At 52.5% G+C, this 144,179-nt stretch overlaps 1 protein-coding gene across 2 annotated transcripts; it reads left to right on the top strand.

The window, feature by feature from the left end:
• Window positions 1-27,670: 27,670 nt before the first annotated feature.
• KIF3C (kinesin family member 3C) lies at window positions 27,671-97,767 on the top strand. 2 transcript variants are annotated; one of them, XM_073562000.1, is made up of 8 exons: window positions 27,671-29,834; window positions 90,363-90,470; window positions 91,887-92,009; window positions 92,138-92,256; window positions 92,366-92,482; window positions 94,213-94,330; window positions 94,513-94,688; window positions 95,094-97,767. In XM_073562000.1, the coding sequence occupies exons 1-8, from the start codon at window positions 28,422-28,424 to the stop codon at window positions 95,185-95,187; spliced, it is 2,268 nt and encodes a 755-aa protein (XP_073418101.1). In that variant the 5' UTR covers window positions 27,671-28,421; the 3' UTR covers window positions 95,188-97,767. The 2 variants fall into 2 exon arrangements, with proteins under 2 accessions (XP_073418101.1, XP_073418102.1); XM_073562001.1 differs by having other exon boundaries at window positions 27,672-29,834; window positions 90,369-90,470.
• Window positions 97,768-144,179: the final 46,412 nt, after the last annotated feature.

Raw genomic sequence — 144,179 nt, 5'->3', positions numbered from 1 at the left:
ATCCTTCCCCCGCGGAGAAGGGACAGTGCAGGGTGAGAGACGGCGGACGCTTTAACCCCATCCTTCCCCCGCGGAGCAGGGACAGTGCAGGGTGAGTGATGGCGGACGCTTTAACCCCTTCCTAACCCCACGGAGCAGGGACAGTGCAGGGTGAGAGACGGCGGACGCTTTAACCCCATCCTTCCCCCGCGGAGCAGGGACAGTGCAGGGTGAGAGATGGCGGACGCTTTAACCCCATCCTTCCCCCGCGGAGCAGGGACAGTGCAGGGTGAGTGATGGCGGACGTTTAACCCCATCCTTCCCCCACGGAGCAGGGACAGTGCAGGGTGAGTGGTGGCGGACGCTTTAACCCCATCCTTCCCCTGTGGAGCAGCGACAGCGCAAGGCGAGTGACGGCGGACGCTTTAACCCCATCCTTCCCCCACGGAGCAGGGACAGCGCAGGGCGAGTGATGGCGGACGCTTTAACCCCATCCTTCCCCCGCGGAGCAGGGACAGTGCAGGGTGAGAGACGGCGGACGCTTTAACCCCATCCTTCCCCCGCGGAGCAGGGACAGTGCAGGGTGAGTGATGGCGGACGCTTTAACCCCATCCTTCCCCTGTGGAGCAGCGACAGCGCAGGGTGAGTGACGGCGGACGCTTTAACCCCTTCCTTCACCCACGGAGCATGGACAGTGCAGGGTGAGTGGTGGCGGACGCTTTAACCCCATCCTTCCCCTGTGGAGCAGCGACAGTGCAGGGTGAGTGACGGCGGACGCTTTAACCCCTTCCTTCCCCCACGGAGCAGGGACAGTGCAGGGTGAGTGGTGGCGGACGCTTTAACCCCATCCTTCCCCTGTGGAGCAGCGACAGTGCAGGGTGAGTGACGGCGGACGCTTTAACCCCTTCCTTCCCCCACGGAGCAGGGACAGTGCAGGGTGAGTGATGGCGGACGCTTTAACCCCATCCTTCCCCTGTGGAGCAGCGACAGTGCAGGGTGAGTGATGGCGGACGCTTTAACCCCATCCTTCCCCCACGGAGCAGGGACAGTGCAGGGTGAGTGATGGCGGACGCTTTAACCCCATCCTTCCCCCGTGGAGGAGGGACAGCGCAGGGTGAGTGATGGCGGACGCTTTAACCCCATCCTTCCCCCACGGAGCAGGGACAGCGCAGGGCGAGTGACGGCGGACGCTTAAACCCCATCCTTCCCCCACGGAGCAGGGACAGCGCAGGGCGAGTGATGGCGGACGCTTTAACCCCTTCCTTCCCCCGCGGAGCAGGGACAGTGCAGGGTGAGTGATGGCGGACGCTTTAACCCCATCCTTCCCGTGTGGAGCAGCGACAGCGCAGGGTGAGTGACGGCGGACGCTTTAACCCCTTCCTTCCCCCACGGAGCAGGGACAGTGCAGGGTGAGTGGTGGCGGACGCTTTAACCCCATCCTTCCCCTGCGGAGCAGCGACAGCGCAAGGCGATTGATGGCGGACGCTTTAACCCCATCCTTCCCCCACGGAGCAGGGACAGCGCAGGGCGAGTGATGGCGGACGCTTTAACCCCATCCTTCCCCCGCGGAGAAGGGACAGTGCAGGGTGAGAGACGGCGGACACTTTAACCCCATCCTTCCCCCGCGGAGCAGGGACAGTGCAGGGTGAGTGATGGCGGACGCTTTAACCCCTTCCTAACCCCACGGAGCAGGTACAGTGCAGGGTGAGAGACGGCGGACGCTTTAACCCCATCCTTCCCCCGCGGAGCAGGGACAGTGCAGGGTGAGAGATGGCGGACGCTTTAACCCCATCCTTCCCCCGCGGAGCAGGGACAGTGCAGGGTGAGTGATGGCGGACGTTTAACCCCATCCTTCCCCCACGGAGCAGGGACAGTGCAGGGTGAGTGGTGGCGGACGCTTTAACCCCATCCTTCCCCTGTGGAGCAGCGACAGCGCAAGGCGAGTGACGGCGGACGCTTTAACCCCATCCTTCCCCCACGGAGCAGGGACAGCGCAGGGCGAGTGATGGCGGACGCTTTAACCCCATCCTTCCCCCGCGGAGCAGGGACAGTGCAGGGTGAGAGACGGCGGACGCTTTAACCCCATCCTTCCCCCGCGGAGCAGGGACAGTGCAGGGTGAGTGATGGCGGACGCTTTAACCCCATCCTTCCCCTGTGGAGCAGCGACAGCGCAGGGTGAGTGACGGCGGACGCTTTAACCCCTTCCTTCACCCACGGAGCATGGACAGTGCAGGGTGAGTGGTGGCGGACGCTTTAACCCCATCCTTCCCCTGTGGAGCAGCGACAGTGCAGGGTGAGTGACGGCGGACGCTTTAACCCCTTCCTTCCCCCAAGGAGCAGGGACAGTGCAGGGTGAGTGGTGGCGGACGCTTTAACCCCATCCTTCCCCTGTGGAGCAGCGACAGTGCAGGGTGAGTGACGGCGGACGCTTTAACCCCTTCCTTCCCCCACGGAGCAGGGACAGTGCAGGGTGAGTGATGGCGGACGCTTTAACCCCATCCTTCCCCTGTGGAGCAGCGACAGTGCAGGGTGAGTGATGGCGGACGCTTTAACCCCATCCTTCCCCCACGGAGCAGGGACAGTGCAGGGTGAGTGATGGCGGACGCTTTAACCCCATCCTTCCCCCGTGGAGGAGGGACAGCGCAGGGTGAGTGATGGCGGACGCTTTAACCCCATCCTTCCCCCACGGAGCAGGGACAGCGCAGGGCGAGTGATGGCGGACGCTTTAACCCCATCCTTCCCCTGTGGAGCAGCGACAGCGCAGGGTGAGTGACGGCGGACGCTTTAACCCCTTCCTTCCCCCACGGAGCAGGGACAGCGCAGGGCGAGTGATGGCGGACGCTTTAACCCCATCCTTCCCCCGCGGAGAAGGGACAGTGCAGGGTGAGAGACGGCGGACGCTTTAACCCCATCCTTCCCCCGCGGAGCAGGGACAGTGCAGGGTGAGTGATGGCGGACGCTTTAACCCCTTACTAACCCCACGGAGCAGGGACAGTGCAGGGTGAGTGGTGGCGGACGCTTTAACCCCATCCTTCCCCTGTGGAGCAGCGACAGCGCAGGGTGAGTGACGGCGGACGCTTTAACCCCTTCCTAACCCCACAGAGCAGGGACAGTGCAGGGTGAGTGGTGGCGGACGCTTTAACCCCATCCTTCCCCTGTGGAGCAGCGACAGTTCAGGGTGAGTGACAGCGGACGCTTTAACCCCTTCCTTCCCCCACGGAGCAGGGACAGTGCAGGGTGAGTGATGGCGGACGCTTTAACCCCATCCTTCCCCCACGGAGCAGGGACAGTGCAGGGTGAGTGATGGCGGACGCTTTAACCCCATCCTTCCCCCGTGGAGCAGGGACAGCGCAGGGTGAGTGATGGCGGACGCTTTAACCCCATCCTTCCCCCACGGAGCAGGGACAGCGCAGGGCGAGTGACGGCGGACGCTTTAACTCCATCCTTCCCCCATGGAGCAGGGACAGCGCAGGGCGAGTGATGGCGGACGCTTTAACCCCTTCCTTCCCCCGCGGAGCAGGTACAGTTCAGGGTGAGTGATGGCGGACGCTTTAACACCATCCTTCCCCCGCGGAGCAGGGACAGTGCAGGGTGAGTGATGGCGGACGCTTTAACACCATCCTTCCCCCGCGGAGCAGGGACAGCGCAGGGTGAGAGACGGCGGACGCTTTAACCCCATCCTTCCCCCGCGGAGCAGGGACAGCGCAGGGTGAGTGATGGCGGACGCTTTAACCCCATCCTTCCCCTGTGGAGCAGGGACAGTGCAGGGTGAGTGATGGCGGACGCTTTAACCCCATCCTTCCCCCGCGGAGCAGGGACAGCGCAGGGTGAGAGACGGCGGACGCTTTAACACCATCCTTCCCCCGCGGAGCAGGGACAGTGCAGGGTGAGTGATGGCGGACGCTTTAACCCCATCCTTCCCCTGTGGAGCAGCGACAGCGCAGGGTGAGTGACGGCGGACGCTTTAACCCCTTCCTTCCCCCACGGAGCAGGGACAGTGCAGGGTGAGTGGTGGCGGACGCTTTAACCCCATCCTTCCCCTGTGGAGCAGCGACAGTGCAGGGTGAGTGACGGCGGACGCTTTAACCCCTTCCTTCCCCCACGGAGCAGGGACAGTGCAGGGTGAGTGATGGCGGACGCTTTAACCCCATCCTTCCCCCACGGAGCAGGGACAGTGCAGGGCGAGTGACGGCGGACGCTTAAACCCCATCCTTCCCCCACGGAGCAGGGACAGTGCAGGGTGAGTGATGGCGGACGCTTTAACCCCTTCCTTCCCCCGCGGAACAGGGACAGTGCAGGGTGAGAGACGGCGGACGCTTTAACCCCATCCTTCCCCCGCGGAACAGGGACAGTGCAGGGTGAGTGATGGCGGACGCTTTAACCCCTTCCTAACCCCATGGAGCAGGGACAGTGCAGGGTGAGAGACAGCGGACGCTTTAACCCCATCCTTCCCCCGCGGAGCAGGGACAGTGCAGGGTGAGATATGGCGGGCGCTTTAACCCCATCCTTCCCCCGCGGAGCAGGGACAGTGCAGGGTGAGAGACGGCGGACGCTTTAACCCCATCCTTCCCCTGTGGAGCAGCGACAGCGCAGGGCGAGTGACGGCGGACGCTTTAACCCCATCCTTCCCCCACGGAGCAGGGACAGCGCAGGGCGAGTGATGGCGGACGCTTTAACCCCATCCTTCCCCCGCGGAGCAGGGACAGTGCAGGGTGAGAGACGGCGGACGCTTTAACCCCATCCTTCCCCCGCGGTGCAGGGACAGTGCAGGGTGAGTGATGGCGGACGCTTTAACCCCATCCTTCCCCTGTGGAGCAGCGACAGCGCAGGGTGAGTGACGGCGGACGCTTTAACCCCTTCCTTCCCCCACGGAGCAGGGACAGTGCAGGGTGAGTGGTGGCGGACGCTTTAACCCCATCCTTCCCCTGTGGAGCAGCGACAGTGCAGGGTGAGTGACGGCGGACACTTTAACCCCTTCCTTCCCCCACGGAGCAGGGACAGTGCAGGGTGAGTGGTGGCGGACGCTTTAACCCCATCCTTCCCCTGTGGAGCAGCGACAGTGCAGGGTGAGTGACGGCGGACGCTTTAACCCCTTCCTTCCCCCACGGAGCAGGGACAGTGCAGGGTGAGTGATGGCGGACGCTTTAACCCCATCCTTCCCCCACGGAGCAGGGACAGTGCAGGGTGAGTGATGGCGGACGATTTAACCCCATCCTTCCCCCGTGGAGCAGGGACAGCGCAGGGTGAGTGATGGCGGACGCTTTAACCCCATCCTTCCCCCACGGAGCAGGGACAGCGCAGGGCGAGTGACGGCGGACGCTTTAACCCCATCCTTCCCCCACGGAGCAGGGACAGCGCAGGGCGAGTGATGGCGGACGCTTTAACCCCTTCCTTCCCCCGCGGAGCAGGGACAGTGCAGGGTGAGTGATGGCGGACGCTTTAACCCCATCCTTCCACTGTGGAGCAGCGACAGCACAGGGTGAGTGACGGCGGACGCATTAACCCCTTCCTTCCCCCACGAAGCAGGGACAGTGCAGGGTGAGTGGTGGCGGACGCTTTAACCCCATCCTTCCCCTGTGGAGCAGCGACAGCGCAGGGCGATTGACGGCGGACGCTTTAACCCCATCCTTCCCCCACGGAGCAGGGACAGTGCAGGGTGAGTGATGGCGGACGCTTTAACCCCATCCTTCCCCTGTGGAGCAGCGACAGCGCAGGGTGAGTGACGGCGGACGCTTTAACCCCTTCCTTCCCCCACGGAGCAGGGACAGTGCAGGGTGAGTGATGGCGGACGCTTTAACCCCATCCTTCCCCCGTGGAGCAGTGACAGCGCAGGGTGAGTGACAGCGGACGCTTTAACCCCTTCCTTCCCCCGTGGAGCAGGGACAGTGCAGGATGAGTGATGGCGGACGCTTTAACCCCTTCCTTACCCCGTGGAGCAGGGACAGTGCAGGATGAGTGATGGCGGACGCTTTAACCCCATCCTTCTCCCGCGGAGCAGCGACAGCGCAGGGCGAGTGACGGCGGACGCTTTAACCCCATCCTTCCCCCGTGGAGCAGGGACAGCGCAGGGTGAGTGATGGCGGACGCTTTAACCCCATCCTTCCCCCACGGAGCAGGGACAGCGCAGGGCGAGTGATGGCGGACGCTTTAACCCCATCCTTCCCCCGCGGAGCAGGGACAGTACAGGGTGAGTGACGGCGGATGCTTTAACCCCATCCTTCCCCCGCGGAGCAGGGACAGCGAAGGGCGAGTGATGGCGGACGCTTTAACCCCATCCTTCCCCCCGTGGAGCAGCGACAGCGCAGGGTGAGTGACGGCGGACGCTTTAACCCCATACTTTCCCCGTGGAGCAGGGACAGCGCAGGGTGAGTGATGGCGGACGCTTTAACCCCATCCTTCCCCCGCGGAGCAGGGACAGTGCAGGGTGAGTGATGGCGGACGCTTTAACCCCATCCTTCCCCTGTGGAGCAGCGACAGCGCAGGGTGAGTGACGGCGGACGCTTTAACCCCTTCCTTCCCCCACGGAGTAGGGACAGTGCAGGGTGAGTGGTGGCGGACGCTTTAACCCCATCCTTCCCCTGTGGAGCAGCGACAGCGCAGGGCGAGTGACGGCGGACGCTTTAACCCCATCCTTCCCCCATGGAGCAGGGACAGCGCAGGGCGAGTGATGGCGGACGCTTTAACCCCATCCTTCCCCCGCGGAGCAGGGACAGTGCAGGGTGAGAGACGGCGGACGCTTTAACCCCATCCTTCCCCCGCGGAGCAGGGACAGTGCAGGGTGAGTGATGGCGGACGCTTTAACCCCTTCCTAACCCCACGGAGCAGGGACAGTGCAGGGTGAGAGACGGCGGACGCTTTAACCCCATCCTTCCCCCGCGGAGCAGGGACAGTGCAGGGTGAGAGATGGCGGACGCTTTAACCCCATCCTTCCCCCGCGGAGCAGGGACAGTGCAGGGTGAGTGATGGCGGACGTTTAACCCCATCCTTCCCCCACGGAGCAGGGACAGTGCAGGGTGAGTGGTGGCGGACGCTTTAACCCCATCCTTCCCCTGTGGAGCAGCGACAGCGCAAGGCGAGTGACGGCGGACGCTTTAACCCCATCCTTCCCCCACGGAGCAGGGACAGCGCAGGGCGAGTGATGGCGGACGCTTTAACCCCATCCTTCCCCCGCGGAGCAGGGACAGTGCAGGGTGAGAGACGGCGGACGCTTTAACCCCATCCTTCCCCCGCGGAGCAGGGACAGTGCAGGGTGAGTGATGGCGGACGCTTTAACCCCATCCTTCCCCTGTGGAGCAGCGACAGCGCAGGGTGAGTGACGGCGGACGCTTTAACCCCTTCCTTCACCCACGGAGCATGGACAGTGCAGGGTGAGTGGTGGCGGACGCTTTAACCCCATCCTTCCCCTGTGGAGCAGCGACAGTGCAGGGTGAGTGACGGCGGACGCTTTAACCCCTTCCTTCCCCCAAGGAGCAGGGACAGTGCAGGGTGAGTGGTGGCGGACGCTTTAACCCCATCCTTCCCCTGTGGAGCAGCGACAGTGCAGGGTGAGTGACGGCGGACGCTTTAACCCCTTCCTTCCCCCACGGAGCAGGGACAGTGCAGGGTGAGTGATGGCGGACGCTTTAACCCCATCCTTCCCCTGTGGAGCAGCGACAGTGCAGGGTGAGTGATGGCGGACGCTTTAACCCCATCCTTCCCCCACGGAGCAGGGACAGTGCAGGGTGAGTGATGGCGGACGCTTTAACCCCATCCTTCCCCCGTGGAGGAGGGACAGCGCAGGGTGAGTGATGGCGGACGCTTTAACCCCATCCTTCCCCCACGGAGCAGGGACAGCGCAGGGCGAGTGATGGCGGACGCTTTAACCCCATCCTTCCCCTGTGGAGCAGCGACAGCGCAGGGTGAGTGACGGCGGACGCTTTAACCCCTTCCTTCCCCCACGGAGCAGGGACAGCGCAGGGCGAGTGATGGCGGACGCTTTAACCCCATCCTTCCCCCGCGGAGAAGGGACAGTGCAGGGTGAGAGACGGCGGACGCTTTAACCCCATCCTTCCCCCGCGGAGCAGGGACAGTGCAGGGTGAGTGATGGCGGACGCTTTAACCCCTTACTAACCCCACGGAGCAGGGACAGTGCAGGGTGAGTGGTGGCGGACGCTTTAACCCCATCCTTCCCCTGTGGAGCAGCGACAGCGCAGGGTGAGTGACGGCGGACGCTTTAACCCCTTCCTAACCCCACAGAGCAGGGACAGTGCAGGGTGAGTGGTGGCGGACGCTTTAACCCCATCCTTCCCCTGTGGAGCAGCGACAGTGCAGGGTGAGTGACAGCGGACGCTTTAACCCCTTCCTTCCCCCACGGAGCAGGGACAGTGCAGGGTGAGTGATGGCGGACGCTTTAACCCCATCCTTCCCCCACGGAGCAGGGACAGTGCAGGGTGAGTGATGGCGGACGCTTTAACCCCATCCTTCCCCCGTGGAGCAGGGACAGCGCAGGGTGAGTGATGGCGGACGCTTTAACCCCATCCTTCCCCCACGGAGCAGGGACAGCGCAGGGCGAGTGACGGCGGACGCTTTAACTCCATCCTTCCCCCATGGAGCAGGGACAGCGCAGGGCGAGTGATGGCGGACGCTTTAACCCCTTCCTTCCCCCGCGGAGCAGGTACAGTTCAGGGTGAGTGATGGCGGACGCTTTAACACCATCCTTCCCCCGCGGAGCAGGGACAGTGCAGGGTGAGTGATGGCGGACGCTTTAACACCATCCTTCCCCCGCGGAGCAGGGACAGCGCAGGGTGAGAGACGGCGGACGCTTTAACCCCATCCTTCCCCCGCGGAGCAGGGACAGCGCAGGGTGAGTGATGGCGGACGCTTTAACCCCATCCTTCCCCTGTGGAGCAGGGACAGTGCAGGGTGAGTGATGGCGGACGCTTTAACCCCATCCTTCCCCCGCGGAGCAGGGACAGCGCAGGGTGAGAGACGGCGGACGCTTTAACACCATCCTTCCCCCGCGGAGCAGGGACAGTGCAGGGTGAGTGATGGCGGACGCTTTAACCCCATCCTTCCCCTGTGGAGCAGCGACAGCGCAGGGTGAGTGACGGCGGACGCTTTAACCCCTTCCTTCCCCCACGGAGCAGGGACAGTGCAGGGTGAGTGGTGGCGGACGCTTTAACCCCATCCTTCCCCTGTGGAGCAGCGACAGTGCAGGGTGAGTGACGGCGGACGCTTTAACCCCTTCCTTCCCCCACGGAGCAGGGACAGTGCAGGGTGAGTGATGGCGGACGCTTTAACCCCATCCTTCCCCCACGGAGCAGGGACAGTGCAGGGCGAGTGACGGCGGACGCTTAAACCCCATCCTTCCCCCACGGAGCAGGGACAGTGCAGGGTGAGTGATGGCGGACGCTTTAACCCCTTCCTTCCCCCGCGGAGCAGGGACAGTGCAGGGTGAGTGATGGCGGACGCTTTAACCCCATCCTTCCCCTGTGGAGCAGCGACAGCGCAGGGTGAGTGACGGCGGACGCTTTAACCCCTTCCTTCCCCCACGGAGCAGGGACAGTGCAGGGTGAGTGGTGGCGGACGCTTTAACCCCATCCTTCCCCTGTGGAGCAGCGACAGCGCAAGGCGATTGACGGCGGACGCTTTAACCCCATCCTTCCCCCACGGAGCAGGGACAGCGCAGGGCGAGTGATGGCGGACGCTTTAACCCCATCCTTCCCCCGCGGAGAAGGGACAGTGCAGGGTGAGAGACGGCGGACGCTTTAACCCCATCCTTCCCCCGCGGAACAGGGACAGTGCAGGGTGAGTGATGGCGGACGCTTTAACCCCTTCCTAACCCCATGGAGCAGGGACAGTGCAGGGTGAGAGACAGCGGACGCTTTAACCCCATCCTTCCCCCGCGGAGCAGGGACAGTGCAGGGTGAGATATGGCGGGCGCTTTAACCCCATCCTTCCCCCGCGGAGCAGGGACAGTGCAGGGTGAGAGACGGCGGACGCTTTAACCCCATCCTTCCCCTGTGGAGCAGCGACAGCGCAGGGCGAGTGACGGCGGACGCTTTAACCCCATCCTTCCCCCACGGAGCAGGGACAGCGCAGGGCGAGTGATGGCGGACGCTTTAACCCCATCCTTCCCCCGCGGAGCAGGGACAGTGCAGGGTGAGAGACGGCGGACGCTTTAACCCCATCCTTCCCCCGCGGTGCAGGGACAGTGCAGGGTGAGTGATGGCGGACGCTTTAACCCCATCCTTCCCCTGTGGAGCAGCGACAGCGCAGGGTGAGTGACGGCGGACGCTTTAACCCCTTCCTTCCCCCACGGAGCAGGGACAGTGCAGGGTGAGTGGTGGCGGACGCTTTAACCCCATCCTTCCCCTGTGGAGCAGCGACAGTGCAGGGTGAGTGACGGCGGACACTTTAACCCCTTCCTTCCCCCACGGAGCAGGGACAGTGCAGGGTGAGTGGTGGCGGACGCTTTAACCCCATCCTTCCCCTGTGGAGCAGCGACAGTGCAGGGTGAGTGACGGCGGACGCTTTAACCCCTTCCTTCCCCCACGGAGCAGGGACAGTGCAGGGTGAGTGATGGCGGACGCTTTAACCCCATCCTTCCCCCACGGAGCAGGGACAGTGCAGGGTGAGTGATGGCGGACGATTTAACCCCATCCTTCCCCCGTGGAGCAGGGACAGCGCAGGGTGAGTGATGGCGGACGCTTTAACCCCATCCTTCCCCCACGGAGCAGGGACAGCGCAGGGCGAGTGACGGCGGACGCTTTAACCCCATCCTTCCCCCACGGAGCAGGGACAGCGCAGGGCGAGTGATGGCGGACGCTTTAACCCCTTCCTTCCCCCACGGAGCAGGGACAGTGCAGGGTGAGTGATGGCGGACGCTTTAACCCCATCCTTCCACTGTGGAGCAGCGACAGCACAGGGTGAGTGACGGCGGACGCATTAACCCCTTCCTTCCCCCACGAAGCAGGGACAGTGCAGGGTGAGTGGTGGCGGACGCTTTAACCCCATCCTTCCCCTGTGGAGCAGCGACAGCGCAGGGCGATTGACGGCGGACGCTTTAACCCCATCCTTCCCCCACGGAGCAGGGACAGTGCAGGGTGAGTGATGGCGGACGCTTTAACCCCATCCTTCCCCTGTGGAGCAGCGACAGCGCAGGGTGAGTGACGGCGGACGCTTTAACCCCTTCCTTCCCCCACGGAGCAGGGACAGTGCAGGGTGAGTGATGGCGGACGCTTTAACCCCATCCTTCCCCCGTGGAGCAGCGACAGCGCAGGATGAGTGATGGCGGACGCTTTAACCCCATCCTTCTCCCGCGGAGCAGCGACAGCGCAGGGCGAGTGACGGCGGACGCTTTAACCCCATCCTTCCCCCGTGGAGCAGGGACAGCGCAGGGTGAGTGATGGCGGACGCTTTAACCCCATCCTTCCCCCACGGAGCAGGGACAGCGCAGGGCGAGTGATGGCGGACGCTTTAACCCCATCCTTCCCCCGCGGAGCAGGGACAGTACAGGGTGAGTGACGGCGGATGCTTTAACCCCATCCTTCCCCCGCGGAGCAGGGACAGCGCAGGGCGAGTGATGGCGGACGCTTTAACCCCATCCTTCCCCCCGTGGAGCAGCGACAGCGCAGGGTGAGTGACGGCGGACGCTTTAACCCCATACTTTCCCCGTGGAGCAGGGACAGCGCAGGGTGAGTGATGGCGGACGCTTTAACCCCATCCTTCCCCCGCGGAGCAGGGACAGTGCAGGGTGAGTGATGGCGGACGCTTTAACCCCATCCTTCCCCTGTGGAGCAGCGACAGCGCAGGGTGAGTAACGGCGGACGCTTTAACCCCTTCCTTCCCCCACGGAGTAGGGACAGTGCAGGGTGAGTGGTGGCGGACGCTTTAACCCCATCCTTCCCCTGTGGAGCAGCGACAGCGCAGGGCGAGTGACGGCGGACGCTTTAACCCCATCCTTCCCCCATGGAGCAGGGACAGCGCAGGGCGAGTGATGGCGGACGCTTTAACCCCATCCTTCCCCCGCGGAGCAGGGACAGTGCAGGGTGAGAGACGGCGGACGCTTTAACCCCATCCTTCCCCCGCGGAGCAGGGACAGTGCAGGGTGAGTGATGGCGGACGCTTTAACCCCATCCTTCCCCTGTGGAGCAGCGACAGCGCAGGGTGAGTGACGGCGGACGCTTTAACCCCTTCCTTCCCCCACGGAGCAGGGACAGTGCAGGGTGAGTGGTGGCGGACGCTTTAACCCCATCCTTCCCCTGTGGAGCAGCGACAGTGCAGGGTGAGTGACGGCGGACGCTTTAACCCCTTCCTTCCCCCACGGAGCAGGGACAGTGCAGGGTGAGTGATGGCGGACGCTTTAACCCCATCCTTCCCCTGTGGAGCAGCGACAGCGCAGGGTGAGTGACGGCGGACGCTTTAACCCCTTCCTTCCCCCACGGAGCAGGGACAGTGCAGGGTGAGTGGTGGCGGACGCTTTAACCGCATCCTTCCCCTGTGGAGCAGCGACAGTGCAGGGTGAGTGACGGCGGACGCTTTAACCCCATCGTTCCCCCGTGGAGCAGGGACAGCGCAGGGTGAGTGATGGCGGACGCTTTAACCCCATCCTTCCCCCACGGAGCAGGGACAGCGCAGGGCGAGTGATGGCGGACGCTTTAACCCCATCCTTCCCCCGCGGAGCAGGGACAGTGCAGGGTGAGTGACGGCGGACGCTTTAACCCCATCCTTCCCCCACGGAGCAGGGACAGCAGAGGGTGAGTGATGGCGGACGCTTTAACCCCATCCTTCCCCCCGCGGAGCAGGGACAGCAGAGGGTGAGTGATGGCGGACGCTTTAACCCCATCCTTCCCCCACGGAGCAGGGACAGCGCAGGGTGAGTGATGGCGGACGCTTTAACCCCATCCTTCCCCCGTGGAGCAGGGACAGCGCAGGGTGAGTGATGGCGGACGCTTTAATCCCATCCTTCCCCCACGGAGCAGGGACAGCGCAGGGCGAGTGATGGCGGACGCTTTAACCCCATCCTTCCCCCGCGGAGCAGGGACAGTGCAGGGTGAGTGACGGCGGACCCTTTAACCCCATCCTTCCCCCACGGAGCAGGGACAGCGCAGGGCGAGTGATGGCGGACGCTTTAACCCCATCCTTCCCCCGTGTAGCAGCGACAGCGCAGGGTGTGTGACGGCGGACGCTTTAACCCCATCCTTCCCCCGTGGAGCAGGGACAGCGCAGGGTGAGTGATGGCGGACGCTTTAACCCCATCCTTCCCCCACGGAGCAGGGACAGCGCAGGGCGAGTGATGGCGGACGCTTTAACCCCATCCTTCCCCCGCGGAGCAGGGACAGCGCAGGGCGAGTGATGGCGGACGCTTTAACCCCATCCTTCCCCCGTGGAGCAGGGACAGTGCAGGGTGAGTGATGGCGGACGCTTTAACCCCATCCTTCCCCCACGGAGCAGGGACATCGCAGGGCGAGTGATGGCGGACGCTTTAACCCCATCCTTCCCCCGCGGAGCAGGGACAGTGCAGGGCGAGTGATGGCGGACGCTTTAACCCCATCCTTCCCCCGTGGAGCAGGGACAGCGCAGGGTGAGTGATGGCGGACGCTTTAACCCCATCCTTCCCCCGCGGAGCAGTGACAGCGCAGGGCGATTGATGGCGGACGCTTTAACCCCATCCTTCCCCCGTGGAGCAGCGACAGCACAGGGTGAATGATGGCAGACGCTTTAACCCCATTTTTCCCCCGCGGAGCAGGGACAGCGCAGGGCGAGTGACGGCGGACGCTTTAACCCCATCCTTCCCCCGCGGAGCAGGGACAGCGCAGGGTGAGTGATGGCGGACGCTTTAACCCCTTCCTTCCCCCACGGAGCAGGGACAGTGCAGGGTGAGTGATGGCGGACGCTTTAACCCCATCCTTCCCCCGCGGAGCAGGGACAGTGCAGGGTGAGTGATGGCGGACGCTTTAACCCCATCCTTCCCCTGTGGAGCAGCGACAGCACAGGGTGAGTGACGGCGGACGCTTTAACCCCTTCCTTCCCCCACGGAGCAGGGACAGTGCATGGTGAGTGGTGGCGGACGCTTTAACCCCATCCTTCCCCTGTGGAGCAGGGACAGTGCAGGGTGAGTGATGGCGGACGCTTTAACCCCATCCTTCCCCTGTGGAGCAGCGACAGCGCAGGGTGAGTGACGGCGGACGCTTTAACCCCTTCCTTCCCCCACGGAGCAGGGACAGTGCAGGGTGAGTGATGGCGGACGCTTTAACCCCATCCTTCCCCCACGGAGCAGGGACAGTGCAGGGTGAGTGATGGCGGACGCTTTAACCCCATCCTTCCCCCGTGGAGCAGGGACAGCGCAGGGTGAGTGATGGCGGACGCTTTAACCCCATCCTTCCCCCACGGAGCAGGGACAGCGCAGGGCGAGTGACGGCGGACGCTTTAACCCCATACTTCCCCCACGGAGCAGGGACAGCGCAGGGCGAGTGATGGCGGACGCTTTAACCCCTTCCTTCCCCCACGGAGCAGGGACAGTGCAGGGTGAGTGGTGGCGGACGCTTTAACCCCATCCTTCCCCTGTGGAGCAGCGACAGCGCAGGGCGAGTGACGGCGGACGCTTTAACCCCATCCTTCCCCCATGGAGCAGGGACAGCGCAGGGCGAGTGACGGCGGACGCTTTAACCCCATCCTTCCCCCGTGGAGCAGCAACAGCGCAGGGTGAGTGACGGCGGACGCTTTAACCCCATCGTTCCCCCGTGGAGCAGGGACAGCGCAGGGTGAGTGATGGCGGACGCTTTAACCCCATCCTTCCCCCACGGAGCAGGGACAGCGCAGGGCGAGTGATTGCGGACGCTTTAACCCCATCCTTCCCCCGCGGAGCAGGGACAGTGCAGGGTGAGTGACGGCGGACGCTTTAACCCCATCCTTCCCCCACGGAGCAGGGACAGCAGAGGGTGAGTGATGGCGGACGCTTTAACCCCATCCTTCCCCCCGTGGAGCAGGGACAGCAGAGGGTGAGTGATGGCGGACGCTTTAACCCCATCCTTCCCCCACGGAGCAGGGACAGCGCAGGGCGAGTGATGGCGGACGCTTTAACCCCATCCTTCCCCCGTGGAGCAGGGACAGCGCAGGGTGAGTGATGGCGGACGCTTTAATCCCATCCTTCCCCCACGGAGCAGGGACAGCGCAGGGCGAGTGATGGCGGACGCTTTAACCCCATCCTTCCCCCGCGGAGCAGGGACAGTGCAGGGTGAGTGACGGCGGACCCTTTAACCCCATCCTTCCCCCACGGAGCAGGGACAGCGCAGGGCGAGTGATGGCGGACGCTTTAACCCCATCCTTCCCCCGTGGAGCAGGGACAGTGCAGGGCGAGTGATGGCGGACGCTTTAACCCCATCCTTCCCCCGTGGAGCAGGGACAGCGCAGGGTGAGTGATGGCGGACGCTTTAACCCCATCCTTCCCCCACGGAGCAGGGACAGCGCAGGGCGAGTGATGGCGGACGCTTTAACCCCATCCTTCCCCCGCGGAGCAGGGACAGTGCAGGGCGAGTGATGGCGGACGCTTTAACCCCATCCTTCCCCCGTGGAGCAGGGACAGCGCAGGGTGAGTGATGGCGGACGCTTTAACCCCATCCTTCCCCCTCGGAGCAGTGACAGCGCAGGGCGATTGATGGCGGACGCTTTAACCCTTTCCTTCCCCCGTGGAGCAGGGACAGCGCAGGGTGAGTGATGGCCGACACTTTAACCCCATCATTCCCCCACGGAGCAGCGACAGCGCAGGGTGAGTGATGGCCGACGCTTTAACCCCATCCTTCCCCCGCGGAGCAGGGAAAGTGCAGGGTGAGTGACGGCGGACGCTTTAACCCCATCCTTCCCCCGTGGAGCAGCGACAGCGCAGGGTGAGTGACAGCGGACGCTTTAACCCCTTCCTTCCCCCGTGGAGCAGGGACAGTGCAGGATGAGTGACGGCGGACGCTTTAACCCCATCCTTCCCCCGCGGTGCAGCGACAGCGCAGGGCGAGTGACGGCGGACGCTTTAACCCCATCCTTCCCCCGTTGAGCAGGGACAGCGCAGTGTGAGTGATGGCGGACGCTTTAACCCCATCCTTCCCCCGTGGAGCAGGGACAGCGCAGGGTGAGTGATGGCGGACGCTTTAACCCCATCCTTCCCCCACGGAGCAGGGACAGCGCTGGGCGAGTGATGGCGGACGCTTTAACCCCATCCTTCCCCCGAGGAGCAGGGACAGCGCAGGGCGAGTGATGGCGGACGCTTTAACCCCATCCTTCCCCCGTGGAGCAGGGACAGCGCAGGGCGAGTGATGGCGGACGCTTTAACCCCATCCTTCCCCCGCGGAGCAGGGACAGCGCAGGGTGAGTGATGGCGGACGCTTTAACCCCATCCTTCCCCTGCGGAGCAGGGACAGCGCAGGGCGAGTGATGGCGGACGCTTTAACCCCATCCTTCCCCCGCGGAGCAGCGACAGCGCAGGGCGAGTGACGGCGGACGCTTTAACCCCATCCTTCCCCCGCGGAGCAGGGACAGCGCAGGGTGAGTGATGGCGGACGCTTTAACCCCATCCTTCCCCCGTGGAGCAGCGATAGCTCAGGGTGAGTGATGGCAGACGCTTTAACCCCATCCTTCCCCTGCGGAGCAGGGACAGCGCAGGGCGAGTGATGGCGGACGCTTTAACCCCATCCTTCCCCCGCGGAGCAGCGACAGCGCAGGGCGAGTGACGGCGGACGCTTTAACCCCATCCTTCCCCCGCGGAGCAGGGACAGCGCAGGGTGAGTGATGGCGGACGCTTTAACCCCATCCTTCCCCGGCGGAGCAGGGACAGTGCAGGGTTAGTGATGGCGGACGCTTTAACCCCATCCTTCCCCTGCGGAGCAGGGACAGTGCAGGATGAGTGATGGCGGACGCTTTAACCCCATCATTCCCCCACGGAGCAGCGACAGCGCAGGGTGAGTGATGGCCGACGCTTTAACCCCTTCCTTCCCCCGTGGAGCAGGGACAGTGCAGGGTGAGTGATGGCGGACGCTTTAACCCCTTCCTTCCCCCGTGGAGCAGGGACAGCGCAGGGTGAGTGATGGCGGACGCTTTAACCCCATCCTTCCCCCGTGGAGCAGGGACAGTGCAGGGTGAGTGACGGCGGATGCTTTAACCCCTTCCTTCCCCCGTGGAGCAGGGACAGTGCAGGGCGAGTGATGGCGGACGCTTTAACCCCTTCCTTCCCCCGTGGAGCAGGGACAGCGCAGGGTGAGTGATGGCGGACGCTTTAACCCCTTCCTTCCCCCGTGGAGCAGGGACAGTGTAGGATGAGTGACGGCGGATGCTTTAACCCCATCCTTCCCCCGTGGAGCAGGGACAGCGCAGGGTGAGTGATGGCGGACGCTTTAACCCTTTCCTTCCCCCGTGGAGCAGGGACAGCGCAGGGTGAGTGATGGCGGACGCTTTAACCCCATCCTTCCCCCGTGGAGCAGGGACAGTGCAGGGTGAGTGATGGCGGACGCTTTAACCCCTTCCTTCCCCCGTGGAGCAGGGACAGCGCAGGGTGAGTGATGGCGGACGCTTTAACCCCATCCTTCCCCCACGGAGCAGGGACAGTGCAGGGTGAGTGATGGCGGACGCTTTAACCCCATCCTTCCCCCACGGAGCAGGGACAGTGCAGGGTGAGTGACGGCGGATGCTTTAACCCCTTCCTTCCCCCACGGAGCAGTGACAGTGCAGGATGAGTGACGGCCGACGCTTTAACCCCATCCTTCCCCCACAGAGCAACGACAGCGCAGGGTGACAGACGGCGGACGCTTTAACCCCATCCTTCCCCGGCGGAGCAGGGACAGTGCAGGGTGAGTGACAGCGGACGCTTTAACCCCATCCTTCCCCCACGGAGCAGTGACAGCGCAGGGTGAGTGATGGCGGATGCTTTAACTCCTTCCTTCCCCCGCAGAGCAGCGACAGCGCAGGGTGAGTGACGGCGGACGCTTTAACCCCTTCCTTCCTCTGCGGAGCAGGGACAGCGCAGGGTGAGTGATGGCGGACGCTTTAACTCCTTCCTTCCCCCGCGGAGCAGCGACAGCGCAGGGTGAGTGACGGCGTACGCTTTAACCCCATCCTTCCTCTGCGGAGCAGGGACAGCGCAGGATGAGTGAAGGCGGACGCTTTAACTCCTTCCTTCCTCTGCGGAGCATGGACAGCGCAGGGTGAGTGATGGCAGACGCTTTAACTCCTTCCATCCCCCACGGAGCAGGGACAGCGCAGGGTGAGTCAAGGCGGACGCTTTAACTCCTTCCTTCCCCCGCGGAGCAGGGACAGCGCTGGGTGAGTGACGGCGGATGCTTTAACCCCATCCTTCCCCCGTGGAGCAGGGACAGTGCAGGGTGAGTGATGGCGGACGCTTTAACCCCTTCCTTCCCCCGTGGAGCAGGGACAGTGCAGGGTGAGTGATGGCGGACGCTTTAACCCCTCCTTCCCCCGTGGAGCAGGGACAGTGCAGGGTGAGTGAAGGCGGATGCTTTAACCCCTTCCTTCCTCTGCGGAGCAGGGACAGCGCAGGGCGAGTGATGGCGGACGCTTTAACCCCTTCCTTCCTCTGCGGAGTAAGGACAGTGCAGGATGAGTGATGGCGGACGCTTTAACTCCTTCCTTCCTCGGCGGAGCAGCGACAGCGCAGGGCGAGTGATGGCGGATGCTTTAACCCCATCCTTCCCCGGCGGAGCAGGGACAGCGCAGGGTGAGTGATGGCGGATGCTTTAACCCCATCCTTCCCCCGCGGAGCAGGGACAGCGCAGGGTGAGTGATGGCGGACGCTTTAACCCCATCCTTCCCCCGCGGAGCAGGGACAGCGCAGGGTGAGTGATGGCGGACGCTTTAACTCCTTCCTTCCTCGGCGGAACAGCGACAGCGCAGGGCGAGTGATGGCGGATGCTTTAACCCCATCCTTCCCCGGCGGAGCAGGGACAGCGCAGGGTGAGTGATGGCGGATGCTTTAACCCCATCCTTCCCCCGCGGAGCAGGGACAGCGCAGGGTGAGTGATGGTGGACGCTTTAACTCCTTCCTTCCTCGGCGGAGCAGGGACAGCGCAGTGTGAGTGAAGGCGGACGCTTTAACTCCTTCCTTCCTCGGCGGAGCAGGGACAGTGCAGGGCGAGTGATGGCGGACGCTTTAACTCCATCCTTCCCCCGCGGAGCAGGGACAGCGCAGGGTGAGTGATGGCGGATGCTTTAACCCCATCCTTCCCCCGCGGAGCAGGTACAGCGCAGGGTGAGAGAAGGCGGACGCTTTAACCCCATCCTTCCTCGGCAGAGTAGGGACAGCGCAGGGTGAGTGATGGCGGACGCTTTAACTCCTTCCTTCCTCGGCGGAGCAGCGACAGCACAGGGCGAGTGATGGCGGATGCTTTAACCCCATCCTTCCCCGGTGGAGCAGGGACAGCGCAGGGTGAGTGATGGCGGATGCTTTAACCCCATCCTTCCCCCGCGGAGCAGGGACAGCGCAGGGTGAGTGATGGCGGACGCTTTAACCCCATCCTTCCCCCGCGGAGCAGGGACAGCGCAGGGTGAGTGATGGCGGACGCTTTAACTCCTTCCTTCCTCGGCGGAGCAGCGACAGCGCAGGGCGAGTGATGGCGGATGCTTTAACCCCATCCTTCCCCGGCGGAGCAGGGACAGCGCAGGGTGAGTGATGGCGGATGCTTTAACCCCATCCTTCCCCCGCGGAGCAGGGACAGCGCAGGGTGAGTGAAGGCGGACGCTTTAACTCCTTCCTTCCCCCGAGGAGCAGGGACAGCGCAGGGTGAGTGAAGGCGGACGCTTTAACTCCTTCCTTCCCCCGAGGAGCAGCGACAGCGCAGGGCGAGTGATGGCGGATGCTTTAACCCCATCCTTCCCCGGCGGAGCAGGGACAGCGCAGGGTGAGTGATGGCGGATGCTTTAACCCCATCCTTCCCCCGCGGAGCAGGGACAGCGCAGGGTGAGTGATGGCGGACGCTTTAACCCCATCCTTCCCCCGCGGAGCAGGGACAGCGCAGGGTGAGTGATGGCGGACGCTTTAACTCCTTCCTTCCTCGGCGGAGCAGGGACAGCGCAGGGTGAGTGAAGGCAGACGCTTTAACCCCATCCTTCCCCCGAGGAGCAGGGACAGTGCAGGGCGAGTGATGGCGGACGCTTTAACCCCATCCTTCCCCTGCGGAGCAGGGACAGTGCAGGATGAGTGATGGCGGACGCTTTAACCCCATCATTCCCCCACGGAGCAGCGACAGCGCAGGGTGAGTGATGGCCGACGCTTTAACCCCTTCCTTCCCCCGTGGAGCAGGGACAGTGCAGGGTGAGTGATGGCGGACGCTTTAACCCCTTCCTTCCCCCGTGGAGCAGGGACAGCGCAGGGTGAGTGATGGCGGACGCTTTAACCCCATCCTTCCCCCGTGGAGCAGGGACAGTGCAGGGTGAGTGACGGCGGATACTTTAACCCCTTCCTTCCCCCGTGGAGCAGGGACAGTGCAGGGCGAGTGATGGCGGACGCTTTAACCCCTTCCTTCCCCCGTGGAGCAGGGACAGCGCAGGGTGAGTGATGGCGGACGCTTTAACCCGTTCCTTCCCCCGTGGAGCAGGGACAGTGTAGGATGAGTGATGGCGGACGCTTTAACCCCATCCTTCCCCCGTGGAGCAGGGACAGCGCAGGGTGAGTGATGGCGGACGCTTTAACCCTTTCCTTCCCCCGTGGAGCAGGGACAGCGCAGGGTGAGTGATGGCGGACGCTTTAACCCCATCCTTCCCCCACGGAGCAGGGACAGTGCAGGGTGAGTGATGGCGGACGCTTTAACCCCATCCTTCCCCCACGGAGCAGGGACAGTGCAGGGTGAGTGATGGCGGATGCTTTAACCCCTTCCTTCCCCCACGGAGCTGTGACAGTGCAGGATGAGTGACGGCCGACGCTTTAACCCCATCCTTCCCCCACAGAGCAACGACAGCGCAGGGTGACAGACGGCGGACGCTTTAACCCCATCCTTCCCCGGCGGAGCAGGGACAGTGCAGGGTGAGTGACAGCGGACGCTTTAACCCCATCCTTCCCCCACGGAGCATTGACAGCGCAGGGTGAGTGATGGCGGATGCTTTAACTCCTTCCTTCCCCCGCAGAGCAGCGACAGCGCAGGGTGAGTGACGGCGGACGCTTTAACCCCTTCCTTCCTCTGCGGAGCAGGGACAGCGCAGGGTGAGTGATGGCGGACGCTTTAACTCCTTCCTTCCCCTGCGGAGCAGGGACAGCGCAGGGTGAGTGACGGCGTACGCTTTAACCCCATCCTTCCTCTGCGGAGCAGGGACAGCGCAGGATGAGTGAAGGCGGACGCTTTAACTCCTTCCTTCCTCTGCGGAGCATGGACAGCGCAGGGTGAGTGATGGCAGACGCTTTAACTCCTTCCATCCCCCACGGAGCAGGGACAGCGCAGGGTGAGTCAAGGCGGACGCTTTAACTCCTTCCTTCCCCCGCGGAGCAGGGACAGCGCTGGGTGAGTGACGGCGGATGCTTTAACCCCATCCTTCCCCCGTGGAGCAGGGACAGTGCAGGGTGAGTGATGGCGGACGCTTTAACCCCTTCCTTCCCCCGTGGAGCAGGGACAGTGCAGGGTGAGTGATGGCGGACGCTTTAACCCCTCCTTCCCCCGTGGAGCAGGGACAGTGCAGGGTGAGTGAAGGCGGATGCTTTAACCCCTTCCTTCCTCTGCGGAGCAGGGACAGCGCAGGGCGAGTGATGGCGGACGCTTTAACTCCTTCCTTCCCCCGCGGAGCAAGGACAGTGCAGGATGAGTGATGGCGGACGCTTTAACGCCATCCTTCCCCGGCGGAGCAGGGACAGCGCAGGGTGAGTGATGGCGGATGCTTTAACCCCATCCTTCCCCCGCGGAGCAGGTATAGCGCAGGGTGAGAGAAGGCGGACGCTTTAACCCCATCCTTCCTCGGCAGAGTAGGGACAGCGCAGGGTGAGTGATGGCGGACGCTTTAACTCCTTCCTTCCTCGGCGGAGCAGCGACAGCGCAGGGCGAGTGATGGCGGATGCTTTAACCCCATCCTTCCCCGGCGGAGCAGGGACAGCGCAGGGTGAGTGATGGCAGATGCTTTAACCCCATCCTTCCCCCGCGGAGCAGGGACAGCGCAGGGTGAGTGATGGCGGACGCTTTAACCCCATCCTTCCCCCGCGGAGCAGGGACAGCGCAGGGTGAGTGATGGCGGACGCTTTAACTCCTTCCTTCCTCGGCGGAGCAGGGACAGCGCAGGGCGAGTGATGGCGGATGCTTTAACCCCATCCTTCCCCGGCGGAGCAGGGACAGCGCAGGGTGAGTGATGGCGGATGCTTTAACCCCATCCTTCCCCCGCGGAGCAGGGACAGCGCAGGGTGAGTGATGGTGGACGCTTTAACTCCTTCCTTCCTCGGCGGAGCAGGGACAGCGCAGGGTGAGTGAAGGCGGACGCTTTAACTCCTTCCTTCCTCGGCGGAGCAGGGACAGTGCAGGGCGAGTGATGGCGGACGCTTTAACTCCATCCTTCCCCCGCGGAGCAGGGACAGCGCAGGGTGAGTGATGGCGGATGCTTTAACCCCATCCTTCCCCCGCGGAGCAGGGACAGCGCAGGGTGAGTGATGGCGGACGCTTTAACCCCATCCTTCCCCCGCGGAGCAGGGACAGCGCAGGGTGAGTGATGGCGGACGCTTTAACTCCTTCCTTCCTCGGCGGAGCAGCGACAGCGCAGGGCGAGTGATGGCGGATGCTTTAACCCCATCCTTCCCCGGCGGAGCAGGGACAGCGCAGGGTGAGTGATGGCGGATGCTTTAACCCCATCCTTCCCCCGCGGAGCAGGGACAGCGCAGGGTGAGTGATGGTGGACGCTTTAACTCCTTCCTTCCTCGGCGGAGCAGGGACAGCGCAGGGTGAGTGAAGGCGGACGCTTTAACTCCTTCCTTCCTCGGCGGAGCAGGGACAGTGCAGGGCGAGTGATGGCGGACGCTTTAACTCCATCCTTCCCCCGCGGAGCAGGGACAGCGCAGGGCGAGTGATGGCGGACGCTTTAACTCCTTCCTTCCTCGGCGGAGCAGGGACAGCGCAGGGTGAGTGAAGGCGGACGCTTTAACCCCATCCTTCCCCCATGGAGCAGGGACAGCGCAGGGCGAGTGATGGCGGACGCTTTAACCCCTTTCTTCCCCCATGGAGCAGCGACAGCGCAGGGCGAGTGACGGCGGACGCTTTAACCCCATCCTTCCCCCGCGGAGCAGGGACAGCGCAGGGTGAGTGATGGTGGACGCTTTAACTCCTTCCTTCCTCGGCGGAGCAGGGACAGCGCAGGGTGAGTGAAGGCGGACGCTTTAACTCCTTCCTTCCTCGGCGGAGCAGGGACAGTGCAGGGCGAGTGATGGCGGACGCTTTAACTCCATCCTTCCCCCGCGGAGCAGGGACAGCGCAGGGTGAGTGATGGCGGATGCTTTAACCCCATCCTTCCCCCGCGGAGCAGGTACAGCGCAGGGTGAGAGAAGGCGGACGCTTTAACCCCATCCTTCCTCGGCAGAGTAGGGACAGCGCAGGGTGAGTGATGGCGGACGCTTTAACTCCTTCCTTCCTCGGCGGAGCAGCGACAGCGCAGGGCGAGTGATGGCGGATGCTTTAACCCCATCCTTCCCCGGCGGAGCAGGGACAGCGCAGGGTGAGTGATGGCGGATGCTTTAACCCCATCCTTCCCCCGCGGAGCAGGGACAGCGCAGGGTGAGTGATGGCGGACGCTTTAACCCCATCCTTCCCCCGCGGAGCAGGGACAGCGCAGGGTGAGTGATGGCGGACGCTTTAACTCCTTCCTTCCTCGGCGGAGCAGCGACAGCGCAGGGCGAGTGATGGCGGATGCTTTAACCCCATCCTTCCCCGGCGGAGCAGGGACAGCGCAGGGTGAGTGATGGCGGATGCTTTAACCCCATCCTTCCCCGGCGGAGCAGGGACAGCGCAGGGTGAGTGATGGTGGACGCTTTAACTCCTTCCTTCCTCGGCGGAGCAGGGACAGCGCAGGGTGAGTGAAGGCGGACGCTTTAACTCCTTCCTTCCTCGGCGGAGCAGGGACAGTGCAGGGCGAGTGATGGCGGACGCTTTAACTCCATCCTTCCCCCGCGGAGCAGGGACAGCGCAGGGCGAGTGATGGCGGACGCTTTAACTCCTTCCTTCCTCGGCGGAGCAGGGACAGCGCAGGGTGAGTGAAGGCGGACGCTTTAACCCCATCCTTCCCCCATGGAGCAGGGACAGCGCAGGGCGAGTGATGGCGGACGCTTTAACCCCTTTCTTCCCCCATGGAGCAGCGACAGCGCAGGGTGAGTGATGGCGGACGCTTTAACCCCATCCTTCCCCCGTGGAGCAGCGACAGCGCAGGGCGAGTGACGGCGGACGCTTTAACCCCATCCTTCCCCCGCGGGGCAGGGACAGCGCAGGGTGAGTGATGGCCGACGCTTTAACCCCATCCTTCCCCGGCGGAGCAGGGACAGCGCAGGGTGAGTGATGGCCGACGCTTTAACCCCTTCCTTCCCCCACGGAGCATCGACAGCGCAGGGTGAGAGACGGCGGACGCTTTAACCCCATCCTTCCCCCACGGAGCAACGACAGCGCAGGGTGAGAGACGGCGGACGCTTTAACCCCATCCTTCCCCCACGAAGCAGGGACAGTGCAGGATGAGTGACAGCCGACGCTTTAACCACATCCTTCCCCCACGGAGCAGGGACAGCGCAGGGTAAGTGACGGCGGACGCTTTAACCCCATCCTTCCCCCGTGGTGCAGGGACAGTGCAGGGTGAGTGACGGCGGATGCTTTAACCCCATCCTTCCCCCGTGGAGCAGGGACTGCGCAGGGCGAGTGACGGCGGACGCTTTAACCCCATCCTTCCTCTGCGGAGCAGGGACAGTGCAGGGTGAGTGACGGCGGACGCTTTAACCCCATCCTTCCCCCGTTGAGCAGGGACTGCACAGGGCGAGTGATGGCGGACGCTTTAACCCCATCCTTCCCCCGTGGTGCAGGGACAGTGCAGGGTGAGTGACGGCGGATGCTTTAACCCCATCCTTCCCCCGTGGAGCAGGGACTGCGCAGGGCGAGTGATGGCGGACGCTTTAACCCCATCCTTCCTCTGCGGAGCAGGGACAGTGCAGGGTGAGTGACGGCGGACGCTTTAACCCCATCCTTCCCCCGTGGTGCAGGGACAGTGCAGGGTAAGTGACGGCGGATGCTTTAACCCCATCCTTCCCCCGTGGAGCAGGGACTGCGCAGGGCGAGTGATGGCGGACGCTTTAACCCCATCCTTCCTCTGCGGAGCAGGGACAGTGCAGGGTGAGTGACGGCGGACGCTTTAACCCCATCCTTCCCCCACGGAGCAGGGACAGCGCAGGGTAAGTGACGGCGGACGCTTTAACCCCATCCTTCCCCCGTGGTGCAGGGACAGTGCAGGGTGAGTGACGGCGGATGCTTTAACCCCATCCTTCCCCCGTGGAGCAGGGACTGCGCAGGGCGAGTGACGGCGGACGCTTTAACCCCATCCTTCCTCTGCGGAGCAGGGACAGTGCAGGGTGAGTGACGGCGGACGCTTTAACCCCATCCTTCCCCCGTTGAGCAGGGACTGCACAGGGCGAGTGATGGCGGACGCATTAACCCCATCCTTCCCCCGTGGTGCAGGGACAGTGCAGGGTGAGTGACTGCGGATGCTTTAACCCCATCCTTCCCCCGTGGAGCAGGGACAGTGCAGGGTGAGTGACGGCGGACGCTTTAACCCCATCCTTCCTCTGCGGAGCAGGGACAGTGCAGGGTGAGTGACGGCGGACGCTTTAACCCCATCCTTCCCCCGTTGAGCAGGGACTGCGCAGGGCGAGTGATGGCGGACGCTTTAACCCCATCCTTCCCCCGTGGTGCAGGGACAGTGCAGGGTGAGTGACGGCGGATGATTTAACCCCATCCTTCCCCCGTGGAGCAGGGACTGCGCAGGGCGAGTGATGGCGGACGCTTTAACCCCATCCTTCCCCCGTGGAGCAGGGACAGTGCAGGGTGAGTGACGGCGGACGCTTTAACCCCATCCTTCCCCCGTTGAGCAGGGACTGCGCAGGGCGAGTGACGGCGGATGCTTTAACCCCATCCTTCCCCTGTGGAGCAGGGACAGTGCAGGGTGAGTGACAGCGGACGCTTTAACCCCATCCTTCCCCCGTGGAGCAGCGACAGCGCAGGGTGAGTGATGGCGGATGCTTTAACCCCATCCTTCCCCTGTGGAGCAGGGACAGTGCAGGGTGAGTGACGGCGGACGCTTTAACCCCATCCTTCCCCCGTGGAGCAGGGACAGTGCAGGGTGAGTGACGGCGGATGCTTTAACCCCATCCTTCCCCTGTGGAGCAGGGACAGTGCAGGGTGAGTGACAGCGGACGCTTTAACCCCATCCTTCCCCCGTGGAGCAGCGACAGCGCAGGGTGAGTGATGGCGGACGCTTTAACCCCATCCTTCCCCCGTTGAGCAGGGACAGTGCAGGGCGAGTGATGGCGGACGCTTTAACCCCATCCTTCCCCCGTGGTGCAGGGACAGTGCAGGGTGAGTGATGGCGGACGCTTTAACCCCATCCTTCCCCTGTGGAGCAGGGACAGTGCAGGGTGAGTGACAGCGGACGCTTTAACCCTTCCTTCCCCCGTGGAGCAGGGACAGCGCAGGGTGAGTGACAGCGGACGCTTTAACCCCATCCTTCCCCCGTTGAGCAGGGACAGTGCAGGGCGAGTGATGGCGGATGCTTTAACCCCATCCTTCCCCCGTGGTGCAGGCACAGTGCAGGGTGAGTGATGGCGGACGCTTTAACCCCATCCTTCCCCTGTGGAGCAGGGACAGTGCAGGGTGAGTGACGGCGGACGCTTTAACCCTTCCTTCCCCTGTGGAGCAGGGACAGTGCAGGGTGAGTGACAGCGGACGCTTTAACCCTTCCTTCCCCCGTGGAGCAGGGACAGCGCAGGGTGAGTGACAGCGGACGCTTTAACCCTTCCTTCCCCTGTGGAGCAGGGACAGTGCAGGGTGAGTGACAGCGGACGCTTTAACCCTTCCTTCCCCTGTGGAGCAGGGACAGTGCAGGGTGAGTGATGGCGGACGCTTTAACCCCATCCTTCCCCTGTGGAGCAGGGACAGTGCAGGGTGAGTGACGGCGGACGCTTTAACCCCATCCTTCCCCTGTGGAGCAGGGACAGTGCAGGGTGAGTGACGGCGGACGCTTTAACCCTTCCTTCCCCTGTGGAGCAGGGACAGTGCAGGGTGAGTGACAGCGGACGCTTTAACCCTTCCTTCCCCCGTGGAGCAGGGACAGCGCAGGGTGAGTGACAGCGGACGCTTTAACCCCATCCTTCCCCCGTGGAGCAGCGACAGCGCAGGGTGAGTGATGGCGGACGCTTTAACCCTTCCTTCCCCTGCGGAGCAGTGGCGGTAGCCGCTCACGATCAGACCGTCCATAGTGTCTCCAGCGCTGCGCTCTGCGCCTGTGCAGCATTAACCCCTCGGTGCCCGCTGCAGCACCCTCCAGGGCAGCACAGAGCGGCTCCGCGCTGTGTATGGAGGCATTCTCCTGTCAGGATTCCTGTGCGGGCTCCTGTGGGGCTGAGGTCACGCTCGGGGCGGGCTCTGTGTTATCATCTCGGCGCAGCCCTCTCCTCCTCCTCCTCCTCCTCCTCAGGGCGTCACTCCCAGGCTCCGCCCCGGTCCCTGTTTCTCCCTGTCATTCTCCCACCGCAGACAGCGGCCGCCGCACTGTGCAATGAATGAGCAGCCATCGCTGCTGGGAAGAGACTAGGCGTTTCCAGCTCCCGGGTCAGAATCTGCAGGTGACACCCGGACGCCCCGCGCCTGTCATCTGGTGGGCGACCATGGGCGGCGCTCGTCTCGGTGATGGCTCAGAGATGCTCCCCGGAGATCATTGTGCTCGCTAAATCCGAGGAGAGGATCGTTCAGGATCCACCGATGACCGGCAGCAGTGTCTGAGGACACCGATGACCGGCAGCAGCGCCTGAGGACACCGATGACCGGCGGCAGCGTCTGAGGACACCGATGACCGGCGGCAGCGCCTGAGGACACCGATGACCGGCGGCAGCGTCTGAGGACACCGATGACCGGCGGCAGCGCCTGAGGACACCGATGACCGGCGGCAGCGTCTGAGGACACCGATGACCGGCGGCAGCGCCTGAGGACACCGATGACCGGCGGCAGCGCCTGAGGACACCGATGACCGGCGGCAGCGTCTGAGGACACCGATGACCGGCGGCAGCATCTGAGGACACCGATGACCGGCGGCAGCGCCTGAGGACACCGATGACCGGCGGCAGCGTCTGAGGACACCGATGACCGGCGGCAGCGTCTGAGGACACCGATGACCGGCAGCAGCGCCTGAGGACATTTCTCCGTCTTCCTTGGAATAAACAATCTGACCATAAGGAGACCCCAGAAGGGAGGGGAGGTAAGATGTGCAGCAAGACCAAGAGCAGCGAGGCCCTCAAGGTGGTGGTCAGATGTCGCCCCATCAACAGGAAAGAAGAGGGGGCCGGCTACGACAGGATAGTGTCCATGGATGTCAAATTGGGGCAAGTGACCATCCGTAACCCCAGGATGAATCCCGGGGAGCTGCCAAAGACGTTCACCTTCGATGCCGTGTACGACGCCAGCTCCAAGCAGGCGGACTTGTACGACGAGACCGTGAGGCCCCTCATCGATTCCGTCTTGCAAGGGTTCAATGGAACCATATTTGCCTATGGACAGACGGGCACGGGCAAGACCTACACCATGCAAGGTCTGTGGGTAGAGACGGAGAAAAGAGGCGTCATTCCCAACTCGTTCGACCATATTTTCACCCACATCTCCCGTTCCCAAAACCAACAGTATTTGGTGAGGGCGTCCTACCTGGAGATCTACCAGGAGGAAATTCGGGACTTGCTGTGTAAAGACCAGACCAAGAAGTTGGAACTGAAGGAGAATCCCGAGAGCGGCGTCTACATCAAGGACCTGTCATCGTTTGTGACCAAAAACGTTAAGGAAATTGAACACGTCATGAATTTGGGGAACCAGTCCCGGTCGGTGGCCTGCACCAACATGAATGAGTACAGCTCTCGGTCGCACACCATTTTTGTTATAACCATAGAGTGCAGCGAGGTAGGCGTGGATGGCGAGGAACACATACGAGTGGGCAAACTCAATCTGGTGGACCTGGCCGGCAGTGAACGACAAAGCAAAACCGGAGCCAACGGAGAAAGACCCAAGGAGGCTTCGAAAATTAACCTGTCTCTATCGGCACTGGGCAACGTAATCTCGTCACTGGTGGACGGTAGGAGCACGCACATCCCATACAGAGACTCCAAACTGACCCGCTTACTGCAGGACTCACTGGGGGGCAATGCCAAAACCATCATGGTTGCCACCTTGGGCCCAGCATCTCATCACTACGATGAGACCTTGTCCACTCTCAGGTTTGCCAACAGGGCTAAGAACATCAAAAACAAACCAAGAATCAATGAGGATCCCAAAGACACCCTACTGAGGGAATTCCAAGAAGAAATCGCCCGGCTGAAGGCCCAACTGGAGAAGAGGGGGATGCTGAGCAAGAAACGGAGGAGGAACAGCCGCAGGAAGAAATCTCTGGACGGGGACAACGTGCCAGAGACCGAGCCCGAGGAGGACAACGACGAGAACCTCATCGAGAAGAACATTGGGAATTACTTGAAGGAGCAAGCGGAGAGACTGGAGCAGGAGAAGGCCGCCATACAGGATGACCACAGTCTGTTGGCAGAGGAGAAGCTCAAACTGATCGAAGAGAAGGAGAAGATGATGGAAGACTTGACCAAGGAGCAGAAAGCCACCGAGCTCCTGGCCGTAAAGTTCAAGGTAATTCTCTAATATTCTGTTTTTAAAGGTGTTGTCCAGGATTAGAAAACATGGCTGCTTTTCTTCCAGAGGCAGCGCCCCACTTGTCCATAGGCCATGTCTGTTTTTACAGCTGAGCCTCCAGGTGGGGTCAACCTTTATTGCCAGAAATCGGCCATGTTTTGTTATAATAAAGATTTCTACCTTAAAATCTAAAAATGAACGATGGTGATGACCGGTAGGAAGGCTAGGTGACCACGTGTATGGTTGCCTTGTGGGTCCCAGCAGATATGGGGGTCCGGGCTTAAGGACAGCTGTGTGACAACCTCTGTAGGAGCCATGATGGTGGTCACCCGGTTTTTCAGCAGTAGATGTTACTGACGGCTCGGTTTTGGGGGGGACATCGTGAACCTGTTGTTGACTTGGATCGATGACACCAATGTGCTGACAATATCATAGGGGGGGTCTGTACTTTACCCTTGAGTAACCCATGTGTGAATGGTTATGACTAACATATAATGACTGTTAACCCATCGACGTAACAAGTCCAGAATTATCCCGTCAGTGTTCACGCCCGCTGCTCATCTCGCCACCCGTGCTCGTGTGATGGTCACCTGTACAGGTCCATCCGGGCGCTTCGTCCCTGGAGACTTCATACTCATAGACTTATTACAGCAACATCTTGTGGGGGGCAGTAATAAATCTCCCAGGCAGGAGCAGGGGTCGTGCGATACCTCTACATGAAGGCATATGTTACTCATGCTCCATCAGATGTCGACCATTGGACCTATTCTCCAACGTACGACATCCAATGGGACGAAGCGTAACTTCCGGCAGCTCATCCCTCAGCTCTGCAGATGTGTGATATGGCGGGTGGTGTGTGGTGTCCGGTGGATGAGGTCATAACCATACAGTGATTGAGGAGCTGCCAGCTGGAGCCCGTCCTGTCCTGGCTCCCGGCACAAGTGATGATCATTGGATGATCTCGTGCTGACATGAACATCTGGAAGCAGTGTAAAAACTTGCGTTTTATGCACGTGGTGCCGTGTACATGGGATATTGGTAGATATAGGGGTATGCCACGTCTCAGACGGTTCAAACCATGCTATAATTCCCATGGGGCTCCCCAGGATCTCCAGAATCCAGAGAATATTTCTATTTCACTCCAGAGCTGCACTCACTATTCTGCTGGTGCAGTCACTGTGTACATACATTACTGATCCTGAGTTACCTCCTGTATTATACCCCAGAGCTGCACTCACTATTCTGCTGGTGCAGTCACTGTGTACATACATTACATTACTGATCCTGAGTTACATCCTGTATTATACTCCAGAGCTGCACTCACTATTCTGCTGGTGCAGTCACTGTGTACATACATTACTGATCCTGAGTTACATCCTGTATTATACCCCAGAGCTGCACTCACTATTCTGCTGGTGCAGTCACTGTGTACATACATTACATTACTGATCCTGAGTTACATCCTGTATTATACTCCAGAGCTGCACTCACTATTCTGCTGGTGCAGTCACTGTGTACATACATTACTGATCCTGAGTTACCTCCTGTATTATACTCCAGAGCTGCACTCACTATTCTGCTGGTGCAGTCACTGTGTACATACATTACATTACTGATCCTGAGTTACCTCCTGTATTATACTCCAGAGCTGCACTCACTATTCTGCTGGTGCAGTCACTGTGTACATACATTACTGATCCTGAGTTACCTCCTGTATTATACCCCAGAGCTGCACTCACTATTCTGCTGGTGCAGTCACTGTGTACATACATTACTGATCCTGAGTTGCATCCTGTATTATACTCCAGAGCTGCACTCACTATTCTGCTGGTGCAGTCACTGTGTACATACATTACATTACTGATCCTGAGTTACATCCTGTATTATACCCCAGAGCTGCACTCACTATTCTGCTGGTGCAGTCACTGTGTACATACATTACATTACTGATCCTGAGTTACCTCCTGTATTATACTCCAGAGCTGCACTCACTATTCTGCTGGTGCAGTCACTGTGTACATACATTACTGATCCTGAGTTACCTCCTGTATTATACCCCAGAGCTGCACTCACTATTCTGCTGGTGCAGTCACTGTGTACATACATTACTGATCCTGAGTTACATCCTGTATTATACTCCAGAGCTGCACTCACTATTCTGCTGGTGCAGTCACTGTGTACATACATTACATTACTGATCCTGAGTTACATCCTGTATTATACCCCAGAGCTGCACTCACTATTCTGCTGGTGCAGTCACTGTGTACATACATTACATTACTGATCCTGAGTTACATCCTGTATAATACTCCAGAGCTGCACTCACTATTCTGCTGGTGCAGTCACTGTGTACATACATTACATTACTGATCCTGAGTTACATCCTGTATTATACTCCAGAGCTGCACTCACTATTCTGCTGGTGCAGTCACTGTGTACATACATTACATTACTGATCCTGAGTTACATCCTGTATTATACTCCAGAGCTGCACTCACTATTCTGCTGGTGCAGTCACTGTGTACACACATTACATTACTGATCCTGAGTTACATCCTGTATTATACTCCAGAGCTGCAGTCACTATTCTTCTGGTGGATCTCTGTGTAGATGCATTAGTTATCCTGTATCTTTGTCAGTAGCAGTTTTATGGATGTACCTTTGGTTGGTAGTGTTATGGGGGTTTCTGTGGTTGGCATGTTATGGATATCTCTTTGGTTGGCACTGAGATCTCATTTGTTGGAAGTGATATTTTGACCTTCTTGGTTGGTATTGATATGGATTTGTCTTTGGTTGGCAATTATATGGAATTGTGTTTAGTTTGCAGTGGTATGGAGACTTCCTTGGTTGGCAGTGGTATGGAGACCTCCTTGCTTGGCAGTGGTGTGGAGACCTCCTTGTTTGGCAGTGGTGTGGAGACCTCCTGGGTTGGCAGTGATGTGGAGACCTCCTGGGTTGGCAGTGATGTGGAGACCTCCTTGGTTGGCAGTGGTTTGGAGACCTTGGTTGGCAGTGATGTGGAGACCTCATTGGTTGGCAGTGATGTGGAGACCTCCTGGGTTGGCAGTGATGTGGAGACCTCCTGGGTTGGCAGTGATGTGGAGACCTCCTGGGTTGGCAGTGATGTGGAGACCTCCTTGGTTGGCAGTGATGTGGAGACCTCCTTGGTTGGCAGTGATGTGGAGACCTCCTTGGTTGGCAGTGATGTGGAGACCTGCTTGGTTGGCAGTGATGTGGAGACCTCCTGGGTTGGCAGTGATGTGGAGACCTCTTTGGTTGGCAGTGGCTTGGAGACCTCCTTGGTTGGCAGTGATGTGGAGACCTCCTGGGTTGGCAGTGATGTGGAGACTTCCTTGGCTGGCAGTGGTTTGAAGACCTTCTTGGTTGGCAGTGATGTGGCGACCTCCTTGGTTGGCAGTGATTTGGAGACCTCCTTGGTTGGCAGTGATGTGGAGACCTCCTGGACCTCCCGGGTTGGTAGTGATATGGAGACCTCCTTGGTTGGCAGTGGTTTGGCGACCTCCTTGGTTGGCAGTGGTTTGGAGACCTCCTTGGTTGGCAGTGATGTGGAGATCTCCTGGGTTGGCAGTGATGTGGAGACCTCCTGGGTTGGCAGTGATGTGGAGATCTCCTGGGTTGGCAGTGATGTGGAGACCTCCTGGGTTGGCAGTGATGTGGTGACCTCCTGGGTTGGCAGTGATGTGGATACCTTCTTGGTTGGCAGTGATGTGGAAACCTTCTGGGTTGGCAGTGATGTGGAGACCTCCTGGACCTCCCGGGTTGGTAGTGATATGGAGACCTCCTTGGTTGGCAGTGGTTTGGCGACCTCCTTGGTTGGCAGTGGATTGGAGACCTCCTTGGTTGGCAGTGGTTTGGAGACCTCCTTAGTTGGCAGTGATATGGAGACCTCCTTGGTTGGCAGTGATGTGGAAACCTCCTTGGTTGGCAGTGATGTGGAGACCTCATGGGTTGGCAGTGATGTGGAGACCTCTTTGGTTGGCAGTGGTTTGGAGACCTCCTTGGTTGGCAGTGATGTGGAGACCTCCAGGGTTGGCAGTGATGTGGAGACTTCCTTGGTTGGCAGTGGTTTGAAGACCTTCTTGGTTGGCAGTGATGTGGAGACCTCCTTGGTTGGCAGTGGTTTGGAGACCTCCTTGGTTGGCAATGATGTGGAGACCTCCTGAGTTGGCAGTGATATGGAGACCTCCTTGGTTGGCAGTGATGTGGAGACCTCCTGGGTTGGCAGTGATGTGGAGACCTCCTTGGTTGGCAGTGATGAGGACACCTCCTGGGTTGGTAGTGATGTGGAGACCTCCTTGGTTGGCAGTGATGTGGAGACCTCCTTGGTTGGCAGTGATGTGGAGACCTCCTTGGTTGGCAGTGATGTGGAGACCCCCTGGGTTGGCAGTGATGTGGAGACCTCTTTGGTTGGCAGTGGTTTGGAGACCTCCTTGGTTGGCAGTGATGTGGAGACCTCCTGGGTTGGCAGTGATGTGGAGACTTCCTTGGTTGGCAGTGGTTTGAAGACCTTCTTGGTTGGCAGTGATGTGGTGACCTCCTTGGTTGGCAGTGGTTTGGAGACCTCCTTGGTTGGCAGTGATGTGGAGACCTCCTGGACCTCCCGGGTTGGTAGTGATATGGAGACCTCCTTGGTTGGCAGTGATATGGAGACCTCCTGGGTTGGCAGTGAGGTGGAGACCTCCTGGGTTGGCAGTGAGGTGGAGACCTCCTGGGTTGGCAGTGAGGTGGAGACCTCCTGGGTTGGCAGTGAGGTGGAGACCTCCTGGGTTGGCAGTGAGGTGGAGACCTCCTGGGTTGGCAGTGATGTGGATACCTCCTGGGTTGGCAGTGATGTGGATACCTCCTGTGTTGGCAGTGATGTGGAGACCTCCTTGGCAGTGATGTGGAGACATCCTTGGTTGGCAGTGATGTGGAGACCTCCAGGGTTGGCAGTGATGTGGATACTTCCTTGGTTGGCAGTGGTTTGAAGACCTTCTTGGTTTGCAGTGATGTGGAGACCTCCTTGGTTGGCAGTGGTTTGGAGACCTCCTTGGTTGGCAATGATGTGGAGACCTCCTGAGTTGGCAGTGATATGGAGACGTCCTTGGTTGGCAGTGATGTGGAGACCTCCTGGGTTGGCAGTGATGTGGAGACCTCCTTGGTTGGCAGTGATGTGGACACCTCCTGGGTTGGTAGTGATGTGGAGACCTCCTTGGTTGGCAGTGATGTGGAGACCTCCTTGGTTGGCAGTGATGTGGAGACCTCCTGGGATGGCAGTGATGTGGAGACCTCTTTGGTTGGCAGTGGTTTGGAGACCTCCTTGGTTGGCAGTGATGTGGAGACCTCCAGGGTTGGCAGTGATGTGGAGACTTCCTTGGTTGGCAGTGGTTTGAAGACCTTCTTGGTTGGCAGTGATGTGGTGACCTCCTTGGTTGGAAGTGGTTTGGAGACCTCCTTGGTTGGCAGTGATGTGGAGACCTCCTGGACCTCCCGGGTTGGTAGTGATATGGAGACCTCCTTGGTTGGCAGTGGTTTGGAGACCTCCTTGGTTGGCAGTGATATGGAGACCTCCTGGGTTGGCAGTGAGGTGGAGACCTCCTGGGTTGGCAGTGAGGTGGAGACCTCCTGGGTTGGCAGTGAGGTGGAGACCTCCTGGGTTGGCAGTGATGTGGATACCTCCTGGGTTGGCAGTGATGTGGATACCTCCTGGGTTGGCAGTGATGTCAAGACCTCCTTGGCAGTGATGTGGAGACATCCTGGGTTGGCAGTGATGTGGAGACCTCTTTGGTTGGCAGTGGTTTGGAGACCTCCTTGGTTGGCAGTGATATGGAGACCTCCTGGGTTGGCAGTGATGTGGAGACTTCCTTGGTTGGCAGTGGTTTGAAGACCTTCTTGGTTGGCAGTGATGTGGAGACCTCCTTGGTTGGCAGTGGTTTGGAGACCTCCTTGGTTGGCAGTGATGTGGAGACCTCCTTGACCTCCCGGGTTGGTAGTGATAAGGAGACCTCCTTGGTTGGCAGTGGTTTGGCGACCTCCTTGGCTGTCAGTGGTGTGGAGACCTCCTTGGTTGGCAGTGATATGGAGACCTGGGTTGGCAGTGATGTGGAGACCTCCTTGGTTGGCAGTGTTGTGGAGACCTCCTTGGTTGGCAGTGATGTGGAGACCTCTTTGGTTGGCAGTGGTTTGGAGACCTCCTTGGTTGGCAGTGATGTGGAGACCTCCTGGGTTGGCAGTGATGTGGAGACTTACTTGGTTGGCCGTGGTTTGAAGACCTTCTTGGTTGGCAGTGATGTGGAGACCTCCTTGGTTGGCAGTGATGTGGAGACCTCCTGGACCTCCCGGGTTGGTAGTGATATGGAGACCTCCTTGGTTGGCAGTGGTTTGGTGACCTCCTTGGTTGGCAGTGGTTTGGAGACCTCCTTGTTTGGCAGTGGTTTGGAGATCTCCTTGGTTGGCAGTGATATGGAGACCTCCTGGGTTGGCAGTGATGTGGATACCTCCTGGGTTGGCAGTGATGTGGATACCTCCTGGGTTGGCAGTGATGTGAAGACCTCCTTGGCAGTGATGTGGAGACATCCTGGGTTGGCAGTGATGTGGAGACCTCTTTGGTTGGCAGTGGTTTGGAGACCTCCTTGGTTGGCAGTGATATGGAGACCTCCTGGGTTGGCAGTGATGTGGAGACTTCCTTGGTTGGCAGTGGTTTGAAGACCACCTTGGTTGGCAGTGATGTGGAGACCTCCTTGGTTGGCAGTGGTTTGGAGACCTCCTTGGTTGGCAGTGATGTGGAGACCTCCTTGACCTCCCGGGTTGGTAGTGATAAGGAGACCTCCTTGGTTGGCAGTGGTTTGGCGACCTCCTTGGCTGTCAGTGGTGTGGAGACCTCCTTGGTTGGCAGTGATATGGAGACCTGGGTTGGCAGTGATGTGGAGACCTCCTTGGTTGGCAGTGTTGTGGAGACCTCCTTGGTTGGCAGTGATGTGGAGACCTCTTTGGTTGGCAGTGGTTTGGAGACCTCCTTGGTTGGCAGTGATGTGGAGACCTCCTGGGTTGGCAGTGATGTGGAGACTTACTTGGTTGGCAGTGGTTTGAAGACCTTCTTGGTTGGCAGTGATGTGGAGACCTCCTTGGTTGGCAGTGATGTGGAGACCTCCTGGACCTCCCGGGTTGGTAGTGATATGGAGACCTCCTTGGTTGGCAGTGGTTTGGTGACCTCCTTGGTTGGCAGTGGTTTGGAGACCTCCTTGTTTGGCAGTGGTTTGGAGATCTCCTTGGTTGGCAGTGATATGGAGACCTCCTGGGTTGGCAGTGATGTGGAGACCTCCTTGGTTGGCAGTGATATGGAGACCACTTTGGTTGGCTGTGTTAGTGTGATGATCAGCTTGCACTGTCGTGCCACGCAGTGTATGGCTTGTACCGCCTGCATTTCCTCTGAGTATGTGCAATGTTCGGGTATTGTCAGTCGGGGTAATAATGATCCGTTCTGCATTAATTTTCCGATCCCAGGACAGTTCGGATCTTTTCTCTATACTTGATTTTCATCTGCTCTAGAATCGCTGCTTGCCCGCGGGCATACTTCGCTTATAGGCAGTGCGCCAGTGTGGAGCTTCTATTCAGGGGCCAAGAGCTCGTCCAAAGTGTGGGAGAAATATGACCAATGTGCTTTGACAAAGAGGCGCCTGATGACAGCACAAACCCCCAGTGTCTGCTGACAGGGCAGTAAATGCCATCCAACTGACGAAGCCCCCCAGATATGAATAGCATTAATAGACGGAGAGCGGCGCGTTAGATCAGTCTGTAATGACCTCTGATGCACTGCACAGTGCGGGCCCCGGGGTGACACCGTGTACTGTGTGGGGCCACGTCTCTTATCTGATGCTATATCCTGCAGTGTATAATGCAGTGCACCATGTCTAATCCGGAATCAAAAACTGTTCTCTGCAACATATGGGATAGTAACCAATGCACTGCATTCCTTTATATAGTACGGTGCAGTGTCCTGGATAATACTGCAGTGCGCTGTATGGAATACGATGTAATGTGGTGGGGAGGCCAGAAGCTGATACATTGTGCACGTTCCTGTATACTTTATAAACCTTTACATTGTAAAGTGCAGTGTCTGAGTTTGCACAGCTACACTGTGCAGTCTAATGCAGTGTCTGGGATATAACCCATGCAGTGTACAATTCAGTCACTGGTATAGTATATAAATAAATAAATGCAGTGACTTGGCCATGATGCTCTCCATGGTGCAGTGCGTGCCAGTGCTATATGACCGTGTGAATTGCTGACGTCTGTAGATCTGGGATGTGAGTACACATGGGGAGGAGTGTGTGATGTATTGCAGTGCACAATGCAGTGCCTAGTATATAATGGTGATTCCTGTACAGGAAAAAAACAATACTGGTGAGATCTGTGATCCGTGTCAATGTGCCATCCGTATGTATGTTTGTGACATCCGTGTGCTGTCCATGTTTCACATCCGTGTGCCGTAGGTATTTCCATGTGACACGTACCGGTGCCTGGGAAGAAGCAGTAGAGTTCACGCTGATCCCAGGCGCCGGTAAGTGAAGGTATCTCTCATCATTGTCTCCCTGATGTCAGTGAGACCAAGAGACATTAGAAGTTGTATTCACCACCCTCTGTGTACATCCGGTGTAAAATAAAGAATTAAATTAAAATGGCGTCGGCTCCCATGTAATTTTCTTAACCAGCAGAGAGAAAGCCGATGGCTGGGGGCCGATTTTAATAATCTGAGACAAGGGCAAATATCCCATAAGGTTCCCAGGCTAGTAATAACAGCTCGCAATTACCTGCGGAGCCTTTCCTGGTGAATTTACGGATGACCCCAGAAAAAAAATTATGTGGGGTCCCCCTATGAAATCAAACTAGCAAAGGCTAAACAGAAAGCTGTGGATTGATAGCCTGGGAAGGGGCTATGGATATTGACCTCCCCCAGCTACCAACATGAGTTCAGAAATCTGGCGTTTAGCCTTACTCTTCCCACTTGGCGGTGGCAAGTGGGGTAATATTTGTGGGGTTGATATCACCTTTATAATGTCAGTTTTCATAAAGCCCAGGGGTTAGTAATGCACAAGCGTCTATAAGAGGCCCCCACTACTAATCCCATAGTAAGTAGTGAAACAAACACACAGCAAGAATAAATTCTTTTACTTGAAGTAAAAATAAATAATAACGTTTTACTCTCCTTACTCCTATTCCAGTGAAGCCTATGTCACCTGTAAAAAAACAATAATAAACAACCATCCCTCATCTTTCCGACATGCAGATAAGACATCCCATGATTACCATCCCATGCTGTAATCCATGCCTGCGATATGTGGTTTACAACCTAAATGGTGCCATGATGCGACCACCCAGGCTCAAAACCATGGAAGAAAGTGTGGGAACGCAGCTTCAATGACCGGCAGTGACCTCTATGACGTCACCACTTGTCACTGTAGCCGTGCTCGCAGCACCTCATTCTCCCATGGTTTTTAGCCTGGACGGTCGCTTCATGCCACTGTTCAGGTTGTAAACCACATATCGCAGACAAGGATTATGGCGTGGGACAGTATGGCTTATCTGCACTTTGGCCAGATGAGGGATATAGTTGTTAATTATTTTTGTTTTTTTACAGGTGACATGGGCTTCAATGGAGCAGGAGTAAGGTGGGTAAAACTTTGTCTTTTATTAAATATATAAAACGGTGTTTTGTTTCACATAAATGATTTTATTCTTGCTGTGTGTTTGTTTAGAAACTTTCTATGGGGTTAGTAATGGGGTGTCTTATAGACACCCGCATTACTAACCCCTGGGCTTGATGTCACCTGACAATACAAAGCTGACATCAACCCCAGCCCTATTACCCCACTTGCTCTGCCACAGGGCAAGTGGGAAGATCGAGGCTAAGTGCCAGATTTGGGGAATCTCATGGATGCGCCATTTCTGGGGCAGCTGAGGACTGATGTTGGTAGCCTGGGGAGGCAATATCTCTGTCTACAGGTTTAATACAATGACACACGATCCGCGTGAAAAACCTGACCTGTGCGCACCAACATCGAATATAATATGTGCGTGTGTTTGTATTTGCGGCCCTAAAAAAAAGGAACGTGTGAAGGGGCATGTTGTGCATAAAGCAGAAGCTGAGACATTCTAAGGGTACGTGCACACGTTGCGGATTTGCCTCTGCGGATCCGCTGCAGATCCGCAAGTGATGTACACTACAATGTTAGGCAATGGGAAATAAAAACCGCTGTGCACATGCTGCAGAAAATTCAGCTCGGAAACGCAGCGGTTTATATTCAGCAGCATGTCAATTGTGGATTCCGCAGCATTTTTACACCCATTCCAGAAATCCGCAGGTAAAACGCAGGCATTGTCACCTGTGGATGCTGCAGTTTCCACACGAATACGCAGCGTGTGCACATACCCTAATGCAGCGCACCGTGCAGTGCAGTGTATAATGCTGTGCCCTGATTATTATCTAGTACATCGTACAATATCACAATGAAGCCTTAAGCAGTGTACAATGCAGTGTACAGTACAGTAACTGGGATATTGTTTATGGTCGAGCATAATGCATTCACCGGAATAGTATCTAATCTAGTGGAGGATGCAGTGTCTCGGTTCGCCTATATCGAATGCAGTGACTGGGCTAATATATAATCCAGTGTACAATGAATGAAGAGTATATGATGCAGTGGATAATGCAGTGGCTAGTATATAATATACAGCAGTGTCTCATCCATCTAATGCTGTGTGTAATGCAGTGTCTTGGTTATTGCATTATATTATACAGTGACAGGGATATAATGTAATCCTGGGCATATTGACCAGTTTTCTGGGTATTCTCGAATACAGTTCACATTACAGACAATGCAGTGTTAATTGCACTGAATAATGCAGTGGGTGTGTTTGTATCTGTGTAGTTATGCAGTGCAAAACACAGTTTTTGGGATATTATAAAATACACACTGCAGTGTCTGGGACATTATCCTATCCATGGTGCAGTGCTGTGTGCCAGTGTGATGCTAATGTCTCTACATCTCACACTCCACTAATTTCCTGTTCTCTTCCGGAGCCTCTGTCCTATATCTGTCTCCTGTCATCAGTGTGACACTTCCTCTGAGACGCCCATGAGAGGTGGCGCACAACCAGTGTCCCCCAGTGTCCTTCTCATCACAGGTCTGACTGCTGCAGGTCCGCACTGCTCTGCCCCTGTCTGCAGGATACTGTACCCCACAGACTGACTGCTGCAGATACACACTGCTCTGCCCCTACCTGCAGGATACTGTACCCCACAGGTCTGACTGCTGCAGACCCGCACTGCTCTGCCCCTGTCTGCAGGATACTGTACCCCACAGACTGACTGCTGCAGACCCGCACTGCTCTGCCCCTACCTGCAGGATACTGTACCCCACAGGTCTGACTGCTGCAGACCCGCACTGCTCTGCCCCTGTCTGCAGGATACTGTACCCCACAGGTCTGACTGCTGCAGATCCGCACTGCTCTGCCCCTGTCTGCAGGATACTGTACCCCACAGACTGACTGCTGCAGGTCTGCACTGCTCTGCCCCTGTCTGCAGGATACTGTACCCCACAGACTGACTGCTGCAGACCCGCACTGCTCTGCCCCTGTCTGCAGGATACTGTACCCCACAGACTGACTGCTGCAGGTCTGCACTGCTCTGCCCCTATCTGCAGGATACTGTACCCCACAGACTGACTGCTGCAGATACACACTGCTCTGCCCCTACCTGCAGGATACTGTACCCCACAGGTCTGACTGCTGCAGATCCGCACTGCTCTGCCCCTATCTGCAGGATACTGTACCCCACAGGTCTGACTGCTGCAGATCCGCACTGCTCTGCCCCTGTCTGCAGGATACTGTGCCCCACAGGTCTGACTGCTGCAGATCCGCACTGCTCTGCCCCTATCTGCAGGATACTGTACCCCACAGACTGACTGATGCAGATCCGCACTGCTCTGCCCCTGTCTGCAGGATACTGTACCCCACAGACTGACTGCTGCAGATCCGCACTGCTCTGCCCCTGTCTGCAGGATACTGTACCCCACAGACTGACTGCTGCAGATCCGCACTGCTCTGCCCCTGTCTGCAGGATACTGTACCCCACAGACTGACTGCTGCAGATACACACTGCTCTACCCCTACCTGCAGGATACTGTACCCCACAGGTCTGACAGCTGCAGACCCGCACTGCTCTGCCCCTGTCTGCAGGATACTGTACCCCACAGACTGACTGCTGCAGACCAGCACTGCTCTGCCCCTACCTCCAGGATACTGTACCCCACAGGTCTGACTGCTGCAGACCCGCACTGCTCTGCCCCTGACTGCAGGATACTGTACCCCACAGGTCTGACTGCTGCAGATCCGCACTGCTCTGCCCCTGTCTGCAGGATACTGTACCCCACAGACTGACTGCTGCAGGTCTGCACTGCTCTGCCCCTGTCTGCAGGATACTGTACCCCACAGACTGACTGCTGCAGACCCGCACTGCTCTGCCCCTGTCTGCAGGATACTGTACCCCACAGACTGACTGCTGCAGGTCTGCACTGCTCTGCCCCTATCTGCAGGATACTGTACCCCACAGACTGACTGCTGCAGATACACACTGCTCTGCCCCTACCTGCAGGATACTGTACCCCACAGACTGACTGCTGCAGATACACACTGCTCTGCCCCTACCTGCAGGATACTGTACCCCACAGGTCTGACTGCTGCAGATCCGCACTGCTCTGCCCCTATCTGCAGGATACTGTACCCCACAGGTCTGACTGCTGCAGATCCGCACTGCTATGCCCCTGTCTGCAGGATACTGTGCCCCACAGGTCTGACTGCTGCAGATCCGCACTGCTCTGCCCCTGTCTGCAGGATACTGTACCCCACAGACTGACTGATGCAGATCCGCACTGCTCTGCCCCTGTCTGCAGGATACTGTACCCCACAGACTGACTGCTGCAGATCCGCACTGCTCTGCCCCTGTCTGCAGGATACTGTACCCCACAGACTGACTGCTGCAGATCCGCACTGCTCTGCCCCTGTCTGCAGGATACTGTACCCCACAGGTCTGACTGCTGCAGATCCGCACTGCTCTGCCCCTGTCTGCAGGATACTGTACCCCACAGGCCTGACTGCTGCAGGTCTGCACTGCTCTGCCCCTGTCTGCAGGATACTGTACCCCACAGACTGACTGCTGCAGACCCGCACTGCTCTGCCCCTGTCTGCAGGATACTGTACCTCACAGACTGACTGCTGCAGATCCGCACTGCTCTGCCCCTGTCTGCAGGATACTGTACCCCACAGGTCTGACTGCTGCAGATCCGCACTGCTCTGCCCCTGTCTGCAGGATACTGTGCCCCACAGGTCTGACTGCTGCAGATCCGCACTGCTCTGCCCCTGTCTGCAGGATACTGTACCCCACAGACTGACTGATGCAGATCCGCACTGCTCTGCCCCTGTCTGCAGGATACTGTACCCCACAGACTGACTGCTGCAGATCCGCACTGCTCTGCCCCTGTCTGCAGGATACTGTACCCCACAGGTCTGACTGCTGCAGATCCGCACTGCTCTGCCCCTGTCTGCAGGATACTGTGCCCCACAGGTCGGACTGCTGCAGATCCGCACTGCTCTGCCCCTGTCTGCAGGATACTGTACCCCACAGGTCTGACTGCTGCAGATCCGCACTTCTCTGCCCCTGTCTGCAGGATACTGTACCCCACAGGCCTGACTGCTGCAGGTCTGCACTGCTCTGCCCCTGTCTGCAGGATACTGTACCCCACAGACTGACTGCTGCAGACCCGCACTGCTCTGCCCCTGTCTGCAGGATACTGTACCCCACAGACTGACTGCTGCAGATCCGCACTGCTCTGCCCCTGTCTGCAGGATACTGTACCCCACAGACTGACTGCTGCAGATCCGCACTGCTCTGCCCCTGTCTGCAGGATACTGTACCCCACAGGTCTGACTGCTGCAGATCCGCACTGCTCTGCCCCTGTCTGCAGGATACTGAAAAAAAAAAGGAAAGAAGCCAGCGCTGCTTGGGGTCAGAAGGCAATGCATAAAGTTCATATGCACATATTAGTTTCTAACTGTATTCAAAATGAGATATTTGGCAAAAAATTGATCAATCATTTGAGCCACCCCGCCGCGCCAAGGCAATCTCATATGGGGCAGTCCTACTCTACGTTTTTTATATTCGCTGAGCCACTACGGTCTCCTAAATGCATTAAAAGCAAGACCATATTGCGGCGGGGTGGCTCAAATGATTGATCAATTTTTTGCCAAATATCTCATTTTGAATACAGTTAGAAACTAATATGTGCATATGAACTTTATGCATTGCGTTCTGACCCCAAGCAGCGCTGTGTTATGATTGAGTCACCGTAGGAGGCAAAAATAGAAATGCTAGCTAAGTCCAGAAAACCAGAGAAGTTGGCAGCTATCGGATTGCAGACCCCTAAACCTATCAACACAACTAGCAGTAGCCGTGGGGGGCTCTTCCGATGGCCTAGGCCCCTCGATCACAGCCGGAGGACTACATAGCCTAAAGACAGAAAGGGAAATCTAAACTGCCCCAGAGCAGACCCCAAAGCAAAAGGCAGCCCCCCACATATAATGACTGTGAAGCAAGAATAAAGAACAAAACACAGACAGAAAGATAGACTGAGCAAAGATGGGGCCCACGCTAGCTTAGGTAGGAAAGGACAGGAAGGCTGCTGTCTGCAATCCGTGAAAAACCCTATGAAAATAAGAGCCAACAAACTGACAGTAAAAAAGGCCCTGAAGACGCTAGGCTTCAAAAAAGCTATGTCAGTACTCAGGAATATTCTGAAGACAGAGCAACAGGCAAAAGGAGATTCAGCTCACCCCAGAAGGGAATGGCAGAATCCAGAAAAGCAAGGAAAACAAAACACTAATGCAAAAAGGCAAAGCAGAAATCTTAGCTTTAGATGAGCAGGAATCAGACTGGTTTCCTAGAAGTCCACAGAGAAATCACCCGCAGGCCAGAAGGGCGTCGGCAGCCTTATATCCAGTCATTAACTCCACTCAGCCAGTCATCATCATCAGCCCCAGGTGTTTGACAATCAGGCTCACTACCTTTCTTCACCAGAAGAGGGAGTTCCTCGGGCCTCAGTAGTGAAGGGGAAAATTAACTCACAACAGTACCTCCCCCTTGAGGAGGGGTCACCGAACCCTCAACCACGCCACCAGGGCGATCAGGGTGAGCCCGATGAAAGGCACACACCAATCTTTTGGCACGAATATCAGAGGCAGAGACCCAGGAATTATCCTCCTGGCCATAACCCTTCCACTTAACCAAATACTGGAGTCTCCGTCTAGCCAGACGGGAATCCAGTACTTTCTCTACCTCATATTCCATGTTACCTTCAACCAATACAGGGTCTGGAGGTGCAACCCCCGGAACAACAGGTTCAACAAACCTCTTCAACAAAGATTTATGGAACACATTATGGATTTTAAATGTGACAGGAAGAGCCAAACGAAAAGAGACCGGATTAATAATCTCCAAAATCTTGTAAGGTCCAATAAATCTAGGCTTAAACTTAGGAGAAGCCACCTTCATAGCAATATTTTTTGATGATAACCACACCATATCACCAACCTTAAATTGGGGACCAATGGTCCTATGTCGGTTGGAAAACCGCTGGGCCTTTTCCTGGGAGAGAGATAACTTATCCACCACTTGGTCCCAGATCTGGTGCATTCTCTCCACCACAGTGTCAACCCCTGGGCAGGCAGAGGGCTCCACCTGCCCTGAAGAAAATCGAGGATGAAACCCAAAGTTACAAAAAAAAGGAGACATCAAAGTGGCAGAACTAGCTCTATTATTTAAAGCAAATTCGGCCAAGGGCAAAAATGAAACCCAATCATCCTGATCAGCAGAAATAAAACATCTCAAATATGACTCCAAGGTCTGGTTTGTTCTCTCTGTCTGCCCATTGGTCTGAGGGTGAAAAGCAGAGGAGAAGGACAACTGAATTTCCAGCTTGGAACAGAAAGTTCTCCAAAATCTAGACACAAACTGGACTCCTCTGTCAGATACAATGTTCTCAGGAATCCCGTGCAAGCGAACCACCTGTTGTAAAAACAGGGGCACCAATTCAGAGGAAGACGGCAACTTAGGGAGTTGTACAAGATGAACCATCTTAGCGAACCTATCACAAATCACCCAAATAACAGTCATTCTTTGAGAGACAGGCATATCAGAGATGAAATCCATTGAAATATGGGTCCATGGCCTCTTGGGGACAGGCAAAGGCATCAACAACCCACTAGAGCGAGAATACGATTTAGACCGGGAGCACGTCCCACAGGACTGCACAAAATTCCTGACATCACGAGACAAGGAGGGCCACCAAAAAGACCGACTCACCAGATCTCTAGTACCAAAAATACCTGGATGACCAGCCAAAGCAGAGCAATGAACTTCAGACATCACTCTCTTCTTCCACTGGTCAGGAACATACAACTTTCCACTGGGACAACGCTCAGGTTTGTCCTCCTGGAACTCTTCCAGAGCACGTCTCAAATCGGGCGAGACGGCAGAAAGAACTACCCCTTCGCCTAAGATGGTAGCAGGCTTGGTCACCACAGGAGAATCAGTAAAGAAGCTCCTAGAGAGGGCGTCAGCCATGACATTCTTAGTTCCAGGAAGAAAAGAAACCACAAAATCAAAACGTGTAAAAAACAAGGCCCACCTAGCCTGTCTAGGGTTCAAGCGCTTCGCCGACTCTAGGTAAATCAAATTCTTGTGGTCAGTGAGGACCACGACTTGATGCTTAGCTCCCTCCAAGCAATGTCTCCACTCCTCAAATGCCCATTTCATGGCTAACAGTTCCCGATTCCCCACATCATAGTTACGTTCAGATGGAGAGAACTTTCGGGAAAAGAAAGCACAGGGATTCATTTTAGATGTTACAGGATCCTTTTGGGACAAAACAGCTCCTGCACCAATCTCAGAAGCATCCACCTCTACCTGGAACGGAAGTGAGACATCAGGTTGCCGCAAAACCGGAGCAGAAGTGAAACTTGGCTTCAGCTCCTGAAAGGAAGAAACAGCCTCCGGAGACCAATTTAACACATCAGCACCCTTCTTAGTCAAATCAGTCAATGGCTTGGCAATACTAGAAAATTTTGCTATAAATTTCCGATAAAAATTAGCAAAACCCAAAAACTTCTGGAGGGCCTTCAAAGAAGTGGGCTGAACCCAATCGTAAATTCCTGTACCTTGGCCGGGTCCATTTCAATAGTTGACGGGGACAAAATAAATCCCAAAAAAGAAATCCTCTGTACTCCAAAAAGGCATTTAGATCCTTTGACATACAGGGAATTCTCCCTCAAGATCCGGAACACAGTCCGAATATGTTCCACATGAGAATCCCAATCCTTGGAGAAGATCAAAATATCATCCAGATAGATAATCAAAAATTTATCGACAAAATCTCGGAAAATATCGTTCATGAAGCACTGGAAGACAGAAGGGGCATTAGTGAGCCCAAAAGGCATCACCAGGTACTCAAAATGTCCCTCCGGAGTATTAAACGCAGTCTTCCATTCATCCCCATGCTTAATGCGAATAAGATTATACGCCCCCCTGAGGTCAAGCTTGGTAAACCAGCAAGCACCTTTAACTCTGGAGAATAGATCAGAAATCAGGGGTAACGGATACTGATATTTAACAGTAATTTTGTTGAGAGCACGATAATCAATACAAGGTCTTAATGATCCATCCTTTTTGGCTACAAAAAAAAACCCGGCACCTAAGGGTGACGAGGATGGTCTAATATGACCCTTCTCCAACGCCTCCTTAATATAGGATCGCATAGCCTCGTGCTCGGGTACAGATAAATTGAAGAGCCGACCCTTGGGAAATTTACACCCCGGGCTCAGTTCAATAGCACAGTCATAACTCCTATGAGGAGGCAGAGACGCAGACTCATTCTCACTAAATACATCATAAAAGTCCGCCAAATAATCAGGAACATCATGCGACTGAGGAGAGGTGGAAAACACCGGAGCCTCACTAAAGGCACACCGACAACCCCAACTCACCACAGACACAGATTTCCAATCCAAAACTGGATTATGAATTTGTAACCAGGGAAACCCCAGAACAATAGTATCATGCAGATTATGTAACACCAAAAACCTGCAATTTTCTTGATGGTCTGGGGCGACCCGCATTACCACCTGGGTCCAAAACTGAGGTTTATTTTTAGCCAAAGGAGTAGCATCAATCCCCCTCAAAGGGATAGGCGTCTGCAGAGGTGTCATCGGAAATCCACAACGTTTAGCAAAATCCAAGTCCATTAGGTTTAGAGCTGCTCCCGAATCCACAAAAGCCTTGGCGGAAAATGTGGACAGGGAGCAGATCAGAGTAATTGCCAGAAGAAACTTAGGTTGAACACCACCAAGAGAAAACGTGTTTGCAAAGCGTTTCTCGCGTTTAGGACAGACAGAAATAATATGCGAGGCATCTCCACAGAAAAAACACAACTTATTACGCCTTCTGAACTCTTGACGCTGCTCTCTGGAAAAAACTCTATGACATTGCATAGGTTCAGACATTTGTTCAACAGGTGGCAACACCTCTCGTGCAGCTCTGCGTTCGCGTAAACGCCGATCAACCTGAATGGCTAAAGACATAGAATCATCAAGACCAGAGGGAACAGGAAATCCCACCATAGTATCTTTTATGGCTTCTGACAACCCCTTCCGAAAGAGAGCAGCCAAGGCATTATCATTCCAGGTAGTAAGTACTGCCCACTTTCGGAATTTTTGACAGTACAATTCTGCAGAATCACGACCCTGGTTCAATGCCAGCAGGGTCTTTTCAGCCTAATCAATGGCATTAGGTTCGTCATACAACAAGCCCAAGGCCTAAAAAAATGCGTTCACATTAGTCAGAATAGGATCATCTGGTTTCAAAGAAAACGCCCAATCCTGGGGATCGCCACGCAGCAAAGAGATGACAATTTTAACCTGCTGCGCGGAGCTCCCTGACGAGTTAGGCTTCAAGGCAAAAAATAATTTACAATTATTTTTGAAATTCAAAAATTTAGACCGATCCCCAAAAAATACATCAGGTGTAGGGATCTTTGGTTCAGCAGCATGTGAATGAGCAAGGTAGGCGGAAATTCCCCGCACTTCCGCAGCGAGCTGCTCCACACGATCAGACAATTGCTTTATCTCCATTGAGAGAAAAAAAAAATTCCCCCTACGGCCTCAGAGATATAGAGGAAAAAATATACACACTTTTTTTATTTATTTATTTTTTTTTTTATACAATTCTTTCCTGCTATTGAGTACCCAAGGATCTGCGGTATGGCGGGTGATTCTGTTATGATTGAGTCACCGTAGGAGGCAAAAATAGAAATGCTAGCTAAGTCCAGAAAACCAGAGAAGTTGGCAGCTATCGGATTGCAGACCCCTGAACCTATCAACACAACTAGCAGCAGCCGTGGGGGGCTCCTACGATGCCCTAGGCCCCTCGATCACAGCCGGAGGACTACATAGCCTAAAGACAGAAAGGGAAATCTAAACTGCCCCAGAGCAGACCCCAAAGTAAAAGGCAGCCCCTCACATATAATGACGGTGAAGCAAGAAGAAAGAACAAAACACAGACAGAAAGATAGACTGAGCAAAGATGGGGCCCACGCTAGCTTAGATAGGAAAGGACAGGAAGGCTGCTGTCTGCAATCCGTGAAAAACCCTATGAAAATAAGAGCCAACAAACTGACAGTAAAAAAGGCCCTGAAGACGCTAGGCCCCAAAAAAGCTATGTCAGTACTCAGGAATATTCCGAAGACAGAGCAACAGGCAAAAGGAGATTCAGCTCACCCCAGCAGGGAATGGCAGAATCCAGAAAAGCAAGGAAAACAAAACACTAATGCAAAAAGGCAAAGCAGAAATCTTAGCTTTAGATGAGCAGGAATCAGACTGGTTTCCTAGAAGTCCACAGAGAAATCACCCGCAGGCCAGAAGGGCGTCGGCAGCCTTATATCCAGTCATTAACTCCACTCAGCCAGTCATCATCATCAGCCCCAGGTGTTTGACAATCAGGCTCACTACCTTTCTTCACCAGAAGAGGGAGTTCCTCAGGCCTCAGTAGTGAAGGGGAAAATGAACTCACAACAGCGCTGGCTTCTTTCCTTTTTTGCTTGCAGGATACTGTACCCCACAGGTCTGACTGCTGCAGATCCGCACTGCTCTGCCCCTGTCTGCAGGATACTGTACCCCACAGGTCTGACTGCTGCAGATCCGCACTACTCTTCCCCTGTCTGCAGGATACTGTACCCCACAGGTCTGACTGCTGCAGATCTGCACTGCTCTGCCCCTGTCTGCAGGATACTGTACCCCACAGGTCTGTCTGCTGCAGATCCGCACTGCTCTGCCCCTGTCTGCAGGATACTGTACCCCACAGGTCTGACTGCTGCAGATCCGCACTGCTCTGCCCCTGTCTGCAGGATACTGTACCCCACAGGTCTGACTGCTGCAGATCCGCACTACTCTGCCCCATCTACGCATCCTCACTGCCATCTGGGTCTGCGACAATCAGATTTGTGGTTTACATTGCAATGTCCTAATTTGCTGTATACACCATAGATCTAAGTACAGTGGTGGCCAAAAGTATTGACACCCCTGCAATTCTGTCAGATAATACTCAGTTTCTTCCTGAAAATGATTGCAAACACAAATTCTTTGGTATTATTATCTTCATTTAATTTGTATTAAATGGAAAAACACAAAAAGAATTGTCCTAAAGCCAAATTGGATATAATTCCACACCAAGCATAAAAAAGAGGGTGGACAAAAGTATTGGCACTGTTCGAAAAATCATGTGATGCTTCTCTAATTTGTGTAATTAACAGCACCTGTAACTTACCTGTGGCACCTAACAGGTGTTGGCAATAACTAAATCACACTTGCAGCCAGTTGACACGGATTAAAGTTGACTCAACCTCTGTCCTGTGTCCTTGTGTGTACCACATTGAGCATGGAGAAAAGAAAGAAGACCAAAGAACTGTCTGAGGACTTGAGAAACCAAATTGTGAGGAAGCATGAGCAATCTCAAGGCTACAAGTCCATCTCCAAAGACCTGAATGTTCCTGTGTCTACCGTGCACAGTGTCATCAAGAAGTGTAAAGCCCATGGCACTGTGGCTAACCTCCCTAGATGTGGACGGAAAAGAAAAATTGACAAGAGATTTCAACGCAAGATTGTGCGGATGTTGGATAAAGAACCTCGACTAACATCCAAACAAGTTCAAGCTGCCCTGCAGTCCGAGGGTACAACAGTGTCAACCCGTACTATTCGTCAGCGTCTGAATGAAAAGGGACTGTATGGTAGGAGACCCAGGAAGACCCCACTTCTTACCCCGAGACATAAAAAAGCCAGGCTGGAGTTTGCCAAAACTTACCTAAAAAGCCTAAAACGTTTTGGACGAATGTTCTCTGGTCAGATGAGACAAAAGTAGAGTTTTTTGGGCAAAGGCATCAACATAGAGTTTACAGGAGAAAAAAAGAGGCATTCAAAGAAAAGAACACGGTCCCTACAGTCAAACATGGCGGAGGTTCCCTGATGTTTTGGGGTTGCTTTGCTGCCTCTGGCACTGGACTGCTTGACCATGTGCATGGCATTATGAAGTCTGAAGACTACCAGCAAATTTTGCAGCATAATGTAGGGCCCAGTGTGAGAAAGCTGGGTCTCCCTCAGAGGTCATGGGTCTTCCAGCAGGACAATGACCCAAAACACACTTCAAAAAGCACTAGAAAATGGTTTGAAAGAAAGCACTGGAGACTTCTAAGGTGGCCAGCAATGAGTCCAGACCTGAATCCCATAGAACACCTGTGGAGAGATCTAAAAATGGCAGTTTGGAGAAGGCACCCTTCAAATATCAGGGACCTGGAGCAGTTTGCCAAAGAAGAATGGTCTAAAATACCAGCAGAGCATTGTAAGAAACTCATTGATGGTTACCGGAAGCGGTTGGTCGCAGTTATTTTGGCTAAAGGTTGTGCAACCAAGTATTAGGCTGAGGGTTCCAATACTTTTGTCCGGCCCATTTTTGGAGTTTTGTGTGAAATGATCAATGTTTTGCTTTTTGCTTCATTCTCTTTTGTGTTTTTTCATTTAAGACAAATTAAATGAAGATAATACCAAAGAATTTGTGTTTGCAATCATTTTCAGGAAGAAACGGAGTATTATCTGACAGAATTGCAGGGGTGTCAATACTTTTGGCCACAACTGTAATAGAAACCCTGGCAGTGTTTGTACATCTGGTACATAAGACTTACTGCCCATCCTGTGTGTGAGGCACGCCCGATCACTACAGCGCTCCATTGTACTGCCCCATCCTGCAGTGTGAGACGCTTGGTCACTGCAGAACTCTACTGCCCCATCCTGCAGTGTGAGACGCCTGGTCACTGCAGAACTCTACTGCCCCATCCTGCAGTGTGAGACGCCTGGTCACTGCAGAGCTCCACTGCCCCTTGTTGCAGTGTGTGAAGTACGCCTGGTCACTGCAGAACTCTACTGCCTCATCCTGCAGTGTGAGACGCCCGGTCACTGCAGAGCTCCACTGCCCCTTGCTGCAGTGTGTGAAGTACACCCAGTCACTGCAGAGCTCCGCTTCCTCATCCTGCAGTGTACACACTGCTCAGACCTGGATTATCTATAGACCCGTAAATCTGTGCAAGGCCGGAGTAATGTCTTCTGGACCTCCATACTTGTACACTGACTTCCTAGCAGTGTGTCCTGTCCTCAGGGTGTCCAAAGTCTCTGAAGTCTCAGACATTGGTGTGACCTGTGCATGAAACGACATGAAAGCACCCCCATATATAAGAGCTGGGGGCAAAAAATGATGGAGTCCACCGGTGGCAGCAGATCACTCACTACCAGCAATCAGAGCTCTCCACCAACTCCAGGAACATTCATTACCCCTGGCCTGACCCAATATTAACTGCAGCCCCGTCCAGTCCAGATAATATACCATGTGACCCACAGCAAGAGGGCGCTCTGCCTAATGGGGGGCAAGAGGGCGCTCTGCCTAATGGGGGGCAAGAGGGCGCTCTGCCTAATGGGGGGCAAGAGGGCGCTCTGCCTAATGGCGGGCAAGAGGGCGCTCTGCCTAATGGCGGGCAAGAGGGCGCTCTGTCTAATGGGAGGCAAGAGGGCGCTCTGCCTAATGGGGGCACGAGGGCGCTCTGCCTAATGGGGGGCAAGAGGGCGCTCTGCCTAATGGGGGGCAAGGGGGCGCTCTGCCTAATGGGGGGCAAGGGGGCGCTCTGCCTAATGGGGGGCAAGAGGGCGCTCTGCCTAATGGGGGGCAAGAGGGCGCTCTGCCTAATAGGGGGAAAGGGGGCGCTCTGCCTAATGGGCAAGAGGATGCTCTGCCTAATGGGGGGCAAGAGGGCACTGTGCCTAATGGCGGGCAAGAGGGCGCTCTGCCTAATGGGAGGCAAGAGGGCGCTCTGCCTAATGGGGGGCAAGAGGGCGCTCTGCCTAATGGGGGCACGAGGGCGCTCTGCCTAATGGGGGCAAGAGGGCGCTCTGCCTAATGGGGGGCAAGAGGGCGCTCTGCCTAATGGGAGGTAAGAGGGCGCTCTGCCTAATGGGGGGCAAGAGGGCGCTCTGCCTAATGGGGGGCAAGGGGGCGCTCTGCCTAATGGGCAAGAGGACGCTCCCCAAATCAGTCCCCAATAAAATGTCGATGGGCAAGTTTTCGGACAACCCAACTTCCTTCACCCCGCACCCCAATCTATAAAAACCCGGGCCATCGGCAAGGGGCAGCGGACGCCCCCAAGCCCGGTGACAGTCAGGGTTTTCCCAAGAATAATCTCTTCAGGGGCCGCCAGTTCGGGTCAGATGAGGGTTCGTTCAGTCTCTGTGTCCTTGTGGCCTCTAGCGATGCGGCCCCACACGTTGACTTGCTGCACATTGTCACAGACCCTCCCAACCGCCTCACCCACAAAAAACTGCTGCGTTAGGCTCTGAGGCCTTGGCTGGGGGGTTCTTCTGCTTCTCTAGACAGGTGGCGCTGATATGTCTAGTACGATTGCAGGGAAAACACGTGCAAGGGTCGGATGTAGGCTTGGCGTTGGCAAAGGGGACAGGGACTCCGATGTGTCCGCTGGCAGGGCCACTGGGGTTGGTTGATGGCACACCCTCTCCAGCTGGCCATGACTGCCTCCCGCGCCTCTGGTTTACGGTTGACCTCGTAGGTGTCAGCGATCTGCGCTGCTTTGTCCGCGTCTTTTGACTCCCGGTCCATCACTAACTGTCGCACCTCAGATGGGCAGAGATGTAGACTGGTCTTTTATCATCAGGTCCCTCAGCTGCTCAAAGGTGGTCGCTGACAGTCCTTGGATCCACTGGTCAAAGTGGGTTCTGAGTCCATGTACCACATCGCTTTAACTGTCGTGTTTGGAGGTTCCTGAACTTTTTACGGTATACCGCAGGAGTTAGCTGGTACTTCTTTATCAGGACCTGCTTGATGGCCTCATAGTTTCCATCTTGGTCTTGAGGGAGAGAAGCAAATGCCTCCAGAGCTTTGCATTTTAGCCCTGGGGTCAAGTACCGGGCCCAATGGTTCTTAGGCAGCTGGTACTGTCTGCAGGCTTTCTCAAATTCCTGCAGAAAAATGTCCAAGTCCCCGTCCTTTTCCATCACAGGAAAGTGCTCTGGCCGGGGTTTACGGATCTGAGCGCTGTTGGGTTCGCCGCTGGGCTGGGATGACCTCTGCCCCTGGATTCGGGCTAACTCCAGCTGGTACTCCCGCTCGGCTTTTCGCTCAGCTCCCTCGGCTTGGCGCTCGGCTCTCTCCACCTCTTGGAATTTCTGGACCAGCTGCATACATCTTCCGGGTCATCGGCGGAGCACTGTTGCAGAGCCAACTGCAGGCGGGAATCCACGCTACCCTGGTTGCAAGTAGGGTCGGCCTGCCCCGGTTGGACCTCTGGTTCAGCATTGTCCATACTTTGGCTGACCCCTGGCTCCGCAAGGCTCTGGGAATGGTCTTGCTCTATTTCAAGTCGCACCAGTTCTGTGACCATTTGGTCTTTGTTCTTTCCAGTGGGGTGAATGCCACCGAACATACATATTCCAACAAGAATGTCCTTTTTCTGCTGGGTGTACCAAAGCTCTCCCCTTGCGGCCATAATTGCCAAATAAAAGGACAGAAAAACAAAGAGAAAGGGTAGGGGGGTAATCGCTGGTTGCCCCCTGTTTGTCAGGGGATTTCTTATATCCCACTTTCCAGTTCCGGTTTGGAACTTGCAGCTCTCTGGCGCCCCCCTTATGCTCAGGTCAGTCAGGGAACTACACCTAGGATAAGTAGTTGCCAGAAGAGCCGCCTTGCTGTGTACTGTCTATTGGGCACGCTGCAATGAAGGCGATCTAACTATTCACAGTCTCAGGCGGGAAATACACTTATATAACTCCGTCCATCCCTGCCAGTGTCTCCCCAAAAGCCCAGAACACTTCGATACCACCAGCTCCTGGTTCAGTGATAAATGTCGGGTCAGGAGCCAGCCCAATCAGTAGCATTGACTTAATTTGGAGGACGTAGCAATAAGTTATTAGAGCAAGAAAAGCCAAACTAGTAAATATTATAGCTTTTATTCCAAAAAGAAATAGTGTTTACAAAAATATAAAAAGGTATTACAAATGAGACAATGTACAGTATGTACAAGCAATTACAAAATAAAGATGGATTAAAGATGAGCTTACATGTTTCAGTTACTGGCACTGGAACTGTCCCATTTCATCAGGTCACAGTGCACAGCCTCTCATAGCTGGATTCCCAGCAGAAGACCCCCTCCTAATCGCGCTTCATAATCTTGTACCCTCTATTCATGATCTCACTGAGTGTGCGGAGCTATGGAATGCACTCCCCTTGTCCAGAAGTTACCAAAACCTTATTAATTCCATATCTCTGGCTGGAAACCTCGTAGAGTGACCGCAGGACTATCATTACTCTTGTTCTGGAATTAGTTTTTCTATTAAGTCTAAACATGAAGTGACTGTGCGACCCGGTTAAGTAGAAATCCATTTCTCGGATTCTCCTAGTGCTGGAGTTTAGAAAACTCACTGGGTGGTGGTTCTACTGATGTAGCTGCCAGACATGTAAGTTTTTCACCTATATCAATAATTGGTGCCATTGTGTTTGATCTTTATTGAACTAGGACAAAGAACTGTACTAGGACAAAGAAATCTTGGTTTGCCATGTGCTTCAGGCTGCTTTCAACCAGCTTGGGGCTATAAAACTACACAGTGACGCCTGCTAGCGCACTGACCTCACATTACAGCTGTATAGCAGGGGAGAGGGAGGGGGGCTGGAATCAAACCCATGCAGCTGTGAAGGGGGAAAGCTGCAAGGGGGGATCATGGCTGGAGTATGTTATTCACAAAACCAAGGAGATGTAGCAGAGCTCGGTACGTGTGATTAGCCCAAATAAATATATGTCATATTTCCTGACAATTACATACACGGCTCAGCAGACAGTATCACACAGGATATCTGTGTATCTAATCCTCTCCTGTGTGATACTGACTGCTGAGCTGTGTATCTAATCCTATCCTGTGTGATACTGACTGCTGAGCCATGTATCTAATCCTCTCCTGTGTGATACGGTCTGCTGAGCCGTGTATCTAATCCTATCCTGTGTGATACTGAATGCTGAGCTGTGTATCTAATCCTATCCTGTGTGATACTGACTGCTGAGCGGTGTATCTAATCCTATCCTTTGTGATACTGACTGCTGAGCCGTGTATCTAATCCTCTCCTGTGTGATACTGACTGCTGAGCCGTGTATCTAATCCTATCCTGTGTGATACTGACTGCTGAGCCGTGTATCTAATCCTCTCCTGTGTGATACTGTCTGCTGAGCCGTGTATCTAATCCTATCCTGTGTGATACTGACTGCTGAGCCGTGTATCTAATCCTATCCTGTGTGATACTGACTGCTGAGCTGTGTATCTAATCCTCTCCTGTGTGATACTGACTGCTGAGCCGTGTATCTAATCCTATCCTGTGTGATACTGCCTGCTGGGCCGTGTATCTAATCCTATCCTGTGTGATACCGACTGCTGGGCCGTGTATCTAATCCTATCCTGTGTGATACTGCCTGCTGAGCCGTGTATCTAATCCTATCCTGTGTGATACTGCCTGCTGAGCCGTGTATGTAATCCTCTCCTGTGTGATACTGACTGCTGAGCCGTGTATCTAATCCTCTCCTGTGTGATACTGACTGCTGAGCCGTGTATCTAATCCTCTCCTGTGTGATACTGACTGCTGAGCCGTGTATCTAATCCTCTCCTGTGTGATACTGACTGCTGAGCCGTGTATCTAATCCTCTCCTGTGTGATACTGACTGCTGAGCCGTGTATCTAATCCTATCCTGTGTGATACTGACTGCTGAGCCGTGTATCTAATCCTCTCCTGTGTGATACTGACTGCTGAGCCGTGTATCTAATCCTCTCCTGTGTGATACTGACTGCTGAGCCGTGTATCTAATCCTCTCCTGTGTGATACTGACTGCTGAGCTGTGTATCTAATCCTATCCTGTGTGATACTGACTGCTGAGCTGTGTATCTAATCCTATCCTTTGTGATAATGACTGCTGAGCTGTGTATCTAATCCTCTCCTGTGTGATACTGACTGCTGAGCCGTGTATCTAATCCTCTCCTGTGTGATACTGACTGCTGAGCTGTGTATCTAATCCTCTTCTGTGTGATACTGACTGCTGAGCCGTGTTTCTAATCCTATCCTGTGTGATACTGACTGCTGAGCTGTGTATCTAATCCTATCCTGTGTGATACTGACTGCTGAGCTGTGTATCTAATCCTATCCTTTTTGATAATGACTGCTGAGCCGTGTATCTAATCCTGTCCTGTGTGATACTGACTGCTGAGCCGTGTATCTAATCCTATCCTGTGTGATACTGACTGCTGAGCCGTGTATCTAATCCTCTCCTGTGTGATACTGACTGCTGAGCCGTGTATCTAATCCTCTCCTGTGTGATACTGACTGCTGAGCCGTGTATCTAATCCTCTCCTGTGTGATACTGACTGCTGAGCCGTGTATCTAATCCTATCCTGTGTGATACTGACTGCTGAGCTGTGTATCTAATCCTATCCTGTGTGATACTGACTGCTGAGCTGTGTATCTAATCCTATCCTTTGTGATAATGACTGCTGAGCCGTGTATCTAATCCTCTCCTGTGTGATACTGACTGCTGAGCCGTGTATCTAATCCTCTCCTGTGTGATACTGGGATCCCCCTGCAGTCTGTGTCAGAGGGTGGTCTGTGTTGGCACGGTAATAAATTATGTTATTTCCAGCTTTACAGAAGGACGATAACACCATAGAAATGATAAGAATAATAGGCCTCAGTTACCACAGCTGTCTACAAGGAAAACTGTTGCTGATAGCAACCAATCACAGATCAGCTTCTTTTAAACAGATCTGGTGAAATGAAAGATGCTTAGTGATTGGAGTGGGCGTGGCTGACACACACACAATCATTTTTATATCTATACTAGCTGAAGAGCCCGGCGCTGCCCGGACATAGTAACTAACTACGGTTATATAACAAATTATTATATATATATGATTATATATATTATATATTATGATTATATATATATTTGAATGTAGAGCCCCGCCCACTCCGCATAGCCACATTCACTATAATATCCCACATCATCCCGTCAGCCAGAGCCACCGGACTACTACTCCTAATATCCCATATCATCCCGTCAGCCAGAGCCACCGGACTACTACCCCTAATATCCCACATCATCCCGTCAGCCAGAGCCACCGGACTACTACCCCTAATATCCCACATCATCCCGTCAGCCAGAGCCACCGGACTACTACCCCTAATATCCCACATCATCCCATCAGCCAGAGCCACCGGACTACTACCACTAATATCCCACATCATCCCGTCAGCCAGAGCCACCGGACTACTACCCCTAATATCCCACATCATCCCATCAGCCAGAGCCACCGGACTACTACCCCTAATATCCCACATCATCCCATCAGCCAGAGCCACCGGACTACTACCCCTAATATCCCACATCATCCCATCAGCCAGAGCCACCGGACTACTACCCCTAATATCCCACATCATCTGTCAGCCAGAGCCACCAGACTACTACCCCTAATATCCCACATCATCTGTCAGCCAGAGCCACCGGACTACTACCCCTAATATCCCACATCATCCCGTCAGCCAGAGCCACCGGACTACTCCCCCTAATATCCCACATCATCCCATCAGCCAGAGCCACCGGACTACTACCCCTAATATCCCACATCATCCCGTCAGCCAGAGCCACCGGACTACTACCCCTAATATCCCACATCATCCCGTCAGCCAGAGCCACCAGACTACTACCCCTAATATCCCACATCATCTGTCAGCCAGAGCCACCGGACTACTACCCCTAATATCCCACATCATCCCATCAGCCAGAGCAACTGGACTACTACCCCTAATATCCCACATCATCCCGTCAGCCAGAGCCACCGGACTACTACCCCTAATATCCCACATCATCCCGTCAGCCAGAGCCACCGGACTACTACCCCTAATATCCCACATCATCCCGTCAGCCAGAGCCACCGGACTACTACCACTAATATCCCACATCATCCCATCAGCCAGAGCAACCGGACTACTACCCCTAATATCCCACATCATCCCGTCAGCCAGAGCCACCGGACTACTACCTCTAATATTCCACATCAAACCGTCCGCCAGAGCCACCGGACTACTACCCCTAATATCCCACATCATCCCGTCAGCCAGAGCCACCGGACTACTACCCCTAATATCCCACATCATCCCATCAGCCAGAGCCACCGGACTACTACCCCTAATATCCCACATCATCCCGTCAGCCAGAGCCACCGGACTACTACCCCTAATATCCCACATCATCCCGTCAGCCAGAGCCACCGGACTACTACCCCTAATATCCCACATCATCCCGTCAGCCAGAGCCACCGGACTACTACCCCTAATATCCCACATCATCTGTCAGCCAGAGCCACCGGACTACTACCCCTAATATCCCACATCATCCCATCAGCCAGAGCAATCGGACTACTACCACTAATATCCCACATCATCCCATCAGCCAGAGCAACCGGACTACTACCCCTAATATCCCACGTCATCCCGTCAGCCAGAGCCACCGGACTACTACCTCTAATATTCCACATCAAACCGTCCGCCAGAGCCACCGGACTACTACCCCTAATATCCCACTTCATCCCGTCAGCCAGAGCCACCGGACTACTACCCCTAATATCCCACATCATCCCATCAGCCAGAGCCACCGGACTACTACCCCTAATATCCCACATCATCCCGTCAGCCAGAGCCACCAGACTACTACCCCTAATATCCCACATCATCTGTCAGCCAGAGCCACCGGACTACTACCCCTAATATCCCACATCATCCCGTCAGCCAGAGCCTCCGGACTACTACCCCTAATATCCCACATCATCCCGTCAGCCAGAGCCACCAGACTACTACCACTAATATCCCACATCATCTGTCAGCCAGAGCCACCGGACTACTACCCCTAATATCCCACATCATCCCATCAGCCAGAGCCACCGGACTACTACCCCTAATATCCCACATCATCCCGTCAGCCAGAGCCACCGGACTACTACCCCTAATATCCCACATCATCCCGTCAGCCAGAGCCACCAGACTACTACCACTAATATCCCACATCATCTGTCAGCCAGAGCCACCGGACTACTACCCCTAATATCCCACATCATCCCGTCGGCCAGAGCCACCGGACTACTACCCCTAATATCCCACATCATCCCATCAGCCAGAGCCACCGGACTACTACCACTAATATCCCACATCATCCCGTCGGCCAGAGCCACCGGACTACTACCCCTAATATCCCACATCATGCCGTCAGCCAGAGCCACCGGACTACTACCCCTAATATCCCACATCATCCCGTCAGCCAGAGCCACCGGACTACTACCCCTAATATCCCACATCATCCCGTCAGCCAGAGCCACCGGACTACTGCCCCTAATATCCCACATCATCCCGTCAGCCAGAGCCTCCGGACTACTACCCCTAATATCCCATATCATCCCGACAGCCAGAGCCACCGGACTACTACCCCTAATATCCCACATCATTCCGTCAGCCAGAGCCTCCGGACTACTACCCCTAATATCCCATATCATCCCGACAGCCAGAGCCACCGGACTACTACCCCTAATATCCCACATCATCCCATCAGCCAGAGCCACCGGACTACTACCCCTAATATCCCACATCATCCCGACAGCCAGAGCCACCGGACTACTACCCCTAATATCCCACATCATCCCATCAGCCAGAGCCACCGGACTACTACCCCTAATATCCCACATCATCCCGTCAGCCAGAGTCACCGGACTACTACCCCTAATATCCCACATCATCCCGTCAGCCAGAGCCACCGGACTACTACCCCTAATATCCCACATCATCCCATCAGCCAGAGCCACCGGACTACTACCCCTAATATCCCACATCATCCCATCAGCCAGAGCCACCGGACTACTACCCCTAATATCCCACATCATTCCGTCAGCCAGAGCCACCGGACTACTACCCCTAATATCCCACATCATCCCGACAGCCAGAGCCACTGGACTACTACCCCTAATATCCCACATCATCCCGTCAGCCAGAGCTACCGGACTACTACCCCTAATATCCCACATCATCCCATCAGCCAGAGCCACCGGACTACTACCCCTAATATCCCACATCATCCCATCAGCCAGAGCCACCGGACTACTACCCCTAATATCCCACATCATTCCGTCAGCCAGAGCCTCCGGACTACTACCCCTAATATCCCACATCATCCCGTCACAGCTGCCGGACTACTACTACTAATATCCCACATCATCCCATCAGCCAGAGCCACCGGACTACTACCCCTAATATCCCACATCATCCCATCAGCCAGAGCCACCGGACTACTACTACTAATATCCCACATCATCCCGACAGCCAGAGCCACCGGACTACTACCCCTAATATCCCACATCATCCCATCAGCCAGAGCTACCGGACTACTACCCCTAATATCCCACATCATCCCGTCAGCCAGAGCCACCGGACTACTACCCCTAATATCCCACATCATCCCGTCAGCCAGAGCCTCCGGACTACTACCCCTAATATCCCACATCATCCCATCAGCCAGAGCCACCGGACTACTACCCCTAATATCCCACATCATTCCGTCAGCCAGAGCCTCCGGACTACTACCCCTAATATCCCATATCATCCCGACAGCCAGAGCCACCGGACTACTACCCCTAATATCCCACATCATCCCATCAGCCAGAGCCACCGGACTACTACCCCTAATATCCCACATCATCCCGACAGCCAGAGCCACCGGACTACTACCCCTAATATCCCACATCATCCCATCAGCCAGAGCCACCGGACTACTACCCCTAATATCCCACATCATCCCGACAGCCAGAGTCACCGGACTACTACCCCTAATATCCCACATCATCCCGTCAGCCAGAGCCACCGGACTACTACCCCTAATATCCCACATCATCCCGTCAGCCAGAGCCACCGGACTACTACACCTAATATCCCACATCATCCCGTCAGCCAGAGCCACCGGACTACTACCCCTAATATCCCACATCATTCCGTCAGCCAGAGCCTCCGGACTACTACCCCTAATATCCCATATCATCCCGACAGCCAGAGCCACCGGACTACTACCCCTAATATCCCACATCATCCCATCAGCCAGAGCCACCGGACTACTACCCCTAATATCCCACATCATCCCGACAGCCAGAGCCACCGGACTACTACCCCTAATATCCCACATCATCCCGTCAGCCAGAGCCACCGAACTACTACCCCTAATATCCCACATCATCCCGTCAGCCAGAGCCACCGGACTACTACCCCTAATATCCCACATCATCCCGTCAGCCAGAGCCACCGGACTACTACACCTAATATCCCACATCATCCCGTCAGCCAGAGCCACCGGACTACTACCCCTAATATCCCACATCATTCCGTCAGCCAGAGCCTCCGGACTACTACACCTAATATCCCACATCATCCCGTCAGCCAGAGCCACCGGACTACTACCCCTAATATCCCACATCATCCCGTCAGCCAGAGCCACCGGACTACTACCCCTAATATCCCACATCATCCCGACAGCCAGAGCCACCGGACTACTACCCCTAATATCCCACATCATCCCGTCAGCCAGAGCCACCGGACTACTACCCCTAATATCCCACATCATCCCATCAGCCAGAGCCACCGGACTACTACCCCTAATATCCCACATCATCCCGACAGCCAGAGCCACCGGACTACTACCCCTAATATCCCACATCATCCCGTCAGCCAGAGCCACCGGACTACTACCCCTAATATCCCACATCATCCCGTCAGCCAGAGCCACCGGACTACTACCACTAATATCCCACATCATCCCGTCAGCCAGAGCCACTGGACTACTACCCCTAATATCCCACATCATCCCGTCAGCCAGAGCCACCGGACTACTACCCCTAATATCCCACATCATCCCATCAGCCTGGGGTCAGAACCAGAGCGCTGAGTGGATTTGCCCTGACTTCCATACCAATGATCCCTTTAATAGAAGTCTGGGGTGAGAATCAGACGCTGAGGGATGTACCCTAATTTCCATGCCGGGGATCCCTTTAAGAGAACCTGGGGTCAGAACCACAGAGCTGAGTGGAACGGTCCTAACTTCCATACCGGCGATCCTTTTAAGAGGAGCCTGCGGTGAGAGAGCATTCATCCGTTTTTCTCGCAAATGGGTACTTACCTTTAAGGTCATTACAGCATCTCAATCCGATTAAGGTCAGGACTTTGACTAGGACACTCCAAAGTCTTAATATTGGTTTTCTTATGCCATTCAGAGGTGGACCTTCTTGTGTGTTTTGGATCATTGTCCTGCTGCATAACCCAAGTGTGCTTCAGCTTGAGGTCAGGAACAGATGGCCGGACATCCTAATTTTTGGTAGACAGCAGAATTCATGGTTCCCTTTACCACAGTAAAACTTCCAAGTCCTAAAACAGCAAAACAGCCCCAGACCATCACACTACCACCACCATATTTTACTGTTGGTATGATGTTCCTTTTCTGAATGGTATGATGTTCCTTTTCTGAAATGCTGTGTTACTTCTACAGCAGTTGTAATGGGATATACACTTTCCAAAAAGTTCAACTTTTGTCTCGTCAGTTCACAGAGTATTTTTGCAAAAGTCTTGGGGATCATGAAGATGTTTTCTGGTAAAACTGAGACGAGCCTTTATGCTCCTATTGCTCAGCAGTTGTATTCGTCTTGGAACTCTGCCATGCAGGACATTTTTTCCCTTTCTCTTTCTTATGGTGGAGTCATGAGCATTGACCTTTCTTTGGATGTTGTTGTGGAGTCGTTTGTGACCTCTTGGATGAGTTGCTGGTGCGCTCTTGAGGTAATTTTAGTCGGCCGACCACTCCTGGGAAGGTTCACCACAATTTCATGTTTTTGCCATTTGTGGATAATGGCTCCCACTGTGGTTCGCTGGAGTCTCAAACCTTTAGAAATGGCTTTATAAACTATTTCAGACTGATAGATCTCAATTACTTTATAATTTGTTCCAGAATTTCTTTAGATCGCGGCATGTCTAGATTTTGAGGATCCTTTGCTCTACTTCACTTTGTCAGGCAGGTCCTATTTAAGTGATTTCTTGATTGAGGACAGATGTGGCAGTAATCAGGCCTGGGTGTGGCTAGGGAACATGATCTCATCTTCACAAAGATGTGTTAAACCACAGTTTATCTTTTAATGTGGGGGAGGGGGCAATCACTTTTTCATACAGGACCCTGTAGGTTTGGATTTATTTTTCTGATGATAAAAACGTTCATTTATTAACTGCATTTTGTGATTACTTGGTCTAATATTTACATCTGTTTGGTGATCGGAAACATTTAAGTGTGACAAAGATGCAAAAGAATAAGAAATCAGGAAGGGGGTGAACACTTTTTCACACCACTCTATATACATACACTGGACCGTATACACTGCACAGCACCAATATCCCCACTTCTCTTCTTCGTGCAATTCTCAGGCTCTGGTGCCATCCCCCATGTACAGTACCACGACGTCTCGCAGTCCTGATATAGATGGTAATTATCTTGCTTTGTCTGTAATTACTGAGTCATTGATCTGTTTTGCTTCCTTGTCCTGATATTTTCCGGTTGTGTCTATAATTTTCCATTTTCCTACTTACACATTGTTACGAACCCTCTCCTGATTTCTGGTGTGATCATTGCTGATATCCTTGTGCTGGATAAGATACAACATATGTTTGTTGTCATTGAGTAGAAACATTATTGGTTATACCAGAAGCCGGAAACATGCACAAGCCTCAAGCTCCTCACAGCTGATGGTTTGTAAAAGTGTTTGTAGTCTGAACAATCCTCTGTGAGCTACATACAATCACAGTCTGAGCAATCCTCTGTGAGCTATATACAATCACAGTCTGAGCAATCCTCTGTGAGCTATATGCAATCACACTCTCATCAATCCTCTGTGAGCTACATACAATCACACTCTCATCAATCCTCTGTGAGCTACATACAATCACAGTCTGAGGAATCCTCTGTGAGCTCCATACAATCATAGTCTCATCAATCCTCTGTGAGCTCCATACAATCACAGTCTCATCAATCCTCTGTGAGCTCCATACAATCACAGTCTGAGCAATCCTCTGTGAGCTACATACAATCAGTCTGAGCAATCCTCTGTGAGCTGCATTCAATCATAGTCTGAGCAATCCTCTGTGAGCTACATACAATCACAGTCTGAGCAATCCTCTGTGAGCTACATACAATCAGTCTGAGCAATCCTCTGTGAGCTACAATCACAATCTGAGCAATCCTCTGTGAGCTACATACAATCACAGTCTGAGCAATCCTCTGAGTTACTTACAAATCACAGTCTGAGCAATCCTCTGTGAGCTACATACAATCACAGTCTGAGCAATCCTCTGTGAGCTATATACAATCACACTCTCATCAATCCTCTGTGAGCTGTATGCAATCACACTCTAAGCAATCCTCTGTGAGCTACATACAATCACACTCTCATCAATCCTCTGTGAGCTACATACAATCACACTCTCATCAATCCTCTGTGAGCTCCATACAATCACAGTCTCATCAATCCTCTGTGAGCTATATGCAATCACACTCTAAGCAATCCTCTGTGAGCTACATACAATCACACTCTCATCAATCCTCTGTGAGCTACATACAATCACACTCTCATCAATCCTCCGTGAGCTCCATACAATCACAGTCTCATCAATCCTCTGTGAGCTCCATACAATCATAGTCTGAGCAATCCTCTGTGAGCTACATACAATCAGTCTGAGCAATCCTCTGTGAGCTGCATTCAATCATAGTCTGAGCAATCCTCTGTGAGCTACATACAATCACAGTCTGAGCAATCCTCTGTGAGCTACATACAATCAGTCTGAGCAATCCTCTGTGAGCTACAATCACAATCTGAGCAATCATCTGTGAGCTACATACAATCAGAGTCTGAGCAATCCTCTGAGTTACTTACAAATCACAGTCTGAGCAATCCTCTGTGAGCTACATACAATCACAGTCTGAGCAATCCTCTGTGAGCTACATACAATCACAGTCTGAGCAATCCTCTGTGAGCTACATACAATCACAGTCTGAACAATCCTCTGTGAGCTACATACAATCACAGTCTGAGCAATCCTCTGTGAGCTACATACAATCACAGTCTGAGCAATCCTCTGTGAGCTACATACATTCAGTCTGAGCAATCCTCTGTGAGCTACATACAATCACAGTCTGAGCAATCCTCTGTGAGCTCTATACAATCACAGTCTGAGCAATCCTCTGTGAGCTCCATACAATCACAGTCTGAGCAATCCTCTGTGAGCTACATACAATCAGTCTGAGCAATCCTCTGTGAGCTACATACAATCACAGTCTGAGCAATCCTCTGTGAGCTCTATACAATCACAGTCTGAGCAATCCTCTGTGAGCTACATACAATCACAGTCTGAGTAATCCTCTGTGAGCTACATACAATGACAGTCTGAGCAATCCTTTGTGAGCTACTTACAATCACAGTCTGAGCAATCCTCTGTGAGTTCCATACAATCACAGTCTGAGCAATCCTCTGTGATCTCCATACAATCACAGTCTGAGCAATCCTCTGTGAGCTCCATACAATCACAGTCTGAGCAATCCTCTGTGAGCTACATAGAATCACAGTCTGAGCAATCCTCTGTGAGCTCCATACAATCACAGTCTGAGCAATCCTCTGTGAGCTCCATACAATTACAGTCTGAGGTGTTGTGAGTTCATTTTCCCCTTCATCACTGAGGCCCGAGGAATTTCCTCTTCTGGTAAGGAGAGGTAGTGAGTCTGATTATCAGACACCTGAGATTAATGATGATGACTGGCTGAGTGGAGTCACAGACTGGATATAAGGCTGCATACGCCTATTCCTCCCTGCGGGTGATTTCTCTGTGGTATCCTTGGAGTCCAGTCTTAATTCCTGCTCTGCTAAAGCTAAGTTTTCTTCCTTGCTTTTTGCATTTGTGCCTTGCTTTGTTTTTTCTGGATTTCAGCCATTCCCTGCTGGGGTGAGCTGAACTCCTTAGCTCTGTCTTCTGAAAATACCAGAGTGCTGATTTAGTTTTGAAGCTTAGTTGCTTCAGGGTCTTTTTCCATTTCAGCTTGCTGGCCTATGTTTTTGATAGGGTTTTTTGCCGATTGCAGACAGCAACTTTCCTTTCCTTTCCTGTTTAGATTAGATTGGGCCCCAACGTTTGCTCGGCCTATCTTTCTATCTGTGTCAGTGTTTTTTCATCTTGCTTTACCGTCATTATATGTTGGGGGCTGCCTTTTACTTTGGGGTCTGCTCTGGGGCAGTTTAGATTTCCCTTTCTATCTTTAGGCTATATAGTTCTCCGGCTGTGTTCGAGGGGTCTAGGGCACCGTAGGTACCCCCCACGGCTACTGCTAGTTGTGTTGTTAGGTTCAGGGGTCTGCAATCGGATAGTTGCCAGCTCCTCTGGTTTTCTGGACGTAGCTTCTATTTTTGTGTGTGCCTCCTACGGTCACACAATCATAACACTGAGGAATCCTCTGTGAGCTACTTACAATCACAGTCTGAGCAATCCTCTGTGAGCTCCATACAATCACAGTCTCATCAATCCTCTGTGAGCTCCATACAATCACAGTCTGAGCAATCCTCTGTGAGCTCCATACAATCACAGTCTGAGCAATCCTCTGTGAGCTCCATACAATCACAGTCTGAGCAATCCTCTGTGAGCTTGGAGACCTTTACCTTCACTGATACATGGTAGCAGACTATCAGGTCCGGAGAAACACGTCTGCAGGCTGCGGTGTGGAAGTTCCCCTCCTTTCTTAATACTTTGTTACAATGTATCAGTGCAGGATCTGGAGCCCACAGAGGACAGACTAGATACAATTGTAACAAACCTTCAGCTGTGAGAACATCAGGCCTGTAGAACTCACCAAAAATATAGCTGATGGGTTTAAACAGACAAAGGCAAAAGTACCAGAAGAATGTTAGGTGGGGCAGTGGGACCCCCGAAAGAGAGGGACCCCATATAGATTGGGCACCACACCACACTATCTCTATGGGTGCAATGAAGGCAACAGGCAGATAAGCAGCACGACCCCCTGAGACAGGTACCAGTGTCCCCTCTTTTATGGGACCCCCTTATTCTCCTATATGGTTGTGATCACACTCCACCTACACCCTGGGGGTCATCGCCCATCACGTCCCGAGTCTTGGTCTTTCCCTTCTCGCCCTCTTTGTTCTGCTCCTTCCTTGTGATCCTCACATCTCCATCAATCTCTCATCTTCAGACCATATCCTCTTCTTCTTATGATGTCTGATCCCAAAAATGGCCCCGGATCCCACACCAGGAATGGGAGGAATGGTGGGATCCTACAGAGACACTGAGCAGACGAGATCCGGAATGTGTCCTCCATAATAACTGTGACAACAACACCGTTCCCACACATTCCCCGAGCTGCGGACACTGCAGGGCTGACACATCCCATCTGGTCAACATCACCTGTTATCTAAGTATCTACATGGGGCAGTATTATAGTAGTTATATTCTTGTACATAGGGGGCAGTATTATAGTAGTTATATTCTTGTACATAGGGGCAGTATTATAGTAGTTATATTCTTGTACATAGGAGCAGTATTATAGTAGTTATATTCTTGTACATAGGGGCAGTATTATAGTAGTTATATTCTTGTACATAGGGGGCAGTATTATAGTAGTTATATTGTTGTACATAGGAGCAGTATTATAGTAGTTATATTCTTGTATATAGGAGCAGTATTATAGTAGTTATATTCTTGTACATAGGAGCAGTATTATATTAGTTATATTCTTGTACATAGGAGCAGTATTATAGTAGTTATATTCTTGTACATAGGAGCAGTATTATATTAGTTATATTCTTGTACATAGGGGCAGTATTATAGTAGTTATATTCTTGTACATAGGGGCAGTATTATGGTAGTTATATTCTTGTACATAGGGGGCAGTATTATATTAGTTATATTCTTGTACATAGGAGCAGTATTATAGTAGTTATATTCTTGTACATAGGAGCAGTATTATAGTAGTTATATTCTTGTACATAGGAGCAGTATTATAGTAGTTATAATCTTGTACATAGGGGCAGTATTATAGTAGTTATATTCTTGTACATAGGGGGCAGTATTATAGTAGTTATATTCTTGTACATAGGGGCAGTATTATAGTAGTTATATTTCTGTACATAGGGGCAGTATTATAGTAGTTATATTCTTGCACATAGGGGCAGTATTATAGTAGTTATATTCTTGTACATACAGGCAGTATTGTAGTAGTTATATTCTTGTACATGGAGGCAGTATTATAGTAGTTATATTCGTGTACATAGGAGCAGTATTATAGTAGTTATATTCTTGTACATAGGGGCACTATTATAGTAGTTATATTCTGGTATATAGGAGCAGTATTATAGTAGTTATATTCTTGTACATAGGGGGCAGTATTATAGTAGTTATATTCTTGTACATACGAGCAGTATTATAGTAGTTATATTCTTGTACATAGGAGCAGTATTATAGTAGTTATATTCTTTTACATAGGAGGCAGTATTATAGTAGTTATTTTCTTGTACATAGGAGCAGTATTATAGTAGTTATATTCTTGTACATAGGGGGCAGTATTATAGTAGTTATATTCTTGTACATAGGAGCAGTATTATAGTAGTTATATTCTTGTACATAGGGGGCAGTATTATAGTAGTTATATTCTTGTACATACGAGCAGTATTATAGTAGTTATATTCTTGTACATAGGAGCAGTATTATAGTAGTTATATTCTTTTACATAGGAGGCAGTATTATAGTAGTTATATTCTTGTACATAGGGGCAGTATTATAGTAGTTATATTCTTGTACATAGGAGCAGTATTATAGTAGTTATATTCTTTTACATAGGAGGCAGTATTATAGTAGTTATATTCTTGTACATACGAGCAGTATTATAGTAGTTATATTCTTGTACATAGGAGCAGTATTATAGTAGTTATATTCTTTTACATAGGAGGCAGTATTATAGTAGTTATATTCTTGTACATAGGGGCAGTATTATAGTAGTTATATTCTTGTACATAGGGGCAGTATTATAGTAGTTATATTCCTGTACATAGGAGCAGTATTATAGTAGTTATATTCTTGTACATAGGAGCAGTATTATAGTAGTTATATTCTTGTACATAGGGGCAGTATTATAGTAGTTATATTCTTGCACATAGGGGCAGTATTATAGTAGTTATATTCCTGTACATAGGAGCAGTATTATAGTAGTTATATTCTTGTACATAGGAGCAGTATTATAGTAGTTATATTCTTGTACATAGGGGCAGTATTATAGTAGTTATATTCTTGTACATAGGGGCAGTATTATAGTAGGGATATTCCTTGATAATCTGATGCTTACGGCATATGGTATGGGCTTTCTTCCTGCCCCAGTGTTGCTCGTTCCTGGGCTTTTTCCTATAATCCTATTCCGCGGTGTCTTCTTGCTCTCATTATGATATCATTCTTTGGGGTGACGCGATGTTCTGCATCTTCCCGCTGTTGAGCTGTAGTAATGGAGGGCGAGCGCTGTGACCTTTGTCAGTATTAGACTCTCGCCCATTAGCGGTTGGATCTGTTCCAGTTGGTTCATTTCCCTTCTCTCTGGAGATGACAGGCAGTCGCCCTCTTGCTGGCCATGATTCGGCTGTCTCCTGTCCTCCTCCCCTGCTGCTCATTTTCAATCTGCTTTTGGCTATGTACCCACGTTGCAGAAATGCGGAAATTTCCGCAACATTTCCGCATTCCCGCCGCGCATGCGGTTTTGCCGCGGAAAACAAGCGTTTTGCTGGCGTTTTACGCTTGCGGAATTCTTGCGCATTCCAAGCGATTAGCATCTCTTGGTTTGTGATATATAGGATGTTAAAATAATTTAAAAAATATTATTCTCACCTTCCGACGGCCCCCGATCTGCTCTGCGGCGCTGCCAGCATCTTCCGGTCCCAGTAATGCTTTGCGTGAAGGACCTGAGATGACGTCTCAAGGTGAGAATATCACTATTTTTTATTATTCTATTTTTTACAGGATTATGGTTCTCACAGCCCGGAGGACAGTCTCCTCTCCTGCAGACCCTGGGTACCATCCGCACATGATCTGCTTACTTTGCGTATGGTGGCCATAGCGGATTAATACATTCCTATGGGTGTGGAATCGCTGCAATTCCGTAAAAAGAATGGGCATGCTGCGGATTTTTTGCGCTATGCGATTTCGCAGCGGAAAAATCCGCAGCATTAGCACAGCAATGCAGAATCCCATAGGATTGTGTGCGATGCGTTTTCGCTGCGATTCCGATGTTGTGATGTTGGTGCGCAGATCTGATGCCGGGGGCTTGTGATAATCTTATAATATAATAGCTGAAGAGCCCTGCGCCACCCGGACATAGTAACTACGGTTATATAATAAATTATAATGATTATATCTATATATATAAAGCTAAGTGTAGAGCCCCGCCCACTCCGCATAGCCACATTCACTATAATATCCCACATCATCCCATCAGCCAGAGCCACCAGACTACTACCCCTAATATCATCCCGTCAGCCAGAGCCACCAGACTACTACCCCTAATATCATCCCGTCAGCCAGAGCCACCGGACTACTACCCCTAATATCCCACATCATCCCGTCAGCCAGAGCCAACGGACTACTACCCCTAATATCCCACATCATCCCATCAGCCAGAGCCAACGGACTACTACCCTTAATATCTCACATCATCCCGTCAGCCAGAGCCAACGGACTACTACCCCTAATATCCCACATCATCCCATCAGCCAGAGCCAACGGACTACTACCCCTAATATCCCACATCATCCCGTCAGCCAGAGCCAACGGACTACTACCCCTAATATCCCACATCATCCCATCAGCCAGAGCCAACGGACTACTACCCCTAATATCTCACATCATCCCGTCAACCAGAGCCACCGGACAACTACCCCTAATATCCCACATCATCCCGTCAGCCAGAGCCACCGGACTACTACCCCTAATATCCCACATCATCCCATCATCCAGAGCCACCGGACTACTACCCCTAATATCCCACATCATCCCGTCAGCCAGAGCCACCGGACTACTACCCCTAATATCCCACATCATCCCATCAGCCAGAGCCACCGGACTACTACCCCTAATATCCTACATCATCCCATCAGCCAGAGCCACCGGACTACTACCCCTAATATCCCACATCATCCCATCAGCCAGAGCCACCGGACTACTACCACTAATATCCCACATCATCCCGTCAGCCAGAGCTACCGGACTACTACCACTAATATCTCACATCATCCCGTCAGCCAGAGCCACCGGACTACTACCCCTAATATCCCACATCATCCCGTCAGCCAGAGCCACCGGACTACTACCCCTAATATCCCACATCATCCCGTCAGCCAGAGCCAACGGACTACTACCACTAATATCTCACATCATCCCGTCAGCCAGAGCCACCGGACTACTACCACTAATATCCCACATCATCCCGTCAGCCAGAGCCACCGGACTACTACCCCTAATATCCCACATCATCCCATCATCCAGAGCCACCGGACTACTACCCCTAATATCCCACATCATCCCGTCAGCCAGAGCCACCAGACTACTACCCCTAATATCCCACATCATCCCATCAGCCAGAGCCACCGGACTACTACCCCTAATATCCCACATCATCCCGTCAGCCAGAGCCAACGGACTACTACCCCTAATATCTCACATCATCCCGTCAGCCAGAGCCACCGGACTACTACCCCTAATATCCCACATCATCCCGTCAGCCAGAGCCAACGGACTACTACCCCTAATATCTCACATCATCCCGTCAGCCAGAGCCACCGGACTACTACCCCTAATATCCCACATCATCCCGTCAGCCAGAGCCACCGGACTACTACCCCTAATATCCCACATCATCCCATCATCCAGAGCCACCGGACTACTACCCCTAATATCCCACATCATCCCGTCAGCCAGAGCCACCGGACTACTACCCCTAATATCCCACATCATCCCATCAGCCAGAGCCACCGGACTACTACCCCTAATATCCCACATCATCCCATCAGCCAGAGCCACCGGACTACTACCCCTAATATCCCACATCATCCCATCATCCAGAGCCACCGGACTACTACCCCTAATATCCCACATCATCCCATCATCCAGAGCCACCGGACTACTACCCCTAATATCCCACATCATCCCGTCAGCCAGAGCCACCGGACTACTACCCCTAATATCCCACATCATCCCGTCAGTCAGAGCCACCGGACTACTACCACTAATATCCCACATCATCCCGTCAGCCAGAACCACCGGACTACTACCCCTAATATCCCACATCATCCCGTCAGCCAGAGCCACCGGACTACTATCCCTAATATCCCTCATCATCCCGTCAGCCAGAGCCACCGGACTACTACCCCTAATATCCCACATCGTCCCGTCAGCCAGAGCCACCGGACTACTACCCCTAATATCCCACATCATCCCGTCAGCCAGAGCCACCGGACTACTACCCCTAATATCTCACATCATCCCGTCAGCCAGAGGCACCGGACTACTACCCCTAATATCCCACATCATCCCGTCAGCCAGAGCCACCGGACTACTACCCCTAATATCCCACATCATCCCGTCAGCAAGAGACACCGGACTACTACCCCTAATATCCCACATCATCCCGTCAGCCAGAGCCAACGGACTACTACCCCTAATATCTCACATCATCCCGTCAGCCAGAGGCACCGGACTACTACCACTAATATCCCACATCATCCCATCAGCCAGAGCCACCGGACTACTCCCCCTAATATCCCACATCATCCCATCAGCCAGAGCCACCGGACTACTACCCCTAATATCCCACATCATCCCGTCAGCCAGAGCCACCGGACTACTACCCCTAATATCCCACATCATCCCGTCAGCAAGAGACACCGGACTACTACCCCTAATATCCCACATCATCCCGTCAGCCAGAGCCACCGTACTACTACCCCTAATATCCCACATCATCCCATCAGCCAGAGCCACCGTACTACTACCCCTAATATCCCACATCATCCCATCAGCCAGAGCCACCGGACTACTCCCCCTAATATCCCACATCATCCCATCAGCCAGAGCCACCGGACTACTACCCCTAATATCCCACATCATCCCATCAGCCAGAGCCACCGGACTACTACCCCTAATATCCCACATCATCCCGTCAGCCAGAGCCACCGTACTACTACCCCTAATATCCCACATCATCCCATCAGCCAGAGCCACCGGACTACTACCCCTAATATCCCACATCATCCCATCACCCAGAGCCACCGTACTACTACCCCTAATATCCCACATCATCCCATCACCCAGAGCCACCGGACTACTACCACTAATATCCCACATCATCCCATCAGCCAGAGCCACCGGACTACTACCCCTAATATCCCACATCATCCCGTCAGCCAGAGCCACCGGACTACTACCCCTAATATTCCACATCATCCCGTCAGCCAGAGCCACCGGACTGCTACCCCTAATATCCCACATCATCCCGTCAGCCAGAGCCACCAGACTACTACCCCTAATATCCCACATCATCCCGTCAGCCAGAGCCACCAGACTACTACCCCTAATATCCCACATCATCCCGTCAGCCAGAGCCACCGGACTACTACCACTAATATCCCACATCATCCCATCAGCCAGAGCCACCGGACTACTACCCCTAATATCCCACATCATCCCATCAGCCAGAGCCACCGGACTACTCCCCCTAATATCCCACATCATCCCATCAGCCAGAGCCACCGGACTACTACCCCTAATATCCCACATCATCCCGTCAGCCAGAGCCACCGAACTACTACCCCTAATATCCCACATCATCCCATCAGCCAGAGCCACCGGACTACTACCCCTAATATCCCACATCATCCCGTCAGCCAGAGCCACCGGACTTCTACCACTAATATCCCACATCATCCCGTCAGCCAGAGCCACCGGACTACTACCCCTAATATCCCACATCATCCCGTCAGCCAGAGCCACCGAACTACTACCCCTAATATCCCACATCATCCCATCAGCCAGAGCCACCGGACTACTACCCCTAATATCCCACATCATCCCGTCAGCCAGAGCCACCGGACTTCTACCACTAATATCCCACATCATCCCGTCAGCCAGAGCCACCGGACTACTACCCCTAATATCCCACATCATCCCGTCAGTCAGAGCCACCGGACTACTACCCCTAATATCCCACATCATCCCATCAGCCAGAGCCACCGGACTACTCCCCCTAATATCCCACATCATCCCATCAGCCAGAGCCACCGGACTACTACCCCTAATATCCCACATCATCCCATCAGCCAGAGCCACCGGACTACTACCCCTAATATCCCACATCATCCCATCAGCCAGAGCCACCGGACTACTACCCCTAATATCCCACATCATCCCGTCAGCCAGAGCCACCGGACTACTACCACTAATATCCCACATCATCCCGTCAGTCAGAGCCACTGGACTACTACCCCTAATATCCCACATCATCCCATCAGCCAGAGCCACCAGACTACTACCCCTAATATCCCACATCATCTTGTCAGCCAGAGCCACCGGACTACTACCCCTAATATCCCACATCATCCCGTCAGCCAGAGCCACCGGACTACTACCCCTAATATCCCACATCATCCCGTTAACCAGAGCCACCGGACTACTACCCCTAATATCCCACATCATCCCGTCAGCCAGAGCCACCGGACTACTACCCCTAATATCCCGCATCATCCCGTCAGCCAGAGCCACCGGACTACTACCCCTAATATCCCACATCATCCCGTCAGCCAGAGCCACCGGACTACTACCTCTAATATCCCACATCATCCCGTCAGCCAGAGCCACCGGACTACTACCCCTAATATCCCACATCATCCCGTCAACCAGAGCCACCGGACTACTACCCCTAATATCCCACATCATCCCGTCAGCCAGAGCCACCAGACTACTACCCCTAATATCCCACATCATCCCGTCAACCAGAGCCACCGGACTACTACCTCTAATATCCCACATCATCCCATCAGCCAGAGCCACCAGACTACTACCCCTAATATCCCACATCATCCCGTCAACCAGAGCCACCGGACTACTACCCCTAATATCCCACATCATCCCGTCAGCCAGAGCCACCGGACTACTACCCCTAATATTCCACATCATCCCGTCAGCCAGAGCCACCGGACTACTACCTCTAATATCCCACATCATCCCATCAGCCAGAGCCACTGGACTACTACCCCTAATATCCCACATCATCCCGTCAGCCAGAGCCACCGGACTACTACCCCTAATATCCCACATCATCCCGTCAGCCAGAGCCACCGGACTACTACCTCTAATATCCCACATCATCCCATCAGCCAGAGCCACCGGACTATTACCACTAATATCCCACATCATCCCGTCAGCCAGAGCCACCGGACTACTACCTCTAATATCCCACATCATCCCGTCAGCCAGAGCCACCGGACTACTACCCCTAATATCCCACATCATCCCGTCAGCCAGAGCCACCGGACTACTACCACTAATATCCCACATCATCCCGTCAGCCAGAGCCACCAGACTACTACCCCTAATATCCCACATCATCCCATCAGCCAGAGCCACTGGACTACTACCCCTAATATCCCACATCATCCCGTCAGCCAGAGCCACCGGACTACTACCCCTAATATCCCACATCATCCCGTCAGCCAGAGCCACCGGACTACTACCTCTAATATCCCACATCATCCCATCAGCCAGAGCCACCGGACTATTACCACTAATATCCCACATCATCCCGTCAGCCAGAGCCACCGGACTACTACCTCTAATATCCCACATCATCCCGTCAGCCAGAGCCACCGGACTACTACCCCTAATATCCCACATCATCCCGTCAGCCAGAGCCACCGGACTACTACCACTAATATCCCACATCATCCCGTCAGCCAGAGCCACCGGACTACTACCCCTAATATCCCACATCATCCCGTCAGCCAGAGCCACCGGACTACTACCTCTAATATCCCACATCATCCCATCAGCCAGAGCCACCGGACTATTACCACTAATATCCCACATCATCCCGTCAGCCAGAGCCACCGGACTACTACCTCTAATATCCCACATCATCCCGTCAGCCAGAGCCACCGGACTACTACCCCTAATATCCCACATCATCCCGTCAGCCAGAGCCACCGGACTACTACCACTAATATCCCACATCATCCCGTCAGCCAGAGCCACCGGACTACTACCCCTAATATCCCACATCATCCCATCAGCCAAAGCCACAGGACTACTACCACTAAGATCCCACATCATCCCATCAGCCAAAGCCACAGGACTACTACCACTAATATCCCACATCATCCCGTCAGCCAGAGCCACCGGACTACTACCCCTAATATCCCACATCATCCCGTCAGCCAGAGCCACCGGACTACTACCACTAATATCCCACATCATCCCGTCAGCCAGAGCCACCGGACTACTACCCCTAATATCCCACATCATCCCATCAGCCAGAGCCACAGGACTACTACCACTAATATCCCACATCATCCCATCAGCCAGAGCAACCGGACTACTACCCCTAATATCCCACATCATCCCATCAGCCAGAGCCACCGGACTACTACCACTAATATCCCACATCATCCCGTCAGCCAGAGCCACCGGACTACTACCTCTAATATCCCACATCATCCCATCAGCCAGAGCCACCGGACTACTACCCCTAATATCCCACATCATCCCATCAGCCAGAGCCACCGGACTACTACCTCTAATATCCCACATCATCCCATCAGCCAGAGTCACCGGACTACTACCCCTAATATCCCACATCATCCCGTCAGCCAGAGCCACAGGACTACTACCACTAATATCCCACATCATCCCGTCAGCCAGAGCCACCGGACTACTACCCCTAATATCCCACATCATCCCGTCAGCCAGAGCCACCGGACTACTACCCCTAATATCCCACATCATCCCGTCAGCCAGAGCCACCGGACTACTACCTCTAATATCCGACATCATCCCGTCAGCCAGAGCCACCGGACTACTACCCCTAATATCTCACATCATCCTATCAGCCAGAGCCACCGGACTACTACCCCTAATATCCCACATCATCCCATCAGCAATAGCCACTGGACAACTACCACTAATATCCCACATCATCCCATCAGCCAGAGCCACCGGACTACTACCACTAATATCCCACATCATCCCGTCAGCCAGAGCCACCGGACTACTACCACTAATATCCCACATCATCCCGTCAGCCAGAGCCACCGGACTACTACCCCTAATATCCCACATCATCCCGTCAGCCAGAGCCACCGGACTACTACCCCTAATATCCCACATCATCCCGTCAGCCAGAGCCACCGGACTACTACCCCTAATATCTCACATCATCCTATCAGCCAGAGCCACCGGACTACTACCCCTAATATCCCACATCATCCCATCAGCCAGAGCCACCGGACTACTACCCCTAATATCCCACATCATCCCGTCAGCCAGAGCCACCGGACTACTACCACTAATATCCCACATCATCCCGTCAGCCAGAGCCACCGGACTACTACCCCTAATATCCCACATCATCCCGTCAGCCAGAGCCACCGGACTACTACCCCTAATATCCCACATCATCCCGTCAGCCAGAGCCACCGGACTACTACCCCTAATATCTCACATCATCCTATCAGCCAGAGCCACCGGACTACTACCCCTAATATCCCACATCATCCCATCAGCCAGAGCCACTGGACAACTACCACTAATATCCCACATCATCCCGTCAGCCAGAGCCACCGGACTACTACCCCTAATATCTCACATCATCCTATCAGCCAGAGCCACCGGACTACTACCCCTAATATCCCACATCATCCCGTCAGCCAGAGCCACCGGACAACTACCACTAATATCCCACATCATCCCGTCAGCCAGAGCCACCGGACTACTACCACTAATATCCCACATCATCCCGTCAGCCAGAGCCACCGGACTACTACCCCTAATATCCCACATCATCCCGTCAGCCAGAGCCACCGGACTACTACCCCTAATATCTCACATCATCCTATCAGCCAGAGCCACCGGACTACTACCACTAATATCCCACATTATCCCGTCAGCCAGAGCCACCGGACTACTACCACTAATATCCCACATCATCCCGTCAGCCAGAGCCACCGGACTACTACCCCTAATATCCCACATCATCCCGTCAGCCAGAGCCACCGGACTACTACCCCTAATATCTCACATCATCCTATCAGCCAGAGCCACTGGACAACTACCACTAATATCCCACATCATCCCGTCAGCCAGAGCCACCGGACTACTACCACTAATATCCCACATCATCCCGTCAGCCAGAGCCACCGGACAACTACCACTAATATCCCACATCATCCCATCAGCCAGAGCCACCGGACTACTACCCCTAATATCCCACATCATCCCGTCAGCCAGAGCCACCGGACTACTATCCCTAATATCCCTCATCATCCCGTCAGCCAGAGCCACCGGACTACTACCCCTAATATCCCACATCGTCCCGTCAGCCAGAGCCACCGGACTACTCCTCCTAATATCCCACATCATCCCGTCAGCAAGAGACACCGGACTACTACCCCTAATATCCCACATCATCCCGTCAGCCAGAGCCACCGGACTACTACCTCTAATATCCCACATCATCCCGTCAGCCAGAGCCACCGGACTACTACCTCTAATATCCCACATCATCCCGTCAGCCAGAGCCACCGGACTACTACCCCTAATATCCCACATCATCCCGTCAGCCAGAGCCACCGGACTACTACCACTAATATCCCACATCATCCCGTCAGCCAGAGCCACCGGACTACTACCCCTAATATCCCACATCATCCCATCAGCCAAAGCCACAGGACTACTACCACTAAGATCCCACATCATCCCATCAGCCAGAGCCACCGGACTACTACCCCTAATATCCCACATCATCCCATCAGCCAGAGCCACCGGACTACTACCACTAATATCCCACATCATCCCGTCAGCCAGAGCCACCGGACTACTACCACTAATATCCCACATCATCCCGTCAGCCAGAGCCACCGGACTACTACCCCTAATATCCCACATCATCCCGTCAGCCAGAGCCACCGGACTACTACCCCTAATATCTCACATCATCCTATCAGCCAGAGCCACCGGACTACTACCCCTAATATCCCACATCATCCCATCAGCAATAGCCACCGGACTACTACCACTAATATCCCACATCATCCCGTCAGCCAGAGCCACCGGACTACTACCACTAATATCCCACATCATCCCGTCAGCCAGAGCCACCGGACTACTACCCCTAATATCCCACATCATCCCGTCAGCCAGAGCCACCGGACTACTACCCCTAATATCCCACATCATCCCGTCAGCCAGAGCCACCGGACTACTACCCCTAATATCTCACATCATCCTATCAGCCAGAGCCACCGGACTACTACCCCTAATATCCCACATCATCCCATCAGCCAGAGCCACCGGACTACTACCCCTAATATCCCACATCATCCCGTCAGCCAGAGTCACCGGACTACTACCACTAATATCCCACATCATCCCGTCAGCCAGAGCCACCGGACTACTACCACTAATATCCCACATCATCCCGTCAGCCAGAGCCACCGGACTACTACCACTAATATCCCACATCATCCCGTCAGCCAGAGCCACCGGACTACTACCCCTAATATCCCACATCATCCCATCAGCCAGAGCCACCGGACTACTACCTCTAATATCCCACATCATCCCGTCAGCCAGAGCCACCGGACTACTACCACTAATATCCCACATCATCCCGTCAGCCAGAGCCACCGGACTACTACCCCTAATATCCCACATCATCCCGTCAGCCAGAGCCACCGGACTACTACCCCTAATATCTCACATCATCCTATCAGCCAGAGCCACCGGACTACTACCCCTAATATCCCACATCATCCCATCAGCCAGAGCCACTGGACAACTACCCCTAATATCGCACATCATCCCATCAGCCAGAGCCACCGGACTACTACCCCTAATATCCCACATCATCCCGTCAGCCAGAGCCACTGGACAACTACCCCTAATATCGCACATCATCCCATCAGCCAGAGCCACCGGACTACTACCACTAATATCCCACATCATCCCGTCAGCCAGAGCCACCGGACTACTACCCCTAATATCCCACATCATCCCGTCAGCCAGAGCCACCGGACTACTACCACTAATATCCCACATCATCCCGTCAGCCAGAGCCACCGGACTACTACCCCTAATATCTCACATCATCCTATCAGCCAGAGCCACCGGACTACTACCCCTAATATCCCACATCATCCCGTCAGCCAGAGCCACTGGACAACTACCACTAATATCCCACATCATCCCGTCAGCCAGAGCCACCGGACTACTACCACTAATATCCCACATCATCCCGTCAGCCAGAGCCACCGGACTACTACCCCTAATATCCCACATCATCCCGTCAGCCAGAGCCACCGGACTACTACCCCTAATATCTCACATCATCCTATCAGCCAGAGCCACCGGACTACTACCACTAATATCCCACATCATCCCGTCAGCCAGAGCCACCGGACTACTACCACTAATATCCCACATCATCCCGTCAGCCAGAGCCACCGGACTACTACCCCTAATATCCCACATCATCCCGTCAGCCAGAGCCACCGGACTACTACCACTAATATCCCACATCATCCCATCAGCAATAGCCACCGGACTACTACCACTAATATCCCACATCATCCCGTCAGCCAGAGCCACCGGACTACTACCACTAATATCCCACATCATCCCGTCAGCCAGAGCCACCGGACTACTACCCCTAATATCCCACATCATCCCGTCAGCCAGAGCCACCGGACTACTACCCCTAATATCCCACATCATCCCGTCAGCCAGAGCCACCGGACAACTACCACTAATATCCCACATCATCCCGTCAGCCAGAGCCACCGGACTACTACCCCTAATATCTCACATCATCCTATCAGCCAGAGCCACCGGACTACTACCACTAATATCCCACATCATCCCGTCAGCCAGAGCCACCGGACTACTACCACTAATATCCCACATCATCCCGTCAGCCAGAGCCACCGGACTACTACCCCTAATATCCCACATCATCCCGTCAGCCAGAGCCACCGGACTACTACCCCTAATATCCCACATCATCCCGTCAGCCAGAGCCACCGGACTACTACCCCTAATATCTCACATCATCCTATCAGCCAGAGCCACCGGACTACTACCACTAATATCCCACATCATCCCATCAGCAATAGCCACCGGACTACTACCACTAATATCCCACATCATCCTGTCAGCCAGAGCCACCGGACTACTACCACTAATATCCCACATCATCCCGTCAGCCAGAGCCACCGGACTACTACCACTAATATCCCACATCATCCCGTCAGCCAGAGCCACCGGACTACTACCCCTAATATCCCACATCATCCCGTCAGCCAGAGCCACCAGACTACTACCCCTAATATCCCACATCATCCCGTCAGCCAGAGCCACCGGACAACTACCACTAATATCCCACATCATCCCGTCAGCCAGAGCCACCGGACTACTACCCCTAATATCCCACATCATCCCGTCAGCCAGAGCCACCGGACAACTACCACTAATATCCCACATCATCCCGTCAGCCAGAGCCACCGGACTACTACCCCTAATATCTCACATCATCCTATCAGCCAGAGCCACCGGACAACTACCACTAATATCCCACATCATCCCGTCAGCCAGAGCCACCGGACTACTACCCCTAATATCCCACATCATCCCGTCAGCCAGAGCCACCGGACTACTACCACTAATATCCCACATCATCCCGTCAGCCAGAGCCACCGGACTACTACCCCTAATATCCCACATCATCCTGTCAGCCAGAGCCACCGGACTACTAGCCCTAATATCCCACATCATCCCGTCAGCCAGAGCCACCGGACTACTACCCCTAATATCCCACATCATCCCGTCAGCCAGAGCCACCGGACTACTACCCCTAATATCCCACATCATCCCGTCAGCCAGAGCCACCGGACTACTACCCCTAATATCCCACATCATCCCGTCAGCCAGAGCCACCGGACTACTACCCCTAATATCCCACATCATCCCGTCAGCCAGAGCCACCGGACTACTACCCCTAATATCTCACATCATCCTATCAGCCAGAGCCACCGGACTACTACCACTAATATCCCACATCATCCCGTCAGCCAGAGCCACCGGACTACTACCACTAATATCCCACATCATCCCGTCAGCCAGAGCCACCGGACTACTACCACTAATATCCCACATCATCCCGTCAGCCAGAGCCACCGGACTACTACCACTAATATCCCACATCATCCCGTCAGCCAGAGCCACCGGACTACTACCCCTAATATCCCACATCATCCCGTCAGCCAGAGCCACCGGACAACTACCACTAATATCCCACATCATCCCGTCAGCCAGAGCCACCGGACTACTACCCCTAATATCTCACATCATCCTGTCAGCCAGAGCCACCGGACTACTACCACTAATATCCCACATCATCCCGTCAGCCAGAGCCACCGGACAACTACCACTAATATCCCACATCATCCCGTCAGCCAGAGCCACCGGACTACTACCCCTAATATCTCACATCATCCCGTCAGCCAGAGCCACCGGACTACTACCCCTAATATCCCACATCATCCCGTCAGCCAGAGCCACTGGACTACTACCCCTAATATCTCACATCATCCCGTCAGCCAGAGCCACCGGACTACTACCCCTAATATCCCACATCATCCCGTCAGCCAGAGCCACTGGACTACTACCACTAATATCCCACATCATCCCGTCAGCCAGAGCCACCGGACTACTACCCCTAATATCCCACATCATCCTGTCAGCCAGAGCCACCGGACTACTACCCCTAATATCCCACATCATCCCGTCAGCCAGAGCCACTGGACTACTACCACTAATATCCCACATCATCCCGTCAGCCAGAGCCACTGGACAACTACCACTAATATCCCACATCATCCCGTCAGCCAGAGCCACCGGACTACTACCCCTAATATCCCACATCATCCCGTCAGCCAGAGCCACCGGACTACTACCCCTAATATCTCACATCATCCCGTCAGCCAGAGCCACCGGACTACTACCCCTAATATCCCACATCATCCCGTCAGCCAGAGCCACCGGACTACTACCCCTAATATCTCACATCATCCCGTCAGCCAGAGCCACCGGACTACTACCCCTAATATTCCACATCATCCCGTCAGCCAGAGCCACCGGACTACTACCCCTAATATCCCACATCATCCTGTCAGCCAGAGCCACCGGACTACTACCCCTAATATCCCACATCATCCCGTCAGCCAGAGCCACCGGACTACTACCCCTAATATCCCACATCATCCCGTCAGCCAGAGCCACTGGACAACTACCACTAATATCCCACATCATCCCGTCAGCCAGAGCCACCGGACTACTACCCCTAATATCCCACATCATCCCGTCAGCCAGAGCCACCGGACTACTACCCCTAATATCTCACATCATCCCGTCAGCCAGAGCCACCGGACTACTACCACTAATATCCCACATCATCCCGTCAGCCAGAGCCACTGGACAACTACCACTAATATCCCACATCATCCCGTCAGCCAGAGCCACCGGACTACTACCCCTAATATCTCACATCATCCCGTCAGCCAGAGCCACCGGACTACTACCCCTAATATCCCACATCATCCCGTCAGCCAGAGCCACTGGACTACTACCCCTAATATCTCACATCATCCCGTCAGCCAGAGCCACCGGACTACTACCCCTAATATCCCACATCATCCCGTCAGCCAGAGCCACCGGACTACTACCCCTAATATCCCACATCATCCCGTCAGCCAGAGCCACTGGACTACTACCACTAATATCCCACATCATCCCGTCAGCCAGAGCCACCGGACTACTACCCCTAATATCCCACATCATCCTGTCAGCCAGAGCCACCGGACTACTACCGCTAATATCCCACATCATCTCGTCAGCCAGAGCCACCGGACTACTACCCCTAATATCCCACATCATCCCGTCAGCCAGAGCCACCGGACTACTACCCCTAATATCCCACATCATCCCGTCAGCCAGAGCCACCGGACTACTACCCCTAATATCCCACATCATCCCGTCAGCCAGAGCCACCGGACTACTACCCCTAATATCCCACATCATCCCGTCAGTCTGTGGTCAGATCCTGAGCGCTGAGTGGATTTGCCCTCATTTCCATACCAATTATCCCTTTAAGAGGGAAGATGATGCCTCTGGGATGGAGGATGTGTGATGGGTATATGGGCAGGGAGGGGGTGATTCATTTCTGTCATGTGCTCTCTGCTGCTTTCTGGGGGGCAGACAATGGCTTGGAGCTTATGTTCCCGGGGATGCTAGATTTCTTCCACCATGTCAGTGTCTGCTGAGGTGTTGTGGAGTGGGAAAACTGTTGCTCATAGCAACCAATCACAGCTCAGTTTCTTGTAAACCGCTCTGGTGAAATGAAAGATGCTTTGTGATTGGTTGGTGATACACACATACATATATTCAATTTTATATATATATAGATAATTGTCTTCCCCTGAATATCTTCCAGTAGAAAACAACAGTTTTGGATCTGTTCCCCCTTGTACGCCTGCCGAGCCCCCCCTGTGTTCCAGGGATCCCCCCGAGCTGAAACAACACAAGAGGTACAAGTGACAAAGGCAGGAAAATGCAGCCGCGTAATAAACGTTATCAGGGCCGTAATCCTGCACATATTCAGTGCTGCTCTCAGCTGAGAAGGCGTTACAATGTATCAGTGCAGACCCGTCCTGAGCCCCACAGTCCTGCAGCTGCTGCTCCCATAAGCAGTATATACATATATATCACCTGGGTCTTAAATATTTTCGATAATAGTGATATATATATATATATATGCAAATAGAGGAAAGGCAGAGTATTCGGACGATGGAGAAGAACCAATGGAGAAAAGCCGAATCTAGGTCAAGAGTTAATAAAACACCTTTATTGAGACAAGTGGTGGCACCACTAATGGAGGGGCCGGCACATAGAAAAAATGAAGGGTAAGTACAGTAATAGTACAGCACAGTATCCACACGAGGACAAGATACTCAGAAATCAATAAAAGAGACTGCCAGAGGGAGAGCGAATAAAACCTAGTGACCCTGGTAATAAATATATCGGTATATACCAAAGTATAGAGGGATCAGGACCCATACATATAAGGAGATGTATACCAATAGTGCGTGACCATCAGGAAGAGATGAAAATGGACTCAAGGTAGGCGGGACGCACTGAATCAATGTGCACATGTAGACACACAGCGTGGATAGTGACGCAGAATTATCATGTCACAAGTGTACAAGTAATACATGTGATCAGAGGCAACAGACCTACAACAAAATGGAGACGTAAGATTACCTGGTGGTGAGCTGTACAGGTGCAGCATGTACCCCGACGCGCGTTTCAGATAATGTTCTTCGTCCTTGTGTGTGTGTGTGTGGGGGGGGGACATGAGCTGACAGTGTTGGGGGGAAGGGTACATGAGCTGCCGGTGGGGGGGGCACATGTCATTGATGGGATCATCACGTCACAGATGTCCTGCTCTATAGTGACAAAGAAGATTCCGCCATGATTCCGGGCATCGGAGATGAGCACTTTCAATACGTAACAGTGTTACAACACTGACTTCAAAGATCACTGCTCCATCCTGAGGAAGAACAGGTGACCGTGACTCAGAGGCCGAGTGTCTCTTCATCTGACAACCGGTCCCCTATGGGGCGTTCTGGAGATAAGTTGTCACCACTCTCTATCTAGTACCTAGGACCTTCATGAGCTCCTTGAGAAGAATGGAGAAGGAAGGATGCTGTAATATGTCGCCAACTTTTTCCTTCTAGGCCTAGAAGACTCGGTGCCTCTTTAAAAATGATGGAGGTCACACACAATACTGGATGTCGTGGTGTTTGATGTGGGGTGTACTCATTTATTGTATCATGTAATTTGATGACCATAATTGAAGATTTGGAAAGGAGCGTTCCATTCTAACCTCACTGTCATGTTCGGGGTTAAATTTTCTCTGGAACTCGGAATTGTTCCAGTTGTGTGACGTTCTTGATTCCAGAGGGGTGTACTCATTTATGCCGATCACTGTGTATAATCTACTGTTCTATGACGCGGTGATGTGTGATCGGAGAACGTCGTGTCCATGTCCCTCTGCGGCTCCCCGTCGATGGCGGCATCATCTGTGCTCCATGAATTATAGATGATGGTGCTGTGATTGCCGCAGGTCTCCACCCGGCGGGACGTTAATAATGGCGGATATATATGTGAAGCCCTGCAGGGAGGGGACGAGGTTCTGCAGCAGCTGAGCCCAGTCTACGTCTGGGAAGTGCAGACATCTTATAGATTTATTATGTATACACATCTACTGAGGGTAGTGTGCAAAATGTGTATATAACACCGGCGCCGTCTGTGGCCCCTGAGGATCCAGGACACGGCTGCACTGCAAAGCACATAGTGCCCATATCTGCACGGTATAAATAAGAGTTTATAAAGAACAAGTTCTACAACTTTCTGATAAACATTGTCCTAATTCAGCTTACAGAGCATTGTCTACACTGATACACTGTAACAGACCAGCAGAGAGATGTGTGCAGCTCACAGAGCATTGTCTGCACTGATACACTGTAACAGACCAGCAGAGAGATGTGTGCAGCTCACAGAGCATTTTCTACACTGATACACTGTAACAGACCAGCAGAGAGATGTGTGCAGCTCACAGAGCATTGTCTGCACTGATACAATGTAACAGACCAGCAGAGAGATGTGTGCAGCTCACAGAGCATTGTCTGCACTGATACACTGTAACAGACCAGCAGAGACATGTGTGCAGCTCACAGAGCATTGTCTACACTGATACATTGTAACAGACCAGCAGAGACATGTGTGCAGCTCACAGAGCATTGTCTACACTGATACATTGTAACAGACCAGCAGAGAGATGTGTGCAGCTCACAGAGCATTGTCTGCACTGATACACTGTAACAGACCAGCAGAGAGATGTGTGCAGCTCACAGAGCATTGTCTACACTGATACATTGTAACAGACCAGCAGAGACATGTGTGCAGCTCACAGAGTATTGTCTACACTGATACATTGTAACAGACCAGCAGAGAGATGTGTGCAGCTCACAGAGCATTGTCTACACTGATACACTGTAACAGACCAGCAGATAGATGTGTGCAGCTCACAGAGCATTGTCTGCACTGATACACTGTAACAGACCAGTAGAGAGATGTGTGCAGCTCACAGAGCATTGTCTACACTGATACACTGTAACAGACCAGCAGAGAGATGTGTGCAGCTCACAGAGCATTGTCTGCACTGATACACTGTAACAGACCAGCAGAGAGATGTGTGCAGCTCACAGAGCATTGTCTACACTGATACATTGTAACAGACCAGCAGAGACATGTGTGCAGCTCACAGAGTATTGTCTGCACTGATACAATGTAACAGACCAGCAGAGAGATGTGTGCAGCTCACAGAGCATTGTCTACACTGATACACTGTAACAGACCAGCAGATAGATGTGTGCAGCTCACAGAGCATTGTCTGCACTGATACACTGTAACAGACCAGTAGAGAGATGTGTGCAGCTCACAGAGCATTGTCTACACTGATACACTGTAACAGACCAGCAGAGAGATGTGTGCAGCTCACAGAGCATTGTCTGCACTGATACACTGTAACAGACCAGCAGAGAGATGTGTGCAGCTCACAGAGCATTGTCGACACTGATACACTGTAACAGACCAGCAGAGAGATGTGTGCAGCTCACAGAGCATTGTCTGCACTGATACACTGTAACAGACCAGCAGAGAGATGTGTGCAGCTCACAGAGCATTGTCTACACTGATACACTGTAACAGACCAGCAGAGAGATGTGTGCAGCTCACAGAGCATTGTCTGCACTGATACACTGTAACAGACCAGCAGAGAGATGTGTGCAGCTCACAGAGCATTGTCGACACTGATACAATGTAACAGACCAGCAGAGAGATGTGTGCAGCTCACAGAGCATTGTCTGCACTGATACATTGTAACAGACCAGCAGAGAGATGTGTGCAGCTCACAGAGCATTGTCTGCACTGATACACTGTAACAGACCAGCAGAGAGATGTGTGCAGCTCACAGAGCATTGTCTGCACTGATACACTGTAACAGACCAGCAGAGAGATGTGTGCAGCTCACAGAGCATTGTCTGCACTGATACACTGTAACAGACCAGCAGAGAGATGTGTGCAGCTCACAGAGCATTGTCTACACTGATACACTGTAACAGACCAGCAGAGAGATGTGTGCAGCTCACAGAGCATTGTCTGCACTGATACATTGTGCCGTTATTGCCGTCGTCGTTTCTCTGCTCCTCACCGTATTACTGTCTCATGATTGACTTTTCTTCTCTCTCGTTGAGACACAGGCGATGGAGAGCAAACTTCTGATCGGTGGGAAGACCATTATAGACCACACCAACGAGCAGCAGAAGATGCTGGAGATAAAGAGGCAGGAGATCGCCGAACAGGTGAGACGTAGATCTTTGATCTCCGCAGAGGACATTATTATGGGGCACATCTGCCCCAATGTCTCCAGAAATCCACAAGATCTACACGGGCTGAGCAGGAGATCTGCACCCTCCAACATGTGGACAGAAGGGAGATAGTCCCACATTAAATGGAAGATATGGGAGGCAGAGACCTTCCACCATGACATAATCGTGGCAGGGTCAAAGGCAGAGCAGTTAACATGTGGTCCAGCAACCACAGGGGGCATCATCCGTCCAGCATGGCGCTGCAGTCAGTGACCAAAGTGGATTGAGTGTAGGTCCGGACTATGTTATTTATACCATTGCCAAACCTGCAGCATAATGTCCTTCATGCTACTGCTTTCCACTCTCATCCAAGTGCTGGATTTACAGCTACATTGCTTAGTACCTGTGTACAATGACCTCCATGCTATTGCTGGATTCATATCTTCTGCTTCACAATGTCTTCCATGCTACTGTTGCTTTATTGTAAGTGTTTTAACTAATCCCAGTGCTGCATTTATACTCTGTACTAGTGTATAACATCCACTATGCTGTTGCTGGATTCACATCTATACTTCTCAGTACTGCTGCATAATCTCCATGCTACTGCTTTCTACTCTCATTCAAGTAATGTTTACAGCTACACTGCTCAAGTTCCAGTGTTGAATGTCCTCCATGCTGTTGCTGTAACCACATTTACTGCTGCATAATGTCTCCCATGCTACTGTTGCTTTCTTGTAAATGTTTTAACTCACCCCAGTGCTGGATTTATACTGTGTACTAGTGTAGAACATCCTCCATGCTATTGCTAGATTCACATCTACACTTCTCATTACTGCTGTATAACGTCCTCCACGCTGCTGCCTTTTTACTGAGTGTTTGATCTCACCCATTTCTGAACTTACAGCTACACTGCTCAGTACTGGTGTAGAATGTCCTCCATGCATGTTTCTGGATTCACATCTATACTGCTCAATTCTGCTGCCTAATATCCTCCATGCTACTGTTTCTTTCTAATAAGTCTTTTATTTCAGCCCCCAGTGCTGGATTTACAGCAACACTGCTCAGTATTATTTTAGAATGCCCTCCATGTGGTTTTAAGCTTTGCAACTGGGCTCCTTAGCTAAAAAATGAAGAAAAAAAAAGACTAATGCATGAAACATATATGGAAGTCACTCCCCTCTCACAGCGCAAAGTCACAGCACTTTCACAAGCATGTACATTTTTTTATGCATTTTGTTTTCTGCAGGAAAAATGCAGGCTATGGCCAGAAAACCACATTACGTGCGTTTTTCACGCATTTTTAGGGGCTAAGGCCGTGTTTCCACAGTGCTGCAAAAAGTAGCAGAAAAACAAGCATCATTTTGGTGATTTCAATGCACAAATTAACCCCTTAATTGATCAAATTTGCAGAAACGTCGGGAACGGGAAATTCAGCAACAGGTGCTGCTGAGAGACGAGGAGACGGTGGAGCTGAGGGGGACGTACACGTCTCTGCAACAGGAGGTGGAGATGAAGACCAAGAAGCTGAAAAAGGTGACGCTTTGATATAAGGACCCATTCCCCTGTATGCCCCGGCGTCACCTAGGTGGTCACCATGCAGAATCAGTACGTTGTTGCTCCACACGTGGTGGAGTAATGCGGGCTGTGTTCTTCTCTCTCAGCTCTACGCCAAGTTACAGGCCGTGAAGGGAGAGATCCAGGACCAGCACGACGAGTACGTACGGGTGAGGCAGGACCTGGAGCAAGCCCAGAACGAGCAGACGCGGGAGCTGAAGTACAAGTACGTTTGATGTTGTTCAAAATTTGGGATATACCCCCCCCCCCTCAAAGGTGGAGAGAATGCCTTCGGGGACCGAACTTTGGGTCATTTTTTTTTTTTTTACTGTCAGGTATTTGATCATTGAAAACTTCATACCTCCGGAAGAAAAGAACAAGATCATGAACCGTCTGTACTACGATGCCGAGGAGGACCAGTGGAAGTTTCAGCCTCTCGTTCCTCCGGGAAAGTAAGTTCTCGTAAGATCCGGTGTCACACTGTGACGGTCTTCAGTAAGGGAGCTGGGACCCTAATGATCCCTGATAGGGTCAGCAGCAATGTTGTAGTATATCTGAGCTTTCGCCATACCAGAGATCAAGATAAAAAATCAAAATCTGCCAGGTAAGGTAAATTTTACTAAAATGGGTACAAACATAATGGTATGTTCAGACAGACAGATAATTGTTAATCAAGGGTTAATAGGAACACTCATTCCCAATGATCACCTAACAAATGAGAAAAATGCTTAGACCTGCTGTAAAAATAGCCTCCCCGCTCCTTCTTTCTAGTAAGTGTTTTATCTCAATCCAGACCTGTATTCACAGCTATACTGCTCAGTACTGCTGAAACACAAAAAGAAAACACAGAATGACAAATGTGCAGAAATACCCTGCAGTAACAAATATGCCAGTAAAAGATGGCAACAAATACAGGGTATTTAGTCAATACGTTTTTTTGCAAAAAAATGTATACCAAGCTGCTCCACCACATCAAGGTAACCCTTAATGGAGCAGTCCCTATCTAATGTATTCAAACCTGAACTTATGAACAGTGTCTAAATGAACAGGATTCAGACAGGCGCTTCCTAGTATGGGCACATGGTGTAAGACGGCTCTTTATGTGCATGTGAAATGTGTTTTTAATTGCTCAGTACTGCTGTATAATGTCTTGTGTGCAGTTGCTTTCTAGTAAATTTTTCATCTTTCCTCACTGCTGTAAATCAAAGCTAAACTGATCAGTACGGTTTTTTATGTCTTCCTGTTGTCGCTTTTAGTAAGTGTATTATCACATCCAGGAGCTGGATTCACATCTACACTTCACATTAATAATACTGCATAATGGCCTCCTGTTTTCTAGTGTATTATCACACCCTAGAGCTGGACTCACACCAGCTCTTAGTACCAGGGGCTGTGGAGTTGGTAAGCCAAACCTCCAACTCAGACTCCTCAATTTCCCTGACTCCCAACTCCGCCACAACGGGTCACAACTGAGCATGTACTTAAAATGCAGCACAGATTTATCGCAACTAAAAGCCTAGATCCTTAGATCAGAAACAGAACAGACATTTCAGAACTTTCCCAAATTCTTCTGAAAATATTTACATCACATCCTGCACTGAACTACTGTACCCAATGTATTAGATATTTTAGGAGTCGGTCCATTTTATACCGACTCCAACTCCACAGCCCTGCTCAGTAAGGCTGTACAACGTCCTCCTGCTGCTGCTTTCTAGTGTTTTATCTTACCTCAATGCTGGATTCACAGCTACACTGCTCAGTACTCCTGTATAATATCAGCTGTTGATTCAAATATTGTATCATGCCCCAGAGCTGGATTCACAGCTACACTACTCAGGACAGTTCTTATTATGTAATTTATGCTGCTGCTTCTGAACATGTGTTAAACAGAAACAGGAGAGCAGCAATCCTTCATGTCTGTGTGTGCTGTGTATGGGAGACATCATAGTCATGGGTGTCCACCCAGTAGCTCATAGACGGAGGTAGAGTCTGCAGAGATAAAGTTGGTGGAAATGCAGGATAGATATCATATAATGGCCAGAGATAGTGATATTCCTGAAACACCACCGCTTATTCTGGAATCACAGCTACTCTTTAAGCTTTCAGATAAAATGTTAAATGAAGATATAAATGTGCCGATTGTACCGGTGTCGGTGCTAACACTGTGTGGGGTGTTTCACAGTGGAAGCGGAGGTGGAAGCACAATGAAGAGGCGCCCGTCATCAGCCGTCGGATACAAAAGGCCAATCAGCCAGTATGCCAGGGTGGCAATGGTGATGGGCTACCATCCCAGGTACCGGGTAAGTAACCTCACATAATGGGCTACTTTACAAAAATGGCATTAGTAACCAAACCATCCCCATGTGGACACTCAGACATCTCCAAGGAGTGACCGTAGCTGCCAAGGAGGTAGGTTTGGTGAAGAAGTGGTTTCTTGCCATTTTTTAATTGATAATGGCTGTGTGGGTTCTTTTATTACCAGGCTGAAAACATCATGTTCCTGGAGTTGGACCTCACTCCTCCCACTGTGTTTGAGATGGACTTTACTAAGGATCGGGCAGAACAGGACCCGCGAGCGCTTCATCTCGAGAGATTGACTCGTCTCGACAGTCTTTTGGAACGTCCAGCAGCCGCGCGGGTTCGGAAGTCCAGGTCTTGGTGAGTCCTCAAATATGAAGCCTCATACCGCCCAAATCAATCATTAGGTTCTTTTCTGTGGCTACTAAATGTAGACCTACTACATACATATGTCCCCATCTGTGGAGCTACCCATGGGGGCATTCTGTGCACCCCCCAATCTCTGGGATATTTGGTATCGATAAGGGAGGACAGTGTGTGGCTGGCATAGTTGGAGAACCTCTCTTTGGCTCTGTTATGGTGGTCTGAAGGGACCTGTTATAGTCACATACATGCACTCTCCTCCTCGATGAGCACGTAATGGGGGAGCAGGTAAGAGTCCCATGGTGGTTTTGCACCCCTGGTCCATATGGTTTATGAGTGTAACATAAGTAACAAGGAGAAAACTTTTCCTTGAACTAAAACTAAGCTTCAATCTAATTCCAGGTGTCAACAGCCAAAGCCTCTTCCGTCCTCAACCACCCACATCTCCTTGTCATCGAGCAGCCAAAGGCGCCCGCTGTCTCCCACCCACGAGTGATGCCCACCACTTTCCTTGAAAGCTCAACCCACACACATTACCCTATATGCCAGGCTTTGCTTCCGACAGAACAAGGAGAGGATGGTGGTTTTTAACCCCTCGTCAATCCTCTGCTTGAAGATTAGACCTCAGTGGTGGAGCGATGTGAGGACTTTTTTTAATTTAACGAATTAACATATTTATTTAATTTATTAATCTGTGGATGGTCCACACTGATGGTTCTTGGCACGTTCACCTTACAACCGGCACTTGGAATTCCGATAAAGCTTGTAGACCATAGGAAACTCTTGACTGCCTCCTGAGGGTTGGAGGTTCTTCTGAAACACCATAGATTGGGTGTCACCTGATGGATGATAGACTCTGCACTCACCTTGCAAATGCAGCAGCTAAGCCTCTGTTCCTTTTCTCCTGCTCAAGAACGATTTTCGACACAAGGACTGGATGATTCCTCTCCTTCCTCCGTTTGTGTATCGAAGCACACAAGGCCCCTCACTTGCCTTGAAATTTTGCAAACTCTGCAGCTTAACAAAACGCCAGTGCCTTATCTCAAAGGCTTTTCTTCTCTCCACCTCTTGGGACATTGGCCTTCAGGTACAAGGATTCAGAGATGAGGTTTTTCAGATCAGCAGTCCTCATGGGCAGTTCTATCTTCAGCACCATGGAGAGCTATTATCGGGATGTCATAAAGTCATGCTCGGTCTTCGACCCAATGGAATGCTGCCAATGCCTGTTTTTGCTATATTGCTTCCTTTTTTTGTGGCTCACCACCTCAGTTTTTGGAAACTCAGTAGGACAATGACATCTAAATGTTGCAGCTGAAAAGCATTCATCTCTCACAAGGAAAAGGACAAGACTGACCTGAGACATGTTGTCATCATACTGTCTAAAATGCTGTATTTATTGAGGAACCTCGGGTGACATCTCCCCGCAGAATACAATGTTTGGTGTAAATCTATAATGGTGTAGTACACAGCATGGAGTAAACAAGCTGTATGCACATTTAAGGCAGAAATGTTGAAACAACTTTATCCTTTTTTATTACTTGAAGTTTGATGTTTTTTATGCAATTAGTAAGGTGTAACCACTAAAAACAATTCCTATTAGATGATGGGTGGGTAGGTTCCCTTATCCCGTACCTTCACACACACATGTTTGCTAGAAATACACTAAAAGGTCTCTAGGTGGAAATTCTACAATGATTCGGAACTTCGTGTACAATATTGTGCAATAACCTTTTATTCTATGCAGTCACTAAAATCTCTAATATTTACTAACTTGGACATGTACAGCATGCCTGGTAATCATTCTGAAAATCTGCACAGGGGTTGTCACGGCACCAGAGTCATAGACAAAGCAGCAACAATTTATAGGGGTTAGTGAGGACCCCATGGCGGTTCTAAATTAATTGTGTGTTAACAGGTAAACAAACTTCTACCACATTCATCATTACTGAGCCATCACTCTGACTTGGAGCTTGATCTTAAGTGTCTCCTCTTGAACAGCAAAGTGGCTGCATGGTATACTTTGTTTGCCAGCAGAGTACAGATGTATTTATAGCACCCTTATCATCCATAGCTACATACTCCTACAAGCCATCTCCAGCTAGACAATCTGTAAGAAAACATGATGAATTTTCTCTACACCAATCTGTTCATAAGAGCACAAATGATAGACTCCAATACAATCTAGGGGTAGATTACATTTTATTAAATACCTGCCCCAATGGGTGGTGGTATAACCTTCCAATATGTGTCCTGTCCTGAGATGATCGCAGTGTTCTAGGCGAGCTCCAGGGTCCAAATGCCAGACATCCCATGCTGCACATCACTTCCACACATAGTAGAGCACTAGGATCTGCACCAATACACAAGTACATAACTGTTTCCTAAAGGGATTGTTGCATCCGCGCCTTGTTATATGCCCTTCTATAGGCACAGAGATATCATTGAGACTCCCACAAGAAACCACTCACTTGACAGTTCGGAGAATGACTCTCACTCTTATTTCAATGGCCTGCATGTAATGAAAGACAAAAAAAACCTTTGCTCGTGGAACATTAGGACATTTCCTGGACCTGTGATATGTGGCTACAAGACAAACATTCTGGGACTGAAACTTGGTCCAGTCGTTTTGTGTTCGTGATGGTCCAATCTCATAGGCTTCACCCCAGATAATTTTTCACTGGATTCCCCATTTTAAATCTACATATAAGAGTTAGTAACTTTGTTCTATTTTATGTTGAACTTCATATGCTATAACCTGGAATCATCCAGAGCTGCATTCACAATTCTGCTGCTTATCAAATGCCTTTGGCACTGTCCTTACCAACCCGCCAATAGGATATGCTCGGTACAGAAGATATGCTCATGAGAAGGGTACACAGTGAGATATAAACTTCCAAAAGCTAAGGAAAGTCAGAACTTTGAAAGCAGCGCTGGACTGGATAGAAACGTACACTAACAGGCTAATCGACAGTCGGACAAGATGTGAAATCCTGGGGTCCTTTTATTCTGCATCATTTAAAATTAAATTCAATTGTACACCAAGAGGACTGAAGTAATAAAAAATCTTAAAGAACAATGGTGGACTGGGTGGCAATAGAATAACATTGTTAGTCCATAAATGTCAGTGTAGGACTAGTTGACTCCAGCTTTGATTATGCTGCAGGTTACAGTTGGGTCATACATATTTGAACAGTGTTTAGGGTGGGGATTCAATATGTATTATGTCATTTGGTGGGTTCTAAATTAATTGTGTGTTGAACATTGTGACACCTGAAGTGTCCATAAAGACTCCATTTCCATAACACAAGTGGAGGCTGGTTGGTAGGCTGCCTGCTCCATTGATGAGGTTTGATTCTTTGTTGTTTGACACTTCTCTCACTTTATAAAAATGTTAATATCTACCCCAATTCCTATTGTGGTCATAGGCAGAGCAGCTACATTTCAGATGGGTAGTTGAAGACCCCATGGCGGTTCCCATTATTTGTGCATGAGTATGTCAACTTAGTTCTGACATTTAGAATCACTCACCCTAAAGTCTTCACTATTTTGGCTATGGGTTTCAAGCTTCTCCTCCATATTTCTTCAACTTAGTATCTACATTGTGCACATTGTCAGCAAGGTTTGAAACTGCAAAAAAAAGTGTGGAATTCTGGCGATCAAAGGGTCAATGGACATGTTAATGATATGCAAATGGCAGAAAAAAGTAAAAGAACATACTTTGAACACGACCTCAGGCCGCCTGCAGGATCTCTGGATTTGTCTCCCATCGTGCACGTCATTGGTCGGTCACTACACAGAAGCTGCCAGCAGAGGATCTTGATGATTTTACCCATTGGTCGGTCACTACACAGAAGCTACCAGCAGCGGATCTTGATGATTTTACCAACTGCATTCAGCGGCAGAACCTTCCTCAGATGACCATTAATAACCTCTGTGCTAGCAGCCAAGGCCGGAAGTGCCGGGATATCTGCACCTGGCTTATACTCCAGACTGAATAAATTGAGATGTTTTGAAAATGTTTTCATCATTTGCCTATCATTAACATATCTATGCATCCTGTAATTTCCGTAATTTCATGACTTTTCCTTCTCCAATGTTGAGGAATGTTTACATATGTATTGTTTTTTATCACTGTGATTGTCCACTTCCATTCCACAAGTGGGGGCTCATTGGAAGCCTTTCTGCATCACTGATGATGTCTGATGCTACGTTGGTCGACAGTTCTCACATTTTTATAGAAGTCTTAATACAGTCATATGTTAAAGTTTGGGCACCCCTATTAATGTTAACCTTTTTTCTTTATAACAATTTTGGTTTTTGCAACAGCTATTTCAGTTTCATATATCTAATAACTGATGGACTCAGTTATATTTCTGGATTCAAATGAGGTTTATTGTACTAACAGAAAATGTGCAATCTGCATTTAAACAAAATTTGACCGATGCAAAAGTATGGGCACCCTTATCATTTTCTTGATTTGAACACTCCTAACTACTTTTTACTGACTTCCTGAAGCACTAAATTGGTTTTGTAACCTCATTGAGCTTTGAACTTCATAGCCAGGTGTATCAAATCATGAGAAGAGGTATTTAAGGTGGCCACTTGCAAGTAATTCTCCTATTTGATTCTCCTATGAAGAGTGGCATCATGGGCTCCTCAAAACAACTCTCAAATGATCTGAAAACAAAGATTATTCAACATAGCTTTTCAGGGGAAGGATACAAAAAGTTGTCTCAGAGATTTAACCTGTCAGTTTCCACTGTGAGGAACATAGTAAGGAAATGGAAGAACACAGGTACAGTTCTTGTTAAGCCCAGAAGTGGCAGGCCAAGAAAAATATCAGAAAGGCAGAGAAGAAGAATGGTGAGAACAGTCAAGGACAATCCACAGACCACCTCCAAAGACCTGCAGCCTCATCTTGCTGCAGATGGTGTCACTGTGCATCGGTCAACAATACAGCGCACTTTGCACAAGGAGAAGCTGTATGGGAGAGTGATGCCAAAGAAGCCGTTTCTGCAAGCACGCCACAAACAGAGTCGCCTGAGGTCTGCAAAAGCTCATTGGGACAAGCCAGTTACATTTTGGAAGAAGGTCCTGTGGACTGATGAAACAAAGATTGAGTTGTTTGGTCATACAAAAAGGCGTTATGCATGGAGGCTAAAAAACACAGCATTCCAAGAAAAACACTTGCTACCCACAGTAAAATTTGGTGGAGGTTCCATCATGCTTTGGGGCTGTGTGGCCAATGCCGGCACCGGGAATCTTGTTAAAATTGAGGGTCGCATTGATTCAACTCAGTATCAGCAGATTCTTGACAATAATGTGCAAGAATCAGTGACGAAGTTGAAGTTACGCAGGGGATGGATATTTCAGCAAGACAATGATCCAAAACACTGCTCCAAATCTACTCAGGCATTCATGCAGAGGAACAACTACTATGTTCTGGAATGGCCATCCCAGTCCCCAGACCTGAATATCATTGAACATCTGTGGGATGATTTGAAGCGGGCTGTCCATGCTCGGCGACCATCAAACTTAACTGAACTGGGATTGTTTTGTAAACAGGAATGGCCACAAATACCTTCATCCAGGATCCAGGAACTCATTAATAGCTACAGGAAGCGACTAGAGGCTGTTATTTTTGCAAAAGGAGGATCTACGAAATATTAATGTCACTTTTATGTTAAGGTGCCCATACTTTTGCACCGGTCAAATTTTGTTAAAATGCAGATTGCACATTTTCTGTTAGTACAATAAACCTCATTTGAATCCAGAAATATAACTGAGTCCATCAGTTATTAGATATATGAAACTGAAATAGCTGTTGCAAAAACCAAAATTGTTATAAAGAAAAAAGGTTAACATTAATAGGGGTGCCCAAACTTTAACATATGACTGTATCTATATTTCCTATATACCAAGACTTCGTATCCAAAAAACCCCATAATGCACTCTGACAAACCCATAGCCATCTCGGCTGTCCATAGACATTGGTCTCTAAACTTCTGCAATAGATGACGTTGTCCATTTCCAAGAAGCTTGAAGATACCAGAGGTCAAAAATTAGACAAATTATTGGGAGAAATGGATTGGATGCATTGAAATTTACAAGATGTTTTTGGGCTCTATGGAGGCAGAAGTCAGTGCCTATGTGGAGCCTATGAGGAGCCTATGGCCAATGTGTTTGGGGTAAAGAAGAAGGACAGAAAATGGGGTGAAGAACTCGTTAATTTTTGACCATGTTGGTGGAAGGCTCTTTCATCCATGAACAAGGAGGCTTTCCTGTAAGGTCTATGGCCATCTTATCATTTCTGGTTGTATATATATGTATATGTGACCCCCCCAACTATATATGTGGCCCCACCACTGGGATTGTTTTTAGTGTTGCCCTAGATAAGTGCAATATGTGAGTGTTTACCGGGATGTGCAGAGACCAGTTACGTTTAGATGAGTGTTCAGCCCCCCTACCTTATCCATTCCCTGATTGATGTTTCTAGATAGACTGGAAAAGTGACCGGACGTGTATGAAGGTATACAGCAACGTCACTATATATACAAGGACTGTATACAAGGCATATACATATATAGATATATATTATATATACATACTGTGTGGAGGGGGGCCTCCCAGCTTTTGATTGACAGCTGTCATATTTGCTTGACCTAACACGGAGGAGTGCCGGACAGCGCACCCTTCACACGATCAATAAATGATGAACGTTGTACTCCGCAGTCCCATGTGGTTTTTTTTTGTTATATTTGTATTGTGTGTTTCTTCCTCATGGGTGTTGATCATTTACATAAGCAGACGCGTTTTAGACAGTTTTTACCTACAGATGCAACACACTTTATTTCCATCGCACCTCATGTTAGACCGGAGCGCGGACGATAAGAATCACGGACGTCATATTCTTCACCTGTATCGTATCCGAGCAGTGACATCACCACTGCCACGTACAGGACTCGAGACGTGAAAGTCGCAGAGGTCACAGCAGAGGACGCAGCGGTGGTTGCAACAAAGGTCACAGCAGAGGACGCAGCAGTGGTTGCAACAAAGGTCACAGCAGAGGACGCAGCAGTGGTTGCAACAGAGGTCACAGCAGAGGACGCAGCAGTGGTTGCAACAAAGGTCACAGCAGAGGACGCAGCAGTGGTTGCAACAGAGGTCACAGCAGAGGACGCAGCGGTGGTTGCAACAGAGGTCACAGCAGAGGACGCAGCAGTGGTTGCAACAGAGGTCACAGCAGAGGACGCAGCGGTGGTTGCAACAGAGGTTGCAGTGGAGGTCACAGAGGAGGTTGCAGTGGAGGTCTCAGTGGAGGACACAACAGAGGCCGCAGGAAGGCGGCACAACATCCGGACTCTGATAATTGGCGGCAGTATGTGATGGGTAACGAGCAGCTCTGTCCCCAGCATTAACCCCCCCACCCTCTCCCCTCCAGCACAAATCATTAATGATGATTAGACGAGTCTTTCCAGGGATGCGGTCGCCATGGGAACAGTATCTAAGGCCGTTGTCAGCTATGCTCCTGCACACGGGGGAGCCGCGGCTCTGCTGCTGCAGGAGACGAGAAGAGCTGCAGGGCTCGGCCTACAGAGGGGCCTCCAGACGACAAGGGGTTAATCAGCCCCCCAAAATGTGCAGCACAATAACATCCAGTCCCCCCGGAATCCCCAGTGTATATCATCCGACCCCCTCGCTCCCTGGTGGATAACATCCAATCACCCGAAATATAACATACAGCACCCTCTCCCCACCTTTGCATGACATCCGGCCCCTTCGCTCCCTTGGCGTATTACATCCGGCCCCCTCGCTCTCTTGTATTACATCCGGCCCCCTCGCTCCCCGGTGTATAACATCCAGCCCCCTCTCTTCTCGGAGTATAACATCCAGCCCCCTCTCTTGGAGTATAACATCCAGCCCCCTCGCTCCCCTGGCATATTACATCCGACCCCCTCGCTCCCCTGGCATATTACATCCGGCCCCCTCGCTCCCATGGTGTATTACATCTGGCCCCCCTCACTCTTCGGTGTATAACATCCAACTCCCCAGTCTATAACATCTGGTACTCTCACTCCCCTGGTGTATTACATCCGGCCCCCTCGCTCCCCTGGTGTATTACATCCGGCCCCCTCGCTCCCCTGGTGTATTACATCCGGCCCCCTCGCTCCCCTGGTGTATTACATCCGGCCCCCTCACTCCCTGGTGTATTACATCTGGCCCCCTCGCTCACCTGGTGTATAACATCCGGCCCCCTCGCTCCCCTGGTGTATTACATCCAGCCCCCTCGCTCCCCTGGTGTATTACATCCGGCCCCCTCGCTCCCATGGTGTATTACATCCGGCCCCCTCGCTCCCATGGTGTATAACATCTGGCCCCCTCGCTCCCCTGGTGTATTACATCCGGCCCCCTCGCTCCCCTGGTGTATTACATCCGGCCCCCTCGTTCCCCTGGTGTATTACACCTGGCCCCCTCGCTCCCATGGTGTATTACATCCGGCCCCCTCGCTCCCCTGGTGTATTACATCCGGCCCTCTCGCTCCCCTGGTGTATTACATCCGGCCCCCTCGCTCCCCTGGTGTATAACATCCGGCCCCCTCGCTCCCCTGGTGTATAACATCCGGCCCCCTCGTTCCCCTGGTGTATTACACCTGGCCCCCTCGCTCCCATGGTGTATTACACCTGGCCCCCTCGCTCCCATGGTGTATTACATCCGGCCCCCTCGCTCACCTGGTGTATTACATCCGGCCCCCTCGCTCACCTGGTGTATTACATCTGGCCCCCTCGCTCCCTGGTGTATTACATCCGGCCCCCTCGCTCCCCTGGTGTATTACATCCGGCCCCCTCGCTCCCTGGTGTATTACATCTGGCCCCCTCGCTCACCTGGTGTATTACATCCGGCCCCCTCGCTCACCTGGTGTATAACATCCGGCCCCCTCGTTCCCCTGGTGTATTACACCTGGCCCCCTCGCTCCCATGGTGTATTACATCCGGCCCCCTCGCTCACCTGGTGTATTACATCCGGCCCCCTCGCTCCCCTGGTGTATTACATCCGGCCCCCTCGCTCCCCTGGTGTATTACATCCGGCCCCCTCGCTCCCATGGTGTATAACATCCGGCCCCCTCGCTCCCCTGGTGTATTACATCCGGCCCCATCGCTCCCCTGGTGTATTACATCCGGCCCCATCGCTCCCCTGGTGTATTACATCCGGCCCACGTCCCTGTGTATAACATCCGGCCCCTGGCCCCCCGGTATAGAACATCCGGCCCCAAAGACCCCAGTGTATAACTTCCAGCCCCCCACCATGCCATCTGCCTTTACTACCATGTGAGAGAGCGGCCGGTGGGGCAGACCTCCCTGATCCCAGTGCGGTCCTGTAATAGGAGCCACGGGGGTAACAAGTCCGTCCATTACATTACTGAGAAGTGGGAGGAACGGCAGCAACTCAGCCACAAAGTGGAGACCCCGTAACATTACAGAGCGGGGGGCCGAATGCAGAGGGCAGAATAGTCACCACCGCTCTGCTGACCCCATAACTGCAGAGTCCAGACCTCCTCTGGTATTAGCACTAACAATGCGCCCCCCCGCAGGGAGCTTCATGGCCGAGCAGCCGCATGCAGCCGTACATCACCAAGCACAATGCAGAGCGTCGGAGAGAGTGGCGTAAAGCCGCTACAACCGGACTCCGGAGGCAATGCCGGGACAAGGAGTAGGCACTCGCCTAGATAAAGACCTCCTGCCTGCCTGAGAAGGGCGCACATTGGGGAGAAAAAAAAAGAAAATGACATGGTTGTAAGCCTGCAGCTGCCCGACACTTTCCTCCGACCACAGGCATTAAGGCACAGTATCATCCGGGGCGCGGGCACACGGGAGCAGTGTCAGTCACCGACACGCTCAGCCCTCACCTACGCCCTGGCCGTCGCTACCGCCCTGCTCTACGTTGCATTGGCATTGCCCCGAACCGGAGCAGAGGAGTTGGCATCAGCTCACCTCTCTGCTGGGTACTCCAGCAAGATGCGGGCCATTTCGGACCGGCTGCGAGGGACACCAGATGGGATGGCTGCGGGGGATGCCAGGTGGGACGGCTGAGGGGGGAAGCTAGGCTGCGGGGGACGCTAGGCGGGATGGCTGAGGGGGGACGCTAGACGGGATGGCTGCGGGGGACGCTAGACGGGATGGCTGCGGGGGACGCTAGACGGGATGGCTGCGGGGGATGTCAGGCGGGATGGCTGCGGGGAAACACTAAGCGGGATGGCTGCGGAGGAAGCTAAGTGGGAAGGCTGCGGGGGACGCTAGGCGGGATGGCTGAGGGGGGACGCTAAGCAGGATGGCTGCGGAGGAAGCTAAGTGGGAAGGCTGCGGGGACGCTAGGCGGGATGGCTGAGGGGGGATGCTATGCGGGACGGCTGCGGGGGACGCTAGGCGGGAAGGCTGCGGGGGACACTAGGCGGGATGGCTACGGGGGACACTAGGCGGGAAGGCTGCGGGGGATGCCAAGTGGGACGGCTGAGGGGGGACGCTAGGCGGGATGGCTGAGGGGGGACGCTAAGCGAGATGGCTGCGGGGGACGCCAAATGGGATGGCTGCGGGGGATGCCAGGCGGGATGGCTGCGGGGGACGCTAGGCGGGAAGGCTGCGGGGGATGCCAAGCGGGAAGGCTGCGGGGGATGCCAAGCGGGACGGCTGAGGGGGGATGCTATGCGGGAAGGCTGCGGGGGACGCTAGGCGGGAAGGCTGCGGGGGATGCTAGGCGGGATGGCTACGGGGACACTAGGCGGGAAGGCTGCGGGGGATGCCAAGCGGGAAGGCTGCGGGGGATGCCAAGCGGGACGGCTGAGGGGGGATGCTATGCGGGAAGGCTGCGGGGGACGCTAGGCGGGAAGGCTGCGGGGGATGCTAGGCGGGATGGCTACGGGGACACTAGGCGGGATGGCTGCGGGGGACGCTAGGCGGGAAGGCTGCGGGGGATGCCAAGCGGGACGGCTGAGGGGGGACGCTATGCGGGAAGGCTGCGGGGGACGCTAGGCGGGAAGGCTGCGGGGGACGCTAGGCGGGATGGCTACGGGGGACACTAGGCGGGAAGGCTGCGGGGGATGCCAAGCGGGACGGCTGAGGGGGGATGCTATGCGGGAAGGCTGCGGGGGACGCTAGGCGGGAAGGCTGCGGGAGATGCTAGGCGGGATGGCTACGGGGACACTAGGCGGGAAGGCTGCGGGGGATGCCAAGCGGGATGGCTGAGGGGGGACGCTATGCGGGAAGGCTGCGGGGGACGCTAGGCGGGAAGGCTGCGGGGGACGCTAGGCGGGATGGCTACGGGGGACACTAGGCGGGAAGGCTGCGGGGGATGCCAAGCGGGACGGCTGAGGGGGGATGCTATGTGGGAAGGCTGCGGGGGACGCTAGGCGGGAAGGCTGCGGGGGACGCTAGGCGGGATGGCTGCGGGGGATGCAAAGCGGGACGGCTGAGGGGGGACGCTATGTGGGAATGCTGCGGGGGACGCTAGACGGGAAGGCTGCGGGGGACGCTAGGCGGGATGGCTACGGGGGACGCTAGGCGGGATGGCTACGGGGGACGCTAGGCGGGAAGGCTGCGGGGGATGCCAAGCGGGACGGCTGATGGAGGACGCTAGGCGGGAAGGCTGCGGGGGACGCTAGGCGGGACGGCTGCGGAGGAAGCTAAGTGAGAAGGCTGCGGGGGACGCTAGGCGGGATGGCTGCGGGGGATGCCAGGCGGGACGGCTGAGGGGGGACGCTATGAGGGAAGGCTGCGGGGGACACTAGGCGGGAAGGCTGCGGGGGACGCTAGGCGGGATGGCTACGGAGGACGCTAAGCGGGAAGGCTGCGGGGGATGCCAAGCGGGACGGCTGAGGGGGGACGCTATGCGGGAAGGCTGCGGGGGACGCTAGGCGGGAAGGCTGCGGGGGACGCTAGGCGGGAAGGCTGCGGGGGACGCTAGGCGGGATGGCTGCGGGGGACACTAGGCGGGATGGCTGCGGAGGAAGCTAAGTGGGAAGGCTGAGGGGGACGCTAGGTGGGATGGCTGCGGGGGATGCCAAGCGGGACGGCTGAGGGGAGACGCTATGCGGGATGCTGCGGGGGACGCTAGGCGGGAAGGCTGCGGGGGATGCTAGGCGGGATGGCTACGGGGGACGCTAGACGGGAAGGCTGCGGGGGGATGCTAGACGGGATGGCTGCGGGGGGAAGCATCTCCTACCAATGTTAAGGACATACTGGGAGTTGTAGGTCATCAGACACAGACTTCTAGGATTCAGCTCGTCAGTGATTAATCACACCATATCTTACACCTAACGGGAAAGAAGAAATAGCCGGATAATAAGGAACAATAAGTGACTGTAAGAGCCCAGAGCTGTATAATATGAGGACTGTAATATATGAAGAGGATAAGCACTGTGATCAGACGAGGAGGAAGGGGAGGATGAGGACGAGAAGGAAAACGAGAAGGAAAACCAAGCAGTACGAGGAGGATGAGGAGAATGTAGAGGAGGATGAGGAGAATGTGGAGGAGGATGAGAAGAATGTAGAGGAGGATGAGGAGAATGTGGAGAAGTACAAGGAGGATGAGGAGAATGTGGAGGAGGATGAGGAGAATGTAGAGGAGGATGAGGAGAATGTGGAGGAGTACGAGGAGGATGAGGAGAATGTGGAGGAGGATGAGAAGAATGTAGAGGAGGATGAGGAGAATGTGGAGAAGTACAAGGAGGATGAGGACAATGTAGAGGAGGATGAGGAGAATGTAGAGAAGGATGAGGAGAATGTGGAGGAGTACGAGGAGGATGAGGAGAATGTGAAGAAGTACGAGGAGGATGAGGAGAATGAAGCGGAGTATGAGGAGGATGAGGAGAATGTGGAGAAGTACAAGGAGGATGAGGAGAATGTGAAGAAGTACGAGGAGGATGAGGAGAATGTGGAGGAGGATGAGGAGAATGTAGAGAAGGATGAGGAGAATGTGGAGGAGTACGAGGAGGATGAGGAGAATGTGGAGGAGGATGAGAAGAATGTAGAGGAGGATGAGGAGAATGTGGAGAAGTACAAGGAGGATGAGGACAATGTAGAGGAGGATGAGGAGAATGTAGAGAAGGATGAGGAGAATGTGGAGGAGTACGAGGAGGATGAGGAGAATGTGAAGAAGTACGAGGAGGATGAGGAGAATGAAGCGGAGTATGAGGAGGATGAGGAGAATGTGGAGAAGTACAAGGAGGATGAGGAGAATGTGAAGAAGTACGAGGAGGATGAGGAGAATGTGGAGGAGGATGAGGAGAATGTAGAGGAGGATGAGGAGAATGTGGAGGAGTATGAGGAGGATGAGGAGAATGTAGAGGAGTACAAGGAGGACAAGAGAATGAGGAGGAAAATGAGGAGGATGAGGAGAACGTGGAGGAGAACGAGTGCTGCTTTATACATAATCATATGTTCTCCTTTATCTGCTTAGATCCTATTAGGACGTCCAACAAATGCTGGGCACTGTAATAGACGGCGCTCAGCCCCCATTACAGCCATATTAGTTTCCATCACCGTCCTTGTGCCGGACATTATAAAGGAGGAGGTCAGGGATAGAGGTCCCTATTGTCCCCGGTGTTGTGTAAATGCTCCACAAACCATGACTGATTCTACACGTAGCTCTTCGCCCCCCCGCCGACCCTCTCCCCCCCGCTGACCCCCTCCCCACCGCCGACCCTCTCCCCAGCTACATCACAAGTGTTTACTTTTGCTGGTATTTTTTGTGAGAGGAGGAGCGGGGTAATTTGGGGTCCTGCTACCTTAGTCTGTTACCCATTTCTTTTCTTGGGGGCTGAGGGCTCACTGGGGGGCTGCCAGCGTCACCTGCCTGGGCCTCAGAATGCGATGTCCCGGCCCGGTCTGGGGGAGACGTGTTCTGGGCAGTGACGGATCGCACTTCTCTGATGGAGGAGTCTGGGTTTGGTGACTCCAGGAGGACGTTACCCCTGACTGCATTGTGCCCCCTGTACAGATGGTGGAGGAGGATAATGCTATGTGCAGCTATCAGGGGGCGGCCTCGGACCCTCAGCTCCAGTGATGGGAAACCTTCATCTTCACACACAAGACATTGAGGACAATTGTGGGAACAGTTTGGGGAAGACCCTTATCTGCCCCCCATAACTGTGCCCAGGGCACGAGGTCCATAAAGACATGGAGGGGGGAACATGAGCGGCCGCACAGAGCCCGGACCCCAACCTATAATGAAGACTGTAAGCCCGGACCCCCCAACATCAGGGTCTGACCCCACAAATGGGCAAAACATCCCAGACATCTCCAAAATGTCGCAGAAACCCTTCATAAAGGAGCGGAGCCGTTATATCTGCAGGAGAGACCCCATGTGACTGTCTGTGGGTGGAGGACGGGAGGTCAGAAATGGTGGAGGTGGGGGGCACATACTTTGCTCCATACAGTGCACGCACTCGGCATCCTCTATACAGCACACGTCATTTACACTCACCATAATCCCCACATCTCCAGTCTCTGTTATATGATGTCACATTACTGATCCTCCAGGAGACGTCCCACAAGGGACAGCGCGGACCACTCCTGTATGTGACCACACCCATACACCACCACACCCGTGTATATACCACACCTGTATACCACATCTGGGTATACCACCACACCTGTATGTGACCACACCTGTGTATACCACCACACCCGGGTATATACCACTACACCTGTGTATATACCACCACATCTGTATACCACCACACCTGTATGTGACCACACCCATGTATATACCACCACACCTGTGTATACCACACCTGTATACCACATCTGGGTATACCACCACACCTGTATGTGACCACACCTGTGTATACCACCACACCCGGGTATATACCACTACATCTGTATACCACCACACCTGTATGTGACCACACCTGTGTATACCACCACACCCGGGTATATACCACTACACCTGTGTATATACCACCACATCTGTATACCACCACACCTGTATGTGACCACACCCATGTATATACCACCACACCTGTGTATACCACACCTGTATACCGCCACACCTGTGTACCACACCTGTATACCACCACATCTGTGTATACCAGCACACCCGTGTTTAAGCCACTACACCTGTGTATATACCACCACACCTGTGTATACCACACCTGTGTATATACCACCACACCTGTGTATACCGCCACACCTGTGTATACCACCACACCTGTGTATATACCACTACACCTGTGTATACCACCACATCTGTGTATACCACCACACCTGTGTATACCACCACACCCGTGTATATACCACTACACCTGTGTATATACCACCACACCTGTGTATGCCGCCACACCTGTGTATACACCTGTGTATATACTACCACACCTGTGTATATACCACCACACCTGTGTATACCACTACACCTGTGTATACCACACCTGTATACCACTACACCTGTGTATACCACACCTGTATACCACACCTGTGTATATACCACCACACCTGTGTATGCCACACCTGTATACCACCACACCCGTGTATATACCACCACATCTATGTATGCCACCACACCTGTATACCACCACACCTGTGTATACCAGCACACCTGTGTATATACCACCACACCTGTGTATACCACTACACCTGTGTATATACCACCACACCTGTGTATACCACACCTGTATACCACCACACCCGTGTATATACCACCACATCTATGTATGCCACCACACCTGTATACCACCACACCTGTGTATACCAGCACACCTGTGTATATACCACCACACCTGTGTATACCACTACACCTGTGTATATACCACCACACCTGTGTATACCACACCTGTATACCACCACACCCGTGTATATACCACCACATCTATGTATGCCACCACACCTGTATACCACTACACCTGTGTATATACCACCACACCTGTGTATACCACCACACCTGTGTATACCACTACACCTGTGTATACCACACCTGTATACCACACCTGTGTATATACCACCACACCTGTGTATACCACACCTGTATACCACCACACCCGTGTATATACCACCACATCTATGTATGCCACCACACCTGTATACCACCACACCTGTGTATACCACCACACCTGTGTATACCACCACACCTGTGTATACCACTACACCTGTGTATACCACACCTGTGTATATACCACCACACCTGTGTATGCCACACCTGTATACCACCACACCCGTGTATATACCACCACACCTGTGTATACCACTACACCTGTGTATATACCACCACACCTGTGTATACCACCACACCTGTGTATATACCACCACACCTGTGTATACCACACCTGTATACCACCACATCTGTGTATACCACACCTGTATACCACCACACCTGTATACCACCACACCTGTATACCACCACATCTGTGTATACCACACCTGTATACCACCACACCTGTATACCACCACACCTGTATACCACCACACCTGTATACCACACCTGTGTATATACCACCACACCTGTGTATACCACACCTGTATACCACACCTGTGTATGCCACATCTGTATGCCACCACACCCGTGTATACCACCACACCTGTATGTGACCAGCCCAGGAGGACACAGAACACTTCTCCATCATATCTGACAGCTGTGAACAAAGAGCAAAAGACAAAGCAGAGTCTCCGATGCAAAGCAGTGACTGGAGGGAGGACGCTGCCCCCTGCTGGACAAGAGCACAGCTGCAGAATAATGGCCTCATGTACCATAATGTAAGAAGACTGAGGAGAGTCCGCGATCCGCCGCCTACAGGAGTGACAATCAGGGGAGAGACGGGAGCAAAAAATGCTAAATACCCCCCACCGCAGCCAGACATCACAGACCCCAAAACCTGATTCACATAACAAACTAACATCAAACCTCAGTGTCAAAGAAAGGAAGCATTCCAGGTACTGGGAACAGTGACCGGTAACATATTGGTCACAGCTCACCTCCTCCTCCTCCTGTACAATGACTGATAACACCTCTATATACAGAAGGTAACAGAGGATCCACCAGATCACATACAGGAGCTTCTCACTAAATTATATCATCACAAAGTGAATTTATTTCATTTCTTCAATACAGAAAGTGACTCTCCTCTATTCTATAGAGACATTACACACAGAGTGATCTATTCCACGTGTTCATTTCTGGTAATGTTGATGATTACGGCTTACAGCCAATGAAAACCCAAAAGTCATTATCTCAGTAAATTAGAATACTTTATAACACCAGCTGGAAAAATGATTGTAAAATCCGATATGTTGTCCTACTGAAATGTATCATCAGTAAATGCACTCAATACTTGGTCGGACCTGCCTTCTGGACATCTGTCAGGTCAGCAGTCTTCCCCATGATTGTGGAGTGTGTCAGTGACTGCCTTCTGGACATCTGTCAGGTCAGCAGTCTTCCCCATGATTGTGGAGCTACTGAAACAGACTAAGGGACCTCTATAAACACTTAGGAGCCTTTACAGGTGTTTATTGTTAATTATTCTAATTTCCTGAGATAATGACTTTTGGGTTTTCATTGGCTGTAAGCCATAATCATCAACATTACCAGAAATAAACCCGTGAAATAGATCACTCTGTGTGTAATGTCTCTATATATCAGGGATCCCCAACCTGTGGCTCGCGGTCCCGTGAATTGTGGCTCGCGACTGTCTGCCAGCGTGGTGCATTAGGACCATATCTAGCAAACAGGTATGAAGAGAACATCACAAAATGGTGAATTTTGTGAGTAGCCCAGCAAAGAAGAGCAGATCTGGATGCACATATACTGGTCAGAGGGGTTTACGCTTAATTTAGGTATGGAACGCTGGAAACAGGATGATATTACCCGTGAGAGGTGGTACCTGAAGTTGGATGTGACAGTGTGTTGGAAATGCTTGATGGGAGCATATTGCATTGGGGGATTGTGGGAAAACCTGGATCTTGGTGTACTGTTTCAGGGTTACTTCTGTGGAAAAGATTTGGTTTCCCACATCATCCCGTCACAGCCACTGGACTACTACCCCTAATATCCCACATCATCCCGTCACACAGAGCCATCGGACTACTACCCCTAATATCCCACATCATCCCGTCAGCCAGAGCCATCGGACTACTACCCCTAATATCCCACATCATCCCATCAGCCAGAGCCACCGGACTACTACCCCTAATATCCCACATCATCCCATCAGCCAGAGCCACCGGACTACTAGCCCTAATATCCCACATCATCCCGTCAGCCAGAGCCACCGGACTACTACCACTAATATCCCACATCATCCCGTCAGCCAGACCCACCGGACTACTACCACTAATATCCCACATCATCCCGTCAGCCAGAGCCACCGGACTACTACCCCTAATATCCCACATCATCCCGTCAGCCAGAGCCACCGGACTACTACCCCTAATATCCCACATCATCCCGTCAGCCAGAGCCACCAGACAACTACTCCTAATATCCCACATCATCCCATCACCCAGAGCCACCGGACTACTACCCCTAATATCCCACATCATCCCATCAGCCAGAGCCACCGGACTACTACCCCTAATATCCCACATCATCCCGTCAACCAGAGCCACCGGACAACTACTCCTAATATCCCATATCATCCCTTCACCCAGAGCCACCGGACTACTACCCCTAATATCCCATATCATTCCATCACCCAGAGCCACCAGACTACTACCCCTAATATCCCACATCATCCCGTCAGCCAGAGACACCGGACTACTACTCCTAATATCCCATATCATCCCTTCACCCAGAGCCACCGGACTACTACCCCTAATATCCCATATCATCCCGTCAGCCAGAGCCACCGGACTACTACTCCTAATATCCCATATCATCCCGTCAGCCAGAGCCACCGGACTACTACTCCTAATATCCCATATCATCCCGTCAGCCAGAGACACCGGACTACTACTCCTAATATCCCATATCATCCCGTCAGCCAGAGACACCGGACTACTACTCCTAATATCCCATATCATCCCTTCACCCAGAGCCACCGGACTACTACCCCTAATATCCCATATCATCCCGTCAGCCAGAGCCACCGGACTACTACTCCTAATATCCCATATCATCCCGTCAGCCAGAGCCACCGGACTACTACTCCTAATATCCCATATCATCCCGTCAGCCAGAGACACCGGACTACTACTCCTAATATCCCATATCATCCCGTCAGCCAGAGCCACCGGACTACTACTCCTAATATCCCATATCATCCCGTCAGCCAGAGACACCGGACTACTACTCCTAATATCCCATATCATCCCGTCAGCCAGAGCCACCGGACTACTACTCCTAATATCCCATATCATCCCGTCAGCCAGAGACACCGGACTACTACTCCTAATATCCCATATCATTCCATCACCCAGAGCCACCGGACTACTACCCCTAATATCCCACATCATCCCGTCAGCCAGAGACACCGGACTACTACTCCTAATATCCCATATCATCCCTTCACCCAGAGCCACCGGACTACTACCCCTAATATCCCATATCATCCCGTCAGCCAGAGCCACCGGACTACTACCCCTAATATCCCATATCATCCCGTCAGCCAGAGCCACCGGACAACTACTCCTAATATCCCACATCATCCCTTCACCCAGAGCCACCGGACTACTACCACTAATATCCCACATCATCCCGTCAGCCAGAGCCACCGGACTACTACCCTTAATATCCCACATCATCCCATCAGCCAGAGCCACCGGACTACTACCCCTAATATCCCACATCATCCCGTCAGCCAGAGCCACCGGACTACTACCCCTAATATCCCACATCATCCCATCAGCCAGAGCTACCGGACTACTACCCCTAATATCCCACATCATCCCATCAGCCAGAGCTACCGGACTACTACCCCTAATATCCCACATCATCCCATCAGCCAGAGCTACCGGACTACTACCCCTAATATCCCACATCATCCCATCAGTCAGAGCCACCGGACTACTACCCCTAATATCCCACATCATCCCGTCAGCCAGAGCCACCGGACTACTACCACTAATATCCCACATCATCCCGTCAGCCAGAGCTACCGGACTACTACCCCTAATATCCCACATCATCCCATCAGCCATAGCCACCGGACTACTACCCCTAATATCCCACATCATCCCATCAGCCAGAGCCACCGGACTACTACCACTAATATCCCACATCATCCCGTCAACCAGAGCCACCGGACTACTACCACTAATATCCCACATCATCCCGTCAGCCAGAGCCACCGGACTACTACCCCTAATATCCCACATCATCCAGTCAGCCAGAGCCACCGGACAACTACTCCTAATATCCCATATCATCCAGTCAGCCAGAGCCACCGGACTACTACCCCTAATATCCCACATCATCCCGTCAGCCAGAGCCACCGGACTACTAACCCTAATATCCCACATCCTCCCGTCAGCCAGAGCTACCGGACTACTACCCCTAATATCCCACATCATCCCGTCAACCAGAGCCACCGGACTACTACCCCTAATATCCCACATCATCCCGTCAGCCAGAGCCACCGGACTACTACCCCTAATATCCCACATCATCCCATCAGCCATAGCCACCGGACTACTACCCCTAATATCCCACATCATCCCATCAGCCAGAGCCACCGGACTACTACCCCTAATATCCCACATCATCCCGTCAACCAGAGCCACCGGACTACTACCACTAATATCCCACATCATCCCGTCAGCCAGAGCCACCGGACTACTACCCCTAATATCCCACATCATCCAGTCAGCCAGAGCCACCGGACAACTACTCCTAATATCCCATATCATCCAGTCAGCCAGAGCCACCGGACTACTACCCCTAATATCCCACATCATCCCGTCAGCCAGAGCCACCGGACTACTAACCCTAATATCCCACATCCTCCCGTCAGCCAGAGCTACCGGACTACTACCCCTAATATCCCACATCATCCCGTCAACCAGAGCCACCGGACTACTACCCCTAATATCCCACATCATCCCGTCAGCCAGAGCCACCGGACTACTACCCCTAATATCCCACATCATCCCGTCAACCAGAGCCACCGGACTACTAACCCTAATATCCCACATCCTCCCGTCAGCCAGAGCCACCGGACTACTACCCCTAATATCCCACATCATCCCGTCAGCCAGAGCCACCGGACTACTACCCCTAATATCCCACATCATCCCGTCAACCAGAGCCACCGGACTACTACCCCTAATATCCCACATCATCCCGTCAGCCAGAGCCACCGGACTACTAACCCTAATATCCCACATCCTCCCGTCAGCCAGAGCCACCGGACTACTACCCCTAATATCCCACATCATCCCGTCAACCAGAGCCACCGGACTACTACCCCTAATATCCCACATCATCCCGTCAGCCAGAGCCACCGGACTACTACCCCTAATATCCCACATCATCCCATCAGCCAGAGCCACCGGACTACTACCCCTAATATCCCACATCATCCCATCAGCCAGAGCCACCGGACTACTACCCCTAATATCCCACATCATTCCGTCAGCCAGAGCCACCGGACTACTACCCCTAATATCCCACATCATCCCGTCAGCCAGAGCCACCGGACTACTACCACTAATATCCCACATCATCCAGTCAGCCAGAGCCACCGGACTACTACCCTTAATATCCCACATCATCCCATGAGCCAGAGCCACCGGACTACTACCCCTAATATCCCACATCATCCCGTCAGCCAGAGCCAGCGGACTATTACCCCTAATATCCCACATCATCCCGTCAGCCAGAGCCAGCGGACAACTACCACTAATATCCCACATCATCCCATCAGCCAGAGCCACCGGACTATTACCCCTAATATCCCACATCATCCCCTCAGCCAGAGCCAGCGGACAACTACCACTAATATCCCACATCATCCCATCAGCCAGAGACACCGGACTACTACCCCTAATATCCCACATCATCCCGTCAGCCAGAGCCACCGGACTACTACCACTAATATCCCACATCATCCCGTCAGCCAGAGCCACCGGACTACTTCCCCTAATATCCCACATCATCCCATCAGTCAGAGCCACCAGACTACTACCCCTAATATCCCACATCATCCAGTCAGCCAGAGCCACCGGACTACTACTCCTAATATCCCATATCATCCCGTCACCCAGAGCCACCGGACTACTACCCCTAATATCCCACATCATCCCGTCAGCCAGAGCCACGGGACTACTACCCCTAATATCCCACATCATCCAGTCAGCCAGAGCCACCGGACTACTACTCCTAATATCCCATATCATCCCGTCACCCAGAGCCACCGGACTACTACCCCTAATATCCCACATCATCCCGTCAGCCAGAGACACCGGACTACTACCCCTAATATCCCATATCATCCCGTCAGCCAGAGCCACCGGACAACTACTCCTAATATCCCATATCATCCCTTCACCCAGAGCCACCGGACTACTACCCTTAATATCCCACATCATCCCATCAGCCAGAGCCACCGGACTACTACCCCTAATATCCCACATCATCCCATCAGCCAGAGCCACCGGACTACTACCTCTAATATCCCACATCCTCCCATCAGCCAGAGCCACCGGACTACTACCCCTAATATCCCACATCATCCCGTCAGCCAGAGCTACCGGACAACTACCCCTAATATCCCACATCATCCCGTCAGCCAGAGACACCGGACTACTACCCCTAATATCCCACATCATCCCGTCAGCCAGAGCTACCGGACAACTACCCCTAATATCCCACATCATCCCGTCAGCCAGAGACACCGGACTACTACCCCTAATATCCCACATCATCCCATCAGCCAGAGCCACCGGACTACTACCCCTAATATCCCATATCATCCCGTCAGCCAGAGCCACCGGACAACTACTCCTAATATCCCATATCATCCCTTCACCCAGAGCCACCGGACTACTACCCTTAATATCCCACATCATCCCATCAGCCAGAGCCACCGGACTACTACCCCTAATATCCCACATCATCCCATCAGCCAGAGCCACCGGACTACTACCTCTAATATCCCACATCCTCCCATCAGCCAGAGCCACCGGACTACTACCCCTAATATCCCACATCATCCCGTCAGCCAGAGCTACCGGACAACTACCCCTAATATCCCACATCATCCCGTCAGCCAGAGCCACCGGACTACTACCCCTAATATCCCACATCATCCCGTCAGCCAGAGCTACCGGACAACTACCCCTAATATCCCACATCATCCCATCAGCCAGAGCCACCGGACTACTACCCCTAATATCCCACATCATCCCGTCAGCCAGAGCTACCGGACTACTACCACTAATATCCCACATCATCCCATCAGCCAGAGCCACCGGACTACTACCCCTAATATCCCACATCATCCCGTCAGCCAGAGCTACCGGACTACTACCACTAATATCCCACATCATCCCGTCAGCCAGAGTCACCGGACTACTACCCCTAATATCCCACATCATCCCATGAGCCAGAGCTACCGGACTACTACCCCTAATATCCCACATCATCCCATCAGTCAGAGCCACCGGACTACTACCCCTAATATCCCACATCATCCAGTCAGCCAGAGCCACCGGACTACTACCCCTAATATCCCACATCATCCAGTCAGCCAGAGCCACCAGACAACTACTCCTAATATCCCACATCATCCCATCAGCCAGAGCCACCGGACTACTACCCCTAATATCCCACATCATCCCGTCAGCCAGAGCCACCGGACTACTACCCCTAATATCCCACATCATCCCGTCAGCCAGAGACACCGGACTACTACCCCTAATATCCCATATCATCCCGTCAGCCAGAGCCACCGGACAACTACCCCTAATATCCCATATCATCCCTTCACCCAGAGCCACCGGACTACTACCCTTAATATCCCACATCATCCCATCAGCCAGAGCCACCGGACTACTACCCCTAATATCCCACATCATCCCGTCAGCCAGAGCCACCGGACTACTACCCCTAATATCCCACATCATCCCATCAGCCAGAGCTACCGGACTACTACCCCTAATATCCCACATCATCCCGTCAGCCAGAGCCACCGGACTACTACCCCTAATATCCCACATCATCCCATCAGCCAGAGCTACCGGACTACTACCCCTAATATCCCACATCATCCCATCAGTCAGAGCCACCGGACTACTACCCCTAATATCCCACATCATCCCGTCAGCCAGAGCCACCGGACTACTACCCCTAATATCCCACATCATCCCATCAGTCAGAGCCACCGGACTACTACCCCTAATATCCCACATCATCCCGTCAGCCAGAGCTACCGGACTACTACCCCTAATATCCCACATCATCCCATCAGTCAGAGCCACCGGACTACTACCCTTAATATCCCACATCATCCCGTCAGCCAGAGCTACCGGACTACTACCACTAATATCCCACATCATCCAGTCAGCCAGAGCCACCGGACTACTACCACTAATATCCCACATCATCCAGTCAGCCAGAGCCACCGGACTACTACCACTAATATCCCACATCATCCCATCAGTCAGAGCCACCGGACTACTACCCCTAATATCCCACATCATCCCGTCAGCCAGAGCTACCGGACTACTACCACTAATATCCCACATCATCCCATCAGTCAGAGCCACCGGACTACTACCACTAATATCCCACATCATCCAGTCAGCCAGAGCCACCGGACTACTACCACTAATATCCCACATCATCCCATCAGTCAGAGCCACCGGACTACTACCACTAATATCCCACATCATCCCGTCAGCCAGAGCCACCGGACTACTACCACTAATATCCCACATCATCCCATCAGTCAGAGCCACCGGACTACTACCACTAATATCCCACATCATCCCATCAGTCAGAGCCACCGGACTACTACCACTAATATCCCACATCATCCCGTCAGCCAGAGCTACCGGACTACTACCACTAATATCCCACATCATCCCATCAGTCAGAGCCACCGGACTACTACCACTAATATCCCACATCATCCAGTCAGCCAGAGCCACCGGACTACTACCCCTAATATCCCACATCATCCCATCAGTCAGAGCCACCGGACTACTACCACTAATATCCCACATCATCCAGTCAGCCAGAGCCACCGGACAACTACCCCTAATATCCCACATCATCCCGTCAGTCAGAGCCACCGGACTACTACCACTAATATCCCACATCATCCAGTCAGCCAGAGCCACCGGACTACTACCCCTAATATCCCACATCATCCCATCAGTCAGAGCCACCGGACTACTACCACTAATATCCCACATCATCCCATCAGCCAGAGCCACCGGACTACTACCCCTAATATCCCACATCATCCCGTCAGCCAGAGCCACCGGACTACTACCACTAATATCCCACATCATCCAGTCAGCCAGAGCCACCGGACAACTACCCCTAATATCCCACATCATCCCGTCAGCCAGAGCCACCGGATTACTACCACTAATATCCCACATCATCCCGTCAGCCAGAGCCACCGGACTACTACCCCTAATATCCCACATCATCCCGTCAGCCAGAGCCACCGGACTACTACCCCTAATATCCCACATCATCCCATCAGCCAGAGCTACCGGATTACTACCACTAATATCCCACATCATCCCGTCAGCCAGAGCCACCGGACTACTACCACTAATATCCCACATCATCCCATCAGCCAGAGCCACCGGACTACTACCCCTAATATCCCACATCATCCCGTCAGCCAGAGCTACCGGACTACTACCCCTAATATCCCACATCATCCCGTCAGCCAGAGCTACCGGATTACTACCACTAATATCCCACATCATCCCGTCAGCCAGAGCCACCGGACTACTACCCCTAATATCCCACATCATCCCGTCAGCCAGAGCCACCGGACTACTACCCCTAATATCCCACATCATCCCGTCAGCCAGAGCCACCAGACTACTACCCCTAATATCCCACATCATCCCATCAGCCAGAGCCACCGGACTACTACCCCTAATATCCTACATCATCCCATCAGCCAGAGCCACCGGACTACTACCCCTAATATCCCACATCATCCCGTCAGCCAGAGCCACCGGACTACTACCCCTAATATCCCACATCATCCCATCAGAGCCAACATTGTCAGGTTGGCGCTGTTAGGCTGAGTTCACACGTAGCGTTTTTTTACATTTTCTCGGCGGTTTTAAACGCGCGATTTTGCCGCGAAAAATAAGCATCCCATGCATTCCTATGGGATTCCGCAATGCTGTGGTTTTTTCCGCGGCGGAATCGCTTTGCGGTAAAAAAACACTGCATGCTCATTAATTTAGCGGAATCGCAGCGATCCCGCACCCATAGGAATGCATTGTTCCGCTTCCTTCCCGCATGTGGCTGTGCACACCATGCGAAAAGTAAGCAGAACATTTGCGGATGGTACCCAGGGTCCGGAGGAGAGGAGATTGTCCTCCGGGCTCTTGGCACCATATCCCTGTAAAAAATAGAATTTAAAATAAAAAATATTGTTATTCTTACCTTCCGGCGTCCCGCACAGCCTTCCCGCCTCTCTCCACGCTCCCGGTCCCAGTAATCCTTTGCGAGAATGATCGCGAGACGTCGCAATCCCGCGAGAACGGACGCCATTGCGGTCATTCTCGCAAAGGATTACTGGGACCCCATCCCTTATGGTCTTGGCTGTGTGACCTCAGCAAAATGGGCCGGCTGGGGAGGTTCCACCCCCCTACTCTCTAAGTTGAAATTTTACTAAAACTTTATAATAACCATATCTTCACGAGGGAAGCTCCCACAAACACATATATGGTATCATTGGTTGTAGTTCATCGAACCCAACAAGACAACATCAAACTTGCCATCATTAGGACACTCCATTTGGGAGCAATCCATATCTCAGTTTCTGGAGAGGTTAGAATCATAAAAATTAGGGGTTAGTAAGCTGGCCTCGCGCCCTTCGCAGAAATGTGAGATTTATATCTCTGTGGTGTATGATTTTTGCAATATTACTTGTTTTAATACTACTCATATTGATCCCAGCACATGTCTAGAGAACAAAGGGACTTCCTTTCCTAGCTGTGCAAGGAGGGGGAAGGGAGAGAATCCTCATTGTGATCTCAGATTTCACTGAGCTGCAAGCAGGAAGATGCTGGTGTGTGTGTTGAGGGGGAAGGGGGGGTTGCAGCTATATGAAAGGCTGGTCTCCTCAGTGTGTAGCAATGGAAGATTCTAGATTGTTCTGCAAAATCATATCTTACATTACACCTCCCCCTTTTAGAGGGTGCTACGGAGGCATTACCTGTCGGTAATCAGCCATGCGCACCTCAGCGGGTTCGCCCCAGCAGGACAACCGATCGGCATTACCATGTTCGCTGCCCTTTTTGTGTTGTACAGTAGAGTCGTACTGTTGAAGAGCAAGGCTCCAGCGGAGCAACCTTCCATTGGTTCCGGACACTGTGTGCAACCAGCTCAGAGGGTTGTGATCGGTAACCACCATGAAGGTGCACCCGTACAGGTAGGGCTGCAAAAGTTGCAGTGCCCACACCATGGCCAGACACTCCTTCTCAATGGTCAAGTATGCCTCTTCCCTCGGCAAAAGTTTCCTGCTCAGGTACAACATGAGGTGCTCCTGGTTCCCCGAGTCCACCTGGCTGAGCACAGCACTGAGGCCAAATTTGCTGGCGTCAGTGTGTACCAGAAAAGGGTGACTGTTGTCAACTGCTCTCAACACTGGAGAGTTGCACAGGGCTGCTTTCAAAGCTTGGAAGGCCGCCTCACAGTCATCTGTCCAGTTGACTGTTTGGGGTAGCCTCTGCTTGGTGAGGTCGGTCAAGAGTTTTGCAAGGGCGCTATAGTCCTGCACGAACCGCCTATAGTACCCTGCAGTGCCCAAGGACTTCACCTGTTTCTTGGTCCTGGGGGTGGGCCAGGACACGATTGCATCCACCTTTTCTGGCTCCGGACTCATGGAACCCCCGCCTACCCGGTGCCCCAGGTAGTGGACCTCGATCATGTCCATCAGGCACTTTACCGGCTTGATAGTCAGGTCTGCCTGGTGAAGACACTTGAGCACCTTCTGGAGATCCTGAAGGTGTTCCTCCCAGGTGGAACTGAAGATGGCGATGTAGTCCAAGTACGCCACTGCGTACTCCTCCAGTCCCCGGAGCAGGTGGTTGACCATCCGCTGGAAAGTGGCAGGGGCATTTTTCATGCCAAAAGGCATGACTGTGGACTCGTACAGTCCAAAGGGGTTGATAAAGGCGGATTTCTACTGCGCCTCAGGGGGATCTGCCAGTATCCCCGACTAAAATCCATGATGGATATGTACCTTGCTTTCGCCAACCGCTCAAGCAGATCCTCGATGCGCGGCATCGGGTGGGCATCAGAGGTTGTGATGGTGTTGAGCCCCCTGTAGTCCACACAGAACCGGGTGGTTCGATCCATTCTAGGCACGAGGACTACAGGCGAGGCCCATGCGCTTTTTGACCGTCGAATCACCCCCAGCCTTAACATCTCATCGATCTCTTGGCACATAACCTGTTGCACCTCCTCAGAGCTCCGATAAGGTGTTCGCCGTAGTGGGGCGTGATTCCCGGTGTCCACCTCATGAACCGCTAACTCCATCCTCCCAGGTTGGTCGGTGAACACGGCCCGGAAGGGTTCAAGGGTTTCCACCAACTGCGACAGCTGGGATACGGTTAGCAAACCACATATCTCCATGTCCTCAATGGACCCATTGGCCTTGGCTTGGGCCAGCATGTCCAGGAGGGGATCTTCCTCCCCATCCTCGGGCAGGTTGCAGACCGGTAGGACGCAAGCTTCACGTTCGTGGTGCGCCTTCAGCATGTTGACGTAAAAGGCCTTGCGCCTACCCCGAGCATGGTCAAGCATGACCACGTAGGTGACCGGGTTGAGCAGTTGGTGGACGACGTATGGGCCTTCCCAGGCTGCCTGAAGCTTATCTGTTGGTACGGGGACCAGCACCCACATCTTTTGACCCACCTCTGGTAGGTCCGCTCCCAGAGCGTTCTGGTCGTACCAGTGCTTTTGGTGAGCCTGAGCCTGCGTCATGTTGTCATGCACCACCTGCGTCAAGGTCTGCATCTTGTCACGGAAGCGCATGACATAATCCACGATGGACACTTCTGTGGGGTTTGGCTCATCTTCCCAGGATTCTCTTATCAACCCAAGGGGTCCCCGGACTCGCCTGCCACACAGGAGCTCGAAGGGGGAGAACCCGGTCGAGGCCTGCGGAACTTCTCTGTAAGCGAACAGCAGGTGTGGGAGGTACCACTCCCAGACGCACCCTTGGGTCTCAACCAGCATGCGGAGCATCTGTTTGAGGGTACAGTTGAAGCGTTCACACAAACCATTAGTCTGTGGGTGATACGCATTCGATACCAGGTGCTTCACCTCAATTTTCTCACAGAGAGCCTCCATTAGGCGAGACATGAATTGGGTCACTTGATCGGTAAGCATCTCCCTAGGAAATCCTACCCTTGAAAAGATGGTCACCAGTGCATCAGCCACCTTATCCGCCCTGGTTGAAGACAGAGCTACTGCCTCTGGGTACCGGGTAGCGTAGTCTACCACGGTGAGAATGTATTGCTTTCCGGAGCTGCTGAGGACGGTCAGCGGGCCTACACTGTCCACCGCGATTCTCTGGAAAGGCTCCTCTATCACCGGCAAAGGAATAAGAGGAGCCTTAAGAGCAGGCCCCGCCTTACCCACTTTTTGACTGGGGCCACAGGAGCGGCAGTATTGTGTTACTTCTGTCTCCATCTTGGGCCAATAGAAGTGTTGAGACAGCCGTGCCTTTGTTTTGCTGATCCCCAAGTGTCCAGCGAGTAGAATCTCATGGGCAATCCGCAACAACTCATTTCTGAACTGTAGGGGGATGACTAACTTGTCTTTCCCTCAACTACTCCTTTTGGGAATCTCGGGGTACTGTCTCCCGGTACAACCTTCCTCGTTCCCAGAACACCCTCTCCTTATCAGACTCGGAGGTGGGCGTCTCGGCGAGGCCTCTCAATTTCTCCAGGCTCGTGTCTTAGTGCAGAACTGCCTGGAACTCCTTGCTGGAGGCTGCCAGAAGTGACGGTAGGGTCCCTACCTTACTGGGACCCTCTGGAACCTGCTCTGGGTTCACCTCTCTTTCAGTCTCACCTGTAGCAGAAGAGGGTCCAGAAGACAGGGTGCTACCTGCGATCTGGGCACTCTGACTGCGTGTGACAGCTGCTACGTATGCTGTCTCCCTGGGGATTTCTACAGACCCACCAGTCGGTGCTGCTATGGGCCCTACCTCCCCATCCACCCCCAACACTTCAGGAGCATTGCTACTTATGGGCCAGTTACCTTCCTTGGTGGCACAGGTCAGTTGCATGGCATTACCTTCCTCATGGTCCCCATGCACCTCCCCATTTCCTTGAGCACCGTTGCTTGCTCCCGCCAGGGGTTCCTCAGCCGTCTCACTCCGCAGAGTGACGGGGCTGAGCACTTCGGTACCTGTGGACACATCTACCGCTTCAAAGAAATGGTTAACAGGTTCAGTCGGCACAGATACATCATCATTCCTAGGAATAGAATGGTTATCAGATTTCTTTGGTACAGTTACATCAGCATCATTCCTGGGGAAAGAATGGTTGTTAGTTGCATCATTACTCATCAAGGCATTAGCAGGTAACACATTCAGTTTCCCATCATCATCAGGGTTAGCGTTACCCTTATTATCAGGTTGGGGAGGGGTGTCAGGGACGTAGTATGCAACTATCCTCCCCAAGTCAGTCCCCAATAACACATCAGTGGGCAGGTTTTCAGACACTCCCACTTTCCTCACCCCGCTCCCAGCACCCCAATCAAGGAATACCCGGGCCACTCGCAAGGGAAAGCGGGTTCCCCCGATCCTGGTGAGTCAGGGTTTTCCCCTCAACAAACTCTTCAGGGGCCGCCAGTCCAGGATGGATGAGGGTTCATTCAGCCACGGTGTCCTTGAGGCCTGTAGCAAGATGGGACCCCACCTGGACAGATTGAACGTTGTCGTCAATCCTCCCAACCACACCTCCCACCAACAGAACAGAGGCGTTGGGCCCAGGGGCCTTGGCTAGGGGGTTCTTCAGCTTTTCCGGACAGGTGTAACGGAGGTGACCAGTCCGATTGTAGTTGAAACAGTGGCGACTGTCAGTAGTAGGCCTGGTGTTGGCAACAGGGACAGGGCCTCCGGAGAGACGGCTAGCTGGGGCACTGGGGTTGGTTGTAGGCTTACCCCCTCTCCAGCTGGTGGTGACTGGCCTCCGCGTCTCTGGCTTCCTGTTGGTCTCATAGTTGTCGGCGATCTGCGCCGCTTTGTCAGCGTTGGTTCGCGGTCCAGGATGAACTGTCGGACCTCAGCTGGGTAGAGATGCAGGAACTGGTCTTTGATCATCAGGTCCCGTAGCAGCTCAAAGGAATCAACGGACAGTCCATGGATCCACTGGTCAAAGTGGGTCCTGAATCCTCACACCACATCACTATAGCTATCGTGTGGGCCACGTTGGAGGTTCCGGAACTTCTTTCGGTACACCTCAGGTGTCAGCCGGTATTTGGCGATCAGGGCCTACTTGATGGCATCATAGTCGCCATCGTCTTCTGGCGGGAGAGAAGCAAACGCCTCCAGAGCTTTGCCTTTTAGCCCTGGGGTCAAGTACCTGGGCCATTGTGCTCTAGGCAGCTGGTACTGTCTGCAGGCTTTCTCAAAGGCTCGCAGAAACGTGTCCAAGTCCCCGTCCTTTTCCATCACGGGAAAATGTTCTGGCCGGGGTTTAGGACTCTGGGCGCTGCTTCAGGCTGTGGGGGCATTCCCCCTTGTCGGAGCATCTCCAGTTCATGGGCTCTCCGAGCTTCTGCTTGGCGCTCAGCTCTCTCAGCCTGTGCTTGGCATTCGGCTCTCTCAGCCTCTCCTTCGGCTTGGGCCTCCCGCTCGTCTAGCTGCTCCGCTCTCACCCGAGCTTCCTGGATCAGCTGTAGGTGCCTGTCCGTATCGTCATCGGAGATCTGCTGCAGGGCCATTTGCAGATAGGGGTCCACCCTGCTCTGGTTGAATGTGGGGCCAGCGCTCATGAGTGGAGCCTCTGCTGCAGCCCCAATGTCACGTGGGCCAGCTTTTGCATCCGCTGGACTCTGGGTGTTGTCCAGCTGCACCAGAGCCACGATCAATTGGTCTCTGGTTTTGCTCATGGCATCAATGCCTCGGTACATGCATACTCCAGCAAGGGTTTCCATTTTCTGCTGTTTGTACCAGTGTTCTCCTTTTGCCGTCATGGTTGCCAAATAAAAGATAGAAAAAGAAAAACGAAGAAAAAGGGAGGGAATACTTGCAAGAACACAAAAATGTCTCAGGACTAGTAACCACTGAGTCTGTTCTCCAAAACCTATGGAACCGCAGGAACCGTGCAGGTCTTTAGTGAGAGGAATGATTGCTCAAACCAAATCACTAATGCTCTAGGATTATCCCACCAATATGTGACGGACGGCGCCGCCGGTGCGACCAAATTGTGATGATGAACGACAGCACGCCCTGTGCCACCAATATGTCACGATCCCACCACTGACACGGGTATGTCAGCAGACGGAGGGATTTGACGCACTGCCGGCACACGGCTATCACAGGCACAGTGGGGGCTTATCTTAGTTATCCCGCCACTGGTACCATGTGACAAAAATATCCAGCAAGCTAATCTCGCTCTAACAATTTACCGCAGGGGGGTATTTTGGATGCCCCACCACTGCTAACAACCTTCCAAGAACTGCGGGGATTTATGTATATCCCACTTTCTCAGTTCCACTTTGGAACTCGTAGCTCACCGGCGCCCCCTTACCCTCAGGTCAGTCAGGGAACTGCACCTAGGATAATTAGTCACCGGATGGGCTGCTTGTTGTGCACGGGCAATTAGACTACTGCACTAAGGGAATTATCAATGCTGTGGCCGCAGCCCCTCATTCAGCTATATAAGACCCTTCCGGAATGCCAACTAGCCTAACCAACCGCACACACCACGCTGCCACCAGCCACGCTTTATTTAATCAAAGAGTTAATTAAGAGGGTCCGTGGCAAACCCCCAAATTAGTAGCGATTATCTAAAAAAGGCGTATAGTTCGTTTCTTAGAGCATGAAGGCAGACTGAATAATTTTATCATTTATTCCCCAAAATGTGGGCAGTGATTACAAAGATAAAGTTGCTATAAATTGAGACATTAAATATGTACAGTACAAATATAAAACAACAAAGGATTAAAAGGCAGAATAATTACACTTACATGTGCTTAGCTGGTATTAGGCAGACCATGTGGGGAAAGAAGGCGGAGCCACAAGTCTCCACTCATCTGGGGTTCTTGTCAGGACGGATTCTGCAGCTCCAACTGAGCTCATTGTCCCCTCGCATCCCTTATGGTCTTGCTGTGTGACCTCAGCAAAAGGGGCCGGCTGGGGAGGTTCCACCCCCCTACTCTCGAAGTTGAAATTTTACTAAAACTTTATAATAACCATATCTTCAAGAGGGAAGCTCGCACAAACACATATATGGTATCATTGGTTGTAGTTCATCGTACCCAACAAGACAACATCAAACTTGACATCATTAGGACACTCCATTTGGGAGCAATCCATATCTCAGTTTCTGGAGAGGTTAGAATCATGAAAATTAGGGGTTAGTAAGCTGGCCTCGTGCCCTTCGCAGAAATGTGAGTTTTATATCTCTGTGGTGTATGATTTTTGCAATATGACTTGTTTTAATACTATTCATATTGATCCCAGCACATGTCTAGAGAACAAAGGGACTTCCTTTCCTGGCTGTGCAAGGAGGGGGGAAGAGAGAATCCTCATTGTGATCTCAGATTTCACTGAGCTGCAAGCAGGAAGACGCTGGTGTATGTGTTGAGGGGGAAGAGGGGGGGTTGCAGCTATATGACAGGCTGGTCTCCTCAGTGTGTAGCAATGGGAGATTCTAGAAAGTTCTGCAAAATCATATCTTACATGACAACACCATAGAAATCATAAGACTAATAGGCCTCAGTTACCAGAACTGTCTACAAGGAAAACTGTTGCTCATAGCAATCAATCACAGCTCAGTTTTCATCTTTTAAACAGCTCTGGAGAAAAGAAATATATATATTTATTATACGGGGCTTTTCGTGTGGAGTGGGCGTGGCTTGATACACACACACACACATACACTCAGTTTTCTATATATTGATGAGTTTCACTTTTTGTATTGAAGAACTGAAATAAATTAACTTTTTGATGATCTTCTAATTTTGTGAGAAGCACCTGTATATTACCAATCTCTCATACAGAAGTCAGGCCATCACATCTCTCTCCCATCTTCAGGTCAAGAAGTCATAAAGAACATCCAGACCATAGCACAGGAGAGGACTGTAACCTGACCCTTGTCTATATGATATAGGAGTTTCACTTTTTGTATTGAAGAAATGAAATAAATCCACTTTTTGATATTCTAATTTTGTGAGAAACCCCTGTATGTTACACAAAATCTAGTTATAGAATTGCCTTGTAATGTTTTCATTTCCTGTTCTGTCCAGATGTCACCGTATTCCAGAATTCCAAGCGGAGGAAGTTCACCGACCGCCATATTGGGACACCCAAGTGATGGGTGTCTCAATATGGAAACAGCTGCTGGTACCAATCTATTGCGCAGTACCACCAGCGGAACACCGTCGCACCACACACACACTCTATACGCTGTACACACCACACACACACACTATACGCTGTACACACCACACACACACACTATACGCTGTACACACCACACACACACACTATACGCTGTACACACCACACACACACACACACTATACGCTGTACACACCACACACACACTATACGCTGTACACACCACACACACACACTATACGCTGTACACACCACACACACACACACACTATACGCTGTACACACCACACACACACACACACTATACGCTGTACACACCACACACACACACACTATACGCTGTACACACCACACACACACACTATACGCTGTACACACCACACACACACTCACGCAGCCTCTTGCGCTGTATCACCAGCTGAACACCGTGGCATGGAATTCGCGCAGGTGCAGTGAATCATTCAGATGATCCCGGCGGCAGATGTGCAATGTGTCTACAGGCGGAGGTAGCCGGTCACATTAACCCCTTCACCCCCAAGGGTGGTTTGCACGTTCATGACCGGGCCAATTTTTACAATTCTGACCACTGTACCTTTATGAGGTCATAACTCTGGAACGCTTCCATGGATCCCGGTGATTCTGACATTGTTTTCTCGTGACATATTGTCCTTCATGTTTGTGGTAAAATTTCATTCAAATAACTTGCGTTTATTTGTGAGAAAAACGGAAGTTTGGCGAAAATTTTGAAAATTTCGCAATTTTCCAACTTTGAATTTTTATGCCCTTAAATCACAGAGATACGGCACACAAAAAACTTGATAACTAACATTTCCCACATGTTTACTTTACATCAGCACAATTTTGGAACCAAAATTTTTTTTGTTAGGAAGTTATAAGGGTTAAAAATTGACCAGCGATTTCTCATTTTTACAACACCATTTTATTTTTAGGACCACATCACATTTGAAGCCACTTTGAGGGGTCTATATGATAGAAAATACCCAAAAGTGACACCATTCTAAAAACTGCACCCCTTAAGGTGCTCAAAACCACATTCAAGAAGCTTATTAACCCTTTAGGTGCGTCACAGGAATTTTTTTGAATATTTAAACAAAAATGAACATCTAACTTTTTTTCACAAAAAAAATACTTCAGGTTCAATTTTTTTTATTTTACCAAGGGTAACAGGAGAAATTGGACTGCAAAAGTTATTGTGCAATTTGTCCTGAGTACGCTGATACCTGATATGTGGGGGGAACGACTGTTACGGCGCATGGCAGAGCTCAGAAGGGAAGGAGCACCGTTTGACTTTTTCAATGCAAAATTGGCTGGAATTCAGATCGGACGCCATGTCACATTTGGAGAGTCCCTGATGTACCTAAACAGTGGAAACCCCCTACAAGTGACCCCATTTTGGAAACTAGATCCCCCAAGGAACTTATCTAGATGTGTGGTGAGAACTTTGAACCCCCAAGGTACAGCGGTACAATTAAAAAAAATCATATTTTTTCCACAAAAATGATCTTTTCACCCTCAATTCTTATTTTCCCAAGGGTAACAGGACCCTAAAAGTTATTGTGCAATTTGTCCTGAGTACGCTGATACCCCACATGTGGGGGTAAACCACTATTTGGGCGCATGGCAGAGCTCGGAAGGGAAGCAGCGCCATTTGACGTTTATGACTGGAATTGAGATCGGACACCATGTCGCGATTGGAAAACCCCTGATGTATCAAAACAGTGGAATCCCCCCACAAATGACACCATTTTGTAAACTAGACCCCCCAAGGAACTTATCTAGATGTGTGGTGAGTAGAGTTGAGCGACTTTGGTCGGATCGGGTTTCGTGAAACCCGAATGAAACAAAATAAGTTTCAGATGAAACTCGTCCGACTAGAGCAAAAAAAGTCGGAGTTTCGTCCGACTTTTATTTCCCATTGACTTGCATTGGGGTCGGGTTTCGGACGAAACTCCGACTTTGTTTTGCTCTAGTCGGACGAGTTTCATCTGAAACTTATTTTGTTTCATTCGGGTTTCACGAAACCCGATCCGACCAAAGTCTCTCAACTCTAGTGGTGAGCACTTTGAACCCCCCAGTGCTTCACAGAAGTTTATAACACCCGGGCGTGAAAATAAAAAATTCGTATTTTTTCCACAAACATGATCTTTTAGTCACCATTTTTTTTATTTTCCCAAGGGTACCAGGAGAAATTGGACCCCAAAAGTTGTTGTCCAATTTGTCCTGAGTACGCCGATACCCCATATGTGGGAGAAAACTACTGTATGGACACACGTCGGGGCTCGGAAGGGAAGTAGTGACGTTTTGGAATGCAGACTTTGAGGGAATGTTCTGCGGGTGTCATGTTGCCTTTGGAGAGCCCCTAATGTACCTAAACAGTGGAAACCCCCCACAAATGACCCCATTTTGGAAACGAGACCCCCTAAGGAACTTATCTAGATGTGTGGTGAGCACTTTGAACCCCCAAGGGCTTCACAGAAGTTTATAATGCCCGGGCATGAAAATAAAAAAATCGTATTTTTTCCACAAACATGATCAATTAGTCCCCAATTTTTTCATTTTCCCAAGGGTAACAGGAGAAATTGGACCCCAAAAGTTGTTGTCCAATTTGTCATGAGTACGCTGACACCCCATATGTGGGAGAAAACTACTGTATGGACACACGTCAGGGCTCGGAAGGGAAGAAGTGACGTTTTGGAATGCAGACTTTGATGGAATGGTCTGCGGGTGTCATGTGCGTTTGGAGAGCCCCTGACCTAAACTATTGAAACTCCCCACAAGTGACCCCATTTTGGACACTAGACCCCCCACGGAACTTATCTAGATGTGTGGAGAGCACTTTGAACCCCCAAGTGCTTCACAGAAGTTTATAACGCTCGGACGTGAAAATAAAAAAATCATTTTTTTCCACAAAAATGATATTTTTGCCCCCAATTTTTTTATTTTCCTAAGGGTAACAGGAGAAATTGGACCCCAAAAATTGTTTTGCAATTTGTCCTGAGTAGGCTGATACCCTACATGTGGGGGTAAAACACTGTTTGGGCGCATGGCAGTGCTTGGAAGGGAAGGAGCACCATTTGACTTTTTCAACTCAGAATTGGCTGGAATTGAGATCAGACGCCATGTTGCATTTGGAGAGCCCCAGATGTGCCCAAACAGTGGAAACCCCCAATTCTAACTCCAACCCGAACGCCAACACACACTTAACCCTAATCTGAGCCCTAGCCCTAACCCTACCCTAACCCTAACCCTAATGGAAAAATGGAAATAAATACATTTTTTTTAATTTTATTATTTTTCCCTAACTAAGGGGGTGATAACGGGGGGTTTGATTTACTATTTATGGCGGTTTTTATGTTTGGCGGCTGTCGCACGCTAAAAGACGCTTTTTATTGTAAAAATAGTTTTTGCATCACCACATATTGAGAGCTATAATTTTTCCGTATTTTGACCCACCGAGTCATGTGAGGTCTTATTTTTTGCGGGACGAGTTGACGTTTTTATTGGTTCCATTTTCGGGCATGTGACATTTTTTGATCGCTTTTTATTCCGATTTTTGGGACGTAGAATGAACAAAAACCAGCGTTTCATGAATTTCTTTTGGGGGGGTGCGTTTACACCGTTCTGCGTGCGGTAAAATTGATAAAGCGGTTTTATTCTTCGGGTCAGTATGGTTACAGCGATACCTCATTTAGGTCGTTTTTTTATGTTATGTCGGTTTTATGCAATGAAAACTAATAATTATTTTTGCATCGCTTTATTCTGCGAGCTATAACTTTTTTATTTTTTCGCTGATGATGCTGTATGGTGGCTTGCTTTTTGCGGGACAAGATGACGTTTTCAGCGGTACCATGGATATTTATATGCGTCTTTTTGATCGCGCGTTATTACACTTTTTGTTTGGCGGTATGATAATAAATCATTATTTTTTGCTTCGTTTATTATTTTTATTTTTTAAGGGATTCGCTAAAGGGGTTAACTAATGGGATAGTTTTATAGGGCGGGTCGTTACGGATGCGGCGATACCTAATATGTGTACTTTTATTGTTTTTTTTTTTTTATTTCCAAAAAATGGATTTATTGGGGGAATAATTTTTTTTTTTCTAATTTATTTAGCTTTTTTTTTTTTATTATTTTAACACTTTTTTTTTTATTTTTTTTTAAACTTTATTAAATAGTCCCAGGTGGGACATCACTGTCCTGTGACAGATCGCTGATCTGTCACATCATAGATCACTGTGACAGATCAGCGATCTGTCACAGGCAGTGCAGAAGGCTTCCTCATGCCTGCGCTTTGCATGCACTGAGGAAGCCAGCTTCCTGCAGGCCCCTGAAGGCCCCCGTCGCCATCTTGGATTCGGGGGCCTGCACGAAAGGAGCCCCCGCAGCAGCGCTGCACATTGCGCTGCCGTGGGGGGGCTCAGGGAAGCACGGAGGGAGCCCCCTCCCTGCCAATGCTTCCCTTTAACCCCCGGTACACCGCGATCATGTTTGATCGCGGTGTGCATGAGGTTAACGTGTCGGGGGCGGTCCGTGACCGCCCCTGACACATTGTGCCGGGTGTCAGCTGTGATAATCAGACGTACTATCCCGTCCATGGGCACAGGGGCCCGGGTCCCATGGACGGGATAGTACGTCGGATGTCAAGAAGTGGCTAAAGGGGTTTTGCCACAAACAAAAGTTCATTTTAAAAACTGTCTGTGTCTGACCGTGTACGGAGCATACCACAGCTCCTGGGCAGGGGAGGAAGCAAAAGACAATACTGACATTACAGCAGGGGATCACAGAGGATACATTTTGTGAGTTAAAATATTTCACTGACTGTTTTTAAACAATATTTTACCTCATAAAATGCATCCTCTGCGATCTCCTGCTGTAATGTCAGTATTGTCTTTTGCTTCCTCCCCTGCCCAGGAGCTGTGGTATGTTCTGTACACGGTCAGACACAGGGGTGAGAGACAGAGCACAGGGGGGAGACAGCTCAAACGGGACAGCACATGAGGGGAGAACACAGCACATGACAGGGAGAGACAGCAGACAAGGAGGAGAGCACATGGGGGGAGAGAAAGCCTGCCCCCATCGTGACATTACCGCCCACCGGATGCGACAGCATCCGGCCTCCATCTAGTAGTTAATAAATAACATTTCCCACATGTTTACTTTACATCAGCACAATTTTGGAAACATACAAGGGTCATCTTGTAACCCTTATAACTTCCTAGCAAAAAAAAAATTTTGGTTCCAGTCTGTGTCCCTGGACTGCAATGTAATCAATAACCAGAGGTGGGAGCCCTCCCCCATGGAGGGGTGGATCCCAGGACAATAGACACGTTTGGCCCAGGCAGTTGGGTGTTGACGGGCCAGGGGCTAGGATCTTATGCTGATGCGAGACCCTAGTGACCGTGTGTGGAGAGCTGAAAGCTGCCACGTGGAATGGTGTTGTGTCCCTCATCTGTTGGATCCATTGAACTCATCCCAGGATTATTTTGTCTTTTCCCTGGCGTCGGATTACAGGGTGGCGCCCCCGGAACTGTTTCCTTCTTGGTGTGGACTCATTGTGGACTCTAAGAGACGCTATTGACATTTTATGTTCTATGCTCCCTGTCTCAATAAATCCTGTTGGATTGATCTTCGGCCTGGTGTCCCTTCCTGCTCTGTCGCACACACCGTCACATCACATCAAAGAAATTTTACTGCTATTATAAAGTACAATATGTCACGAGAAGAAAAACTCAAAATCAGTTTGATCCATGGAAGCGCTCTAATTCTTTTGCTTTCCCCTTGACTCACAATCCAGAAACGTCAGTGGCTAGCTGAAAGATGCAAGAGTCTGTCTGGATCCCAGAAACTCACTCAGCTTTTATGCACACACTGATTAAAAGCAAACAGATCCCAGGTGAGGATGTTACCTTTAGTAGCCATTCACACCCATTTGTGTCAACTTCTGTGCAGGTTATCAGTCCAAAATCACCAGGGTGTGTGAACTTTTGATCAGGGTCATTTGGATGTTTTGGGTTGTCATTAGGATTTATAAAGAGAAAACACAGCAGTCTGACAATAAATGGCTTCACCCGACCACTAACCATGAGTGGAGAAAAAGGTTTGGTGTCATCATTCATATTCTCTGAAAAGAGGACAAGAAAGCAAAAATTGTGCCAGGGTGTGTAAACTTTTGAGCACAACTGTAATTATTTTGCTAGGAACTTATAAGGGTTAAAAGCGATTTCTCATTTTTCCAACAAAATTTACAAAACCATTTTTTTTTGTTAAGGACCACCTCACTTTGAGGGGTCTATATGTAGAAAATACCCAAAAGTGACACCATTCTAAAAACTGCACCCCTCAACGTGCTGCTCAAAACCCACATTCAAGAAGTTTATTAACCCTTCAGGTGCTTCATGGGAATTAATGAAATGCGGAAGGAAAAAATAAACAGTTAACTTTTTTTCATAGAAATTTTCCTTTAGACCCAATTTTTTTTTTAATGTTCGTAAGGGTAACAGGAGAAAATGGGCCATACAAGTTGTTGTGCAGTTTCTCCGGAGTACGCCGATAGCCCATATGTGGAGGAAGACAGGGCTCGGAAGGGAAGGAGCGCCGTTTGATGTTATGAATGTAAAATTGGCTGGAATAATAAGCGGATGCCATCTTGAGTTTGCAGAGCCCCTGATGTGCCTAAACAGTGGAAACCCCCCACAAGTGACCCCATTTTGGAAACTAGACCCCCCAAGGAACTTATCTAGAAGTGTGGTGAGCACCTTGAAACCCACAGGTACTTCACAGAACTTGATATATGAAATATACACACTACAGACCAAAAGTTTGGACACACCTTCTAATTCAAAGAGTTTTCTTTATTTTCATGACTATGAAAATTGTAGATTCACTCTGAAGGCATCAAAGCGATGAATTATCACATGTGGAATTATATAATTGAAGTGTGAAACAGCTGAAAATATGTCTTATATTCTAGGCTCTTCGAAGTAGCCACCTTTTGCCTTGATTACTGCGTTGCCCACTCTTGGCATTCTCTTGATGAGCTTCAAGACAGGCAGGGAAGGAGGCACGTCAGCAGGTGCTGCTCTCAGCAGGCGCTCACAGCACACCTTCCCCTGCAGGACCCAGAAGGACCTCATGGCGACCATCAGAACAACGGGATTGCATCGCATTGTGCTGATGGCAGCAGACAGAGAGCGCACTCCCTGTGCGATCGCCTCGATGTCACTATTGACAATGGCATCAGAAGGGTTAAAAGACCGCAGAACGGAGCTAGCATTGATCATGGGCATTGCTGCATGGTGTCAGCTGTGACAGAGGATACGGGTGTCAGGCCTATCGCCGCAGCGCTCGGCATAATGCCGCGCGATCATATACTGCTCTTTGTGGGGAAGCAACTCCCAGAGAGGAGTATATGCACGGCGATGTATGTCAGGAAGGGGTTAAAGGGAATGTATCACCGCAGGACATGTATGACCTATTACTATGGGCACACGGGTGATACACACGTCACACTGGTCTGCCTGTCTGCCTCATGTACGGGGTCTTGTTGAGAAATTGGCTATTGTCTGTAACCAAATGATTTCTTCGAATGCTCCGGGGAGAGCGCTGTCTGTAAGAAACCGCTGCCTCCAGCCGGCAACAAACCGCTGCCTCCAGCCGGCAACAAACCGCTGCCTCCAGCCGGCAACAAGCCGCTGCCTCCAGCCGGCAACAAACCGCTGCCTCCAGCCTGCATCGAACCGCTGCCTCCAGCCTGCAACGAACCGCTGCCTCCAGCCTGCAACGAACCGCTGCCGCCAGCCTGCAACAAACCGCTGCCACCAGCCTGCAACAAACCGCTGCCTCCAGCCTGCAACAAACCGCTGCCTCCAGCCTGCAACAAGCCGCTGCCTGCAGCTTGCAAAAAAACGCTGCCTCCAGCCTGCAACAAGCCGCTGCCTCCAGCCTGAAACAAACAGCTGACTCCAGCCTGAAACAAATCGCTGACTCCAGCCTGAAACAAACCGCTGCCTCCAGCCTGCAACAAGCCGCTGCCTCCAGCCGGCAACAAGCCGCTGCCTCCAGCCGGCAACAAGCTGTTGCCTCCAGCCGGCAACAACCCGCTGCCTCCAGCCGGCAACAAACCGCTGCCTCCAGCTGGCAACAAACCGCTGCCTCCAGCCTGCAACAAACCGCTGCCTCCAGCCGGCAACAAGCCGCTGCCTCAAGCCTGCAACAAACCGCTGCCTCCAGCCGGCAACAAACCGCTGCCTCCAGCCGGCAACAAACCGCTGCTCCCAGCCGGCAACAAGCCGCTGCCTCCAGCCGGCAACAAGCCGCTGCCTCCAGCCGGCAACAATCCGCTGCCTCCAGCCGGCAACAAACCGCTGCCTCCAGCCTGCAACAAACCGCTGCCTCCAGCCTGCAACAAACCGCTGCCTCCAGCCGGCAACAAACCGCTGCCTCCAGCCTGAATCAAACCGCTGCCTCCAGCCTGCAACAAGCCGCTGCCTCCAGCCTGAAACAAACCGCTGACTTCATCCTGAAACAAACCGCTGACTCCAGCTGCAAAAAACCGCTGCCTCCAGCCTGCAACAAACCGCTGTCTCCAGCCTGCAACAAACCGCTGCCTCCAGCCTGAAACAAACCGCTGTGACAAGCAGCTATGGCACTGGAATCTGGTGCCTGCACCCTGCACTCCCTCCACAATCCGTACCTTTCCTCCATTCTACGGACAGACTATTCAGAGATGTTCTGCGCAGGTGATTCACCAAAACATCAGCTCCAGTGACCTCCGGCGCGCAAGAGAATAAGGTGATTGCAGCAGCAGAATAGTGAGGGCAGCTCTGCAGTATAATACAGGATGTAACTCAGGATCAGTAATGTTGTCACGGGGTCCTTCTCTGGTATCACACAATCAACAGAGCAAGCGAAGAGTGAACAATTCCAAGACCTTTATTCAGGCAAAAATGCGAAAAGGTCCATATTCAGTCCACCACACAAAGGATAAGATAGTCCAGAATAAGAATGCAGTCCAGTATCAGGATAAAATGACCAGGGAAACGAGATTTCAAAACTCTAGCACCAGAGGATAAAAATGGGTCCTTCTCTCTGAAATGCAGCCTTTTCACCATCTTGTCTATACCGGAACTGACTTGTCCAGCTGCCGTTCTTCCCCCCACCCCCTTCCTTGTCCAGGGGTAGTCAAACAAGTTGCCTCCCAGAGGAGAACAAAAGGCCTTAGGGATTAATGCACTACAGGGGGTCATCAAGAGACAGATACAGTGAGGCTGTAGACTTACAATGTAATAAGAAAAACACTATGAAAATAACTGGAATTGTTAAAAATAGGAATATACAAAAAATGACATCCATATAACATATCACACCATCACAACCTCTCCCCCCCCATAATAAGTGAGCACGCCATGAGGTCTACACAGACCTCTGGCCTGCTAACTTTAGTCCACATTGCTCAGTTATTTATAGTTCCTTGTACAGTGGCAGGGGTAGTTCGGCCTGGGGAGCCTATGGTTCTTCTTGTCGAAACAGTCCATCGGCGTTCTGGTGTTGGCTTCCCCGCTTGTATTGGATGGAGAAGCTGTAGGGTTGTAAGGACAAGCTTCCATTGTCCCCTGATACGCGATTCAGCCATGTGAGGGGGTTGTGGTCTGTAACAATTGTGAAGTCTCTGCCATACAAGTAGGGCTGCAATTTTTTTAGCGCCCATACGATGGCAAGGCACTCCTTTTCAATAGTGGCATAGGCAACTTCCCGATCCAGTAGTTTCCGACTGGCAAAAGCAACAGGATGTTCTTCTCCGGTGGCGTTCACTTGGCTAAGTACTGCCCCAATCCCAAAGGTGGATGCATCTGTCTGCACGAGGAACCTGCGTTTATAATCCGGGGCAGCCAAGACAGGAGCAGTGACGAGGGAGGTCTTTAATGCTGAAAAGGCATCCTCGCATGCCGTCGTCCACGTCACATTCCTAGGCATGTTCTTGCGGGTCAGGTCGGTTAGGGGCTTGGCCAAGGTGCTGAAATTAGAAACAAATTTGCGATAGTAACCAGCAGTTCCTAAAAACGCAAGTACCTGCTTTTTAGTCTGGGGTCTACACCAGTTGCTAATGGCTTCCACCTTGGCAGGCTCAGGCCTTAGTGTCCCACCCCCTACTCTATGCCCGAGGTACTGCACCTCAGCCATCCCTATTTGGCACTTATCAGGGCGAATGGTCAGTCCTGCAGTAAGGATACAGTCCAGCACTATACCCAAGTGTTTAAGATGTTCCTCCCAGGTTGTGCTAAAAATGGCGATGTCGTCTAAGTAAGCACAGGCAAAGTCCTGACATTCTTGTAACAGTCGATCCACCAGTCTCTGGAACATAGCGGGGGCAGTTTTCATCCCAAAGGGCATTCCCAGGAACTCAAAGCCCAAATGGAGTAATGAAGGCTGAGCGCTCCCGAGAGTCCTCCGTTAGGGGTATCTGCCAGTACCCCTTGCTCAAGTCTAACGTGGTCACAAATTGGGCACTGGCCAGACGATCCAATAGATCATCAATCCTGGGCATGGGGTTAGCATCACTCTTGGTGGCATCATTTAGTCGTCTGTAATCAACGCAGAATCGTGTTGTACCATCCTTCTTGGGGACCAGGACGACAGGAGAGGCCCAAGAACTGTGAGATGGCTGAATAACTCCCAGTTGTTTCATCTCCTCCAGTTCGTTCTTTATCATGCCTTGAACCCGTTAGGCAGCCTGCTGGATGGGGCGTTGTCCGGGGGTTTCCACATGGTGACTGGTGAGAGTAGTCTTCCCCGGCTTTGAGGAGAAAGCAGCAGCCCTCGGCCTTAGTACGGCGACAATATCGTCCTTTTGTATGTCCGATAAATGGGAGCCCAGGGGCACTTGTTCCAGTGATCCTCCCGCTTGGGCAACCTGGAGATCTGGGAGATACTCGTCGTCGGCGGTATCACTAGGGGGGTGGCAGACAGCTAGAACAGGCAGAGATCGGTCGTGGTAGTCTTTCAGCATGTTAATGTGGACGGTTTTTTGTCGTCGACCACTAGAGTCCAGGGCAATAACATAGTGTCATTAATTTTCTTGACAACCTGATAAGGGCCTTCCCACACTGCTTGAAGCTTGTTGGCAGGGGAAGCAGTAATCATGAGCACTTGCTGTCCTTCCATAAATTCCCGGTTCCTGGCATTACGGTCATACCAGGTTTTTTGTCTGGACAGGGCTATTCGCTGATGTTCTTTAGCGAAGGTAGCTAGCTGGGCGAGACGGTCTCTGAGCTCTAGAACAGAGGGAACGATGGGCATTCCGGTATCTGAGATGTCTCCCTCCAAATGTTCTTTCAGAAGAGTGAGAGGCCCACGGACCTTCCGGCTAAACAGTAGTTCGAAGGGAGAGAACCCTGTGGACTCTTGGGGAACCTCCCGATAGGCAAAGAGATGTGGCAGGTACTTTTCCCAGTCTTTTTCAACGTCAATGTGACGAACAGCCCACTGCCGTTCGCCACTTACGGACGACTGACGGGGGTCCCGCTGCCACCAAAACGCGACGGACAGCGGACCCTGTGTCACCACTATGTCACAGTCCCACCACTGACACTGGTGTATCAGCGGACGGAGGGACGAGACACACTGCCGGCACACGGCTATCACAGGCACAGTGGGGGCTTATCTTAGTTATCCCACCACTGGCACCATGTGACCAAAAATATCCAGCAAGCTAATCTCGCTCTGACAATTTGCCGCAGGGGGAGTTTAATTTGGATGCCCCACCACTGCTATCAATCTTCCAAGTACTGCGGGGATTTATGTATATCCCACGTTCTCAGTTCCACTTTGGAACTCGCAGCTCTCCGGCGCCCCCCTTACCCTCAGGTCAGTCAGGAAACTGCACCTAAGATAATTAGTCGCCGGACGGGCTGCCTGTTGTGACCCGGCAACTAGGCTTCTGCAGTAAGGGAATTATCAATGCTGTGGCCGCAGCCCCTCATTCAGCAATATAAGACCCTTCTAGACTGCCAGCAAGCCGCAATAGCCGTACACAACGCGCTGCCACCAGTCACGGTTACTTAATTCACAGTGTTAAATTAAGAGGGTCCGTGGCAAACCCCTTGAATTAGTAGCGATTATCTAGCAAAGGCGTATAGTTCGATTCTTAGAGCATGGAGACAGGCTAAATATTAAATCATTTATTTTCCGAAAGGAGGACAGTGATTACAGATGAAAGTTGCTATAAAATGGAGACATTAGTTATGTACAGTACAGATCTAAAATAAAGGGATTAAAAACAGAGGTACACTCATGGTTGTTCATGACTCGTTAGGCAAACCCATGCGGCTGAGAAAGAAGGCGGAGCCACACATCTCCACTCATCTGGAGTTCTTGTCAGCACGAGGATTGGAGCTCTTCTGAGCTGGTTTTGCCAAGGAAATGCCTTATAGGCTCTGCTTTGTGATATCACGGAGAGATGCATTCTGGGTTGATCCCACCTCTGTCATCCCAGTTATAATTTGGCTACAAAACTTAGATTAGCTATAACTTTATGGGAGAGGCTGGTATGGACTCATCAGTGGTATCATGTTTCCCAGCGTAATGAGCCCATCAAGAAAACATCAAACATCTATGCGATATGACTGTCCATTTGGGAGCAAATCATATCTCAGGTTCTCGACATGTTAGGACTTCGGAAGTGACACGGTAGCGGAGCTGGGACCGCGCAGGTTACAAAAATATGATTTTCATATCTCTACCTTGTATGGTTTTCGCAGGGCAGGCTCTTAAAGGTTTACTTCTAACTCCTGATTTCAAACAAAGAGTTTTTTCCCGCACTTTTTCTCTTTCAGCTGAGAGAAGAGGAGCCAAATGGTTGTAACAGCAGGGGGTCTCCTATTACTAGTGTGAACACAGGCTGTAAAGGAGGGAGTGACACTGCTCTGTGTGTGTGTGTGTAAGGGAGGATTTTTAGCACATTGCAACAGAAAACATATCTTGCAGACATTGTACATCACACCTCCCCCCTTAAGAGGGCGCTAAGGAGGCATGACCATGGTATGAGGCATGGTAATCGGCCATGCGCACCTCAGCGGGTTCGCCCCAGCGGGACAACCCATCGGCATTGCCGTTTTCACTGCCCTTCCTGTGTTTTACAGTAAAGTTGTACTGCTGAAGGGCAAGGCTCCAGCGGAGCAATCTTCCATTGGTTCCCGACACTGTGTGCAACCAGCTCAGAGGGTTGTGGTCGGTTACCACCGTGAAGGCGCACCCGTACAGGTAGGGCTGCAAACGTTGCAGTGCCCACACCATGGCCAGACACTCCTTCTCGATGGTCGAGTATGCCACTTCCCTCGGCAAAAGTTTCCGGCTCAGGTACAACACGGGGTGCTCTTGGTCCCCCGAGTCGACCTGGCTAAGCACAGCACCGAGGCCAAACTCGCTGGCGTCGGTCTGTACCAGAAACGGGCGACTGCTGTCGACTGCTCTCAACACTGGAGAGTTGCACAGGGCTGCTTTCAAAGCTTGGAAAGCCGCTTCACAGTCATCTGTCCAGTTGACTGTTTGGGGTAGCCTCTGCTTGGTGAGGTCAGTCAAGGGTTTGGCAAGGGCGCTATAGTCCTGTACGAACCGCCTATAGTACCCTGCAGTGCCCAAGAAGGAGTTCACCTGTTTCTTGGTCCTGGGGATGGGCCAGGACACGATTGCGTCCACCTTTTCTGGCTCCGGACTCATGAAACCCCCGCCTACCCGGTGCCCCAGGTAGTGGACCTTGTGCATGCCTATCTGGCACTTCCCCGGCTTGATGGTCAGGCCTGCCTGGTGAAGACGCTTGAGCACCTCCTGGAGGTGCTGAAGGTGTTCCTCCCAGGTGGAACTGAAGACAGCAATATCGTCTAAGTACGCCACCGCGTACTCCTCCAGTCCCCGAAGCAGGTGGTTGACCATCCGCTGGAAAGTGGCAGGGGCATTCTTCATGCCGAAGGGCATGACCGTGGACTCGTACAGTCCCAAGGGGGTGATAAAGGCGGATTTCTCCTGCGCCTCAGGACTCAGGGGAATCTGCCAGTATCCCCAACTCAAATCCATGATGGATATGTAGTTGGCGTCTGCCAACCGCTCGAGCAGCTCCTCGATGCGCTGCATCGGGTGGGCATCAGAGGTTGTGATGGCGTTGAGCCCCCTGTAGTCCAAGCAGAACCGGGTGGTTCGATCCTTTTTAGGCACGAGGACTACAGGTGAAGCCCACGCGCTTTTTGACCGTCGAATCACCCCCAGCCTTAACATCTCATCGATCTCTTGGCGCATGACTTGTTGCACCGTTTCAGAGATCCGATAAGGTGTTCACCGTAATGGGGCGTGATTCCCGGTGTCCACCTCATGAACCGCTAACTCCGTCCTCCCAGGACGATTGGTGAACACGGGCCGGAAGGGTTCCAGGGTGGCCATCAACTGCAACCGCTGGGACACGGTGAGCGAACTACTTATCTCCATGTCCTCAATGGACCCATTGGCCTTGGCCTGGGCCAGCATGTCCAGGAAGGGATCTTCCTCCCCATCCTCGGGCAGGTTGCAGACCGGTAGGGCACAAGCTTCACGTTCGTGGTGCGCCTTCAGCATATTGACGTGAAAGGCCTTGCGCCTACCCCGATCATGGTCAAGATTGACCACGTAGGTGACCGGGTTGAGCTGTTGGTGGACGACGTACGGGCTTTCCCAGGCTGCCTGAAGCTTATCCGTTGGCACGGGGACCAGCACCCACACCTTTTGACCCACCTGGTAGGTCC

This window comes from Dendrobates tinctorius, unplaced genomic scaffold (assembly GCF_039654945.1).
Source record: "Dendrobates tinctorius isolate UK_male_01 unplaced genomic scaffold, ASM3965494v1 ptg000332l, whole genome shotgun sequence".
Taxonomy (NCBI): domain Eukaryota; kingdom Metazoa; phylum Chordata; class Amphibia; order Anura; family Dendrobatidae; genus Dendrobates; species Dendrobates tinctorius.
Note: the sequence above shows the minus strand (reverse complement) of the source record. Positions and strands in the feature narration are given on the sequence as shown.

Excerpts from the sequence above, each read along its gene's own strand:
- KIF3C (XM_073562000.1), top strand. The coding sequence starts at position 28,422 with ATGTGCAGCAAGACCAAGAGCAGCGAGGCCCTCAAGGTGGTGGTCAGA. Across the intron at positions 90,471-91,886 it reads GGCAGGAGATCGCCGAACAG|AAACGTCGGGAACGGGAAAT; the intron begins GTGAGACGTAGA and ends TCAAATTTGCAG. Across the intron at positions 94,331-94,512 it reads GCTACCATCCCAGGTACCGG|GCTGAAAACATCATGTTCCT; the intron begins GTAAGTAACCTC and ends TTTTATTACCAG.